This window comes from Diabrotica virgifera, chromosome 1 (assembly GCF_917563875.1).
Source record: "Diabrotica virgifera virgifera chromosome 1, PGI_DIABVI_V3a".
In the NCBI taxonomy this organism is placed as follows: domain Eukaryota; kingdom Metazoa; phylum Arthropoda; class Insecta; order Coleoptera; family Chrysomelidae; genus Diabrotica; species Diabrotica virgifera.
The window spans coordinates 165458581-165602759 of NC_065443.1; the positions used below are offsets into that span (position 1 = coordinate 165458581).

General features: G+C 33.1%; 3 protein-coding genes and 2 long non-coding RNA genes across 5 annotated transcripts in view; 4 read left to right on the forward strand and 1 right to left on the reverse strand.

The window, feature by feature from the left end:
• Positions 1–10728, reverse strand: part of LOC126891965 (uncharacterized) — a 12422-nt gene extending 1694 nt beyond the window's left edge. Inside the window, exon 1 of the mRNA XM_050661329.1 lies at positions 9300–10728. Within this exon, the coding sequence (XP_050517286.1) occupies positions 9300–10728 (1429 nt within the window). The remainder of the gene's footprint in view (positions 1–9299) is intronic.
• Positions 10729–19865: 9137 nt separating this feature from the next.
• On the forward strand, positions 19866–83269 carry LOC126891976 (golgin subfamily A member 6-like protein 6). Its single transcript, XM_050661338.1, has 4 exons — positions 19866–20606; positions 73275–73491; positions 73639–74037; positions 83220–83269. The coding sequence occupies exons 1-4, from the start codon at positions 19866–19868 to the stop codon at positions 83267–83269; spliced, it is 1407 nt and encodes a 468-aa protein (XP_050517295.1).
• A 299-nt stretch (positions 83270–83568) lies between these two features.
• Positions 83569–84533, forward strand: LOC126879289 (uncharacterized). The gene is made up of 2 exons (XR_007696029.1): positions 83569–83670; positions 83729–84533. It is a non-coding gene; the product is annotated as an uncharacterized LOC126879289 (long non-coding RNA).
• Positions 84534–87937: 3404 nt separating this feature from the next.
• On the forward strand, positions 87938–94348 carry LOC126891979 (uncharacterized). Its single transcript, XM_050661353.1, has 4 exons — positions 87938–88138; positions 88194–88439; positions 88493–88628; positions 94239–94348. Exons 1-4 carry the CDS (start codon positions 87938–87940, stop codon positions 94346–94348), a joined length of 693 nt encoding a protein of 230 aa, XP_050517310.1.
• A 9768-nt stretch (positions 94349–104116) lies between these two features.
• Positions 104117–108511, forward strand: LOC126881468 (uncharacterized). Its single transcript, XR_007696871.1, has 3 exons — positions 104117–104419; positions 104829–105790; positions 105906–108511. It is a non-coding gene; the product is annotated as an uncharacterized LOC126881468 (long non-coding RNA).
• The last annotated feature ends 35668 nt before the right edge of the window (positions 108512–144179 follow it).

The following is a 144179-nucleotide window of genomic DNA, read 5'->3' on the forward strand; positions in this document are numbered from 1 at the left end:
ATATAATAATTGGCTCAACCAACGTGGAATAAATAAATAATAAATAAATAAATTATTATAAATATATAATACATACATACATACATACATACATACATACATACATACATACATACATACATACATACATACATACATACATACATACATACATACATACATACATACATACATACATACATACATACATACATACATACATACATACATACATACATACATACATACATACATACATACATACATACATACATACATACATACATACATACATACATACATACATACATACATACATACATACATACATACATACATACATACATACATACATACATACATACATACATACATACATACATACATACATACATACATACATACATACATACATACATACATACATACATACATACATACATACATACATACATACATACATACATACATACATACATACATACATACATACATACATACATACATACATACATACATACATACATACATACATACATACATACATACATACATACATACATACATACATACATACATACATACATACATACATACATACATACATACATACATACATACATACATACATACATACATACATACATACATACATACATACATACATACATACATACATACATACATACATACATACATACATACATACATACATACATACATACATACATACATACATACATACATACATACATACATACATACATACATACATACATACATACATACATACTGATGTGATCTTGATTATTGATATGAGATAATATTCTTATTTGTCATTTAATTTAATCAATGCATTAATAATAATTTAATTAATTAACCAGATCACATATCAATATGTTTTCAATCTCAGGGCGAATTATAAAATTAATTACTTACTTACGTGGCTTCTCAGTATTTCTCAATGGTTCCTAATCGGGATAGGAAAGAAAAGAGGAAAATAATACACACATATGGGTTACAATTATAATTAAAATATTGTTTATTTTATTTAAATGGCAATCACTGCTTAATATGTGCTAGATCTTATTATTCTTAAACATAACATTTACAAATGGGAATCTTATTTCCTTTTGGTTTCCAATTGAAAGTTTTTATTAACATTTAAGTATTAGGATTTATTAGCAACAATTCTATTTAAGTTTGATGAAGCTTTTCTGATATTATTGATTATGTTCTTCAATTTATAATGTGGTATTTAATACGAAAAACCCATACATTCATGTCCAAACAAATGAGACTGACCTTTTTCTGGTGAACTGAGAATGTCTTCACACAAGACCCGTTTCCTGCTATCCTTGGCTGCGATCAAAACCTCGTCCTGGCTTTCAGTAATGTTCTCCTTTGAAGATTAGCTCGTATAGCTCTCGTGCCTGCTTCTGTCGTGATGCTGTGTTCTACCTTTTTCGAAACTGCAATCAGCTACCGGGACACTCTTGGCTCAAGGAGGTTCTTTACTCTCAACCTGGCCTACCTCTCGTTCCACGATAGATCTCTACACTCACGGAACTACACCGGCTTTCTCACTCTCCGTACACTACCGTCTACTACTGGACTTCACTTCTCGACAGCTCAAAACATTCTGATCTACATTTTTCATTCATTTCCCTACTTTCTAAATATCCCTTCCAGATTCACAAATCAACCTTCCACCACCAACTCTCATTCGCAGTATTCCTCAAAACCAATTTTTAATCTTTCTAAATATGCTTAATGGATTTCAAAAAAGAAATAGTTAATTCCCATTCTAAAATTACTTTCTACTATTTACAAAATTTAATGACCTATTCTCTATTTCAACTGAGTCTTATTTAGCATCGGCTAATGATCGAACCTTCCGCGAACGACGATAATGACCTATTATCGATTCCAACTGAGTCTTATTTAGCATAGGCTAATGATCGAACCTTCCGCGAACAACGATAATGGTACGCGCCATTCACTTTGTTTATTCTAAGCGCATTTTCCCGAGTTTCGTTTAATCACTTCTTAAAATTAAATATAACAATTTGTTGTATACAGGTTGTTCTAAATTTATATGCCCGTGGTTGAGAAAATTGAAAATATTTTATATTAAATTGAATTCTGTTTATAATTATCAAAATTTAATTTTCATATCAAATAGAAATATAACAATACATACATACATACATACATACATACATACATACATACATACATACATACATACATACATACATACATACATACATACATACATACATACATACATACATACATACATACATACATACATACATACATACATACATACATACATACATACATACATACATACATACATACATACATACATACATACATACATACATACATACATACATACATACATACATACATACATACATACATACATACATACATACATACATACATACATACATACATACATACATACATACATACATACATACATACATACATACATACATACATACATACATACATACATACATACATACATACATACATACATACATACATACATACATACATACATACATACATACATACATACATACATACATACATACATACATACATACATACATACATACATACATACATACATACATACATACATACATACATACATACATACATACATACATACATACATACATACATACATACATACATACATACATACATACATACATACATACATACATACATACATACATACATACATACATACTGTTATATTCCTATTTGACATAAGAAATAAAAGTCTATAGTTATATTTAAAATTCAATTAAAAATAAAGGTTTTCGTTTTTCTCGACAGCGGGCATGTAAATTTGGAACACCCTGTATAAAACAAATTATGTATAGGTAGTTTTTAAGAAAGTGTTTCGGAGAAGTGTTTACGAACCCCAGGAACAATACTACTCAAGGAAACAATTAGAGTGATGTTTAAAAAGAAAGTGTTCGTGGAAAGTTGTCAATAACCACCGATAACTCATATTCTAGTAAATAAGATAATAGGTTATTAAATTTGTAAAGAGGATTAATGTGGAAAGTAAAATTGAAATGGGAATATTATTTTTTCTTGAAATCCATTAAGATATTTAGAAAAAGTTGCTTGGGATTGGTTGATTTTTGAATGCTGGTAAGGGGTATTTTGGAAGGAGGAGAATTAATGAGCAATGAGAGTCAGTGTGTTTTGAGCGAGCGAGAGGCGAAGTCCAGTTTTCGAGAAGAGTGTACAAAAAGTGAAACGCCGGGTTAGTTAGTTTTGTTTTTGAAAAATAAAAAGTAAGATATCGTGGAACGAGTGATAGGCCGAGTCGAGATACTATATAACTCCTTGAGTCTAGAGTATCCCGGTTTGTTGAAGTGTTTAAAAAAGGTGGAACATGGCATCAGGAGAAGGCAGGAAAGAGTGCTGTACGAGGCGTAGTTTTCAAAGAAGCAGAGGCATTACTGGAAGACTGGGACGAGTCGTTGGATCGCAACCCAAGCCAAGAGGAAACGTGTTTTGTGTGAAGACATTGTCAAATCATCAGTAAAGGTCAGTATATTTTGTTATGACATGAATGTATGGTTTGTGTATTAAATACCACAGTGAAAATTGAGGCACACAATCACTATTAAAAAAATTTTCATCAAACCTAAATCAATTTGTTGCTGATAAATCATAATAGTTCATTATAAATAAAATAAATTTGGAGACAAAAAGAAATAAGATTCCCATTTTTGTAACTGTTGTATTAAATAAAGATAGAAAGATAAGATATAAGAAATATTAAGCAGTTATTGCCATTTAGATAAAATAAACGATTTTTATAATTTCTAATTAGAAAGATAAGATATAAGAAATATTAAGCAGTTATTGCCATTTAGATAAAATAAACGATTTTTATAATTTCTAATTGAAATCCGTATGTGTGTATTATTTTACTCTCTTTTATCTATCCCGATTAGGAATCCACTGAGAAATACTTTGAAGTCACGAAAGTAAGTAATTGATATTATAATTTAGCCCTGAGATTGACACTATATTGGTATTTGATCTGTTTGATTAATGAGATAATTATTGATTAATTAATTAAGATAAATTACATCTGAGAACATCATTAGATTTCAAAAGTCAGATCATAACAAAATGGCGCCCAAAGTGGAAAGCATTGAAAAGTATTTCTAGTGGCAAATTTGAAGGAATAGAAAGGGAAAAGTCGGTGGTTGGAAATTTATATGCCCGTGGTAAAAAGTGAGATATTTACATTTGATGACATAAAATTTTAGATCTCTTTAGGTACAAATTTGCCATAATTGATTTAATTTATCGATATTTACATTTGATATATTTATTGAAAATTTATTAAATTTGGGTGAGAAAAATTCGTCTTGGTAACATACTGTTCAAATTTCATATTTGGCGGCGGGGATAGTACTTCTTGAAAACAAATGCCCGTGACAAGGAGCAAAAGCAAAGACAACAAAAAACAAGAAGAACATTCAGATCAAGAGGAAAATTTAGAACAAGAAGATATTTTAGACAGAACAATCATGGAAACAGGAAAAAAAGGATTATCAGAATTAGAAAAGATATTACAACTAATGCAACTCCAGTCACAAAAAATGGATGACAATCAAAGAGAAACAAAACAAGCAATGGATGAAGCAAAACGAACAATGGACAAAAATCAGGAAGAAACATCAAAGAAAATGGATAAAGTGGATAAAAAAATGGATGACAATCAACAGGAAACAAAACAAGCAATAGAAGAGAACAATAAGAAAATAGAGGAACGCATAGAAAAGTATGAAAAGGAAATAGAAGGATGTTTGACAACAATGAAAAAGGAGATAGAACAACAAGAAATGAAAATTAAAGATCACATGAAAGAACGAGAAATGAAAATTCAAAATAAAATGGAGGAGTTAACAAAGTGCCAGAAAAAGGAACTAGAAAATTTGGAAAATAAGTTGGAAAATGCTTTACAGGAAGACAAGCGAGAAATGGAAAGACAAATTGAGGAAATCAAAACGCAACAAAATTTCGGAGAAAGAAGAGCAACTGTTATACATAGCACAGATGACGTGAAAGTACGGTTTGGCGGGTATGTAAGAAGATTACACCCAGTGCCGTTCATAAATAGCCTGAAAAAGAAAGTACAGCACATCAGAAATTTCGAAACAGCTAAAGAAACAATCTGAAGAAGGGGGTGAATACACTTCAGTAAAATATGCATTTGTAGGATGAAAACACTGATTTTAAACACATTTATTGACATACACATACATATATGTTGAGCGTTCAACAGATCATTTTACACTCTCCTTTTTTACTACGGCACAAATCCACAGGTCGGATTAACGCTGCGCCTTACATAACATACATAAATCAGTAGTGGGAAGTGGCGCGCTTATTTGAATTGCTTACAATTTATACATGCTCCCCACCTTGAAAGGGCAAGCTTTCAAAGAAACAAAAGTATTTTTCTACTAAACATTGAATACAGAATTGATAGAACACCTGAAATTAAATAAAATTTAAAAACACTTAAAAATATAGAACACTTAAATAAATAAAGAAAATATTGTCAATGTTCATTCACTTGTACATCACTTGGAAGGGGACATAAATTAACGACAGTTCTTTTCAATAGTCCCTTGACAGTTCGAACGGTAACCACTCGGACCACACCATCTGGGCCAGGATGCAAAACTTTAACACGTCCCATGGACCAATTCAATGGAGGTAAGCACCGATCTTTGATTAGGACCAGTGTGCCAAGTTTTATGTTAGACTGACTCTGCTTCCACTTTTGTCTTTGTTGCAACTCAGAAACGTACTCTAGAGACCAAAGTTGCCAGAAGTGCTGCCGAAGTTGCTGAAGTCGTTGAAATGATGATAGTCTATTTTGCGGAAGATGAGTGACATCAATTTCAGGTACGGATTCCATAGATCGTCCAATTGAAAAGTGAGCAGGTGTGATAGGAGCAAGGTCAGAGGGATCAGAAGACATAGGGCTAAGAGGCCGGGAATTAAGTATTCCTTCAACCTGAGCAAGCATTGTAGAGAAGTCCTCATAAGTTAATTTAGATTCTGACATTACTCGTACTAGATGTGACTTCATGGATTTTACTCCAGCCTCCCATAGGCCTCCGAAGTGAGGCGAATGGGCAGGTATAAACTGCCAATTTATATCATTATTTGCACAAATATCAGATATACTGGTTTGATTGGTTTTGAGAAATTTACCTAACTCTTGTAACTTGTTATTAGAACCGACAAAATTTGTACCGTTATCTGACATAATTTGTGAGGGTTTCCCTCGCCTAGCAATAAATCGTTTTAACGTATCTAAGAATGATTGAGCCGTTAAGTCCGTAACAAGCTCCAAATGAACTGCTTTTACAGCTAGACATACAAATAGACAAACATATGCCTTGTAAGAGGATGAGTTTCGTCCTCGCTTAGTTTTAAGGGAAAAAGGGCCCGCATAGTCAACTCCTGTCACAGAAAATGGAAGAGTTGGAGTAACACGTGCCGCCGGAAGGTCTCCCATTATTGGAGATAGTTGAGTAGGCTTCATACGAAAACACCGTACACACTGACGAACTGTTTGCTTTGCAGTATTTTTGCCGTTAATAGGCCAAAAGGTTTCTCTAACCACAGAAAGCAAATGCTGAGGGCCAGTATGAAAAAGTCGAAAATGAATTGACCGAAACACCAAAGTCGTCAGCGGATGACGCGCAGGTAGTAACATGGGGTGTTTCTTATCGAAATCAAAATGAGAATGACGTAATCTGCCTCCTACTCTTATTACACCCTTTTCATCTAAGAACGGATTAAGGCTGATAAGCTTGCTTTTCGAAGAAATCAATTTTCCTTCCTACAAAAGAGAAATTTCATCAGAGAAGCTTTCTAATTGAACTAATTTGTCCAAACACAGAATGGAGGAGCGTAATTCCTCCGAAGTAAGGGAACCAGTCCATCTGAGAGAGTTATCACCAACTCGAGCATTGTGTCTAAATCTCAACCAATAGGCCACCAATCTCGAAAGCTTGGTTAGACTCGAGAATTCCTCAAATGGAAATTTAAAGGGGTTGACTAAAACTAGAGCCTTAGTCAAATTTTTAGTTTCAGGAAGAACTTCAGGAGACTCAAACTGACGAGCAGGCCAACCATCTTCAGAGGCCACCAAGAATGTTGGGCCATGCCACCAGAGACCACAAGAACTAAGTAGAGCAGGATTGATACCCCGAGACACAAGATCAGCTGGGTTGTCAGTTGTACCGATGTGTCTCCAATTTGTAACTTTGGCTTTAGACTGTATTTCCGAAACACGATTAGCCACAAAGGTTTTGAGCAAGTGAGAGGGAGTTTTAATTCAACCCAAGACAATGGTTGAATCTGTCCAGAAAAATCTTTCATGAAACTCAATGTTGAGGGATTGGTTTACCTTATCCACAAGCTGTGATAAAATAAGTGCACCACAGAGTTCCAGACGCGGAACAGAGATTTCTTTAGAGGTGCTACTCTGGATTTAGCACATAAGAGATTGACTGATGTGTGCCCGTGATTATCGACACTTCTAATATAGATTGAAGCACCATAAGCTGATTCGCTGGCATCAGAGAATCCGTGAATCTCTCGACGAATAGAATTCTTTAGAATCGCATGTCTGGGAATACTCAATTTATTTAAACGACCTAAGTTGTCTCGAAAATGTAACCACTTAGTTTGAATATCGAGAGGAACAGGTTGGTCCCAATCCAATTTTTCAAGCCATAATTGCTGCATTAAGATCTTGACAGTAATAATAACTGGACTGAGAAATCCAAGAGGGTCAAAGATTTGAGCAATTCCAGAGAGGATGGATCGTTTAGACACAGTATTCAGCAAAGATGAACAATCGACTCGGTAAGATAAAAGATCAGATTTGGGGCACCACTGAAGACCTAACGTCTTTGTATCTTCATTGGAACCTAATGAAAATAACATGTCTGGAGAATTTAAGTTCTGCAGATTTTGAAGAACCTTCGGTTCATTAGAGACCCATTTACGTAATGGAAAGCATCCAGATTCTAGAATGGAGGAAACTTCAAGGCAAATTCGGGATAGACTATCTGCAGATTCCGAACCTGTTAACAGGTCATCGACGTAAAAGTCATGACCAATAACTTTGGAAGCTTCTGGATATTTATCCACGGAATCAAGGGATAGTTGATGAAGACAACGAGTTGATAAGAACGAGGCAGCAGCTGTGCCATATGTAACTGTGTTGAGTTCGTAAGCATAAAGTGGTTGAGAAGGCTCAGCTCGCCATAGAATTTTCTGCAAGGAACGTTGCGATGGGTCTACTAAAACCTGTCGGTACATTTTGGCAATGTCTGCAGTGACAACATAAGAGTGTTGACGAAATCTCGGTAAAATAGATATAAGATCATCTTGAAGTGAAGGTCCTACCATTTGTAGGTCATTGATGGAGACACCTGATGAAGAGGGAAAAGAACCATTGAAAACAACCCTGAGTTTAGTAGTCAGGCTTTCCTCTTTGATGACTCCATGGTGAGGAAGATAAAAATTTGGTTCAGTAGTATCAACTGAAGTACATTGAGACATATGTCCTAAAGACAAATACTCGTCCATGAAGTTAACATATCTTTCTTTGAGGAGAACATTGGCTTGAAGTTTGCGCTCCAGACTATAGAAGCGTCTTGTAGCGGCTTGAATGGAATTTCCAAGTTTAGAAGGAGAATCCTTTAAAGGTAGTGATACAACGAATCTACCTTGTTCGTTTCTTTGGAAATTGTTTTTGAAATGTGTTTCACAATTTATTTCTTCTTCCGAAAGAAGTTTGGAAGTATGACGCTCTTCAATTTCCCAAAACCGAGTTAAGTCAGGGCTTTCGTTGTGGTATGAAAAGTTACACATAGTTTTCGAAGTACCATAGCGAGATATGGGGCCGGAAATTATCCATCCCAGTTTTGTCTTCTGGAGTATGGGATTGTTCGGGCCTAATTTTATCTGACCAACACATAGCAGATTCCAAAAGTGACTTGCATCGATAAGAATATCAATATCAGATGGGATGCCATAGTTTGGATCCGACAGCTGAATATTGGAAGGAATATGAAAGGATGACGTATCAAGATGGCAACTTGGAATCGTATCACATATGTTGTCAACGACTAAACATGACATAGAAGATTCATAAGAAGAGTGAAGCGACTTGATTTGGATATTGGACTTAAATCGAACATTAGAAGAGACTTGACCAATACCGACAACAGAGATTTTCGCTTCATTTCTGGGCAGACCTAGTTTGTTTAGAAGCCTGCTTGTCACAAAATTTGATTGACTACCACTGTCGAGCAGAGCTCTGAAAATATGTGTGTTTTCTAGTTCGTCAAGCACTTGGACTCGGACAGTTGACAGCAAAACACCTTCCCGCTGGACGGTGCTTGAAAGAGAATGAGAAGTTGAACTAGTACTTGGTTCAGAACTATGATTTTCACTTGATTCAAAGTGGAGCAAGGTATGATGCTTTTTGCCACACCTTTTGCACTTACCATACTTACACGAATTATTTTGATGACCACTGTGTAAGCAGTTAAAACAAAGAGAATGTTTCTTTGCTTCCTCCATGCGAGCTTGTACATTTTGTTGTAAGAAAGTACTACACTGTATGATCTTGTGTTCACCTTTACACAAGATGCAAGATGAAGAAGAATTATTGCTAACAAAAGAGCGGCTACTGGATGGTTTAAATCTAGCACCTGATGCCGAATTGGAAGAGCGCCTGTTGGAATCCACAGACTGCTCAACCTTTTCCAACACATCAGCTTTATTTTTGAGAAACTCTAAGAAGTCATCGAAAGATGGATCAGTAGGCTTGGTTTTTTCCCAATCACGTGCTGTTTCCGAATCTATTCTTTCCATTACGATGTAGATCAATAATGCATCCCATGTCTCCACCGGTTGATTGAGTGACTGTAGGGATCGAAGATTGCTTGTAATGGTATCAATTAGATGACGGAGTGAAGAAGATGAATTTTCCTTAATGTTTTTTAAACCAAAGATAGATTTTATGTGGTTATGAATAAGTAGCTGCTTATTTGCGAATCGGTCACAGAGAAGTTTCCAAGCGACTGTGAAATTGGAAGAGGAAACTGTAAGTGACGTAATGACCTTTTCAGCATTACCCGAAAAACACGATTTGAGATAATGAAACTTTTGAATGTCTGATATGCTTTCATTTTGAACAATGATTGCTTGAAAAGAATCGTGGAAGGCAAGCCAATTCTCAAATGACCCGGAGAATTTTGGAAGCTGAATGGACGGTAAAGTAACTCCTGATGTTCCTGAAGAACGAGCATTATTCGAGCTATGAGAGGCAGAAGTACTTGGGTTAGTAACCCCAAGGATTTGCTTTCCGGTAGTTATCGCTTTGAAGTATGCGTCTTCGACTTCCTCGCGGTAGTTTAATTCAGCGTCCGGTATTTCGTCTAAACAAGACTCTATCTGACACTGTATATCCTCAAATTCTAAAAGAATACTTTCAGCTCTATCGAGTCTAGCTTGCAATACCATCGGAGCTACCTTAGACTTAGGATCAAGACATGTTTCAATGAATTTGGTGAACACTGTCAGACGCGACTTAATCGAGCCTCTGCTTTTACGTAATTCAGCTAATCTCTCTGTATTAGCCATGATAAAGAGCGCACACTAATTGAATAAAATAAATGAAATAATAATAACCAATAATTAAGAACTAATAACCAATTATCAACAATTAATTAATTAATAATAATAATTAATCATCAATAAACAAATAATAATTAATAGATCAAATATTTATAAATGTAATAGAAAGTTATAAAATAATTCACAGATAAATCACCCTGGATTTTTTATTTTAAAAAGGTCTCCTATGAAACAGAATTGTTATTATGTAAAACTTGGTTCTGACTGAAAAAAGCAGCCGCGAAAGGTTAAAACCACTTACCCAAAACCAATGAAACTTGATATCTACGCTATGAAGGGTCGAGTGTGTTTATTTAGGTAATAAAAATTTATTATACTTGCATAAATTGTTAGAATACACGGGAAGAAATTAATAGGTATTTGAAAGAATACTCACAGGACCGTAAAAATAATAGTTGACCAGTTGAGGTAGCAGACGCTTTGTTTGATGGTGTCTGGCAGTACTTCTGTTGGTCGACTTGGACTGGAATTTGACGATGGCGTTGTTCAATCTAGCTGACCAATTCAGTGGCAGAGTGCTTGATGAAGAATGTCTAGCAACACTTACTTGGTCGACTGGAACCTCGTTGATTGCAGTTGTTTGCCGGTAATTTTTGATTAATATTAATTACTAACGCTGAAATTTAGCAATTAATACATACAGCTCTGAAGGACCATGAAGAAGGGGGTGAATACACTTCAGTAAAATATGCATTTGTAGGATGAAAACACAGATTTTAAACACATTTATTGACATACACATACATATATGTTGAGCGTTCAACAGATCTTTTTACACTCTCCTTTTTTACTACGGCACAAATCCACAGGTCGGATTAACGCTGCGCCTTACATAACATACATAAATCAGTAGTGGGAAGTGGCGCGCTTATTTGAATTGCTTACAATTTATACACAATCAGAAACTATCTTAAGTATGAGGCAGGTCTATGGTTCGATAGCAAAGAAGAAGAATTTGGCAGTTGGCAACAATTTGAATAAAAATTTTTAAATTATTTCTGGGGAAAAGTCCAACAATTGGAAATTAACAAGGAATTGCAAAATGGGAAATACAATGATAGGATGGGTATCTCAGAAAGGACATATGCATTACAAATTTACAATAATGCAAAACATTTACAATATAATTATTCATCAGAACAATTAGTCGAACTGATTGCAAGACATTTCGAAGAAACGCTGGAAGACCATATCACATTGCAAAACTACAAAGACATAGATAGTTTATGCCAATTCCTACAAATAAGAGAATCACGTCTAAGAGAAAGAAAATCAAGAAGGTCGCGAGAAGATTACAGGCCCCGAGAAACACAGGATTACAGAGATAGAAATCAAAATAAAAGGGACTATACAAGACGAGATTAAGTAAGTAAGGTATGCTTTATTGTCAAAAAATTTTACCAATTTGTGGACAAAGCTTATACAAAATAAAAAATACAATAAAAAACAAAAAATAATAAAAAACTACAAACAAAACAAAAACAGAAACAGACACCAAGTAAATGGCGCGAGATTATACTACTTAATATAATTTTATCGTTATTAAGTACACATTAAAAAAATTAATTTATTAATTTAATCCCAGAAGGGAAAACGAAAATAGAGACAACGGAAGAGGAGATTATGAACAAAGAAATAGGCAATGGAATGAGGACAGAAATCGAGAATATCAGAATAGAAACATCACACGCTCAAATCAAGAAAACAGAAATAATGGTAGACAAAATGAACAGGGATATCGAGAAAACCGAAACAGATCCGACAGACCAAGAGAAAATAGAAGAGAGGTAAATAATACCCAGACAGAAGGATATGACGGAGAGAGACATTATGAAGAAAATATAAACAACGAGGAGCAACCGGCGTCTTTTCACGAAGGCGCTCACTAAAAACAAAAAACCAAACAGGAATCTTTTGTCACCCCAAGGAGTTTATTAAATTGGCAGGAAACAACGAAAAGAAAAATGGAGTTAATTTAAAATTTGTGGATGGATTTATCAACGAGAAACCAATTAAAATTATGATAGACACTGGATCTGAAATAACACTGGTCAACAGAAAACTAATAGAAGAAGTTAACTTAAGAAATTTAATTTACAAAATACCTAGGGTAAATTTAGTGGGCGCAAACAAATGGACATTGGCAACTATAAATGAAGGCATACGAGTAATGGTACGACTGGTTAAGAATATGTATGCACTACAATGTGTAATAATGCCAAACATGTCACATGACATGATAGTAGGAGTTGACGAATTGGCAGAAAAACATGTAGTGATAGATTTTTAAAATAATACGATGAAACTAACAGAAGAAAAAGAAGAAGAACAGGACAAGGAACATGAGAAACAAAATACGGACGAATCAGGTAAAGAACAAACAGTGGAAGTGAATTTGGCAACGAAGCAAGGACAAAGAAGAAAAAGGAGAAAAGGTCAGAAAAAGATAAAAGAAGTTAAAACCTGGGATTCCTCAAAAGAAGAGACGAGCTCAGGAGAAGAAGAAATAAAGCTAACAAATGAAAGTGAAAAGAATATGATTGAAACAGTGGTATTTGAAGAGGAGGTATATGCAAACGAGGATGCAGAATGCACAGTAAACATATGTGAAGAATCTGAGGAAAAAGACAGAAAATTGATATGTGGAGAAAGAAAAGAAAAAGAATTGCGGTTGATGTTAAGAAACTATGAAACTTTGATCAATGAGGAAAACAGAGTGGCTAAAAAGTACGAACATTCATTTGAGGTTAAAAACTTGGGAAATTTTCGATCAAAGACTTACCCGATTCCATATAAGTATCGACAAGAGGTGAAAGAAGAAATTAATAAAATGTTGGAAGATCAAATCATCGAAAGATGTGATTCACCGTATGTTAACCCAATTGTGATAGTAAAGAAAAGCAATGGAGAATTAAGATTATGTTTAGATGCCAGGAATATCAACCAGCACACTGTATCACAATATGAATCACCTCTAAACATCGAAGCCATTTTTGGAAGAATTACGGGGTCACACATATTTTCTAAAATTGACTTAAAACACAGTTTTTGGTTGATACCTTTAGCTGAAAAGTGTAGAAACTATACCGCTTTCTCAATTGATGGTATTGTCTACCGGTTTAAGGTAGTGCCATTTGGATTGCAGAGTGCTTGTGCAGCACTCGTACGAGCTCTACATACCATTTTAAATCGCCATGAAGATTTCATAGTTCATTATATCGATGATTTATTAATTTTTTCACAAGATACACAGAGTCATTTGGAACACATAAGAATAATTCTGGAGGAATTGGACACAGCGGGATTAAAATTAAACATTGAAAAATGTCAATTTTTTCAAAAAGAAGTAATTTATTTGGGTTTTAAATTGGACACCAAAACAGTAAGATTAGCCGAAAACAGAGTCAAGCTCATAGATGAATACCCAAGGCCAACGAATTTGAAAACATTGAGAGGTTTTCTTGGCACGATTAATTATTTTAAAAAGCTGATTCCCGATTTGAGCCAAAAGGAAATCCCTCTGATAAAATTGCTGAAAAAAGGAATAAAATGGAATTGGAAAGAAGAACAGGAGGAAGCTTTCAAAACATTAAAACGAGAATTCGCAAAAGGAACGAAAATATATCACCCCATTTACAATATACCTTTTATACTCCGAACTGATGCGTCCATACAAAAATTTGCAGGAGTTTTGTCTCAAATACAAAACGACCAAGAAGTGCCGATATGTTTTATATCTCGAGTGACTAAAACACATGAGAGAAAATATAGTGTAACAGAATTGGAGTTTGCCAGTGTACTATATTGAGTAAACAAATTGAGGTTTTACTTATTGGGAGCGAAATTCACAATCGAAACAGACCATGCAGCTTTAGTACATATCATGAAGAATCGATTAGTAAATAATAGAATACATAGAGGCATTCTATTATTACAGGAGTATGATTTTGAGTTCCGATATATAAAAGGAAAAGACAACATAATAGCCGACGCTCTAACACGGGATGAGGACACCGGAAAAAAGAAAACAATTACTCTACAGGTGGGACTAAATAGATTAATACAAGAAGAAGGGGTATATTCGTTAAATGAGATAAGGACAAACCAGGAGGACCTAGAGGAAAGAGAGAAAAGAAGAGCGGAGGTAGAAAATAACATATTTTTTAAGAGAATAGACGGAAAGGAACTATATTTAGTGACAGACATTGGCAGAAAAGATAATAAAGAAATTACATGAGGACAATGGACATATCGGTAGCAGAAAGATTTGGCTCGTTTTTAGGGAAAATTACATCAGCCGACAAAATTACCGCATTGCAAAGGAAATTACCCAGAAGTGCGATGTATGTCAAAAATATAAGAGTATGAATTTCAAAAACGAAAATATTGCAAAAAATATTGAAGCCCGGAACAAACTGGACATTGTAGCAATAGATATGTTAAGCGATCTAATTACGACCACTAAAAGGAACAAACATATTCTGGTGATGGTGGATGTGTTTTCAAAATACGTAAAATTATACAGTTGCCGCACCACAAAGGGGGAAGAAATATTAAGAAAAATCGACAATTTTATAGCCACAGTAGGAACACAAAAAAAGATTCTACTAGACAATGCAACGTATTTCCGAAATGATCGTTTTAAGGGACAACTTCGAGAACGGGGAATAGAGACAAATTTTGTCAGCATCAGGCATCCCCAGAGTAATCCTTCGGAGCGATTCATACAGGAAGTGACGAAATTTCTTCGCATTGCAACGGATGGTCAACATCGCCACTGGGACAGGAAAAGGGCGGAAATAGAAATGTATCTAAATACCATTCCGAGCACAGTAACAAAAGAGACCCCGGAATACATCATGAAGGGTGTAATGCCGATAAGGCCATGGGAAGACCCAGAGCCAAAGGAATATCAACAGGTGATTGAAACAGTACAGAGAAGATTGCGGCGAAGCAACGAAAAGTATATCCAAAGACAGGAACATAATAGAAAACGAAGACCAGTGACTTTCCAAAAGGGTGAAAAAGTACTTGTGAGGGCATTACGAGTATCAAATCTTCCTGGGGGCATTTGCGCAAAGTTAATACCTGTTTTCGAAGGCCCGTACATCGTGAATAATGAAGATGAGATAAACAGTTATGAGTTGAGGCATAGGAACTCGGAAAAGATCCGAGGAATTTATAATATTCACGATGTGTACAAATATCACGAATAAAAGACAGAACTGCATAAAGTAGATAGTAAGTTAGGGTATAAGACATAGATTAAAGCAAGGTAATATACGGGGAGCTGGTTTTGCCTCGAGAAAATTTAGTTGAAGATGCAGATAAATTTTATCGAATACAAAGGCGGGGATTTGTTATATTCCTATTTGACATAAGGAATAAAAGTCTATAGTTATATTTAAAATTCAAATAAAAATAAAGGTTTTCGTTTTTCTCGACCGCGGGCATGTAAATTTGGAACAACCTGTATAAAACAAATTATGTATAGGTAGTTTTTAAGAAAGTGTTTCGGAGAAGTGTTTACGAACCCCAGGAACAATACGACTCAAGTAAACAATTAGAGTGATGTTTAAAAAGAAAGTGTTCGTGGAAAGGTGTCAATAACCACCGATAACTCATATTCTAGTAAATAAGATAATAGGTTATTAAATTTGTAAAGAGGATTAATGTGGAAAGTAAAATTGAAATAAGGAATATTATTTTTTCTTGAAATTCATTAAGATATTTAGAAAAAGGAAAGTTTGTGTTGGTAAATACGGATAATTGAAAGTTGCTTGGGATTGGTTGATTTTTGAATGCTGGAAGGGGTATTTTGGAAGGAGGAGAATGAATGAGCAATGAGAGTCAGTGTGTTTTGAGCGAGCGAGAGGCGAAGTCCAGTTTTCGAAAAGAGTGTACAAAAAAGTAAAACGCCGGGTTAGTTAGTTTTGTGAAAAATAAAAAGTAAGATATCGTGGAACGAGTGATAGGCCGAGTCGAGATAGATACATATAGAGATACATACATACATACATACATACATACATACATACATACATACATACATACATACATACATACATACATACATACATACATACATACATACATACATACATACATACATACATACATACATACATACATACATACATACATACATACATACATACATACATACATACATACATACATACATACATACATACATACATACATACATACATACATACATACATACATACATACATACATACATACATACATACATACATACATACATACATACATACATACATACATACATACATACATACATACATACATACATACATACATACATACATACATACATACATACATACATACATACATACATACATACATACATACATACATACATACATACATACATACATACATACATACATACATACATACATACATACATACATACATACATACATACATACATACATACATACATACATACATACATACATACATACATACATACATACATACATACATACATACATACATACATACATACATACATACATACATACATACATACATACATACATACATACATACATACATACTGTCATGATTTTAAGATACCAAATTGATAGAATAAGTTAAATAATAAATAATTTAATGATTTTGCACTGCCAAAGCAGTTAAGTAAGTATTTTGATATAGGTTTTGTTCGAGAGACGTGATTGGTTTGGAGAGTTGAATAGAATGAGAGTACTAAAGGGAATTGAAGTTAAAGTTGCATTTTAATTGATTTAATAGTTATAGAATGAATTTATTTAGAGTTATACTGTTTAAGTAACAAGAAAGTTTGAAATAGACCGTACTATATAAAGGAAGCTATTTAAAAGGCATAGAATGTATGAATTTGTTGCTAAACATGCAATAGTTTGAAATTTAGTCTTACCAAAAGAATAACTTACAAATTTGTTCCATGATGACTTTGTTTCTGTTGAATAATCGTAAAAATTTACTTTTTTCTAAAGATCATTTGGAGAAAATGTTCATTGATGTACTACGGTCTCCATGATTTGGTTAAGTTTGTAAATTTATGAAAGTATCTTAGAAGAGGCTCCAATCTAAAAATTTAGAATAATAGTTAGATCAATTTTAGATTTTATTAATGTTAATTTGACCAAAATGTTGAAAATAGCTCATTAAAGTTGTAGGTTTGGGAAATGTCAGAATTCGATATCAATTTTAACAAAGAAAAATGATTTTCTGAGATATGGCTAATGCACTATCGATTGGTAATTTATTTCTGAATAATATGAAAGTTATTTCAGTACTTTATATGTATTAATAGTGAAAATATTTGGACTTTAATTTGTAGAGGTAGTGATGAAAGGTATAGAAAGTGTACGGACAGTGTTCGCTTAAAGTAGCTATAAAAACTTATTGGGAGTATCCTCAGATATGCAAAATATATGAAAAGAATCTATAAAGTTCAATGAATTCAATTCTTTAATTCAATTTTACTCAAATAAGAGAATAAAATCACCATTTAGGCATATATTTCCAAATTTTAGATAAAAAATACCATTTTGACTAAATGTCATAATTTGTAAAATTATCTTATTGGTTCATTTAGGGCCGGTTGTTCGAACGCTAATCAACAATGATCATTATCAAATATTTAATTACTGTCACCAGAACTGTCAATGTCAACTTTGTTTGGGTTGCTGAAAATATAATTAATTACAATTATGAGATTTATTATTAATTATGTTAATAAATATTGGTATATTAATTGATTATAGACTCCACAGACATTTAACAACCCAAACAAAGTTGACATTGACAGTAATTAATTATTTGATAATGATCATTGTTGATTAGCGTTCGAACAACCGGCCCTAAAATTTCCAAAGCATGAATTATTAATTTATTTAAATATGATTGGCTGTAAAAACGACGCCAAGCTTAAAAAATTTAATTCAGGAAGGAAGGTTCGAGATATTCAGAGGGAACAGACGCTTTGTGAAGCTATTCCCAAAAGATTTGGATTTTAAAATATAAATTTTCGGAAAATGTAATCAAAAAGTAGTAAAAAACAAACATTAGGAGTTATTTTTCGTATGGAAAGTGTTTCCAAGCAGATTTGACTTTAGAAAGTTACTAAAAATAAGATTGTAAGCTGAATGGACCTGGGGAGATCCGGAATTTCAATGTATAGCAGCATCTGGGAGTGTTGAAACAGTTCCAACATCTTCGATGGACAATAATCAGGTGACATTGCAAAACTTTAACATGATATCATGATTAACAAAAATTTAAAGAGAAAAGCATGCATAATAAAAATAAAAATTTAATAAGTTTAGTATCATTTACCGCTTTGGTAAAATAAATTTAAGAGAGAAATATTCTTTACTTACATAAATTGGTTTATATTCCATAATCACACAAATTTTCAGTCATTGAACTTCCATTTTGTTTTCATATCCTTTCATGTGGCGAATTAAAAATATATAAACCAGAGTATGTATCATATACATGTTATAATATTAAACATTTAACACTATTCTATGTATTTACCGTGATTGATGTTGCATTAAGCGTATTTTTCTTTCATTTAAATATATTTACGAAATTTTTCATCATAGTGTGGTCTTCAATTATTTTTGGTTACATAATTTTACAGTTTTGTCCTTAATGCCTCTTATGGAATTAATTTCAACCCACACCTCTAAAGAAAAGAGTTTCCTGCAATATATGGATTCGGACATTGACTGAGCTGGTAGGTACAATAATTTCTCAATAGATGGCGCCCAATAGATTCGATACAAATCAATAAATAAAAATTTCAATAATGATATAACAAAAAGTGTTTAATTATAATAAATAATAATAAATATTATAAAAATAAAATATTTAATTAAATAGTAAAATATATAATTACCCATTGTTGTATAAATAATAAATAATAAATAAATAACTAAATTATATCATTAAAAAAAATATATAATAATTGGCAATCCCAACGTTGTGGCACGAATAAATATATAGGGCAAAATTGTAAGATAAATAAAAGTTAGAGTTTGATATAAAAAAAATACAAAATGGCGGATGGACGTAGATCTGTTTCGAAGACGACACAGGGAGAGGAACAGAAGGAAGAGAAATCTGACCTTGAAAAATTTATGGAATTAATACTAACAAAAATGGAAGAAAATAATAATAAAATAGAAACAAAATTAATTCACTTGGATGAAAACAACAAGAAAATGAGAATAAAACTAGATGAGACTAGTCAAAAAGCAGAAGGAAATAGTAAATCATTAGAACAAAAATTAGAAGAAAATAGTCAAAAAACAGAAGAAAATAATCAATCATTAGAAAAAAGACTGGGGGAAAAATTAGAAATAACATTAGAAAAGATGGAAGAGAAATTAGAAGAAAATAGTCAAAAAGTAGAACAAAAATTAGAAGAGAATAATAGAAAAGCAGAAGAAAATAGTCAGAGGTTGCAGAAAAAACTTGAACAGACCTCCAAGAGATTAGAGGATCAAATTGAACAAAGAATAAACAAGAGTATTGGAGAAGTAAAAATGTTATATGAAGAAATGATGAATAAACATGAAACATTAGAAACAAAATTAACTTCTGAAAATCAAGAAATAGTAGTTCAAATACAACAGCATAAAGAAAGAATAAATATGGTAGAAGAAGAAATAGAAAAGGAAGCAGAATGGACGAATAAGAGATTTATGATGGTAGATGAAAATATAAGTGAAATAAAGAAAGAACAGAAAACATCTAAAGAAAAGGAGGATCAATTGGAAAATAAATGGAAGATTGAAGTAAAAGAAGTGAAACAAGAAATAAAAAAAATGGAGAAGAAAATAAGAAATACAACAAAAGGAACAATAATACACACAATTGAAACCTCAGATAACAGGATATATTTCAATGGGGATTATAAATCACAACATCCAGTACCATTCATAAAGATTCTCATGACCAAATATTTGCAGTATAATGAATTTGATGAATTTAGGGAAGTTATAAGAAACCAATTAAGAGGAGAAGCATTAATTTGGTATACTAATGTGGAAAATGAATTAGAAAATTTTGAGCAATTTAAAACAAAATTTTTAGAATTTTTCTGGGGACTATCTCGACAACAAGTAGTAAGATCTGAATTGTTCGGAGGAAAATATAATTCTAACTCGCGAACAAGTATGCATTTATATGCTATGAGATTATTTAGTGCTGCCCAATATTTAGATGGCAAATTGACAGAGAAAGAATTGATTAGCCATATAATAGGTCATTTTGAAGATCAAATAGAAAATATTAGACTAAATTTTAATTTTACAGACTTTAACATGCTTTGTAATTTTTTAATAGAAAAAGAAAGAGCTTTACAAAACTACAGGCAAAGAAATAATAATTACAATAATTCACAAAACTTTAATGATAGTAATTTTAATAATAATAACCAGAGAAGTCAAAATAACTATAGATCAAATAATAATAATAATAATGAACGTGGGGGTTTTAATAGTCAATATAATAATAGGGGAAATTATAACAACAATAGAAATTATAGTTCTAATAACAATAGAGGGTACTATAATAATAACAATAATAGAGGTTATAATAATAATAGAAATAACAACTATAATAGATTTAATAATAACAATAACACAGATAACAATTCTTTTAATAATCAAAATAACCAAAATAACAATTATAATAATTCCAATAACAATGGTAATAACAAATTAAGACAAGATTACGACAACTCGAATTCTGATCAACCTCCAAATAGTCGTGGTAATAATGATAGGAGGGCACGGTTTGAAGTCAATAATGTAGTGATGGATGGTAATGATTCAGATCAACCATCAATGTCATCCGGACAGATGGAAACATTTGAACCGGGTTTTGTAGATCGCACCTGCTAGGCAATATTGCAACCAAACTGTATGAACATCATAGGGAATTTTTGGACATGGGAGCTCATGTAGTATCTAAAAAATTCAGGGGATTAATTTTTATTAGAATTCAATTTTGTGGTATATATTTTAAAGTTTTATTGGATACAGGATCAGAGATTTCCTTAATTAGTCAAGAAGTTATAAAAAGGTTAAATTTAGAAGATTCATGTTTTAAGATTCCTAAGTTAAGTTTAGTAGGTGCAAATAATAAAGTGATTACTCATGTTAATAAAAGTATTGTTAGTAATATTAAATTAATTAAAGAAGCTTATATAATACAACTGATTGTAATTGATAAGATGAAATATGATATTATGATTGGATCGGATATGCTAGATAAAATGGGTATGGTGATCAATTATGAGAAAGGATTGGTACAAGTAAAGGAGGAGTGTGTGAAATTTGAGGAAGAATTATGTCCAGAAAAGGGCAAGGAGTTAATGAATATGAGGAGAATGTATATGGAAGATAATGAAATATTTAATGAATTATGTCCAGAAGAGGACAAGGAATTGATGTATATTAATAATGTATTATATGAAGATATTGAAGGTGATGTATGTAAAGGTAGTATGAATATAATAGAGGAGGAATTAATATGTAAGAAAGAGTGGATAGGAGAAGTGAAGAAAATATTATTAAAGTATGATGGACTCATAAATGAGGAAAACAGATTCGCTAAAGATTATGTTCATAACATAGAAGTTAGAAACATTCAAGATTTTAGACCAAAAACATATCCGATACCATATAGATACCGAAGTGAGGTGAATAGAGAAGTAGAAAAGATGTTAGAAAATGGAATAATAGAAAAATGTAATTCAAGAATAATAAATCCAATAGTTGTAGTTAAAAAGAGTAGTGGAGAATTAAGACTTTGTCTTGATGCAAGAAATTTAAATAATCATACCATACCACAATACGAAGCACCTGCTACAACAGAAACTATTTTCGGGAGAATAACGGGGGCAAAATATTTTAGCAAAGTAGATTTGAGACATAGTTTTTGGTTGATTCCTTTAGCCCATGAATCCAGGGATTATACTGCTTTTATGATTGATGGTGTTCTTTACAGATTTTGTGTTGTGCCTTATGGTTTGCAGAGTTCCTGTAGTGCTTTAGTTCGCGCTCTCCATAATATTTTAAATAAGTATGATGATTTTATCCTTCACTACATTGATGATATTCTAATACTGTCAAAAGACGAACATTCACACCTAAAACATATTGAGATACTATTAAAAGAATTAGATTTAGCGGGTCTTAAAATCAATATAAAGAAATGTCAATTTTTCCAAGACAGTGTTACCTTTCTGGGGTATAAATTAGGGAAAATATGTGTGCAAAGCTTATGCCAATTTTCGAAGTTCCATATAGAGTAAAGAATAATAACGGACAAAATTCATATGAATTAGAATATATAGATGAAGGGAGATCTAGGGGTATTTTTAATATAAATGATTTGTATAAATATTACCATAGATAAGTTACAGATAATAAGATGTAGTATAATTTTTTTAAATATGATTAGTGAATAGTTTAAAAATTTTAAATGAAAAATTTAAATCTGATTTAGAAAAATTGTAAATTTTTCATTTAGGGCAAGTTGTCATGATTTTAAGATACCAAATTGATAGAATAAGTTAAATAATAAATAATTTAATGATTTTGCACTGCCAAAGCAGTTAAGTAAGTATTTTGATATAGGTTTTGTTCGAGAGACGTGATTGGTTTGGAGAGTTGAATAGAATGAGAGTACTAAAGGGAATTGAAGTTAAAGTTGCATTTTAATTGATTTAATAGTTATAGAATGAATTTATTTAGAGTTATACTGTTTAAGTAACAAGAAAGTTTGAAATAGACCGTACTATATAAAGGAAGCTATTTAAAAGGCATAGAATGTATGAATTTGTTGCTAAACATGCAATAGTTTGAAATTTAGTCTTACCAAAAGAATAACTTACAAATTTGTTCCATGATGACTTTGTTTCTGTTGAATAATCGTAAAAATTTACTTTTTTCTAAAGATCATTTGGAGAAAATGTTCATTGATGTACTACGGTCTCCATGATTTGGTTAAGTTTGTAAATTTATGAAAGTATCTTAGAAGAGGCTCCAATCTAAAAATTTAGAATAATAGTTAGATCAATTTTAGATTTTATTAATGTTAATTTGACCAAAATGTTGAAAATAGCTCATTAAAGTTGTAGGTTTGGGAAATGTCAGAATTCGATATCAATTTTAACAAAGAAAAATGATTTTCTGAGATATGGCTAATGCACTATCGATTGGTAATTTATTTCTGAATAATATGAAAGTTATTTCAGTACTTTATATGTATTAATGGTGAAAATATTTGGACTTTAATTTGTAGAGGTAGTGATGAAAGGTATAGAAAGTGTACGGACAGTGTTCGCTTAAAGTAGCTATAAAAACTTATTGGGAGTATCCTCAGATATGCAAAATATATGAAAAGAATCTATAAAGTTCAATGAATTCAATTCTTTAATTCAATTTTACTCAAATAAGAGAATAAAATCACCATTTAGGCATATATTTCCAAATTTTAGATAAAAAATACCATTTTGACTAAATGTCATAATTTGTAAAATTATCTTATTGGTTCATTTAAATTTCCAAAGCATGAATTATTAATTTATTTAAATATGATTGGCTGTAAAAACGACGCCAAGCTTAAAAAAATTAATTCAGGAAGGAAGGTTCGAGATATTCAGAGGGAACAGACGCTTTGTGAAGCTATTCCCAAAAGATTTGGATTTTAAAATATAAATTTTCGGAAAATGTAATCAAAAAGTAGTAAAAAACAAACATTAGGAGTTATTTTTCGTATGGAAAGTGTTTCCAAGCAGATTTGACTTTAGAAAGTTACTAAAAATAAGATTGTAAGCTGAATGGACCTGGGGAGATCCGGAATTTCAATGTATAGCAGCATCTGGGAGTGTTGAAACAGTTCGAACATCTTCGATGGACAATAATCAGGTGACATTGCAAAACTTTAACATGATATCATGATTAACAAAAATTTAAAGAGAAAAGCATGCATAATAAAAATAAAAATTTAATAAGTTTAGTATCATTTACCGCTTTGGTAAAATAAATTTAAGAGAGAAATATTCTTTACTTACATAAATTGGTTTATATTCCATAATCACACAAATTTTCAGAGTCATTGAACTTCCATTTTGTTTTCATATCCTTTCATGTGGCGAATTAAAAATATATAAACCAGAGTATGTATCATATACATGTTATAATATTAAACATTTAACACTATTCTATGTATTTACCGTGATTGATGTTGCATTAAGCGTATTTTTCTTTCATTTAAATATATTTACGAAATTTTTCGTCATAGTGTGGTCTTCAATTATTTTTGGTTACATAATTTTACAGTTTTGTCCTTAATGCCTCTTATGGAATTAATTTCAACCCACACCTCTAAAGAAAAGAGTTTCCTGCAATATATGGATTCGGACATTGACTGAGCTGGTAGGTACAATAATTTCTCAATAGATGGCGCCCAATAGATTCGATACAAATCAATAAATAAAAATTTCAATAATGATATAACAAAAAGTGTTTAATTATAATAAATAATAATGAATATTATAAAAATAAAATATTTAATTAAATAGTAAAATATATAATTACCCATTGTTGTATAAATATTAAAAATATACAATAATTGGCTCAACCAACGTGGAATAAATAATAAATAATAAATAAATAAATAAATTATATCATTAAAAAAAAATATATAATAATACATACATACATACATACATACATACATACATACATACATACATACATACATACATACATACATACATACATACATACATACATACATACATACATACATACATACATACATACATACATACATACATACATACATACATACATACATACATACATACATACATACATACATGCATACATACATACATACATACTTACATACATACATACATACATACATACATACATACATACATACATACATACATACATACATACATACATACATACATACATACATACATACCTACGTACATACCTACATACATACATACATACATACATACATACATACATACTTACATACATACATACATACATACATTCATACATACATACATACATACATACATACATACATACATACATACATACATACATACATACATACATACATACATACATACATACATACATACATACATACATACATACATACATACATACATACATACATACATAAATACATACATAAATACATACATACATACATACATACATACATACATACATACATACATACATACATACATACATACATACATACATACATACATACATACATACATACATACATACATACATACATACATACATACATACATACATACATACATACATACATACATACATACATACATACATACATACATACATACATACATACATACATACATACATACATACATACATACATACATACATACATACATACATACATACATACATACATACATACATACATACATACATACATACATACATACATACATACATACATACATACATACATACATACATACATACATACATACATACATACATACATACATACATACATACTGTTATTTGATATGAGAATTAGAATTTTATAATTATTTATTTATTTATTTATTTATATATATTTACGAGCAAAGCTCATTACAATAAAACATTACAGAAGATATGAAGAACTAACAAAATATTACAAATATACGTAAAATACAATAAGATACAATAAACACTACGACAATAAAGCAAGTCAAAAAGTAAAAATAACAGGTAAAGATATATAATCACAAGTTTAAAATATTCAAGAACATAAAACTAGAGGGTGCAATCCTTTAGCGTTTTTAAAAATCGCGAACTATCCGCAAAGAAATCCACACAATTGGAGCAAGCATTTGCCTGTCTAGAAACCCTCGAGATGAAAGAATTTGCAGTGAAGTTAGTTCTGCTGATGGGAGTATGAAACGTAGATCTTGAACGTGTGATTCTGGAGGGAATATGTAAACCTACTTCCTCCAGGAGCTCAGGGCAGTCGTGAATTGAATTTATAATATTATACAACATGTACATGTCCTTCTTTTTCCGTCTGCTTGATAAGGTGTCAATGTTAAGTTCTAGTTCAAGATCCATATAATTCCAGTCTCTACGGTTTGTTTTGAATGCGACGAACCTAAGGAATAGGTGCTGGATCCTTTCAATCTTACAGTTGTATGTCTCATAGGCGGGTGACCAGACGCAAGATGCATATTCCACGATTGGCCTCACCATTGCACAGTACAACAGTTTAAACGATCTCAACTGCTTAAAGTCTTGGGAGCATCTTTTAATAAAACCTAACAGTTGAAGGGATTTTGAGATGATATTGCTTATATGAATATTGAAAGATAGTCCAGAGTCAAGTGTAACTCCAAGATCTTTTATGGATGTGACTGTTGTGATATTTATATCACCTATTTTGTATGTGAAAGAGATAGGACTTTTCGAACGCGTGAATGAAATGTGAAAACATTTGCAGGAGTACTCGATAACAATTATAAGCAAAATTCAAATTAATACAAAAGATCTTCAATTTTCTCAACCACGGGCATGTAAATTTAGAACAACCTGTACACAACAGATTATTATATTTAGTTTTTAAGAAAGTGATTCGAAGAAGTGTACGAAACTCGATAACAATGCGCCTAAGATAAACAAGTTTGAGTGACGCGGACCATTATAGAGTTCGCGGAAGATTCGATCATTAGCCTACGCTAAATAAGACTCAGTGAAATAGATAATAGGTCATTAAGTTTTGTAAAAAGTAGAAAGTAAGTTTAAATTGGGAAATGATTATTTTTTCTTGAAATCCATTAAACATATTTAGAAAGATTAAAAGTTGGTATTGAGGAATACGGCGAATTAAAATTTGTGGTGGAATGTTGATTTTTGAATCTGGAAGGGATATTGAGAAAGTAGGGGAATGATTGAGGATGAGAGATCAGAATTTTTTGAGCGGTGGAGAGGTGAAGTCCAGTGGGAGACGGTAGTGTAAGAAGAGTGAAAAAGCCGGTATAGTTCCGTGAGTGTTGAGTATCCATCGGAACGAGAGGTAGGCCGAGTCGAGAGAAAAGAATCTCCTTGAGCAAAGAGTGTCCCGGTAGCTGATTGAAGTGGTTCGAAAAAGATAGAACACGGCATCACGAGAAAGCAGGAACGAGAGCGATACGAGGTAGTTTTCAAAGGAGAACATTACTGGAGGCCAGGACGAGTTTTTCATCGCAACCAAGGGTAGGAGGAAACGGGTCTTGTGTGAGGACAGTCGCAGCTCACCAGATAAAGGTCAGTCTCATTTGTCAGGATGTGAATGTATGGTTTTTTTTTGTATTAAATACCACATTAAAAATTGAAGAACATAATCGCTAATATCAGAAGATTCTCATCAAACATCAAACTAAATCCTAATAGTTCATTATTAATAAAAATTTTAAATTGGAAACCAAAAGGAAATAAGATTCCCATTTTTAAATGTTTGTGTTAAATAAATATAAGATCTAACAAAGATTAAGCAATGATTGCCATTTATATGAAATAAACAAAAATTTGATTTATAATTGTAATCCATATGTGTGTATTATTTTATTTTTTTCCTATCCCGATTAGGAACCACTGAGAAATACTTGGAAGCCACAAAAGTAAGTAAGTAATTTATAATTCGCCCTGAGATTGAAAACATATTGATATGTGATCTGGTTGATTAATTAGATTATCATTAATGCATTAATTAAATTAAATTACATATAAGAATATCATCACATATAAATAAATAAGATCACAACAAATGTCGTCCAACGTGGAAAGCATTGAAAAGTATTTCTAGTGGCAAATTTGAAGGATAGAAAGAGAAAAGCCGGTAGTTGGAAATTTATATGCCTGTGGTAAAAAGTGAGATACTTACAGTTGATAACATAAAAATTTAGATCTCTTTAGGTACAAATTTTACATAACTGATTTAATACTTTATTTTTACGATATTTACATTTGATATATTTATGAACAATTTATAATATTTGGGTGAGAAAAAGTCGTTTTGGTAACATACTAGTAAAATTTCATATTTGGCGGGGATAGTACTTCTTGAAAACAAATGTCTGTGACAAGAAGCCAAAGCAAAGACAACAAAAAACAAAAAGAACAGTCAAATCAAGAGGATAATTCAGACCAAGAAGATATTTTAGACACAACAATCATGGAAACAGGAAAAAAAGAATTGTCAGAATTAGAAAAGATATTACAACTTATGCAACTCCAGTCACAAAAAATGGATGAAGCAAAACGAACAATGGATAAAAATCAGGAAGAAACATCAAAGAAAATGGATGAATCACAACAAAAAATGGATGAAACACAACAAAAACTGGATGACAATCAAAGAGAAACAAAACAAGCAATGGATGAAGCAAAAAGGGCAATGGATAAAATGCAAGAAAATCAGGAAGAAACATAAAAAAAATGGATGAATCACAACAAAAAATGGAACAGAAAATGGATAAAGTGGAGCAAAAAATGGATGACAATCAACAGGAAACAAAACAAGCGATAGAAGAGAACAATAAGAAAATAGAGGAACGCATAGAAAAGTATGAAAAGGAAATAAAAGGATGTTTGACAATGAAAAACGAGATAGAACAGCAAGAAATGAAAATGAAGGAGTTAACGAATTGCCAGAAAAAAGAAATGGAAAGTTTGGAAAACAAGTTGCAAAACGCTATTCAAGCAGACAGAGAAGAAGTGGAAAGAAAGATTGCGGAAATCAATACTCAACAAAATGTCGGAGAAAGAAGAGAAATGGTTATACATAGCACAGATGACGTGAAGATAAGGTTTGGCGGGGATGTAAGAAGATTACACCCAGTGCCGTTCATAAATAGCCTGAAAAAGAAAATACAACACATCGGAAATTTCGAAACAGCAAAAGAAACTATCAGAAACCATCTCAAATATGAAGCAAGCCTATGGTTCGATAGTAAAGAAGAAGAATTCGGCAATTGGCAACAATTTGAACAAAAATTTTTGAATTATTTCTGGGGAAAAGTCCAACAATTGGAAATTAACAAGGAATTGCAAAATGGGAAATACAATGATAGGATGGGGGTATCAGAAAGGACATATTCTTTACAAATTTACAATAATGCAAAACATTTACAATATAATTACTCATCGGAACAATTAGTCGAACTGATTGCAAGACATTTCGAAGAAACGCTGGAAGACCATATCACATTGCAAAACTACAAAGACATAGATAGTCTATGCCAATTCTTACAAATAAGAGAATCACGTTTAAGAGAAAGAAAATCAAGAAGGTCGCGAGAAGATTACAGGCCCCGAGAGACACAGGATTACAGAGAGAGAAATCAAAATAGGAGAGACTATACAAGACGAGATTTTAATCCCAGAAGGGAAAACGAAAATAGAGACAACGGAAGAGGAAAGAGAGAAAAGAAGAGCGGAGGTAGAAAATAACATATATTTTAAGAGAATAGACGGAAAGGAACTATATTTAGTGACACAGACATTGGCAGAAAATATAATAAAGAAATTACATGAGGACAATGGGCATATCGGTAGCAGAAAGGTTTGGCTCGTTTTTAGGGAAAATTACATCAGCCGACAGGATTACCGCATTGCAAAGGAAATTACCCAGAAGTGCGATGTATGTCAAAAATATAAGAGTAGGAATTTCAAAAACGAAAATATTGCCAAAAATATTGAAGCCCGAAACAAACTAGACATTGTAGCAATAGATATGTTAAGCGATTTAATTATGACCACTAAAAGGAACAAACATATTCTAGTGATGGTGGATGTGTTTTCAAAATACGTAAAATTATATAGTTGCCGCACCACAAAGGGGGAAGAAATATTAAGAAAAATCGACAATTTTATAGCCACAGTAGGAACACCAAAAAAGATTCTACTGGACAATGCAACGTATTTCCGAAATGATCGTTTCAAGGGACAACTTCGAGAACGCGGAATAGAGACAAATTTTGTCAGCATCAGGCATCCGCAGAGTAATCCTTCGGAACGATTCATACAGGAAGTGACGAAATTTCTTCGCATTGCAACAGATAGTCAACATCGCCATTGGGACAGGAAAATGGCAGAAATAGAAATGTATCTAAATACAATTCCGAGCACAGTAACAAAAGAGACACCAGAATACATCATGAAGGGTGTACTGCCGATAAGGCCATGGGAAGACCCAGAGCCAAAAGAATATCAAGAGGTGATTGAAACAGTACAGAGAAGATTACGGCGAAGCAACGAAAAGTATATCCAAAGACAGGAAAACAATAGAAAAAGAAGACCAGTGACTTTCCAAAAGGGCGAAAAAGTACTCGTGAGGGCATTACGAGTATCAAATCTTCCTGGGGGCATTTGTGCAAAGTTGATGCCTGTTTTCGAAGGCCCGTACATCGTGAATAATGAAAATGGGATAAATAGTTATGAGTTGAGGCATAGGAACTCGGAAAAGATCCGAGGAATTTATAATATTCACGATGTATACAAATATCACGAATAAAAGACAGAATTACATAAAGTAGATAGTAAGTTAGGGTATAAGACGTAGATTAAAGTAAGGAAATATACAGGGAGTTGGTTTTGCCTCGAGAAAATTTATTTAAAAATGCAGATAAATTTTATCGAATACAAAGGCGGGGATTTGTTATATTACTATTTGATATGAGAATTAGAATTTTATAATTATAAGCAAAATTCAAATTAATACAAAAGATCTTCAATTTTCTCAACCACGGGCATGTAAATTTAGAACAACCTGTATACAACAAATTATTATATTTAGTTTTTAAGAAAGTGATTCGAAGAAGTGTACGAAACTCGATAACAATGCGCCTAAGATAAACAAGTTTGAGTGACGCGGACCATTATAGAGTTCGCGGAAGATTCGATCATTAGCCTACGCCAAATAAGACTCAGTGAAATAGATAATAGGTCATTAAGTTTTGTAAAAAGTAGAAAGTAAGTTTAAATTGGGAAATGATTATTTTTTCTTGAAATCCATTAAACATATTTAGAAAGATTAAAAGTTGGTATTGAGGAATACGGCGAATTAAAATTTGTGGTGGAATGTTGATTTTTGAATCTGGAAGGGATATTGAGAAAGTAGGGGAATGATTGAGGATGAGAGATCAGAATTTTTTGAGCGGTGGAGAGGTGAAGTCCAGTGGGAGACGGTAGTGTACGAAGAGTGAAAAAGCCGGTATAGTTCCGTGAGTGTTGAGTATCCATCGGAACGAGAGGTAGGCCGAGTCGAGAGAAAAGAATCTCCTTGAGCAAAGAGTGTCCCGGTAGCTGATTGAAGTGGTTCGAAAAAGATAGAACACGGCATCACGAGAAAGCAGGAACGAGAGCGATACGAGGTAGTTTTCAAAGGAGAACATTACTGGAGGTCAGGACGAGTTTTTCATCGCAACCAAGGGTAGGAGGAAACGGGTCTTGTGTGAGGACAGTCGCAGCTCACCAGATAAAGGTCAGTCTCATTTGTCAGGACGTGAATGTATGGTTTTTTTTGTATTAAATACCACATTAAAAATTGAAGAACATAATCGCTAATATCAGAAGATTCTCATCAAACTTAAATAAATTTGTTGCTAATAAATCCTAATAGTTCATTATTAATAAAAATTTTAAATTGGAAACCAAAAGGAAATAAGATTCCCATTTTTAAATGTTTGTGTTAAATAAATATAAGATCTAACAAAGATTAAGCAATTATTGCCATTTATATGAAATAAACAAAAATTTGATTTATAATTGTAATCCATATGTGTGTATTATTTTATTTTTTTCCTATCCCGATTAGGAACCACTGAGAAATACTTAGAAGCCACAAAAGTAAGTAATTTATAATTCGCCCTGAGATTGAAAACATATTGATATGTGATCTGGTTGATTAATTAGATTATCATTAATGCATTAATTAAATTAAATTACATATAAGAATATCATCACATTAAATAAATAAGATCACAACAATACATACATACATACATACATACATACATACATACATACATACATACATACATACATACATACATACATACATACATACATACATACATACTTACATACATACATACATACATACATACATACATACATACATACATACATACATACATACATACATACATACATACATACATACATACATACATACATACATACATACATACATACATACATACATACATACATACATACATACATACATACATACATACATACATACATACATACATACATACATACATACATACATACATACATACATACATACATACATACATACATACATACATACATACATACATACATACATACATACATACATACATACATACATACATACATACATACATACATACATACATACATACATACATACATACATACATACATACATACATACATACATACATACATACATACGTACATACATACGTACATACGTTCATACATACGTACATACATACACACATACATACATACATACATACATACATACATACATACATACATACATACATACATACATACGTACATACTTACGTACATACATACTTACATACTTACATACATACATACATACATACATACATACATACATACATACATACATACATACATACATACATACATACATACATACATACATACATACATACATACATACATACATACATACATACATACATACATGCATACATACATACATACATACATACATACATACATACATACATACATACATACATACATACATACATACATACATACATACATACATACATACATACATACATACATACATACATACATACATACATACATACATACGTACATACTTACCTACATACTTACATACATACATACATACATACATACATACATACATACATACATACATACATACATACGTACATACTTACCTACATACTTACATACATACATACATACATACATACATACATACATACATACATACATACATACATACATACGTACATACTTACCTACATACTTACATACATACATACATACATACATACATACATACATACATACATACATACATACTTACATACATACGTACATACATACGTACATACTTACGTACATACGTACATACATACGTACATACATACATGCATACATACATACTTACATACATACATACATACATACATACATACATACATACATACATACATACATACATACATACATACATACATACATACATACATACATACATACATACATGCATACATACATACATACATACATACATACATACATACATACATACATACATACATACATACATACATACATACATACATACATACATACATACATACATACATACATACATACATACATACATACATACATACATACATACATACATACATACATACATACATACATACATACATACATACATACATACATACATACATACATACATACATACATACATACATACATACATACATACATACATACATACATACATACATACATACATACATACATACATACATACATACATACATACATACATACATACATACATACATACATACATACATACATACATACATACATACATACATACATACATACATACATACATACATACATACATACATACATACATACATACATACATACATACATACATACATACATACATACATACATACATACATACATACATACATACATACATACATACATACATACATACATACATACATACATACATACATACATACATACATACATACATACATACATACATACATACATACATACATACATACATACATACATACATACATACATACATACATACATACATACATACATACATAATCGAAAACCTTTTATACCCGTAGGTGTCGAGGTGTACAAGCTTTCTTAAATTTGGTCAACAAATTTACGCCACTCTTTTCCGTCTCTAACTAGTTCCTTCGCCTCACTCCATGTCTTCCCTCTTTCTTCGAGAATCTCATTTATGCTTTTGTTGTTCCATGTTCTTCTTGGTTGTCCTCTACGATTTTTCCCTATTCTTCTCGCCTCCCATAACTTCTTCACCTGTCTAGTTTCGTTCATTGTCATTCACTTGTCTAATGTCTTCGTTTCTTCTTCTGTCTGTTCTTCTAACACCCAGCACTTTCCTCATTTCACTTAAAGTATTTCATTTCTCTTGCTTGCAGTCGCTTTGTTTGTCTTTCGTCAAGTAGCCAGTTTTCTGCCCCGTAGGTTAATACAGGTTGGTACACTGTTTGCTATAAGATCATTTTAGTTTTTGTAGTTATTTCTTTTCTGTTCAAGAAGTTTTTGTATAGTGCATGATATAATCTAGTTGCTGAGTTTATTCTGGCACCAATCTCGTCTTCTTATGTCCCTTTGTTATTCAAACTTATCCCTAAGTACTTGAATACTTCTATCTGTTCGATTATATTTCCTTCAATGTTAATGTTTATTTTTGTGTTGTTTTTTGTTACTGCCATCACTTTAGTTTTCTCGGTGTTTACTCTTAAGTTGTATGGTTTTAATTCTTCTGTCCACATTGCCATGTTCTTTTGAAGGTCTTTTTCTGTTTTTGCTATAACCACTATATCATCTGCAAATACACATGCTTCTACTTTGACTACTTGCATATTTCTGTATCCTGCGATATATTTTTTTGGTTTTGGCCAGCAAGCTTTTATTACTTCGTCCATAACGCTTATAAACAATAATGGACTCAATACACCACCCTGTCTGACTCCATTGTTACTTTTGAAAATTTTTGAAGTTCTGTTTCTTGTTCTTACTTGGTTATTTGTATTTTCATACCGACTACATACCACCTTCAACAGTTCTTCATCTACATTCTTGTTCTGTAGGCTCTTCCAGATTCCTGCCCTGTCCAGCATATCAAACGCCTTTTTCATATCTAGGAATGCTAAATAGATTTCTTCATTTGTGAAGAAATCTATTATATAGTATATTTTTAGTCCTGCGCATAGTAGAGATATTCCTCTCTAATTTTCACAAACCGTAGTATCTCCTTTCTTATGTATTGACAAAATTGTTGCGATGTTCCACTACGATGGAATCTTTTTAGTTTCCAGGCCATATTTAGTATTTCCAGCAATTCTTTCTTTCCATTTGGTCCTAGGAATTTTAATAATTCTGCATCTAGCTGATCATATCCTGGTGCTTTACCTTCTTTAATTTTACTCAAAGCTTCCTCTAGCTCTTCCATATGTATTCCAGATTAATTTTATTCGGTTATGTTGTCGGCCTCATTTTCCTTTTCCTTTATCAATATTTTATTTTCACTATTTAGTAGGCCTGTAAAATATTCTTGCCAGCGCTCGATAATTTTTTCTTCGTCTGTTATGATATTTCCCTGTTGATCTTTTATTTGATTAAAATTTACTCTTTTTGGCTTTTTGATGTTTCTCAGTGTTCTCTATAATAACTTTTTGTTTTCTTCACTATTTTCCTGCATTTTTCTTCCAAACTCTTCCCAGCTATCCTTTTTTGCCTCTTTGATCATTTCTTTAACTTTATTTCTTTGTATTTTGTACATGTCATATGTTTGTTGACTTCTACTTTGTAAATAATTTTTCCACAATTTTTTCTTTTCTTTAACTTCTTTCTTGATATTTCCGCTCCACCAGCTTGTTTGTTTCTTGGTATTACTACTTCTACCATATCCACATATATGTCTTGCCACTTTTAATATTGAATCTTTGAATTAATTCCATTTATCCTCTAAATTCGTCTTTGTTCCTTCCTGTTACAGTTTTGTATTTGCTTTTCCGTTTCTTCCACATATCTTATCCTTTATTTGTGGATCTCGCAGCTTATAGCTCTTTATTCGTTCTGTTGTGGCACTTCCTCTGACTCCACCCTTATTATTTAGCATTGGATTCATTCTAATTCTAGTTTCTACTAGGTAATGGTCAGTGCCACTAGGTAATGGTCAGTGCCTGCTTTGAAACTTCTTTTCACTCTTACATCTCTAAATTGTTTCTTACAATACCTATGTGTTATTATATAGTCTATTATTGAGCGTTCGTTTCGTGTGGGTACTTCTCTTGTTATTTTGTGGATCCACTTGTGCTCGAAAAATGTATTGTTTATATTCAAATCGTTATCGATGCAGAACTGTAGTAGTTTCTTTCCATTGGTGTTTATTGCATTTTCCCCATGTTCCATTTCCATTTTCCCCATACCTATTGCTCCCTGCCTACAAGGTTATAAATTATTAATAAATAAAAATTTGAGGTAGTCGTGAATTAGTATCTAATTAAACGAAAGATCAAAATCGCGAGAAGAACGTCGTAGCTGAAGAACTTGTGATAGAAAAACAGTCGTCACCAGCTTTCCGAGCCGCGTCAAGAGCAAAAATTATAAGAATAGTAATAATTAGAGGTATTGTTAGGCCAACATCCCGCTTTCAAAAAAAAGTTGTTTAATAGCAAGCTGAAAATTTGTTAATAGCTTAACGGTGTCCGGAAACTTTCATATATGCGAACACTGGAACAGGGGAAGTTTCAATTGTGAAACGGGTTAAAAATTTGAAACGACAGACTACGAAAACGTTCCATGTATTTTGTCGGACAGAACTTACAATTTATTTGCTACCATTTCATTAAACTCTCAAAGTTCAACACGAAGAACATGTCAAGGATCAGGAATTATATTGGTGATAAATAGCAGTCTGATTTTTGGGGCGTTTTCGTAATCTAACGCTCCAAATTTTTAAACTGTTCCACAATTAAAATTTCCCCTATTCCAGTGTTCCCGTACATCGAAGACTACACACCGTTAAGCTATTAACAAATTGTCAGCTTGTTATTAATCAACTCTTTTTGGTACGCGGGATCCAGGCCTATGTAGTTTGCATAAAAAATACTTTAAAATATTTAAAAAGAGATTGTGACTGCTTACAATATTAATTATTCTTACAAAATGTCCTAGTTTCAATGAAAGGTTGTTAAACTATTAAAGGCTTTCGAAAAATCAATAAAACTAATCGGAAAAGTACTTAATTAATAGTACCCGTATAAACAATAAAATTATCTTCCGATAAACGTTTTAGAAACTTTTTTAAATTCTGGAAGTAAAACGCAACACAATAAAATAACAGTTTTCATCATGTCTCATTATTTATATTTTAATTTATGGCGATCTTGGTCGTTTTTGGGGAATAGGTAGGTATACTATATGTACGAGAACGATGAAAAACAACTTTTGAAGATTTTAGAAACAATGGACCACCAACTAATATTAACGACAATAAGCATAACTTTATGTTGATTTATTTGGAGAAAGGAATTGTGTTAATGATAAACTTGTTGAAAACAAAAATAATTTATTAACAAAAAATCCCCTTATATGCGAAAACAGAACACAGCTATTCAAACATAACTATTGATAGTGTTCGATATTATACTTACAAACATATATGATACACGAAATTAACAGAAATTCTAAGCAAAAATCCATTATGCCTGGTATTGTTACAATACAATGGCAACTATGTACGTCGTTAAGGCGTTAGCGTTAGGATAGAAAAAGTAACAAACAATACAGAACCAACTAGTTCAAAAAACTAGCTGAAAACATAAGGACGGACCGAGAAACAAAACAGGCGCAGAACGAGGACATGAGCAGATTTAAAGATAACACAAACGGAAAGAAAAGCAAATTAAAGTACAACTTAAGCACAGAAAAGAACAAAACAATTCTGAAAATGGCATCATAGAATTTAAGAGGTATAAATGGGAAGGAAGTAAAACTGGGAGAAGAAATTAGAGATAATATTCTTATCTCTAAGAATGGGAACGATTTAAAAATGCAATTATAAAAACAGCTAAATCAATATGTGGGACTACAAGAAACAACAACAGGGGGAAACGAACATATCGGTGGAACGATGAAGTGCATAGGCGTAACCAGGGGGGGGTTGGTGGGTATAACCCCTCCCCCCATTATTGGGATGTACTTTGAGCTCTATAAGCTTGACACCATTATGAGTTGCTAACAAATCAAGCCAGTTTGAAGTTATAACCCCCCCCCCCCTTAGGATCATCCTGGTTACGCCGTTGATGAAGTGAGAAGAGAAATAAAAGAAAAGAAGAAAATATGGAAAGAATGCATACAAGACAAAACACAACAAAAATATGAAAATTATAATAGACAAAGAACAAAAGTTAAAGAGATAGTTCTTCTTCTTCTTTCTCATAATCCTTAGTGCCCTTCAGGGCGTCGGATGTCGGGTTCAACCTTTTATTTATTTCTTCCAATCGCTTCTATTGGTGGCCAGGTTCTTCATATCCCTCATACTCATGTGTCTCCATTCACCTATATCTTGGATCTGGTCCATCCATGTCTTCCTCGGGTAGTGATGAGCGAGACTGGTCTTGGTCTTGCGGTCTTGGTCTTGGTCTTGCAGCAAGACCAAGACCGCCTTTTGGTTTGCAAGACCAAGACCAAGACCAGGTATTACAAGACTACGCAAGACCAAGACCAACCTGCAAGACTCTTGCACTTTTTTGCGAAATTGGTTTTTTATAATTTAATTGTATTTTTTTAGTTCAATAATATATACGTACTGACATTGTAATAAACCTTAAACAATATCGAATTTTTAAAATATATAATATTTTGGTTATATTTTTAAGTCGTTTTGATTAAGTCAAACGGTTTGCATTTTCTTAACCTTCAAAGTGTCCAGAAGGCAAGTTTTCAAACGGCGACAGTTCAAGGACAATTGAAATTACTTGTAAGACAAAGAAATGTAATTATACATAGGGTAATCCATTTAAAAAAATGCCATTAAAAACGGTTTTTATGTACCAGTAGTTTTCGCTTTTTTGTCTAATAAAAATACTGACACTTATTTCAATTCTTTTCGCATAATCGAGGAAAAATGTAGGTCGTTAAATTTAAAATTATTACCAAAAAATATCATAATAGATTTTGAAAAGGGATTCACAATGCTGTGAAAGCATTGTGGTCTGAATAAAAAAATAACTGGTTGTCGATTGTAATGTGTCAAGCTTGGTATCGCAAAATCCAAAACATAGGTTCTGTTTCTGAATATAATGACAAAAATTCCGATACTGGGAAATTTTTAAAATTATTTTTTGGGTTAATTTTTTACAACCAACGAAAGTTGGAAGTTGAATTATTTGTGAAAATCCCGGATGACAAACGCGTAAAGAATTTTACTGATTTCATAGTTGAAAACTATTTGGAAGAATCTAGGTTTTCCCCAGAAAGGGCCAGTACTACAAATAGTATGTGCACTTGAAATGCAAGCGAATCATTTCAGTGTGTTTTAAATTCTAGTTTTTACTACCCACATCCGAATATTTTCAACTTTTTAAATGTCATAATGGGCCAATCCAAAAATATGTGAAAATAAAAAGTGCGAATAACTCGTACTACGAGAGCAATGTAGTTTAAATAAAATTAAAGAACTGCAAGATAACAAATTACAGAATTAAAGGTTTATAACTCCCCATTAGGTTTAGTTATTACGTTATAGTATTAGGTCATAGTATTAGGTCATTATGTTATATGTTTTAGTTAGTTTATAAAAAAAAGTTAATTATATTAAATAAAGTAAAAAATATTTGTTTTTGGTGTACTTATTTTATTCGAAATTGTTTGGTTCAAATTATTACTACCAAAAAAGCAAGACCAGCAAGGCTCTTGTAGCAAGACCAAGACCAAGAACAAGACCGGCTAGTGCAAGACCAAGACTGCCTTTTAGCTGCAAGACCAAGCTTGCAAGAACAAGATCAAGACTAGCCTGGTCTTGGTCTTGTTCTTGTTTTGCTCATCACTAATTATAGTACAAGACAAATAAACAATAAGTTGCCAACAATTATTGTATAAATCATGTTAACTACAAAAACTAAAATTCGCACCAGACATTGGACATCTTCTAAATAATTAGAGCTAAGCATTCTGTAAATTCACGTACTGAATAAAAGGCATGGTTTATTAAAAATTGCTTTGTTTTCTTGAAAAATTCTTAGTGAATTAAAATTTTTAAAACTTGATGGTAATGTATTAAAAAGTAGGGAGCCTGCATATTCAGGAGATTTTCTAAAATTAGTATGAATATGACGGGGAAGATAAATTATCCCGGCATTTCTTGTGTTACATGCGTGTAAGTCATTTGCTGTTTTAAGATCATTTAACTTAGTGAACGTGTGTGATAACAACTTATAGATATACAGGGTGTTTCATTAATAATTGTCCATATGGTAACTGAAGAAACCTTAGCACAAAATACGAATATTTAACCTAAAACACTTAAATAAAATGTGGTTCCTTCCTGAGTTACAGGGTGTTTTGTCTAGAAATTTAAAAACTATTTTTGCTCAGCATTTTAAAACTATTCGACGTATCCTTTACATACTTGGCAGGAAGTATAGGTACTATACAAACTACTAAATTATGTTAATCAAACGTTTCTGGCTAATACCAGAGGCGTACGACGGGGGAAAGTGAATGGTTGACCCTTTCCAAATCTACGCCACTGGCGAAATTGCTATTTTAGTTCAATTTTTGGATTCTCCAATACTTTCTATGAAAATAACATGCTCTTCATTCGTAACGATAAAGTCATTAGTTTTCGAGATCTTTTAAGTTAAAAATGAAACGACACGGTTATTTTGATTAATGTATTGTGTTGCCTCATTTTTAATTTCAAATATCTCGAAAACTAATAATTTTATCGTTACGAATGAAGAGTATATTATTTACATAAAAAGTATTGCAAAATCAAAAAATTACACTAAAATAGCAATTTCGTCAGTGGCGTAGAATTTGGGAAGGGTCCACCAGCAACTATCCCCTGTCGTACGCCTCTGGTAGTAGCTAGAAACGTTTATTTATCTTAATTTAGTAGGGTGTAAAGTACCTACACTTTCTGACAAGTGTGATAAGGATACGCCAAATAGTTTTAAAATACTGGGTACAAATAATTTTTAAATTTTGATCATATGAATCATATCATAAATTAATCAAAATAACTGTGTCGTTTCATATTTAACTTCAAATATCTCGAAAACGAATGGCTTGATCGTTACCAATGAAGAGTATATTATTTACGTAGAAAGTATTGGAGAATCTAAAAATGGCATTAAAATAGTAATTCCTCCAGTGGCGTAGAATTTGAGAAGGGTCAACCATTCATCATCCCCTGTCGTACGCCTCTGGTAGTGGCTAGAAACGTTTGTTTATCATAATTTAGTAGGGTGTCTGGTAGTCGCACTTTTTACCAAGTATGAAAAGGATACGTCAAATAGTTTTAAAATGCTGAGCCAAAATAATTTTTGAATTTTTAGATAAAGCACCCTGTAACTCAGTAAGTAACCACATTTTATTTAAGTGTTTTAGGTTAAATCTTCGTATTTGGTGCTAAGGTTTGTCCAGTTACTATATGGAAAATTATTATTGAAACACCCTGTATATTGAAGCAAACGTAAGAATGTTATTATTTTTAAACCATTATCGACAACTGTCTTTAAAGCGTAAACCAAATATTGTTCGAATTATTCGTTTTTGTAGGACAAATACTCTCAAACTTTCCGATTCCTGTCCCCAAACAATAATGTTTTGACTGATTATGGAATACACTTGAGAATAGTATAGGGTAACCAACGCATTTACACTAACTTCGTCCTTTAAAGACAATATCGCAATGCTTCTGTTTTTCAAGTTTAATTTTGTGAAAAACTCTAACAAGAAGTAAAACCACTTCTATGTAAATTGGTATATTTATTAAAACTTAAAAATAATAAATATACCAATTTACATAGAAGTGGTTTTACTTCTTGTTAGAGTTTTTTAACTATATGGTATACAGCCAACCTAGGGAACCTCCCTTTTAGTTTAATTTTGTGGTTAATCATTTGTTTTTTTTTTGTCTACCTATAATTTTCATTACTGATAATATTAGAGTTTTTCTAATCCAGTTATCATGTTGAAGTTGCAATATTTCATTTTCTAACTCAACTGAAAACTTTACTTTGTTATGTTTACTTTTTTCGTGATTTGGTTTAACACGTTTTAATGGGAACGCTGTATTAAATGCATATGTTAGTTCATCCGAGAAGGACATGAACATTGCATCTACTGATGCAAATTTTGAGAAATCAATATCGATTTTACTTAATAAATATTTAAATTCTGCTACAGAAAGTTGGGTCTGATGGCATATTCATGTTCAGCAATCCCAAAAACCAAGAGTAATCCTTTTGCATTAATTTAGTGCCCAAAACTATCGAAACTACAGAAGATAACGGACCTTATACACCAGGTGCTCCGGTGTCTGTTCTGATGGCGTATTTATGTTTAGCAACCCCAAAAAACCATAAGCAATCCATTTGCATCAAGTACCGAAAACTCTCGAAACTCCAGAAGATGACGTGCCCTAGGCACCAGGTGCTCTGGTATCTGATCTGATGACTCAATCGTGTTCAACAACCCCAAAATCCCAAGAGTAAGTAATCCGTTTGCATCAATTTAATGCCGAAAACCCTCGAAACTTCAGAAGATGACCTGCCTTTGGCACCAGGTGCTCCGTGGGTCAGATCTGATGGCGCATTCGCGTTCAGCAACCGCAAATACCTATAAGTAATCCGTTTGCATCAATTTAGTACCGACGACTCTCGAAACTCCAGAAGATGACGCCCGTTGCAATAACCCTGGGCACCAAGTTTTTCGGATATCGGTTCAGATGGCATATTCGTATTTAGCTACCTCAAGAACCCTCCAGTAATCCATTTGCATCAATCTAATGCCGAAAACCCTCGAAGCTGTAGAAGATGATGTCCCTTGCAGTGACCCTGGGCATCTGGTGTTCCGTGGTTCTGCTCTAATGGCATATTCGTGTTTAGCGACCTCAGAAACCCCCAAGTTATCCATTTCCATCCATTTTATGCCGAAAACCTTCGAAACTCCAGAAGATGACGTGCCTTAGTAGCGATCATCCTGGGCACCAGGTACTATGAAGTTCAATTCTGATGGCTTATTCGTGTTTAGCGACCCCAAAAACCCGTAAGTAATCCCTTTGCTTCAATTTAATACCGAAAGCCGTCGAAACTCTAGAAGATGACGTGTCTTAGTAGCGACCTTGGTCACCAGATACTCCGGAGGTCAATTTTGATGGCATATTCGTGTTTATCGACCCCAAAAACCTGTGTGAGTACAATCCGTTCGCATCAATTTAATTCCGAAAACCATCGAAACTTCAGAAGATGTCGTCTCTTGCAGTGACCTTGAGCACCAGGTGATCATAGGGGTCAGTTCTGATGGCGTAATCGGGTTCAGTGACCCCAAAAACCCCCCGAATAATGGGAATAATAAATGTTGGTCCTTAGTATACTGATTTTGACTTTATTTTTATATTTGTGCATTTTGGATGCATTTTATCCACTTTAAAGTGCAATTATGTATTTCCACCCATTTTTGAATAGTAATTTTTTTTCCAGGCGTCATCCTGAACATAATGCAAAAAGCTGTAAGTCTCTAGGTGCTATATTTAAAAATCGATTAATTCGGGTGTTTTTAGTGCTAAAAATGCCCTGAATATGTAGAGACCCATTCAACAACATAATCGTGTTCACTTTGAAAGTGGGTCATCTCTTTTTCAAAAAATTGTGGTTTCTAGGTTTTTTAAAATTTTAAAACATTTTTGAAATATTCATCAGCTAATTTTTAGCAGTTTAATATGTGTAATAAACAATATTCACATTATAATGACTATTTTTTCTATTAATTTTGAAAACGGGTCATCTCTTTTTCAAAAAACTGCGGTTTTAGATCTTACAAGTTAAAAAAAAAACATTTTGAAGATAGTACCTAATCTAGTGCGGCGATATGTGAAACAATTGCACCTTTGATACAAGCATATAATTTGGACCACATATACTACACATACAAAGGTTGAAATTTAGATATGAGGCCATCTCAGATTTTGCTTTTTACAAAATTGGCGGCTATTCAAAATGGCGGCTATACATATGTGTTTAATAGTACCATAACTTTTGAATGAAAAGTCCGATTTCAACCAAATTTGGTATATAGGTTCTTTTTCGATTTACAAGATGGACGTGGTCAACCAGAAGAATCGGTTTACCAGAAGTTGTGTTTTACTGGTTGTTTATGTATGTAAAAATATGTTTTTTTTTTTCAATTTTTCCCCCTGTATATATTAATTTTTCAAACAGGTAATACCGCAATTAAAAAAAGCGTAAAAATATGTTGTAGAAAATATTTTGTACTTTTTAGTTATGTTAATTATTACCATTTAATAAATGTATAACGTAGCTTCACATGTACCTACATATGTGTGGCAGATTCATGCAAATATTATAAGAATTATTGTGCATTTAAGGGTAGAAGCATATAATTTGGACCACATATGCTACACATATCAAGGTTTAAATTTAGATTTAAGGTCATCTCAGATTTTACCTTTTACAAAAATGGCGGGTATTCAAAATGGCGACTTACATATGTGACTAATATCACGATACCTTTTGAACTAAAAGTCCGATTTCAACCAAACTTGGTATATAGGTTATTTTCTTGATGTGTAAGACCAAGGTCTTGAACCGGAAGAATCGATTTACCCGAAGTTGTGTTTTTCCTGATTTTTATGTAAAACATGTTGTTTTTTACCAATTCTTTCACCATGTACATAATAATTTTTTAAAAAGGTAATACCGGCGTTGAAACATTTTTTAGGTATTTTGAACTCTTTAGTTATGTTAATTACCAATTAAAAATGCATAACATATCTTCACATGTACCTATGAAACTATGTGCGGCAGATTCGTGCAAATAATATAAGAATAATTATTGTGCATTTAATGGTAAAAGCATATAATTTGGACCACACACACTACACATATAAAGATTCAACTTTAGATATGAGGCCATCTCAGATTTTGTCTTTTACAAACATGGGGGCATTCAAAATTGATCTGCCGCACATAGGTAATGTGAAGATACGTTATGCATTTATTAAATTATAATTAACATAACTAAAAAGTTGAAAATCTTTCATAAAAAATATTTCACACTCTATTCAATGGCGGTATTACCTTTTTGAAAAATTAATATATATAGGGAGAAAGAATTGAAAAAAAAAACAACATATTTTTACATAAAAACAGCAAAAACACAAATTCTGGCAATCCAATTCTTCCGGTTCAAGACCTCGATCTTATTCATCAAAAAAAGAACTTTGATGCCACATTTGGCTGAAATTGGACTTTTCGTTCTAAAGTTATCGTGCTATTAGTCACATATGTATAGAGGCCATTTTGAATGCTCGTCATTTTTGTAAAAGGCAAAATCTGAGATGGCCTCATATCTAAATTTGAACTTTTATATGTGTAGTATATGTGCAGGGCCCCCGCTACCATATGTGCAAAGTGTGCGATGCACACGGGCGCCATCCTTTAGGGGCGCCAAAACTGGGGTCAAAAATTGCAAAAAAAAACAAACAAACAAAAAAACAAAAATTAATTTTAAAATAAAAGTTGAGAATTTAAATAGGATTAAGTATAAACAAACACGAAATTTTATTAGTATATCAAACAGTTACTGCCGATTCCCATTTACGAGAACATATCAGAAGTCAAGCATTTTAATTTATTTTGTTATGATTTTATTCTGCTTGTTTCATTTTAATATTTTAGTATTCTAGTCTATAAATAATAGTCCACTTACTCACGGTTTTTGCTGTGCATTTTAAAGAACCGCGTATATTGACATGAAATTTGTCATACACATAGTAACAAGAACTAACAAGAAAATAAGTAATATCGTAGCGATGTGTGGTTTTGTACCTGGGGTATTCTCGGCAGTGGCGGATCTACGGGGAGAGAAAATGGGAAAATTTCCCCCCTAACAAGGTCCAAAATTAAAGAAAAAATATTATTGAAACACAAAAATATATTAGCCGACATGAAAGTTAAACCACAGACAGACAAATTCAACCCAATAAACACGCTAGTTAGGAAAATTAAGGGAACTTAATGCCTATAAGTTATTATTTATGTCTTTTAGTAGTTTGAGTTTAAATCTTTTTTATGTCTTTTGATTGGTGTTTCATTGAAAGTTCCTCCCTTCGGAAAATTTCCCCGCCCAAGGCAAAAGTCTAGATCCGCCACTGATTCTCGGTGGTGAAAAAACATACGTTCAAAATAAATCCGGAATTGGAAAAATTAACTGATTATAAACAACTTTTGTTCTATAGACATTCTCACCAAGTCAATACTTAAATACAAATAACTTAAAAATTATTAGTGATACCAAAAATCTCAAGTAGTAAAAAATTTCAAGCAGTAAAAATGAGGTTTTGCTTTTCTGAATATTTTGGATTTTTTGCTTTGCTGTAAAACAAAAATTGGTTATGGCTGTTCAAAACTTGCATACACTCGTGATTAGTGACTAGTTCAAGCCCTTTTAGCTACAACCTTTTCAAAAATAAGCACTTTGAATCAATGAAACTTCAGATCATATAAACAATAAATAAGTAAAGTATGTAATTTGTGGCGGAGCGGTAACAATTAATTTCATTTGGGATGCTTATTTCGGGGGTAATTTTCACGATTTTTTTACCAAAAAAAGGAACCAACATTATTTTGAGCGCAACTTACTTTTGAAATAAAAAAAAAACAATAAAATCAAAACCATAGCTTTTTTTAAACACTTATTTGACATTGAAATATTCGATTTGTAATTTGAGGAGTAAGAACCACCTTTTCATTAGCTACAACTAACTCTGCTTCTACTGGGTGTGCAGACTTCATATATAGGTAAACCATTTTTGTATTGCTTTGTAGGTACTTACACCACTTTTTTTCACTTTTAACATATTTACTCGCAAATAACTAATTAGAAAAGTATTGAAAAGTATTATTGACTTGGTGAAAAAACTTTATAAGTAGAAAAAAAGTTGTTCAAAATTAGTCATTTTATCCAATTCCGGTCTTTTCTGAACATATGTTTTTTCACCCCCGAGAAAGAGTGAATAAAATAAAAAAAATCACTTTTTCCTCGTCACGTTAGCTAAGCTATGTGTATGCCAAATGTCATGTCAATCCAAGCGGTCCTTAAAAATTCGGAGCTTTTACAATATTTTACCTTGGGTGAATGGACTATAAATATGATTTCCAAAGTTCAGTCTTTTGGTTTATTTCAGGCACCTACCTACTTTTAAAAAATAAATAAAAAACATAACCCAAAATGCCTTAAAGGGCGCAAAATCCTTTTTTGCACACAGGCGCCAGTAACCCTTACGGGGGCCCTGTATATGTGGTCCAAATTATACAGGGTGTTTCATTGGGAAAGTAACATACGTTAACTGCAGAAAGAGGACACTTAGGCGGTCTCAAAAATACCATACTTAATGGGTCTTACTCCATTAATAACAAAGGTACTGTGAACAATATCCCTTCGTTGGCTCAGTGTAGATGGTCTTTAAGTTGTGATGGAAACACCAAATAATAGTAGCAAAGTTTATTGATGAGACTTACACTATGGATGTTGACCCGGGGTACTTTGAGTAGAGACTTAAATGATGAGCGTTGAAGACAATCACTCGCGTTAATGAATTAATAATAATTGAATTTCTAGACAAGAGATCTTAGTTTTATATAAGTTTAAATTGGTTCAATGTAAACACGGGCCCCGCGTGATTTTGTGTATCTAATTAAGGTAAATTGTTTATCTTATGTCAGCAACTTTTGGCTGATGTCCAAATTATATTATTGATAATTGACCAAATGTGTATGTAATTTAATTACAGTCGCAAAAATTAAAGAATACCCATGAACGAACATATAAAACACGCTGTATTTTCCTGTCACCGTGTCACAAAGAAAATTGTCCAGTGCAGGTACATGTAACAATAATTATTACATGTTCTTTCGCTGGCCAATTTTTTGTGTGACACGGTGACAGGAAAATACAGCGTGTTTTATATGTTCGTTCATGGGTATTCTTTCATTTTTCCTACTGTAATTACGTGTGTGTGTTTAATAACAAATAAATGCATTCGATCTACTGGGTGATAAAATGATACTGTCCAATTTCGGATATGAATACTGAATATTTGATATTGGACATACTGCGGAATCGGGCAAAAACTGGCCCAAGTGTCAATACTCAAAGTTTACATATAAGTATTACATAAAATAGTCAAATTCAAACATGTTAATAAATAAATAGTTTAAGAATAATTAACAATCTTCCAACCGTACTCTAGCTATCAATGTCCGACTCTATCTCTAGATTAAAATTAGGGCAATTGGATGAAAATGTGGAGAGTGGGATGTCGGCCTTTGAAGTCGACGGTACATTGTTACGCCGATTACTACTTAATACAGGTACTTCCTGTTCGTTAGTCTGAGTATGTGGATTCCCTGAACGACATAGTCGTACAACAGGACGGTATTTCCATAACGTGAGTATCCCAATTATTACCATTATAGTGATGGTCCCGGTGGCTACAAAATAATGGCAATTAGATTCTGGAATCGATTGCCACTGCGTATGCGTCATTTCTTGTTCTAGACTTTCCTCCTCAAGTAACGCGTGACGTAGCTCTCCTCCTGGTATGTCCAGGTAGGTGTTTAGAGGCATGTTAAACCTGCGGGGTGTCCTCGCCACCAATTGGGCCACGGGAGTGATTGGCGCCTTCAGGTAGCTTGTTACCGCTCTCTCCATCCCACTGCTAGTGGGGAGTAATGTAATATTTTTCATTTGGGCGATACATTTGGGTGAAAGTTTCAGGAATGTGACTCGTTCCAGTACTCTTTCGCTCCGAATTCCATCGCAAATAATGGATATGTGTATCGTGACTGGCGTGATAACGAGCCAGAGGTTGGGGGTACCCATCTTACTCCATTGAGCTGTCTGTATTGTCCTGGCTACCACTGGACATGTGCTATTCTTAGATCGCTCATAAATTTCTTCAAGTATGCAGTTTGGTTGGGTATCCATGTTCCTTATAGCCGTTGGTGAGCACGCTATCTGCGTCTTTGTCAACAGTAAACATCTTTCCCTATCTTCTGCGGTCAATTCGAAGTAGTGCAGTGTGTTATAATCTACGACCAGTAGATCCCTTGGGGCGACAAATGTGCGCAACACCGACCCCTCAACGTTAAGTGGTATGGCCGTGACTTTCAGCATGCTGTACTTAATTTTCCCTGTCACTATGAAATAGCCGATGACTGTTATATATCTGTCGTCATGACTGACTTCTGTTTCTATAATGGGCTGTCGTCGTATTTCGACCCCTTGTGGCAGTATCTGCCCTGCTTTCTCTATCAATTTGGTTATCTCACCCGGTTTCACTATATCAATGAAGTGTCCGTGGTTATAGTGAAGGTTTAATATTCCCTCGTAAAATTGAGTAGATTCGTTTATGAATTCCATAACTCGCAACGCTATCGTTTGTATTCGCAACGTGCTATATTCGGTTTCTAGTCTCTGTGCTTTGTCTTCTACTTCGTTAAGTCCTTTAGATATTTCTTGTAGGCCTGTGATTAGTGCTTTGTTAAACTTGTTCATTTGCTCGTTTATCCTGTTCTCTGTGTGATTGATTGATGTTATTGTTTCTAACATTATCTTCGCTTGATGCTGTGATCCCTTTATTAGCTCCTTTTGGTTATTGTCTAATGCTTCAATGTTACTGTAGGCTTCGTCATTGACTCCAAATACTGAGGTTAGTATTGTTCCTAATATTCCTCTTCTTTCCCTTGCTTTTATTTCTACTGTCAACCCCTCGCTTACTGATTCCGCCTTTCTTTGTCCTTCCTCTAACTTCCCTATTATATCCTTACAATTCACGATTTTTATATCCTGACACAGTTCTCGTACTCCTTGTATCATATTTCCTATTAGTTGGTGCTCTGTTCGAATTCTTCCCTTTTCTAGTAACACCTTTATTCGAAATGTTCCCCGGTCTATAACGACCTCTCCAAGATCTTCTGTGAAAAATACTGGTTCCGGATTATATATTTTATATGGTTCTGCCTTTATGGGTTTTAACATCGTTAAAAACATTATAGCTACTAGTATTTTCTTCCATCTTAGTGCTGATGCCTTCTTCGGCTTTTCCTGTTTCTCTTCTTCCAGTCGCATTAGTTTATGTATGGGTCTTTTTGTCAGTTTCCCGTTCGCCTTTCTCACTGTTACGACTCTGGTTAGTCCCTCCGCTCCAGGGTGTGTTTCTGTTACCCTCGCTAATGGCCATCTGCCTGGAGGTGTATCTTCTTCTTTTATTATAACTATTTCTTCTTCTTTTATATTAGAGTGCGCCTTATGCCATCTATTTCTCTGTTGTAATTGGTGCAGGTATTCCTGTTTCCAAATTTTCCAGAAGTCTCTTTTTATTTTCTCCAATAATCTCCACCTCGTCGGCATCTTCAAATAAGTCGTAAGCTCTTCTTCCCGATTTGGTGATATAATTTCTCTCCCTATAAGGAAGTGAGCTGGTGTCAGGGCTATTTTCCCTTCAGGGTCTTCTGATGACCCACATAATGGTCTCGAGTTCATACATGCTTCTATTTGTGTCAGCACCGTACTCAATTCTTCATATGTTAGAACTGTTTCCCCGATGATTCTTTTCAAGTGATATTTCATTATCCGCACTGCGCTCTCCCATAGTCCTCCGAAATGTGGTGCATATGCAGGTATGACATGCCATTGGGTACCTAGTGCCAGTAATCCTTGTTTTATCTCGTCATCTATTTTTTGATTTTCTTTTTTCAACAAATTTGCTGTTCCTACGAATGTGGTTCCGTTATCGCTGTATAAGTTGTTGCACTGTCCTCTGCGTGCCGTAAATCTCTTGAACGCCGCGATGAATGCATCCGTAGACATATCGCTTACTACTTCGAGGTGTACTGCCTTCGTTGACAGACACACAAATACTGAGATGTAGCCCTTATAGCTCCTCTGTCCTCTGCCTCTCGTGGTACTTATTTTTATTGGCCCGGCATAATCTATCCCTGTGTTAGTAAAGGGATGACTCGGGTTCACTCTGTCTTTCGGTAGATCTCCCATTAATTGTTGTGCTGCTTGGCTTTTATACCTCCTGCACCTTAAGCATTTTGCTAGATGATCTTTCACGGTTCTTCTGCCGTTGATTATCCAGTATTTCCTTTTTATATACTGTAGTGTTTGTTGTAATCCGCTATGTAGATTTTTTGCGTGACTATCTGCTATAAGTAACTTTGTTAATGCACTATCCTTTGGCAAAATTATCGGATGTTTTTCTCCGTACTTTAGATTCGTGTGTCTCAGTCTTCCGGTGACTCTTAGAATTCCTTGTCTATCCAGGAATGGTACCAATGACGCTAATTTATTTTTCTTGTCTAACTGCTGTTTCTTCTCCAGCTTCTTTATTTCTTGTTTGAAGTAGGCGTGCTGTGTGTGCTTTATCACCTTTAATAGCGTTTCCTCTAATTCTTGGACTGTCAGCTGACTTCGTCCACTGTCCTTCTTTTTTCTGCGTTTGTCTGCAAATCTCCTACAGTATGCAAGTACTCTTCTCATTCTTTCTAAATTTGAGAATCTCTCGCATATGTCCTCCTTTATCGTTGTCGTGTGCACCGTTATTTTCGTTTTGACTTCCTCCTCATTTGTCTCTGGTATTTCTTCTGATTCCTGCGTTAAAGTTTTGTTACTAGTCAGCCAAGTTGGTCCCTTCCACCATAGCTCTGCTTCTAATAATTCTGATGCGGTACTTCCACGTGAGAGGATGTCCGCTGGGTTTTAGTTCGTATCTACCTTATGCCAATTTTTCGGTCCTATAACGCCTCTTATTTCCTCTACTCTGTTGGCGACGAACATTTTCCACCTTTTTGATGATCCCCTTATCCAAGCCAGGGTTATCATTGAGTCTGACCATGCATGTACCTCAATGTTTTCCCTATTCAATGCTTGTAGGGTTTTCTTCATTAAATTTGCTAATAGCACCGCGGCACACAACTCGAGCCTCGCTAATGTCGTTTTTCCTTTCAATGGTGCGACTTTCGATTTTGCTATCATTAGATTCGTTTTGATTTCTGGGCCTAACACCCTTGAGTAGATTACCGCTCCATATCCTTTCATAGATGCATCTGCAAATACATGTAGTTCTACTCTGTTTGTCTTGCTTAAGTTGTTCCACCTGGGCAATGTTATTTTCTCCAGATTTACTAATTGCGCCTGGTATTTATTCCACCTGCTTTGTTGGTTGCTAGTTAATTCTTTATCCCAACTGGTTTTTTGCTCCCATAATTCCTGTATGAACATTTTCGCCTGAATTATTACAGGTGCTATCCACCCTAGTGGGTCGTATAGTTTTGCTACTTCTGACAGTACGTGTCTTTTCGTTATTTTCTTTGCTGTCGTTATCCCTATTTTGAATGTGATTATATCTTCTTTAGGGGACCAGTGTATTCCTAACGTTTTCCGTACTTCTTCTTGTTTGAATACCTTGGAGTCTACGTTCCTCATTTCCTCCGGTACGTTCTCCATTATTTTTTCTTCGTTGCTCAACCATTTTCTGAGAATGAAACCTCCTTTTCTGAACAGTTGTATTAATTCCTTTTGGGCTATTTCTGCTTCCTGCACTGTCTCCGCTCCTCCTAGTATATCGTCTACATACATGTTTTCTTTTACAATTTTCGATGCCAACGGGAACCTCACTCCTTCGTCTTCTTGTAATTGCTGTATTGTTCTTAACGCTAAAAATGGTGCTGCGGCCGTGCCGTATGTCACCGTCGTTAAGTTATATTCTTGTATTGGGTCCTTTGTGTCCTTTCTCCACAAAATTTTTTGATATTTTTGGTCTTCTTCTGTCATTCTGATTTGTCTAAACATTTTTTCCAAATCCGCTGAGTATGCTATCTTATTGGATCTCCATCGTAATAGTATATTTGTCAAATCTTGTTGTAATTTCGGCCCTGTGTGCATAATATCATTCAGGCTTACTGCCGATGAGCTTTTACTTGATGCATCAAACACGGCTCTTATTTTCGTTGTAGTACTGTCCTCTTTTCTCACTGGATGATGAGGTAGGTAGTACCCATCTCCCTGGTTTTCTGCTATTACCATATGACCTTGGTTTTCATAATCTTCCATGAATTGTCTGTAATTCGCTTCTAACTGTTTGTCTTTTGCAAACTTCCTTTCTAGTTGCATCAATCTGGCGAATGCCTGCTGCTTAGATTCTCCTAGCTTTGTTACGTCTTCCTTAAACGGAATTCTCACTTCGTATCTCCCGTCTTCATCTCTTTTTACTGTCTGTCGATACATTTCTTCACATTCTTGTTCTTCTACTGATAAACTTGTTTCCTGATTTACTTCTTCTAATTCCCAGAATTTCTTTATTTGTATGTCCATCTCTTGTCTGGATATCATACAGCATACTTCTGCTTTTGTAGTCTCCTTCTCTCGTGCTATCCCCGAAACTATCCATCCTAGTTTGGTGTTTTGACTCAGGAGTCCATTACTTATTCTGTGCATCCCTTCTGTCAATATGTAACTGTATTCTTTTACTCCTAGTAGTAAGTCTATTTTCCCTACCTTGTAATATCTTGGATCTGCCAGTATTGCATTTTTCTCGTTATAGTCCGGTAGAATTATATCCTGTTCCGGTAAATTCCTTGTTATCTTCGGTAATACTAGTGCTTCTATTTCCATCTCGAAGTCACTTTCGTAATGAGTTTCGATTAAAAGTTTCATACTCCAATTGGCTGTTTTTTCTCCTGACGAGCCTATCCCGGATATGGTCGCCTGTATGGGTTTCCTTGTTGTTCCTAGCGTCGTCGCAGCTTGTTCCGTTATAAATGCGCATCGTGACCCTTGGTCGATTAATGCTCTCATTATGTGTGAATCTCCTTTCGCATCTCTTATGCGTACAACAGCTGTCGCTAGTAATGCTTCACCTTCCTTATGGCTTGCACAGTTTACTGAACTCTGTCCTCTTTGGTGGTCGTTGATATTCCTATGCCCATTGGTATCTTGTGTATTTTCTCGCCTTCCGTTATTTTGTTCTCTGGCGTTGTATGGATTATTATTTCCTCCTCTGTACCTATTAGCTTGATACCCGTTTCTTCTATTATTCGAATCTCTTCCATTTCTTTCTTGTGTTTGTTCTCCTTTCGTTTCATTGGAGTTTCTTTTGTTGCCTGTGGTTCCTTTCTCATAATGCAACATATGGTGATGGTCTCCGCCACAGTGTCTGCACCTATATTGTACATAACATTGTTTTTCTTTTTTATGTGCTAGGCAGTTTGCACACAATCCTTTTTCTTTTATCATCCTGTTTCGGTCTCTTACATTGAGTTCCTGAAATTCTCTGCAGTTCGGTACTCCGTGATCTCCGTTGCATATCACGCAACGTGTTCTTGGTTTCCTCCCAGATCCTCCTTGCTTCTCTTGTCTTTTTTCTGACTCCAGCAGTTCCAGTGTCTGGAATCTTCGCTGTAAGAATGTTTGTGTCGATTTGTACGTCGGTATCTCTCTACTGTCTCCAACGTGGTTTTCGTACAGCCTCCTGGTTTCATTGTCCCATTTCGTTATGATAATTCGGGCTACCAATGGGCTCCACGCTTCCGTGTCTGTTCCTAACCCTCCTATGGCTTCCAGACTTTCGTGGAAGGTGTCATGTAGTGATTTCAATGCTCTAGCAGAAGATTCCTTTACTTCCTGTGCTAGTAGCATCCTGTCTATCAATTTAAACAATATCATCCTTGGATTCTCATATCTATCTTTTAGCATGTTCCAGGCCACTTCGTAGTTGGCCTCGGATATGTTTAAGTGTTGTATCATTCTGTTGGCTTCCCCTCTTAGTTGAGTTTTTAGGTACTGCATTTTTTCTGCGTTTGATAACTGGTCGTTTTCATGTATTACTTTTGTAAACAGATCGTGGAAAGTTCTCCACGTTTCATACCTGCCTTCATATACAGGGATTTTTACCTGCGGTAATGTCACACCGTCCCTCCTCTGTGTGCTTTCTGGCCGTTGCATTCCTGGCCTTATTTTCTTCAAGGTTTCCCTGACTCTCCTCTTTAGTTGATTTATTCTCTCTACTTCTCCATTATCTATAGCGTCTAGTTCCTCATTTACTGCTGCTTCAATTATTAGTGTATTCATCTTTTCCATGTATTCTCTTAACTCTGACTGCAGCTCTTCATCCTCCTGCAAATCTTGTTCATTTTCTGGCCGTAATAATTCCTCGATTCTTTGCTTCCTTATCTGTATCTCCTTTACTTTCGGTGCTTTTCCTCTTTTCAGCACCCTTCCATATTCTTCCAACAGGGTTTTCCCCTCAATATATGTCTTAAATACCTGATCATGGTATTTTGTTTCAAAATATTTTTCTTTCGTTATACCTCCTTCTAGCAGCTTTTCGTGGTTATTCAGAAATTTGCCCAATATTCTTCTAATTTTTCCTGCCTATCCCGGATGTATTGTTGAGTCCTCCGAGATTGAGAATCCTTTTTAGTATTTGAAACTAGTTTCGCTAATTCTGCTCCTATCTCCGCTTGCTTAACGTATACACTTTCCATGGTTATTTTTATAAAATTTTAAATTCAGCGGTAAATATATTAAACAATATGAACTGTATTTTATTTATTAAGCAATGTACTTAAATATGCCTATAATGTCTGGCTAATTGGCTAGTCCAAGGCCATCAAATTCACACAAAAAAAATATCTGCTTATTAACAATTATATTTATTTACTATACCTGTACTATCACGCTCTCTCGTAAGCCAGAATGTATATAAATAAAAATGTAATTGTATGCCCTTGTCAAGTTTGCAATTTTTCAACGTTACCGTAGGTCGCTTGCCTGACTAAGTGATTTCTGTTTGTAAATAAACTGAATAGTATTACGATTTCACTAACGCTAAAATTGAAATTCTTTGGTTGGATAATTTAATGAACCTTTGTATTTATAAAAGATCTGTAAATGATATATGTAATATTAATACTGGAATCTTATTCAAATTTGGCAATTAGATATCTATGTGATTATTTTTTACAGAAATAGGTAAAATATTTTCATTTTCTAAAATAGTGAAAATTTAACTGAAATTATTATATAGAGTGGACTTTTATCGTTCTATAAGTTACGTAGTATTTTAATTTTTTCGAAATAAAGTATTTAATTGAAATTAAAGCAAGCTATATGTTTATGAACGTTTCTTTTTTTCAAATTATTTTTCAAATATATTTTTGTCTCTGTATTATTTATATGGTATACATTCTAAAGTACATTATTTTACTATTGATAGAGTGGAGATTGTTGTTCTAGATTGTTGAATTATAATAAAAATACAAACTTGTTAAATTGTACGATTGTAACAGTTGGAAGATTTTGTAATTATTCAAAAACTTACGGTTTTTTTTTTGTTTTCTTAGACGTCTAGGGTCCCTCGCTTCTGGTAGGCTCTGCAATCGGCTCTCGGCTATGGTACTGCTCTTAGCTCTGCAATCGGCTCTCGGCTTTGGTACTGCTCTTAGCTCTGCAATCGGCTCTCGGCTTTGGTACTGCTCTTAGCTCTGCAATCGGCTCTCGGCTATGGTACTGCTCTTAGCTCTGCAATCGGCTCTCGGCTTTGGTACTGCTCTTAGCTCTGCAATCGGCTCTCGGCTTTGGTACTGCTCTTAGCTCTGCAATCGGCTCTCGGCTATGGTACTGCTCTTAGCTCTGCAATCGGCTCTCGGCTTTGGTACTGCTCTTAGCTCTGCAATCGGCTCTCGGCTATGGTACTGCTCTTTGCTCTGCAATCGGCTCTCGGCTTTGGTACTGCTCTTTGCTCTGCAATCGGCTCTCGGCTTTGGTACTGCTCTTAGCTCTGCAATCGGCTCTCGGCTATGGTACTGCTCTTTGCTCTGCAATCGGCTCTCGGCTATGGTACTGCTCTTTGCTCTGCAATCGGCTCTCGGCTTTGGTACTGCTCTTAGCTCTGCAATCGGCTCTCGGCTATGGTACTGCTCTTAGCTCTGCAATCGGCTCTCGTTCTCCCGGGTCTAGTGGTCTCTCTCTGAGGGTGTTGCTGGTGTGGACTGTATAGGCTTTCTCAAACTTCCTTGAAGTATTCTTTTTCTCGATAGGACCATGAACAATATCCCTTCGTTGGCTCAGTGTAGATGGTCTTTAAGTTGTGATGGAAACACCAAATAATAGTAGCAGAGTTTATTGATGAGACTTACACTATGGATGTCGACCCGGGGTACTTTGAGTAGAGACTTAAATGATGAGCGTTGAAGACAATCACTCGCGTTAATGAATTAATAATAATTAAATTTCTAGACAAGAGATCTTAGTTTTATATAAGTTTAAATTGGGTCAATGTAAACACGGGCCCCGCGTGATTTTGTGTATCTAATTAAGGTAAATTGTTTATCTTATGTCAGCAACTTTTGGCTGATGTCCAAATTATATTATTGATAATTGACCAAATGTGTATGTAATTTAATTAATTACATGTGTGTGTTTAATAACAAATAAATGCATTCGATCTACTGGGTGATAAAATGATACTGTCCAATTTCGGATATGAATACTGAATATTTGATATTGGACATACTGGGTGTTTTATCTATTTTGCCATTTTCTTAATTGGTTCATAAAGTTTTAACCACACTGTATATTTATTTTATATTTGGCACGCAAATATCGTTTAAGGTGTATAACAAACTATATTACTTACAATTGTAAAAAATCCAGGTCCGGATTAAAAAAAATTGGAAAAATATTCAAACCCAAAAACAACACCCTGTACATTAAATCTTTTTAAAATGGATTTTTCAGTTGAAAAGAGGATGAAAAACTAAATTTAGTGGTATACTTTGAATTTTTGGCAATATGATTTTTCTGGTCAAATTTTGAATTTAAATTCTGAAATTATGTGAATTTCTAGAGCTCTAAGTAGAAAAAAATTGAAATACAGCTTAAAACTTGTCAACCGCACTATATATTCATTTTTTATTTAACACGCGAATATTCTTTTAGGTGTCCAATCAATTAATTTATTTACAAATATAAAAATCCAGGTCCGGATTAAAAAATATTGTATAAATGTTCCGACCCAAAAAAACACCCTGTATATTAAATTTTTTAAAATGGATTTTTCATTTGAAAATAGGCTGAAAAACTAAATTTAATGGTATACTTTGAATTTTCGGCAAAATAATTTTCCTGGTAAAATTTTGAATTTGAATTCTGAAATTATGTGAATTGCGAAGCACATAGTAAAAAAAATAAAATATGATTTAATTTTAATTAATACCATTATTTAATCTAAATTGGTAAAATATTAACATTTTGACACATAACAATAATTTTTGATGGTGGTAATTTTGAATAAGTACTTTAGTTTTGAATAGTTATGCTGCACATTTTCTCTGTTTTGTTATAATTTTTAGATACTTTGTTGATTAAAGTGATGTATTCTTTATTGACTCTTTATTATTTATTCATTATTTAAAGATGCATATTCGCCATAAACTATTTGTCACAGATAATAAAAAAGCACTGAAATGTTTTAACATTTTACCAATTTAGATTAAATAATGCTATTAGTTAAAATTAAGTCGCATTTTAATTTTTTCTACTTAGAGCTCTCGCAATTGACATAATTTCAGAATTCAAATTCAAAATTTTGTCAGAAAAATCATTTTGCCGAAAATTCAAAGTATACCACTAAATTTAGTTTTTCAGTCTCTTTTCAAATGCAAAATTTATTTTAAAAAAATTTGATATACAGGGTGTTTTTTTGGGTCGGAACATTTATACAATATTTTTTAATCCGGACCTGGATTTTTTTATTTGTAAATAAAATAATTGATTGGACACCTAAAAGAATATTCGCGTGTTAAATATAAAATAAATATACAGTGCGGTTAACAAGTTGTAAGTTGTATTTAATTTTTTTTCTACTTAGAGCTCTCGCAATTCACATACATAATTTCAGAATTCAAATTCAAAATTTGACCAGAAAAATGATTTTGCCGAAAATTCAACGTATACCACTAAATTTAGTTTTTCATCCTCTTTTCAACTAAAAAATCCATTTTAAAAAAATTTAATATACAGGGTGTTTTTTAGGGTCGGAACATTTTTACAATATTTTTTAATTCAGACCTGGGTTTTTTATAATTGTAAATAAAATAATTGATTGGACACCTAAAAGAATATTCGCGTGTTAAATATAAAATAAATATCTAGTACGGTTAACAAGTTGTAAGTTGTATTTAATTTTTTTTCTACTTAGAGCTCTCGCAATTCACATAATTTCAGAATTCAAATTCAAAATTTGACCAGAAAAATCATTTTGCCGAAAATTCAAAGTATACCACTAAATTTAGTTTTTCATCCTCTTTTGAACTAAAAAATCCATTTTAAAAAAAATTAATGTACAGGGTGTTGTTTTTGTGTCGGAAATTTTTTCTAATATTTTTTAATCCGGGCCTGGATTTTTTACATTTGTAAATAAATTAATTTATTGTACACCTTAAAGGATATTTGCGTGCCAAATATAAAATACATATACGGTGTGGTTAAAAAGTTATGAACCAAATAAGAAAATGGCAAAATAGATAAAACACCCAGTATCTCTGTTATTAATGGAGTACGACCCATTAAGTATGGTATTTTTGAGATCTCCTAAGTGTCCTCTTTCTACAGTTAACGTATGTTACTTTCCCAATGAAACACCCTGTATGCTTCTGCTGTTAAATGCACAATAATTCTTATAATATTTGCACGAATCTGCCACACATAGGTACATGTGAAGATACGTTATGCATTTATTAAATGATAATTAACATATGTAATAACTAAAGAGTTCAAAATATTTCCTAAAACATATTCTTACGCTCTTTTCAATGGTGGTATAACCATTTTGAAAAATTAATATATAAAGAGTGAAAAAATTGAAAATAAATTATTTTCATAATATAAAATAGTTTTACATAAAAAACCAGGAAAACACTACTTCTAGTAAACCACTTCTTCCGGTTCATGACATGGATCTTGTAAATCACAAAAAGAACCTATGTACCAAATTTGGTTGAAATCGGATTTTTCATTCAAAAGATATCGTGCTATTAGTCACATATGTATAGTCGCCCATTTTGAATGACCGCCATTTTTGTAAAAGGCAAAATCTGAGATTGCCTCGTATTATCTAAATTTGAATCTTTATATGTGCAGTATTATGTGGACCAAATTATATGCTTGTATTATTAAATGTGCAATTCTTATAATATTTGCACGAATCTGCCGTACTAATCAGCTTGTGTTAATTATTACAGTAGACTCTCTCTATAACGAACACGGATATTACGAGGTTTCGCTTATAACGATGTACACTAGATATCCCATGAAATTCCTATTGAACTGCAACACCCCTATAACATAACGAGCAGTGGCGGATCTAGAAATTGTTTTTGGGGGGTCATGGGTCCTGAGGGCGATTTAATTACAAGGTCATCTCAGATGCAAGGTCACTTAGTCTTACCAACCCTAGGATAAGTGGGTTTACAATTATGGGGGGGTCATGACCCCGTGACACCCCCCCTGGATCCGCCAGTGATAACGACGTATATTTGGTTATGTTATAACGAAAAAAAATGAAATCGAAGAATGCGTTTCTTTACCTGCTTTTAGCGCAATGAGCTATAAATAAATACCCCAACTGCCTGTATACAGACATGCCAAACATCTGTGTGCCTTTCGATGCCAGTGCTGTACAGTGGCGAAGCGTGACTTTTTCTAAAGTGTTACCAAAACTAGATGTAAAAAAATCTTATTGAAAAATAGTTATTTATGAAACAGTTCGTGAAGTATGTTTTTTGCGAACGCACGCGATATTTAGAGCACGAGCGACAACGGAGCGAGTGCTATACATCGCGTAAGTTCGCAAAAAGTACTTTACGCACAGTTTCATACAATATTTTATCTACGATAAACAAATAAACAAATGTAACTCTTCGTCACTGGAATTCATTTCTATTCTACAATTTTTAGAACTTTGACATTTCAAAATCCTAACTACTTTCAAACCACAAAACTGTCAAAAATTTTGTTGTAAGTTAGGGTAACCAGATCAACTTGAAAAAACGGGACACATCCAAGGAGCAGTAGCGTAGAATTTTTCTCTGGGGAGGGGGGTTGACGTATTTTTTTGTTTTGTTTGTGAAAGACAAGTTACATTTTCCTACTTTTTTTTATATATTTTTCATATGCCCTGGGGGAAAGGGGGTTTAACCCCCAAGTCCCCTCTCCGGGTACGCCACTGCCAAGGAGGGTTTGGGGCGATATCCAAACAGGCAGGATGAAACATGGTCTTTTAGCTAATTTGGGACCTACAAATCCTTTTCAATTTACCTTTGAATATGTAATTTACGTACGATCAAGACTGCGAAACAAAGTAAAAAACTCAGCCAGAATATCATGGATTAACAATCCGTCAGAACAAAACAGTTGTTAACTGAACAGTAAATAAAGCAATTTTACAAAAAAGTCAGAGCAACAAAAAATAAGCCCAGCATTAAATCAAGCAAAACAAGAGGACTAAAAAACCAGAAAGGAGAAACCGTATTTGAAGAGAAAGAGATCAGCAAAATATGGGAAGAATATTACGAAAAAATGCTATTCACTATGAAGAAGGAAGCACACTGCGATGAAGAAATAAAACCGTAGAAGATAACGACGAAGTCGAAATTTTCACAGCAGAAGAAGTACAAAAACAAATATTAAAAACCAGGAAACGGAAAAGCAGCAGGAGAAGATGAAAAAGTAGTGGAATTAAAAAATACGGAGGAAGAGAATTACATAAAGAAATAAACCAACTCATACAACAAATTATGGACAAAACTGACTACCAGACTATTGGTACACAGGTATTATAGTACCTATAATATATGAAAAAAAAAGGAGATCGGGAGGAGTGCCAGAATTAAAGAGCAATAACTTTATTAAACACCACATATAACATTCTAGCAAACATACTAAACATGAGACTTAAATAATGCGCTGAACGAATATTAGGAGAATACCAGAATGGATTCAGACCAAGGAGGTCGATGATTAATTTCACAAAATTTCACACATACAGTGAAACAAATAATCCAAAAATCTAGAGAATACAACAGAGAAATTCCCTTAATATTCATAGATTTTAAAAGCGCTTTTGATATAATCAATCGGACGAAAATGATGGAGGAGATAGAGAATGTTCGAATCCCAGAAATATTAAGACAAATTATGCTAACAGTAAGCCTAAAGAACACCAAAGCAAGGATCAGTTTCAACGAACAACTTCTAAGGAGATAAATGTAAATAAATGAGTGAAATAAGGTGACTCTGTCTCCCCGACACTATTATTTAATCTGATATTGAAAGTAATCATAAGGAAGACAAACTTGTATCCACCTTTAGCTACTTGGGAGTAACAATATGGGAAACATATGAAATGATTAGAAATCTGTTGAGAAACAAGACAAGTATAATATTGTAACGAAAGAGAAATCTTGGCCGACCACCGTATAACAGTAAACACCTCGAGAATGACGTAATCGAATGATCTAGGCCTCGGCGGAGAGGAGGAGAGACTTCTCGAACGTACGTCCCGTAGGCGGAACAAGCTGATAGCTAGAGATGGGCGTCGATTGTTCCAGAATAACAACTTTGTATAAATACCGGCATATTTGTAAATAGAGTTTAGTCTTAAGCTAAAGTTTGTAAAGTAAACTTGTATAAATAAATAATAAAGTCGTAAATAAATATCCGAACGCTCGTTTTTGTTACAGTTGGTGTCAGGTGTGGGGTGAACTTAGTGCGATATAAATAAGTGAATTACAGAGAGACTTTAAAAGACTTTTGAACTTTATTCGTCGGGAATAACCGGAGTGCGTTAATTGTTCGGTATTCAGAAAGACTTTTAAAGACTTTTGGACTTTATTCGTCGGGAATAGTTAAAGTGCGTTGATTGTTGGGTATTCGGAAAGACTTTTAAAAGACATTTTGGAAAGTACGTGTGTGCCGACCAAAGATGTTGCTACAAGAACTTACAGTAAAACAGCTCCGTGAACAGCTAGAGGAACGGGATGTGGACAGCAGTGGGCTCAAGATAGTCCTACAAGCACGACTCGAGGAAGTCCTAACGAAGAACGGAGATGATCCAGAGACGTTCCACTTCCAGTCAGCAGAACAAGCAATCTTATCAAAATTAAAAACTGCTTCTGAAACGATCGATGATACTTCTAAGATAAATAATGAGAAATTCGAAACCATTTCTCAAAAGATCGATGAAACTTCTAGACAGAACAACGAGAAATTCGAAAGTGTTTCTCAAAAGATCGATGAAACTTCTAGAAAATTCGAAAGTGTTTCTCAAGTAATTAAAGACGTTTGTAGACAGAACGACGAGAAATTTGAAGAAGTTTCTAGAACATTCGATAAGATAAAGAAAAGCGTAGACGACAGTAAAGAAATGTTAGAAGAGAAGATCAAACAACTAGAGACTATGGTAACCAATACGAAAGTCCTACCTTCAGTTAATGCAGTAGTTTTGGCCGTAGAAGAGAAGATCAAAGAATTAGAGAGCATGATAACCGATACAAAAGTGCAACCGTCAGTTCATGCAGTAGCTTTAGATCCTGTAGTGAAAGATGAACTACCGAGAGAAGAAATGTCGCATAATATGAGATTCAAATTACCACCATTTGATGGAAAGTCCTCTTGGTCCATATACCTTAAACAATTTGAAGCTATTGCGACCGCCAATCATTGGACCGAACAAGAAAAGGCTGTTTCCTTGACTGCTGCTTTACGAGGTGATGCTGCAGATATATTAAGGTCAATTCCTCAGGGTCAAGGAAAATGTTGCCAGAACTTGTTCACTCGTCTAGAAAAACGCTATGGAGATGCTCATCTACAACAAGTATACAAAGCACAACTGCGAAGTAGAAGTCAACGAGCAAGTGAGAATCTGCAAGAATTTGAAGCAGATGTTGCTCGTGTGGTGCGGTTGGCTTATCCGGAGGCGCCAGACAGTATTTTAGAAAAAATTGCCGTAGATACCTTCATCAATGGGTTGAAAGAAAGTGAACAACAGAAAGCCTTACGACTAGCAAGACCAAAAGTTTTAGATGAAGCATTTGCTATTGCATTGGAGCACGAAACGGCTAGTCAAACTTCACGAAGCCATAGAGTAAGAACCATTGAAGAAAGTGACGAACACAACGATGAACCTCTGGAGGAAATGATACGGAGAGTAGTTCGTACCGAGATGCCAAAGAGACGCGACCCTAGATGTTGGAATTGCGGCGACGTAGGCCACATTCGTCGTAATTGCAAGAAGATCGTACAGCCGTCGGAAAACTAGAGCGGGTCGACACCAAGGGGCAACTGCCGACCTCGAGAACTAAAGCCCCCATAGTAACTGTCAACCTTACGTCCTCCGGTGCAATCCACAACGTAGATGTAGATCGTTTTTGGTGGATACAGGTGCAACGAGAACTATCGCACGCCCAGACGTAGTACGAGGCCAACATAAGTTATCACCTGCAACAGTAAAGCTTAGAACAGCGACTGGTGAGCTAATTAACACATCTGGCGAGGCTAATATGTCAATATCCATTGGCCAGACCACAGTTGAACATCAAGTATTAATTGCCGAGATCTCCGACGAGTTTATATTGGGGATGGACGTACTAAGAAAAGTGGGGGCAATATTGGATGTTCAAAATGGAGTTCTCAGGATCAATGGTGAAGAGTTGCCCTTTCACGACGACAAAGAAGATGCCATCCGCTTACTAACTACATGCGACGTAACCATACCCGGTAATAGTGAGAAAGTTCTGATGACCATGCTTGATGGACACTGCCGAGAGGGAAGGAAGTTTAAGGATGGTCGAAGATGTGGATAATGTCGAGTTCCTAACGGCGAAAACTTTGGTAAAAGTTCGAGATGTCATTCCTGTAAGAGTTATGAATGTAAGGGAAACTGCTATTAAGTTAAGTAGAGGAGCTTTGATCGGACAGTGTGTTCCCGTGGCTTCCATTTGCTCTATGAATACCAATGAAAAATCATCAAAGTCAAAGTATCCAAAAGACCTTGTCGAGATGATCATTGAAAGATGCCAAGATCTTGACCATGAACGAACGGAAAAAGTGAGGTCTATGCTGATAGAGTACCAAGATGTTTTTGCTATTGATAAGAAGGATAAGGGCAAAACAAGCATAGTAACGCATAAAATAAATACCGGAGACGCTCAGCCAATCAGACAACGGCCTAGACGGCTTCCATTTGCGAAAAGAGATGAAACCGAAGAGATTATCAAGGATATGGACAAACAAGGGGTAATTGAACCATCGAACAGTCCATGGACATCACCAGCAGTTCTGGTAAAGAAGAAAGATGGTTCGACGCGTTTTTGTATCGACTACCGCCAGCTCAATGCGGTAACAAAAAAAGATAGTTATCCTTTGCCCCGAATAGACGATACATTGGATACTCTCTCTGGTTCTCGATGGTTTTCCACACTCGATTTAAAAAGTGGATATTGGCAAGTAGACATGGAGTCAGTCGATCGGGAGAAAACCGCATTTTCGATAGGATCAGGGCTTTGGCAGTTTACGGCTATGCCGTTTGGTTTATGTAATGCCCCTGCCACATTTGAAAGATGAATGGAGGCAGTTTTAAGAGGTCTAACATGGAAAACATGCCTGGTTTACTTGGATGATGTAATTGTGGTTGGAAAGTCATTTGATGAACACGCCAAGAATTTAATAGAAATCTTTCAACGATTGAGGGCAGCGAACTTGAAGTTAAGTCCGAAGAAATGTCACATGTTTCGACGAGAAGTTAAGTACTTGGGACATATTGTATCGAGTAACGGTGTAACAGCTGATCCTGAAAAGATTGAAGCACTTAAAGATTGGCCAGTACCAAAAGATAAACATGAAATTAGAAGTTTCCTTGGCCTATGTACATATTACCGACGATTTGTCAAAGGAGGAGGGCAAAGTTGACGGAGGAGGGCAAAGAATATATATGGAGTGAAGAGTGCCAAAAAGCTTTCGAACAACTACAAATAGCTCTGATCAGTGCACCGATATTAAGCTACCCGGTACAGGCAGGAAAATTTGTTTTGGATACCGATGCTAGCAACAGTGCCATAGGAGCTGTTCTCTCCCAAATCCAGGATGGACAGGAAAAAGTCATCGCTTATTTCAGCAAAGTCCTGTCGAAACCAGAAAGAAACTATTGCGTTACCAGAAGAGAACTGCTGGGTGTAGTGAAGGCTTGCGAACATTTCCATAAATACTTGTATGGCAGAAAGTTCCTTCTTCGAACAGATCACGCTGCTCTAAAATGGCTCATACAATTCCGTAATCCAGAGGGACAGATGGCAAGATGGTTAGAACGATTACAAGAATATGACTACGAGATAGAACATAGGGCCGGAAGAGTTCATTCAAATGCTGATGCCCTTTCGAGACGACCATGCAGTGCAAATTGTAATCACTGTGCCAAATTAGAGGAACGATTTTGCCCCGTGAGACGAACCACCGTAGTTAATGAACAATGGCAGCCCCAACAGTTACAACACGCCCAAGAAGATGATCCATGTATAAAAAGAGTATTGGATTGGACGCGTCGAGGTGAAAGACCTAGTTGGCAAAACATTAGTGCATGTAGTCCGAAAGTCAAGGCCTACTGGAGCCAATGGAATTGCCTGATACTAAAAGATGATCTTTTGTACAGAACCTTTGAGAACGATGATGGTACAGAATCTAAGCTTCAGTTGATTGTACCTAAAAGTAAAGTTGTTCTGAAGCTATTTTCTTGTGGCATTTTTATAATCAAGTATATTCAAATGGGAAATAAGCCACAATTTTACCTAAAAATGATTTTATTAACGTTTCGACGCCCAAGTCGGGTGTCGTTGTCAAAATACAAAATAATACTAAATAAACAAAATGCTGTTGCTTAATAAAAAATTCTTCTAATAATTTATTTAATCTGACTCATTTATATCGGCAATTCAGACACGCATTATACATTTTAAAGTAGACGACTTTAAAATTAAAAACGATTTTAAAATGTATAATGCGTGTCTGAATTGCCGATATAAATGAGTCAGATTAAATAAATTATCAGAAGAATTTTTTACTAAGCAACAACATTTTGTTTATTTAGTATTATTTTGTATTTTGACAACGACACCCGACTTGGGCGTCGAAACGTTAATAAAATCATTTTTAGGTAAAATTGTGGCTTATTTCCCATTTGAATATACTTGATTATAAAAGTAAAGTGTCAGAAGTATTGCGTCAGTTGCATGACGGTACATCAGGTGGACACTTTGGTATTACGAAGACTCTGCAAAAGGTTCGAGAACGGTTCTATTGGGTGAACTGTAAAGATGATGTAAGAAGATGGTGCCAGAAATGTGAACTGTGTGCATCCGGTAATGGTCCAGTTGGTAAAAAGAGAGCACCCACGAGACAGTATAATGTTGGCAGTCCGGAAAGAGTAGCAATCGACATTGCAGGTCCATTTCCAGAAACTAATGCTGGAAATAAATACATCCTGCTGGCCATGGATTATTTTACGAAATGGACCGAGGCCTATGCATTACCAAATCAAGAAGCTGCTACCGTTGCAGAGGTACTTGTTAAAGAATTCTTCAGCCGATTTGGTGTTCCCTTGGAGATCCACTCCGACCAAGGGCGAAACTTTGAGTCAGCTCTTTTCCAAAACGTTTGTAAATTGATTGGTGTCAATAAGACCAGAACAACACCCCTGCATCCTCAATCAGATGGGATGGTCGAGAGGATGAACCGAACGATGGGTAAACACTTGTCCAAAGTTGTATCTGAAAATCAGCGAGATTGGGACCAACACATTCATTTATTCCTGATGGCCTACCGCTCGGCCGTAAATGAAACTACAGGTCAAACACCAACCTGCCTGATGTTGGGTCGTGAAGTTCGTTTGCCCTGCGACCTAGAGTTTGGCTGCAGACCTTCCGAGGAACATGTTGCAGGCGAAGAATACGTCGACCGCCTGAAGTTACGAATGAACAACATTCATGAATTTGCCCGACAACACATCCAGATAGCCAGTGACAGAATGAAAGATCAATATGATTCTCGATGCAAGAATGAAAGCTTCGAAGTAGGTGATCTTGTCTGGCTTTATAATCCACAACGTCGTCGCGGCTTGTGTCCTAAACTGCAAAGACAATGGGAAGGTCCGTATGAAGTTAAGAAGAAAATAAATGACGTAATATACAGAATTAAGAAGTTGCCAAACGGTAAACCAAAAGTTATTCACATAAATCGTCTTGCACCATATGCTGGCTCAAATGAAACAGAAGAAGCCCGAGTCCTCCAACAGGAGATGAAAGATGCACCACAGCCAAGTTTTAAGGAATTTATGTCAAATTACGCAGAAAGAAAAAGTGCTAGATTCGGCGTGACCACAGAAGTTCAGCAAGATCTGTTTGGTGTTCCAGAAAACGTCTCTCTAGCCCACTGTGTTGCCCAAGACCTCGAGATGACTAAAGGAATCTCGTCCGTATTCAATAGAAAGTTCGGCCGCCTGGACGAGTTAAGACATCAGCACCCTAAAATTGGAAGAGTACTGCGATTGGAAGATGGTCCTCGATATTTGCTGTATATGGTGACCAGGAAGTCTTATACGGACACGCCAAGCTACGAGAACATATGGCGTGCTCTAACTAATTTGAAGAAAATCGTGTGTAATTATGACATCAAAGATTTGGCTTTACCAAAAATAGGCCATGCAGTAGAAAATCTGGATTGGAAGATTGTGAGAAGCATGCTTGAAGTGATCTTCAGAGAAACTGGCGTACGAATTACTGTGTGTTGCATGAACCCGAAGATGTCATGCCCTTCAAAAACAGTAGACTGCTACTTCTTTTCTAGGGGTGTATGCAGAGCTGGAGAATCCTGTAGATTCCGCCACCCTGGGCCTTCATCTAGAGTTGCTGATCGGGACGCTCAGATCTTAAGAGGGGAGCAGTGTAACGAAAGAGAAAACTTGGCCGACCACTGTATAACAGTAAACACCTCGAGAATGACGTAATTGAATGATCTAGGCCTCGGTGGAGAGGAGGAGAGACTTCTTGAACGTACGTCCTGTAGGCGGAACAAGCTGATAGCTAGAGATGGGCGTCGATTGTTCCAGAATAACAACTGGGTATAAATACGGGCATATTTGTAAATAGAGTTTAGTCTTAAGCTAAAGTTTGTAAAGTAAACTTGTATAAATAAATAATAAAGTCGTAAATAAATACCCGAACGCTCGTTTTTGTTACAATATGAAATAATATAATACCTTAATAAGACCTGTTGATACATATGGGATTAAAACAACGACGATTAATAAGAAAGACGAACCTAGCATTCCGAAATTTGAACGAACAATAATGAGAACAATACTGGACCACAATGTAATAAAGGAAGGAGAAATAATAATGAAAACAAATGCCGAAATTGAAGAAACAATTGAAATTGAAGAAAAAATACGAGACATTTAGGCATCCCGAGAGAGTTTTTCGGGACACCGGGACAAATCGTTAAAAAACGGGAAAATATCGTTTTTTCGGGACGTTCGGCTACCCTATTGTAAGTCATTGCTCATATTGTCATAAACCCAGATAACACAAAGACATCTTAAAGAAATCTAAAAGATAGCTTACTAAAGATGTTTTAGACGTCTTAAAGATGTCTGGTATTTCCGGAAAGATATCTTTACGACATCTTAAAGATGTACGGATGTTACAAAACCTTACATCTTAAAGATGTCTTTTTTGTCTATTATTAAGGTGTTTAGGATAGCTTTCTTTTTAATTTTTTATGAAATATTTTAAATGAACTTTTAATAAAAATAATTAGGTTCTAAAAATACGTTTATTGCTATTCAAATTTTACATGTACATATTTAAAATACTAATTTGTTTGCCTTTTTGTCCCAGCCAACTGTACTGTAAAGCTTGCTCATTGCTTATAATTAATTTTCCAACTCTTGATACAAAATCATAGGCTTTTGATCCTCCTACTTTAACAAGCTCCGATACCTAAAAAATATATTTTTAAGAGCATATTGTTAAGGTAAGCTGTTGAATTAGGAGACATGCATTTACTCTTGATAACAAAGTTAATTTTTTTACTTAAATAATATAACAATCTAAATCTAAACCTACCTCATTATTAAAATCTGTGGAGTCTTCTAAATATCCCTCAAATAAAATATCTTCATTACAAGATATGGGAAATACCACTGAAGTCACTGATGTGAAAAAGCTTTTGTTTGGAGTTTGGCTTTTAGCTACCAGCTCTTGTTTTAATTGTTTTACTAACCTAACCTAACTTTTAAATTCGTAATTATAACCTATTTTTAAGAAAAAATGTCTTAAATTTGACGTTTAAAAGATATCTTAAATTTCGCCTTTTAAAGATATCTTAAATATGGCGTTTTAAAGATGTCTTTTAAAAGTCTTAAGACATTAAGACCATATTTGGTTGTAAATAAGATATCTTAAAGATGACCTGTGCTGTATGGGAATATGACAACGCGAAAGTTAAGGATACTTGATTATATGAAAGTGTGCCAAAAAACCCATTGAAAGTGTGCGAAAAAGTAAATCCCATTTAAAATACATTGTTACTTCACGCACACTTTAAACCCTTCACCATGCCCCGCGCACTCTAATAAAAAATATGTAATCGTATTTATTTTCCTTCCATTTTGTCAGAGGCGCTGATGTCGGCATTGTGATTGGTGGAACATGACTTTTGACAAATCCTGCGCTATCTGGGAATCTGTGTTCAGTGTATGTGTTCGGTCGTGCGTTGTCGTTCAGTTATTTTATATGGTCGGTTATGTAATGTGTTTTTGTCACCATAAAAACCTGATATTCAGTCGTGTTTTTCGATATTTTTGTTATTTTGTAATCGAGTACCTTTTTAAAGGTAAGTTTTTCTGATTGTAAGGTAGGTAGCTATTTTCTGATTGTAGGTACTGTTTATCCAACAGTTTTAAAATACACACTTTATTTCGCGTTTTGTTGTTAGGTCTAATGGCTCCGTTCAGCTTTTGTGTGCAGACGGTGAAAAAATTCAACAAGTAAACATTTATTTAATCCAAATTAAATACTCATATTTTCTGTGTAAAATGTCACATTATTGTATAAATAAATAATTTTTTTTTTATTTAAAATTATTTTGCAATCTGTTGAGTGTCAACAATAAACAAAAGTAATTACATTGACTAAGGACAAGGAAGATTTTACCCACTGGCAAAATCAAAGTACAATTTTTATAAAGTTGTGTACAAAATAATTACATTTCATAACTACTAACTCATTAGTTTAAAAGTTTACTCTAAATGGTAAGTCCAATGGTTTGAACCTCTTTAACCTACGCTGTTCTTGGGAATTGTCTAGGAGGTTAAGTGCAAACTGGTTTTTATGATCCTCCTACTTGGCAATGTAAGCAGCGCTACGTTTTGTGATGACTTCTTGTACCGTATCAGTTTTAAGGTCTCGATGAATAATTCTATTGTTGATGTACCAAGGTGCATTAGTGATGGTTCTGAGGGTTTTTGATTAGAAGCGTTGGATGATTTCGATGTTGGAGTGACTGGCTGTTCCCCATAGTTCCAACCCATATGTCCAGATTGGCATAAGTATTGCCTTATAGAGCAGCAATTTATTATCCAGAGATAGTCTTGATGAACGGCCCATTAACCAATACATATTTCTGAATTGGAGACCTAGTTGCTTTCTGTTGGTCCAGATATGTTTCCTCCATGTGAGACTTCTGTTGTTGAGTTGAAGCAAGCGAGGAGGTCGCACGTATTTTATGTGACTCGGCGGTAAACAACTCGGATTCGGGCTTTACCACGAAAACCATTTAGATATGTGATGTAAATTGATTTAAAAGTGATTTAGGATTGATTTAGGATTATTTAGTGTTGTGAATGTTGTTTGTGTACAAAGGACACAGAAGGATTTTGATTTAACATTTTGCGAGCGGTAAGTGATTTTTTAATTAGTAATGGTTTTATAAATTTGACCTAGTTGAAATCGGTGTCAAATTCCTCGTGCATAAACAATTTGAATTAAACCTTTACTGTAAATAGCAAATTGATTGCAAAACATATATTTATTTTATAAATAAAAACAAACAACATTCAGATAGAAATAGGAATACCAGTAAAATACAGTCAAACAATTAATTATAATAGTAATTGAAATTAAGATGACTGACAGCGGCAGCGACACTTATTTATCAGAGGATGGTAAAAGGAAAGGAAATGAATTTGACGGAATCTTTAGTAAGAGCAGAAAAGTATATCGATCTCCCGATACAAAGAATGCTGGAGGTAGAGAGAATGAAATTACGGAACTGATGAAAACGTTAATAACTGATAATAAAAAGAAAGATAAGGAACTAGAGGATATAAAAAACATGGTAGGTGAGTTGGTAGGAGAAATGAAAGAACTCAGAAAAGAGAATAGCGAGTACAAAGAAAATATTAAACAAATAATTCAAGAAAATGAAAATTTAAAAAAGGAAATGATGAGTATGAAACAAAAAATGGATAAATTAGAGCTAACTTTAGAAATCTGCCAAAAAGAAAGAAAGAAAAATAATTTAATAATGAAGGGTTTGCCAATAAGTACGTCTGATATGGAACAGCTTAAGAATGAAATAGGAAACTTTTTAAATAAAGAGCTACGAATAATGGCAGAGTTAAATAAGGTACAAAAGATCAACGACAATATGTGCATTATTGAGTTTAGTAATTTTGAAGACAAACTAAGAGTACTAAAAGCAAAAAGTAATCTTAGAAGTTATAGACAACACCGCGTATACATTGAATGCGATGTAACACTTAAAGAGATTGATATGCAGAAAAATCTTAGACATATAGCAGCAAAAGAAAAGGCAAATGGCAAAAGAATAATAATGGGTTATGGTTTTATCGTTATTGAAGATACCAAATGGAGATGGAACCATAGTACGAATAATATAGAAATAGTCAGAGATAATGTAGCAGCAACTGGTTTAAAAAACTACTAGTTAATGCAAATTCGAGGATGGATATGGATACGAACATGGCACAGATTATGGACATGAGAGAATATAACAAAATCGATGCGAGTCTTGACAAAAATATGCAAAAACTAAACCATAAAAATACAGACAATGAAAGAACTATGAATGCAAAAAATGAAAAACAAAATAAGTATTGGAAAATTGGGTTGTGGAATATACAAAGTCTAAATGGTAAAGAAGAGGAACTTATTGATGAGTTTGAAAACACAAAAATGGATTTTTTAGCATTAACTGAAACAAAGAGAAAAGGTAGTGGATGTATTAAAATGAGAAATGAGCACTACATGATTTTTGGAGGTGTTAATGAGTCAGAACGTGCGAGGGCAGGAGTTGCCCTAATGGTTCACAGAAATGAGCATAAAAATATCACTAGATGGAAAAATATTTCGGAAAGACTCCTTAGAATAGATATGAGTAAAAACGAGAAGACAACAATTATTGTTGGGTATGGACCATCGGAAAATGAAGCCAAGGAACTTAAAGATAGCTTCTGGGAACAATTGCAGGACGAAATGGACCAAATAAATCATAAGGTCATAATAGTAGGCGATTTTAATGGGCGAGTGGGGTCAAGCAATAAATATGACTACCCTATAGGACCATATGGAGAAATGGTAAGGAATAATAATGGACAAAGAGTCATCGAGTTTTGCATCATGAATGATATGCAAGTTAGTAACACATTTTTTCAACACAAGGAGATTCATAAATACACACGAGTGATAGATTCGCGGAACGAAAAATCCGTTATTGACCTAGTATTAGTACAGAACAGATACAAAAATGAAATAGCGGACGTGCGTGTTAAAAGAGGCTATGAGATCAGCTCGGATCATTTTCTCGTTGAAACTAAAGTAAAGACAAGGAGAGAACAGGCATTTAATATTAAAAATGAAGAAAATCGCTACGAACAACCAAGTATTAAAGTATACAAACTTCAGTCTGAAAATATTAGGAAAGAATACTGTCGTAAATTAAATGAAGAAATACGAAAAACAAATTGGAAAAATGAGGAGGATATAGAAATATTATGGAACATTTTTAAGGAGCTGGTGTACGCAACTGGGAGTAAAGTATGTGGGGTAACGAAAGGAAGATATCTGAAAGGTACAGCTTGGTGGAATAATGACATAAAATTGGAAGTTTCGAAGAAGAAAAAATTGTGGAAAAAGTATATAAGCAATAAAAGTGAAAGTAATTATCAAGAATATAAGGAACAGAGAATACTGGTTAAAAATAAAATTAAAGAAGCTAAGAATCGACAATGGGAAGAATTTGGAAATAAAATGGAAAGTGATAGTAAGGGGAATGCGAAGTTGCTTTATAGGACTTTAAAAAATCTAAGTAAAAAAAATCAAACGGATTAACAGGTTTAGAGGACAAAGATGGTAACATATTATTAAAAAATGAAGAGATTACCGAAAGATGGCGAGAACATTTTATGGAGTTATTAATGGGAGACAACAACGAAATAGAGAATGACAGGGAGGAGTACAATTTAAATGAACAACAAGATGATGATGACATAACATACGAAGAATACAGGGAAGCAATTTTAAAATTAAAAAATGGCAAGGCTGCAGGACACGATAATATTAAGGCTGAGCTAATTAAATATATGGAAGGAGAAGGATTACAATTACTATGGAAGATCATAAGGAGCTGTTGGCGTACCGGATGCATACCTAGAGATTGGACGCTTGCAACTATTCTACCATTACACAAAAAAGGCGATAAACATAAGTGTTCTAACTATAGAGGAATATCATTGTTGGTAGTTGCTAGTAAAATCTACGAAATAATACTAGAGAAAAAGCTGCGAGAAAAGATCGAGGCCACACTGGATGACAGCCAATGCGGCTTTAGGCCAGGGCGAGGTACAACCGATCTCATATTCACGGTGAGACAGTTATCAGAAAAAGCCCTAGAGCATAACAGTAAGTTGTATCTCTGTTTTGTGGACTTGGAAAAAGCATTTGATCGGGCGCCACGTAACAAGATCTGGGAAATATTAAACCGTAGAAATGTGAAACCGAAGTTAATCCAAGCAATAAAAAGTATATATAAATGTACACGTAATAATGTAAGAACGAACAATTGCTCATCTCTTGAATTCTACACAAGGACAGGTGTAACACAAGGTGGTGTTCTGAGTCCTTTGTTATTTATCACTCTAATGAACGAAATTGCAAAAGAATGCAGGGGTAAGGTAAAAAGAACTAGGGTTGGGGTGTATAAACTTCAACAAGTTTGCGTGTCAGAGTTGATATATGCCGATGACCTGGTTATTGTGGCAAAATCAGAAAAAGACTTGCAAGTAAATGTGAATGTTTGGAATGAAGCCTTTAAGAAATTTGGGATGAGAATAAATATTGAAAAAACAGAAGCTTTAGTAATATCGAAAACACAAGAAAATATAAATGTTAAGTTGAATAATGAGACCATTACACAAGTTGAGGACTTCAAGTATCTAGGATCAACAATGAATGGGCAAGGAAATATAGAACCAGAAATAAACAGCAGGGTAATGAGTGCAACAAAATTATATTATGCACTAAATAAAAGTTTTATTAGGAAGAAAGAAGTAAGCCTGAAAACAAAAATGAAAGTATTTCAAACCGTATACGAGCCGGTGCTACTCTACGGTAGTGAAACGTGGACAGTGGACGACAACATCCGTAGTAAAATCCAAGCATGCGAAATGCGATATTTACGTGCGGTATCCGGGGTGACCAGACGTGATCGTATAAGAAATGAAGACATACGTGAAAGGTGCGGTGTTGGAAGGACCTTAGACAGACTTGAAACGAAACAGTTATCGTGGTTCGGACATATGGCGAGAATGAGTGAAGGTAGAACTGTAAAGAGGGTATGGAAAGCGGCATCTGACAACAAACGAAGAAGAGGCAGGCCAGCAAGAACGTGGAATGCAAATATTGGAAAGGCTTGCGGAAAAAGAAATATTGGGTGGAGAGAAGCAGAAAGACTAGTTACCGACCGAAAGGCATGGAGACGTCTCATTTCTCCACTTACCTCGACACCGTAAGGTACAAGAGGACGGCTTAAGTAAGTAGTAAGTATTTCTGAATTGGAGACCTAGTTGCTTTCTCTTGGTCCAGATATGTTTCCTCCATGTGAGACTTCTGTCCAAATGAATACCAAGATATTTTACCTCGTTGGCTGATGGTAATTGGTGATTGTTTAAAGTTACAGGAGGACAAGTTCCTCTTCGTGTTGTAAATGTAACTTGAATAGATTTTCCTTCATTCACTTTAATTTTCCATTCCAAAAACCAAATTTGTACTCTGTCTAGATACGCTTGAAGGATATGCGAGGCATAAATAGGGTCTGTGTGTGAGGCTAGGATTGTAGTATCGTCGGCAAATGTTCCTAGCATCATTTCTTCTGTAAGTGGTCTCTCCTCTAGTGGTTCCTGAAGAGGTGGAGGTATATCTGCGGTAAATAAGAGATACCAGGTAGGTCCCAGTACGCTACCCTGTGGTACGCCAGCTTTGATAGAATAGAGTTTGGAAATTGCATCTTGGTATTTAATAAAGTAACACCTACCTGACAAATATGACTCAAGAAGAATGTAAAAGCTGTGCGGTAATGTCTTTTTTAGCTTGTATAGAAGGCCTTCATGCCATACCTTGTCAAATGCCTGCCTAACGTCAAGAAATGCCGCTGAACAGTACCTTTTGGCCTCAAAATCAGCATTTATATGTTTTACCACTCTGTGAACTTGTTGGATTGTTGAGTGATGGGATCGAAATCCAAACTGGTGGTCTGGAATTAGATTTTTGATCCAGGTTTCGAGTTTTTTTACTAATAGTTTTTCGAAAACTTTAGACGTGATTGGCAAGAGGCTGATTGGCCTGTACGATGTAGTTTCTTCTTGAGGTTTCCCCGGTTTAAGAATGGTTATTATCTGAGACACTTTCCATTGATCAGGAAAGTAACCTAAGTTTAATATGGCATTGAATATAAACGTTATAAGTTTTATGCATTTGATAGGTAATTCTTTCAATACTTTTCCACTGATCAAGTCGTACCCTGGAGATTTTTTATCGTTTAAATTATTAATAGCCAAGATGACTTCGGACGATTTAAATTTCGGAATAGGCAAACTCATTTGATATGGACTTTGAAGAAATGAGAATACGTCTAATTCCACAGGTGAATTCACTTGATTGGGAGTAAATACTTCGGAAAAATACTCTGCAAAACAACTTGCTTTCTCTTGTGCACTACGAGCCCATTCTCTGTCCGATTTTCTAATTGGAGGTGACGGTTTCTGTGGTTGTTTCAGTTTTCTCGTGGCTTTCCATAGCGAATAATCGGTATCTTTAGTGGAATCTAAATTTTCCAAGTAGTACTGAAGTGATTGGTTTTTGAGATCTTCGAAGAGCTTTTTTAATTCCCTTGATGCACTATTGAATCTACGCTTATCAGCAGGATCTCTGGTCTGTTGCCATCTTTTCCTCAGTCTTCTTTTTAGCAAAATTTTTTCTTTGACAACTTGTGGGCAGTCATTTATTATGCATTTATTTTGTATTGTTGGTGTTGCTTGCCAGGCAGCTTATTGGATATTTGTAGTTAGTTGTTCCACAGCAAGAAAAATGTCCTCTTTGGTTTTTAGTGGAATGTCTAGAGACACCTTGTTCTCCAGGATAGATCTGAATTTTGGCCAGTGTGTGCGTCTGTTATAAAGTGAGGGGGATATTTCTTTAATAAGTACCTGGGTTCCAACTGTGAATAGTATAGGCGAGTGATCAGAAGATAATTCGTAGCATGATGTAGCTTTTATATTAGACCTAGGGATGTTCTTAACTACAGCAAAATCGACCAAATCGGGGATTTTATTTCTGTCCGAGGGCCAGTATGTTGGTTCGCCGGTTGATGAATAATCCATATTATTTGACTCTATGATATTTAAGAGAACTCTACCTCTCGGAGTGATTAGTCTTGATCCCCACCTGGTATGTTTGGCATTATAGTCCCCTGCTGCTATGAAGCGGCTCCCAAGTGAATTGTAATAATCTTTAAATTGTTCGTTTGTGATAGAGTGTCGTGGGGGGCAATACAGCGCAGATACTGTAAGTGGTCCATCCCAGTCTTCAACCACAATATTGGTCGCTTGAATATGATTTGTTTGGTACTCGCCAGCATTATGATGTTTTATTGTATTTCTATCTGGATAATTAGTAGTATATATAGTATAGTTTGGAATTTTAAGGTAACTTTTTTGTGTAAAGTGAGTTTCGGATACTAGCAGTATATCTATTTTATGAAGGTGTAGAAAGTATTTGATTTCCTGTGTATGTTGTGATAAGCCATTGGCGTTCCATGAAGCTAGTTTTAGAAACGCCTCCATCTTAGGGTTTTTTAGCAATGAGAGCGGTTAAGAGGTTTAACATTGTGCTCATTTGTCTACCAATTGTTTGATCATATTTTTAAGTTCGAGCATGTCAGTGGATTGTTGAAGACTGGGAGCTGTATTTGATGGTATTTGATTACCAGCGGTTGCTACCTGAGCATAGGTTACATTCGGGACTACTAAGTGTTGGTTTGATTGGACAGGCTGACTTGTTGGTTTGCTTCTCAGTTGTGGAAATGCTCTTTTTTGCAGCTCTTTGTGGACTAAGCACCCACGATAGTTTGCTGGGTGATTTCCTTCACACAGCACGCATTTCACCTGGTTGTTTCTTTCTTTGTAAGAGCACTGATCAGATCTGTGGTTACCCGCGCATTTAACACATCTTGGAGAACGGTAGCAAAAATTTTTGGTGTGGCCGTAGCGTTGGCATTTTATGCACTGAGGTACTACACGTTTTTTATGTGGAGGTTCAAAAATTACTTTATAGTTCAACAATGAATCGATCTCATATATATCTTTGTTATTCTCGGCTTGTTTTAGTTCAACGTAGAACAGTGGTAATGGCTTTTTAGTACCTGATTGACGAATGTTATTGATATTTATGACTTCGTGCCCTACGCTTTCGATTTCCGCCTTAATTTCGTTGATATCTGTAGATGGATGTACATTTCTTAGTACAACTCTGAATGAGCGATCTTCTTTGAGTTGGTAGGTATGAAATTCAGTATTTTTGTCTTCTAGTGCTTTTGTTATGACAGAGTAGACTTCATTATTTTGAGGCATTATTTTTACTTGGTCATTGGCGAGAGTTTTTAATACATAATCATCTTTTGCAATCGTTTGTAGTAGTTTGGTAAGCGGAGTAATATTTGTAACACTGTAGACAAATATTGGTGGCGTTTTAGTAGTTGTATTTGTATTTTGGCTCTGGTTTTCTTCTGTAGTTGTATCCTGATTTGCATCGTTTTGTTCTTCTGTAGCTGTATCCTGATTTGCATCGTTTTGTTCTTTTTGTAATACAGAGAATTTGTTGAAGGTCGATATTGGTGAGTTTAACCAGTAATCATCTATTTTGGATTGTTTTGTTGCTCTAATATATTTTTCCGGGCTATCAATTCGATTTCTTTTTTTGTTATGTACGTGTTTCCAATCATCTGGTGCAGATTCAGCTTGGGATTGCGATTGAACAGGTAGTACAGGATAATATTGTGCTGCACTAGTAGAAGGCTGCATCGGTTGTGAAACTAAATGCGGTTGCACGTTTTGAATACTCTGAGCTGTGTTATTATATAAGGACTGTTGAATTGGTACATATTGAATTTGCGCGTACGGTCCTGCACATTGGTTTAGTGAATTTAGTGATGGATTTATAGTAATGTCCTGTTGTGGATACTGTACATACTGAGTATTATAATTTTGACTCATGGTTTAAAGTCGTTAAGATCTGAAGCATATTCTCATGCGTTATTAAATAATATATTTTATTATCAATAATTTTGAATCTAAACACTAACCTCTTATTTACAGTTAACAGTTTTTGGTATAATAAAATATTGTTCTACTTTTCTTATTTTTTTTAAATTTTTATTATTTTTCTTGATTTGATGTAAAAAAAACCGCGAGAGGGGTTAATTTCAGTTCAACCCTGCGGAAAATTAACCCCCGTAGGCTTTTTTTAATGCTTTTGTAATCTCTATATTTATAAAATTGCAATATTTATTTAAATAATAATAATGAAATAATACGTTACTTTGGAGCGGTGATTCCCACCTTTATACTGTTGTCAACACTTTCAACAAACCGAAGAATGTTTTGACACAAAGTTCGAGTTTTTTTTTCACTAATTAGCACTCGCGCGGAACAAAAACACTCTTGAAAATGACATAAATGTTTCTTATGAGACAACGGAAACTTTGCATGTTCGAGTACATCTAATTCGCGTGAAAAGTTCTCCAAACACTTTAAATAACACTCATCACTTTTGGACACAATAAAATAGTTGTTTTACGGATAACGAAACCAGATTTGGTTATCAAAGCTTTTTAGACAACCGTCCGCTTTGGCTGCTAATTAACGACTAAAATAAATAATTAAGAAACAAAAGTTGTTTGTGTTTTACCTTTATTGTCCACTTGAATAAAATAATATTAAATATTGGAAGTATCGTATGGAGGCTATGATGTACCTAGCATGGAGGCTAGATTACGCTACCCTTCCTATCCAATCAACAATAAGAACGTTTAAAATTTCACACCTATCATGTCGAAGCTACAGACCACTTATGTGGAGGCCAGATTTGTAATACCCTTCCAATAGGGCTTTTCATTCACAGTCATTTGTTTCGAGCTTCTGTCATATTTAGTATAATCTCTGTATATTAATATTATAGACAGATTATACAACATCTGACAGAAGCTCGAAACAAATGACAATCGATGAAAAGCCCTATTAACCAGGTGCTGAAATACGTGACATATTTTTGGAAGGGTAAGATCGCATTCTACCCAATCACACAACACTTTTTTCTATGCCCTTCACGCACTGCTGTCTATAATGACAGTTTTCACAAACTAAAAACTTATACATAATATGACATAAAAAGTAGGTAACAATTATTTTGAACCTCCCAAATATAAGTTTTTGTAATTATGTATACATGTATTATATGCATGTAATAGGTATAACAATAAATAATAAACAAAGTAAACAGATTATTCTACAATAAAATTAACATCAAAAATAAACAAGTAGGGAACAGAACATATATTTTGAAAACTAGTGTTTATATATTTTAAATCTTCTATTTTCAATAGTTTCATTTTTTTCTTCAAAATTATATATAAAAAAAATATACAAGGATAATGACTTTTCAAGTAGTTGATCGATTACGCAGCAACATTCTTCCATGTTCAAATTCAAATGCACGAATTGCTACTAAACGAACGTTACCATATTGTATAATGGTGACAATACTGATATACATAGCGTGCCCGCGCCGTCTGTGGAGCCGTCATTCCTTAAAAATTTTCAGTCTCGACGGATAGCGAGAATCATCTTTCGTTACCAGAATTAGAAGTGGTAACGGAATATAATAACGTGCAACCGTGCAACGGATTCAAATGTATTCACATATTGTAATCTCGCCAATATTTTTGTGCGTCTAATTGGCTATTTACTGAATTTGGTAGGTAATACGTATTAACAAATATTTCTGTTGGTAAAAAATATAAATGGAATTATTTCATAGTAGTCATAAAATATTTATTTGCAAGATTTTTAACTGTTACCAATGGTAACAGTGGTTACATGGACGCTTCGCCAGTGATGCTGTAATAAACTCCTCCGCCTGTAATAAACTTCCTGTTTATTGAATATTGTATCAAATTTACAATTTATGATGGCGAAGTCTCGTTTAAGGTCGACCATCGACACCTAATAAACTACGTAAGAGGCACCAAAACGTTTCAGTGGTGAAGAACCTAATTTCGTGAAGAACCTGATATAACGAGATCCGCTTTTACGAGGTAATTAGTCCGCAATTTCAGTTCTCTTTATAGAGGGAGTCTACTGTAATATTAAAATCAAAAAGTTTATTACCTCTTCTGTAAAATTTAAAAAAGTGGAGGTGATCCCTTTTCAAAATGACTTTAAATTATATTATTATTGTTCAGAATATATATTATTGAATATTATTATGTTTAAAATAGGTGGTGTCATCTATAAGAGAATTGGTAAAGATATTCAAATTATAGGATAGAAAATTTTTACGCAGTGTTCTTCTATGGGGAAGAATCGTTCTTTACGAGCGGCTATCGAGAGCTCTGCGTCCATGCCGTAATAATTACAACGAAGACCGACTGAGGGCACTGGCGCTCATTGTCATTAGCATTGGCGCGAACTTAGAGTAGGCAGAATTTTGGGAAGTGTAAAATTCTCCAGGTACGATTAATTACAGGGACCCGATCCGTCAACTGTCAGTGTAAATTAAATTCACAGGTGGTATTTGTGACAGTGACATTTGATAGACGTCAAGTTTTATTTTTGTTTGTATAAAAAATAAAAATAGAAATGGAATATTTATATTGTTTGTATGTTATTATTATTTAATTTCTACAAAATGGTAATGTGTTGGGTACCCGAATGGTTATCATTGATATTGTAAGTACTAAAATATCTAAAATTGTAAATTTAGGGTATAATGACACCATATTTTTAGGAAATCTGCAGAACGGAGTAAAACTACTCATTTATGTTCCTGGTTCCTGCTACTTTTATAAAGGAGATAAAGAAAATCTTCTCACCATATTTTCAAATAGGACTGGTGAAGATGCTGAAGAAATGCAGTAGTACTATCTTGTGTGTAAATCCTTGATTTTGTGTAATTTATAAAATTGAAAGCAATATGATAAATATGACTAATAAGGATTGTGTCTTTATAAAAAAAATATATCACAGGTACAATTATAATGTATTATGGTCTTTTTTGATAACTATAAAATATTATTTGTTTTCTTTTAGTATGCAAACTACAAGTACGAGCATTAAATCTCAGAAATGTTTACCCCTGTTTTTTTTTGGTTTTATTCCATGGATTTAATGGATTGTAGATGTAGACCCTCTACATCTTCATTACCACTTGAAAGCCAACCAGAATCATCTCATTCAAGTGGTATCACATCAAGTAGTGCACAACAAGACACAGAAATGTATTTTCTTAAATAAGAGAATACTCAGCTGAAACTAAAATTAGATAATTTGTCAAATATAGATTTCCATCCCAGCATATCAAGAATGATCACAATTTAGTGAAAGTGTACATGGGAATAACAACTACTGTATATTGAAATATTGTTTAATATTTAATATGCTAAGTAATATTCAGTTAGAATATTATCATGGATCATGGATGGGTGAAATATCACAGTTTTAACAAAAAAAGGAATGTGTTGTATTTTGTACGCACCTTAGAAGTTATACTTCTATTATATGATTTCAATGAAATAAACATATTTTAAACAGTTTATTTGTATTTTATTTAAATATTAAACTAATTTTAATACTTATTTCTTACCAAAATTTTTTATTAAAATAACAAAAATTAAAAAAAAAGTAAGGCAAAGCAACAACATAAGACTATAGTTATCAATCATGACAACTGTGAAGGGCCGGTTTTACCAATGACAAATAGTAGTTTATTCTATGATGTAAATTTATTCGACCATTAAACTGACATTTCTCCATTTTACTAACGTCAAATAAGACTTATTTTATTTATTTATCAAAAAAATACTTACTCTTCGAGTAAATTTGCAAGTTAATCTGGCTGTAAATATTTAGAAAAAAGTAAATTCGCTAGTTTAACTTTAAATTATCAAAATTAGATTGAAACACATTATAAACTTAAACGTCTAATAAATTTTATTCGACGAATAGCTATTCATTGATTTATTCGTTATTGGTGAAACCGGACCTTAGTCAGTGTGTTATGGCTGTAAAATTGATAAGAAAATGAATTATTTTGACAGATTTTACAAATAATATTAAGATTGTTTTTAATCTTCTTTTCATCATATTTTAATACTTATTATCATATTCCCGAAGAAGACAAATCCAAAGACCAAAAATTATCAAGAAATATATTTACTAAATAAAAACACTGATATATCTTTTTCACACTTTATTTGTATTGATATATTTATATGTAACTTGAAAGATTTAGCAACTAACTTTACTGTCCGTGTGTGCATGTACTTCATACTGTTGTTTTTATAAAAATTCATCCTCAACATTTTCCCCAATCGTGCGTAAAGAAGTATGTATAACTTTAAATAAGATCAATACAATTATTCATGATATTGATGCAATTACAATTAAATTTGTTGCAGACATACCTGGCTGCAGTAGAGGGACTATTGCAAATATGTATACATTGTTAATCGTTATGCATGAAACTTTGTTCATCCAGCTAATAAAAAATATACCATCACAACTTAAAAATAAATTATGTTCACCTACTAGTTTACAGCACTTTTACATATTATTGTGGATTGTACAGAAGTGACATACCAAAGCCAACATTAATGGCACATCAAAAACCAACTTATAGGTTTATAAACACAAATAGTTTCAAAGGTTTGTTTGCTGTAGCTCCTAATGGAGTAGTAACGTTTTGTAGTGATTTTTACATCAGACAAAAAAAAATGTCCAGGATGGTGGTATTGTGCATTAAATGAGACCTCGTGATTTAATTCTTGCAGATAAGGGATTTTTATTAGCTAACGTATTATGTACCACCAGCTGTTAGTTTTCATCACTTCATTTCTAAAACCATACCACAGTTTACTAAAGAACAAGTAACTTCTTGTATTACGGCAGTGACCAAATAGGAAGAATTCATGTAGAACAAGCAATCAGAAGAATTAAATGTTTTTCAATTCATGATATTCTAACTTCGCTTTATTTTTCAAGTTTGTGCAGCACTTACAAATTTGCAGTACCCTCTAATAGCAGAGTGGAATTAATGGTAGACGAATGAAATATCCTGGTAGTTATATTAGTGAATAATTACAATACTTTTTTTAATTAGGGGTACCTATATGAATAAAATATCTTTGTAGTTAAATTTGTAAATAATCATAATACATATTTTAAATTTTTTATTAATAAACTACCATATTGTGATTTTTAAAGACATACAAACACATAACAATATCAAAGATTAAAGTACAATAATCAACCTTCGACTACAAGACAAGATCCCCCTTAAATGCACCTTAATTAATTAAAAATTTCAGTTGAAGTGTTGAACCACAGTATTAACACAGAATACAGTGGGTGATGTATTCTGTAAAATTTGTTATCCCTTATCTATGATACTGTGGTTTGACCAGGGTTTGACACATTCAAACTCCTTCGCCTCGTACATGCGCAGTTTACGGACATTTGACGGATCGGGTCCCTGTAATTAATCGTACCTAAATTCTCCCTACTGTACTATTCTGTGTAAATCTTGACCCAAGGCGTAGCGGCGTGTAATTTGGGTGCCTATATAAACTTGAATCGACGAAATGGGCCTTTTGAGTTATTTAAAACACTGAAAAGACTATTTAGTGATAATAAAAACCGATATTTACTGCGGTTACATGATATTTTATATTAAATTAGTATTGGATGTGGTAGAATGTAGACTCTTTGTATAATTACCTATTGAACAGTTAAGCTGTTAGATCAATTTTCCGATTCAATCATTTCTACTGTTCACAGTTCTGTGTTTGTGTTTGCTTTTGAGTAGGTATTTCATTTTCTTGACAACTAAAATGTTCGATGTGGAAAGAATGAATAAGTGCGTGCAATGCGGAAAAGTGTATAAACGTAAACATGATTTAAAAAGACATGTAAAAAATTCGCATCCCGACAAATTGGTAGCCCCTTTAAAAGTGCTTAAAGGCAACGTCTACATACAGATAGATTCAGATTTAAATGGAACATAGCGGGCTCATACACAGGGGAGAGATTAGGGCCGGTACTTTATGTCCCGGTTAAACCTCGGTTAGCTAACCGGGGTTTAATCGGGACAGAAAATAAGTACCTCATAGGGCCTCTTGCGTTGTAATAAAAGCAATTAGGCATTCCAATGAAACGTCAAACATGGCCGGGTGTGGGCAAAATCTAACCTTACATCGACATTAATTTGTAAAGAAAATCCTGTTTGGTTGTTTTTTTATGTTAATTGTGTAGGGAAATCTGCGAAATTGTGATAACAAATTAAATATGAAGTGGTTTGTCGCCTACAGAACTGAATTATCCCATATTAGTTACCAGTTTGTGTCAATAACTACTATGGGATAATTCAGTTATGTAGGCGATAAACTAGTTTATATTTATTTGCTATCATAACTTCGGTGCACAATTAACAATAAAAAACAAAACCAAACAGGATATTCTTTACAAAAACTGATGTAAACCCTATATTATTAAATTTTTGCCCACTGCCGGCCATATTTTATCACGTGATTTGGAATGGTCAATTATAATTATTATTATAATTATTTATGAATATAATAATAAGTATAATTGCGTTTATGTCTATGTTATGCATATATTTATGTCCCGATTAAATCCCGGTTAACTAACCGGCTGTTAATGGAGACATAAAGTACCGGGCCTTTATGTCCAGCAAACGACGGCAATGGGTGCGTTCACCAGATGCAAACACTTTCACAACTGTTTGGGCTTTGAATCATAAACATGTTGATAGCGAGCTGAACGGTTGGTTTTTGAGTTTGATATTTGACATAATATGTTTGACACGTTTGACATTTTGCTTTGCTTTGGATGTGCATGTGGGTTCTTTTGAAATTTTGAACATAACCTAAAGTAAATTGTCTCGATAAATAAGTTATTGAATTATTAAAAAATAAAGAAAATGGGCGAGCACCATATTAACGTAGCTAGGATTGTTGGTATGGTTGTAGATTTAGCGGAACCTTTATTGGATTTAGCCGATTTATTTCCTGCTGAACGACGGGATATAACTCGTAATGAAAATTATTATGAGGAAACAATTCCCAACTACACTAATACTCAGTTTCAAGAGCATTTCCGCATGTCAAGAGAAACGTTTGAGGTAGTATTGAATTTACAGGTACCTAATACTATTTTATAACACGTTCTGATTTTAGGTTTTGTTACAACAAGTACAACAGTTTGTTGAAGTCGAAGGTACTCGAATACCTCTAAGAAAAAAATTATTATTTGCGTTATGGACCATCAGCAAACAAGACAGTTTTCTGGCAGCAGGGGATCGATTTGGTTTGGCAAAAAGCTCAGGACATGGCATTTTTATTGAAATGGTTAGAGTCATTGGGCGAATGTGCCAGACATATATTAATTGGCCAAATTTAGAAGCACAAATGCGCATAGCTAATGTAAGATGTATTTTATAAAATATTGTTAAAATATTCATCCTATTTTTATACAGGTGTTTGAGCATCGCTCTCGTGGCATTCCAGGTATAATAGGGGCAATTGATGGATGTCACATACAAATAAAACAGCCAGAAGGAAACGCCATTGACTATTATAATAGAAAAGGTACACATTCAGTCATCTTGCAAGGTAAATATTTTAAATAAACTCTAACATCAAAGTAAAACAACTTCTATATAATAGATACCTATAATTTAATAAAATCCTAAAAAATCCCAGTGGATTGTATAAAATACGTTCAGAATTAACGTTTTCGGACCTATCAGTCCATCATCAGTGAACTCGTACTTGGTAACTAGCTCCAGAACCAAACAATGGTTGTAATTATAATTCAATCTACATTCTAAGGTAGGCTTAACGCCGATGTTAGTAGATAACCTCTAGGAACATGGTGAAACCCTAAGTGAAATCTTTAACAACCACCTCACACATTCATGGCCCAAGATGGTTGTTAAAGTTTTCGCTTAGGGTTTCACAATGTTCCTAGAGGTTATTTACTAACATCGGTGTTAAGCCTTCTCAATTTCACTACCTTAGAAAGGTGAAACAAAAAATTAATTAGTGGGTAACTATTCTGGAAATTCTAATGTAGAAGGAGTGGATCAAACAGTTGCTTTACACGTATTTAATCTGAAACCGCAAACATCTGCAGAAGACCTTCAATCATTTTTATCAAAAAACCTGCCAGAAGCCAGCTGCTCAGCTCTTCCATCTCGTCGTCCTGATATATATTCTTCTTTCAAAGTGGAAATCTCGAAAGCAAACTACAATAAGGCGTTGGATGCCTCGATTTGGCCAAACAAAGCCTGTATAAGAAATTTTTTTCAATTAGGAAAAAGAAAGAGCAAATCGAGTAGAAGTATCTATCGACAATGAAACAAAACATACGGCAATTTTTAAAATTATACAGTTAAATACAGCGTCTATTAGAAACAAACTTGAAAGGTTGGAAATTCTGCTTGACCAAGAAAATCCCATTGTCGTCAGTATTGCGGAGCACTGGTGTAAGCAGGATGAAATATCTCTAATGGTAACTCCGGGTTACGATCTTGTAACCAGTTATTGTCGATCTATCCATGAGCATGGCGGATCAGTTCTGTATGTGAAATGTGGGTATGAATATCAGATCATCAATGTGTGCCAGTTCGCTGTGGAGATGCATTATGAGTGCAGTGCGGTAAAAATAATGTTTTGTGAAAGAAAAGTTGCAGTCATCAGTATCTACAGGCCTCCCAGTGGAGACTTTTATTTGTTTTTGAAGCAGTTTTTCCTATACGATTGAACTCTGTAATAGGTATGTTGACGATATTTTTATTTGTGGTGACTTAAACATTGATTATTTAGAAAATAGTTTATTTAAAATTCTTTTTAACGATGTTCTAATGAGCTACAATCTTAGCATAACCTCTATGGTTCCCACAAGGGTAGCGACAAATTGTTTGAACCAAACTTCTATCAGTAAGATTGACTATATTTTAACCAATACAGCTAATATACTTCAATGCAATTCTAATGTTTTTGAAGCGCATTTAAGTGACCATAGAGCAATCAGTTTGGAATTTGTAGTAGACATTAATAGTAGCTGTACTAAATCCAATGACCAGCCTAATTATAAATATTTTAGAGACTTGTCTGACAACAACCTTAAACAAATTTCTTCTGTGCTATCTGTAACTGACTTTGACGATATTTATTTAACCGATAATGTTGATAAATCCTTTGAAAATTTTATAAGTAGTTTAATATATGTATTAGATTATTGCTGTCCAGTAAAACGGTATAATATCAGTAAGCAGACTTGCAATAAAAAATGGATTACTCCGGAAGTTAAGCAGTCTAGTGTTCATTTAAAAAATGCTTACTGGCTTAATAAGGAACTAAAAGATGCCAATTCTCTTGCAAATTATAACAAAATTAAGAAAGACCACGCGGAACTATTACAAAAATCTAAATTAAAATTCCATGATCAATTGATAAATAATTCAAGTAATAAAAATAAGACTGTATGGAATCTTGTTAACAAGGAAACTGGCAGGAAGTCTATCCAAAAAAACATAGCATTAAATATAGATGGTGAAAGTTGTACTGATTCTAAGCAGTTGTCTGAAGTTTTTTGTGATTATTTTGCTACAGTAACCGAAGAGAAACTGTCAAATCATTTAGGGAATTCTCGATCTAATAGTTGCACATCTTCTACTATTCTTAAAAACAGTTTCTTCTTTAGACCTGTTGTTGGTAATGAGGTAATGAATGTGATCAATAATTTAAAAAATAAAAAAAGTACTGGACTTGATTCTATCTCGATACGAGTATTAAAGGCTATGTCATCTGATATAATAAACCACATTGCATGTTTGATAAATTTATCAATAGGTAAAGGAGTCTTTCCAAGTATTCTAAAAAAAGCAATCGTTATTCCTATTTACAAAAAAGACGATCCGGAAGACATTTCAAATTACAGACCTATTTCCTTATTGTGTGTACTTTCCAAAGTATTTGAGAGAATTGTGTATAACCGTATGTCTGAGTTTTTGGGTAGATTTAAAATTGTAAGTGATTGTCAACATGGCTTCCGTACCGGTAGATCCACTCAGTCTGCTGCCTGCAGATTTTGTGAAAGGGTCTACAGATCTTTGGATGCAGGTGAATATGTGGCAGGTCTCTTTTTTGATCTAACCCGTGCCTTTGATTGTCTTGATAGTCGTTTTGTTAGCAATAAACTGTATAATATTGGTTTTAGAGGCATATTTTTAGATTGGCTAATCAATTATCTATCAGATAGGATCATTTCTGTTAAAATCAATGAAGCTATTTCGGAGGAACGTTTTATTAATCTGGGAGTTCCACAGGGCTCTGTATTAGGACCCCTGATTTTTTTGTTGTTTATTAACGATGCATCTAACCAGTTTGATATTTTGGACCTGACGTTATTTGCAGATGATACTTCTCTTGTGGTCTCAGCACAGACCTATGAGAAATTGGCATCTACTTGCAATAGTTTTTTAGCTCGGTTTAATGACTGGTGTCGATCTAATAACCTAATTTTAAATGTAGACAAAACAAAAGTAATATATTTTAATAACTTAAATTCTGTTAATCCTGTACTACATCTAAGTTTTAACAATGTACTACTGGATTCCTCAAATCATACTAAATTTTTAGGTATCCATCTCGACTCAAAATTAAAATGGTCAGTTCACATAGACATGCTCAGTAAGTCCCTTAATAAGTCGTACTATGCATTATCCCGTATTAAAAATATTATGCCCATCTCTGCGCTTTTAAATGTATACTATAGCCTTGTTTATAGTAGACTTTGTTACAACATAGTTTTATGGGGGAATGCAGTCAACAGTGACAGAATATTTATAACACAAAAACGTATAATACGAAAAATGTTTGGAATTAGACCTCTTGAGAGCTGTAAGCCCATATTTATTAAGAATAATATTTTAAGTTTTCCATGTATTTATATCTTCAGAATGTTACTATATGCTGTTGATATATTCACATGTATGACAGAAATTCTAGTTTCCACAATTATTCGACACGAGGTGGCGACTTGCTGAGCGTACCTGGTCATAGATCGAGTAAATTTCAAATGTCAGTAAAGTATATGAGCATTAGATTGTTTAACGTTTTACCAAAAAAATATAGAACAATGAATAAATATTTATTTAAGAAATCCATTAAAAGCTTATTGCTTACCAAATGTTATTATACTGTGGAAGAGTTTGTTTCGGACAGAAATATTACCTAAATGTTATCAATTCTATCTACCTTAAAATGTTTATAAAATTTATAAATGTATTAATTTTATTGCTTGTTTGTTTGTAAAACTAATGACATGTCCTATACATTGTATGTCTTAAAGGATGAATAAATATTATTATTATTATTATAGAATATAGATTGAATTATAATTACAACCATTGTTTGGTTCTGGGGCTAGTTAGCAAGTATATGAGTTCACTGATGATGGACTGATAAGTCTGAAAACGTTCGTTCTCAACATATTTTATACAATCCATTGGGATTTCTTAGCATTTTATTAAATTATATCTATTACGTAGAAGTTGTTTTACTTTGATGTTAGAGTTTATTTAATTATGTGGTATACAGCCAACCCAGGAAACTAGACCTTTTTAGTAAATATTTTAGGTGTATATTATAGTAAATTGCACCGTTAAGTTAACTTTTATTATCCACTTGTTAGCAAATTTTATTCTTTATCAAAAGTGGTATACTGCAGAACATTTTCGGTTGTCAAAGTTCAAATTTTCCAAACAGTATAGTAGGGAACATATGGATAATTAAAGTTTCTCAAATAGTACAGATTTTCTGAAACTTATTAATTAGTTATTGATGGATAGATTTATGAAAAAGGTCAATACTCACAATCTTATTGTTTTATTAGATATTACAAGAGGCGACTGGTTTCGTGACTTACAATTTATTCCCTATCCTCAGGCACAGCAAAGAGTGTGTTTATACAAAACAATACTAGAAGCTAAAATTAAAATAAGCTAACAATAACAACTAAAACATTATTATTGTGAAGTACATGTAATGTGTGTTTTTAACTTATATGTATGCATTTGTCTACTTTTATAAAATTCATAATAACAACTAATCTGACAACTTGGAACAATCCTAAGTCTATGGCAAAAACAACTAGAATGTAATTAAAGTATAAAGAACCATTGTAACACCTACACAGTTACTTCTCAATGTTTAATCTCAAATTCCAAGAGTTTCATCCTATTGGAAAGCTTTACACACAGAGAAGAATTAACACACTTCTTCACTTAAATAGATAGTGTCTTTGATGTTAACAGAAAACTGATATGTAAGTTATTTAATGTTTAATTCTTAATAAAATCATAGTTTTATAACTACTACTATTAGTACCATGTTTACCAGCCTCACATCTACTAGGCAAAATTTTATATACATACTACGGCTGTCATCAGATTGGATGCAATTTAACAGTGTTAATCTTCAAATGCAGATTACATAATCAGTCAATACTTCACCATAATAATGTTTTAGTTGTTAGCTTATTTTAATTTTAATATGATCCTGGTTTGTTATTTGTTTGTAATTGCCTATTTTTAAAATATTAGCTTGTAGTGTTGTTTTGTATTGACAAACTCTTTACTGGCCTGAGGATGGGGCATAAATTGTAAGTTTCGAAACCAGTCGCCTCTTATAACATATAATAAAATAATAAGATTGTGAGTATTGACAGTTTTTCATAAATCTATACATTATGGACTCACATTTGCAACCTTTTCATCATTTACTTATTTATGGAATTATGTGTTTTAGGTACATGTAACGATAAAGGACTTTTTACAGATATTTGCATAGGCATGCCAGGAAGAATGCATGATGCCCGTGTATTTAGATTAAGCCCTTTATTTAATAGGTTAGAAGAACTGGTACCTAATAATTACCATTTAATTGGGGATTCTGCCTATCCCCTTTTACATCAGTTGATGAAACCCTATCAAGATAATGGCCACCTTAGTAGAGAACAAATTCATTTTAATACAAGATTGTCTAGTGTAAGGTCCATAATTGAACGAACATTTGGTCTTCTAAAAGGAAAGTTTCGGAGATTAAAATATTTAGATGTTGCAACTCCTGAAATGGCTAGCGAAATAATATTGGCTGCCTGTGTACTACACAATTTTATTGTGCTGCAGGAGAACCCCCAAGACAATTACCTTTTAGGAGAAATTGAAGATCAACAAGAAAATAATGTAGTGGAAAACAATGAGCCAATACTTCAAGGGGCAGAAATGAAACGCAGAGAACTGGTGAACCTGTGCAACAGACAATAAAACAAGAATACATTTAAAATATATTATATGTATTTTTATATTTAAGACATTAAATTATCATTCTACACTTAAGTTGTTGTTTTAATATTTCAATCCTCTCCTTTTGAATCCTGTTATTCTTTATGTACAAGCTCTTCACCAATGAAATTCCAGGAGACTGGAAAAGAGCAGTTATATGCCCAATCCACAAGAAGGGAGACAAACTCAGCTACAAAAACTATAGAGGTATATCCTTTCTCTGTGTGAGTTATAAGGTGTTTAAGTGGATCATAAACTAGAAATTATATAAGCTACTTCACAGAACAAATCATAGGAGAAAACCAGGCCAGTCTACTATTGACCAGCTATTCAACGTAAAACAAATTTAATATGAGCCGAAGCCTAGGAGCACCACCTATCTTTGTAGATTTTCGACAAGCCTATGATAACATACATAGAGATAAAGTATAGTACGAAAAATTACCTTCGATCTTCCAGATATTTAACATATTTCATATGTTCGTTCATGGGTAATCTTTCATTTTTCCTACTATATATGTAATTATGCAAGAGTTTAGTGTACCAAGGAAATTGGTAAAGTTAATTCAAGCCACCATGACTTACACACACACACTTAAATTTACTGTTTAATAAATCTAACTAGATTGTAATGTACCTACCTAGGTGATATAAACTTGATGAGAAGAACAGCAAGATACATCACAAAAGTATATGTGGAGCTTGAAGAAAATGCGAAAGAAATACGTCAAAAATGCGTCAGTGTACATAAAACTAAAGCCCTAATACAAGCAAGGAACCAACGAAATTTGCAGAATTTAACAATAGACGACCCTAACATAGAAGAAGTAGAACAGCTCACATACCTGGGTGTACAGATAACTGAGAATGGCAGCAAGGAGGAAATAGGGAAACGGATAATACTTGCTAACAAAGCAAACTTCTCTCTGTTGCAGGTGTTTGAATCCAAAGACATCCATAAGGAAATAAAGTTTAAAATATATAAAACCATCATACAGCCAATAGCAACATATGACATATAAACATGGATCATGACTGAAAAGACAAAGCTTATTAATACTTTTGAAAGAAAGGAAGATATTGGGCACATCTGCAATAATGGTATATGGAGAATAAGGTTCAACCTCAAATTAACATTTGAACTTGTAAAAGGAAAGGTTGGGTGATTAAAATATTTAGATGTTGAACCTCCTGAAATGGCTAGTGAAATAATATTGGCTGCCTGTGTACTACACAAATTTATTGTGCTGTAGGAAAACCTCAAGTTAATTACCTTTTAGGAGAAGTTGAAGAAAATCAATAAGAAAACAATTTAGTTGAACACAATGAGCCAATACTTCAAGGGGCAGAAATTAAACATAGAATACTGGTGAACCTGTGCAACACATAATAAAACAAGACTGCTTTTAAAAACTATTTATTATTATTTAACTAACTAAATCTACTTAACTACATTATATACTTATGTATTTTTATACTACTTACTAATAACGTATACCTATTACCTATACTATTTTACTTATTATATTATATTATCTATTTTTATGGAATATGTAAATCATTCACCTGGACATACTCGTAGGTAATATACAGGAGGAAAAATGAAAGAATACCCATGAACGAACATATAAAACACGCTGTATTTTCCTGTCACTGTGTTACACAAAAAATTGGCCAGCGCAAGTACATGTAATAATTATTGTTACATGTACTTGCGCTGGGCAATTTTCTTTGTGACACAGTGACAGGAAAATACAGCGTGTTTTATATGTTCGTTCATGGGTATTATTTCATTTTTCCGACTGTACATTAAGGTAAGTATGACAACTGCGCTCTCTCAGCAACACTTTCATGGTTCTTTCATCAAAGCCCCAGACATTTTTACTTCTAGTATCTATTTTACGTTATTTATTATTATATATTTAAAAAGCTTTGGAGGCCTGTTGACGTTATTATAAAACACTTTTTATTTGAAAACTAATTTCAAAATTAACACTTTAACTGCTGGGTCCATTTATTCTGATAAGTTGTCACAGCCTGCAGCCACTTTTTCTCGCTTGAATAAGTTCTACTCTTGTGTATCAAATTCATATACATATAGGTCTGGAAGCCACATATGAAAAAAAAGTTGATTAATAGCAAGCTGAAAATTTGTTAATAGCTTAAGGGTGTCTAGTCGGATAAACTTTGATATATGGGAACACTGCAACAGGGACAGTTTTAATTGTGGAACAGGTTAAAAATTTGGAACGGTCAGACCACGAAAACGGCACATTTATTTTGTACGACAGAACAGACTTAAACTCTCCGAACAGAGATTAAACTCTCATGCAAAAATCAGACTGCTGTTTATCACCTGTCATAATTACTGTCATTTGACATATTCTACATGTTCCACTCATTAAAACGCCCATTTGGTGATAAATAGCAGTCTGATTTTTGCATGAGAGTTTAATCTCTGTTCGGAGAGTTTAAGTCTGTTCTGTCAGACAAAATAAATGTGCCATTTTCGTGGTCTGACCGTTCCAAATTTTTAACCTGTTCCACAATTAAAACTTCCCCTGTTCCTGTGTTCCCATATATCAAAATTTGTCCAACTAGACATCGTTAAGCTATTAACAAATTTTCAGCTTGCTATTAATCAACTTTTTTTTCATATGCGGGATCCAGACCTAATAGGCTCAGGAAGAGTACCTGTTGTGTATTATGTATGATACACATAGGAGTCAAAGTGTTAATCAGTCATAGTTCTTCCATTCTCTCAAGCCAAAAATATTCAGCTACTACATTGTCATATGTTTTAATGTTTATTGATTAATGAGTACTCATTTGGGCACACAACTCATTTCGGCACACACTCATTTCGGAACACAAATAAACGTCAGAACATGACAATGTAGTAACTGAATATTTTTGGCCTGAGAGAATCGAAAGAATATATGTCTGTTTAATTTTGAAATAATAATTTTAGAAATTAAGTAAGATAGGTACTAAAAGTAAAAACATCTGGGGGAAGGCTTGACGATACCAGTGTCAGCGATAGAGTGCAGTTGCCATACTTACCTTAATGTTTATTACCTATGTCCAGCTGAAAGATTTATGTACTGTATTACACAATATCACTCTGCTTTTTTCTCTTTCTGTAAACTGTCCCTGTCCCTTTGGATTCGGTTGCTCTCTGCAATTTCCTTCACTAACTGTTCTAATGCAATAATTTTTCTTTTTTCCAATTCCAAATATTCTTTTCGGCTTACTTGTTTGTTTGGTAGGCGTTGCCACTTCTTTCGGTTTCATCCCACTTGATGTGCTAGGACTTCCTAACAGTACCTCAGGTGCAACCGTATGTACCATATTTGATACGCTAGAACCTAATACATGGGGTGCAACTGCAACCGTATGTATCATATTTGATACCTTAGAACCTAATACATTGGGTGCAACTGCAACCCCTGTATTAGGTTTGGCACCTGATGTACTTGGTAAATTAAGGGAAGATATGATTCTCCCATGGTTTATTGTCTTATCATCCGCAAATACTTCTTCAAATAGGTCGAAGTATTCCCAAACGATGCGGCCTCTACCAGTCTTTGATTTTTTATTATTATCCTTAATATTTTTGTAGTGGTGTTTCAGGTTACGCATTTTCCTGTCCAGGTCATCCTCACACACTGCATAATCCATTTTACGGAAAACTTGTTTTATTTTTCCCCACACACTTTTTTTTTTAATTTTTGGATCCCGGAATTCAGAAATGTTTTTGCCATATTCTGTTATTAATAGTTTTGTGTTCTCGGAATTCCACGAGAACGCTTTAGCATTTTCAGGAACGGGAACAATTGTTTCTGGTTTCTCTTCCTCTGGCTTAATTTCGATTGAGTTGGAATTTTCTTTTATGTAATTTAGAAAGAACTCAGTATCTGTAATAAAAAATTTTTTAGGTTATAACACACATAAGCTGGTGATTAATAATTTAACTTATTTATTACCATCAAATTGTTGATGAATTTCTTCAGTAGTGTGGACTTTATATAGGAATCCATCGTAAAGATATTCTACAGTATATTCTATCATCTCCATATTTCCCGCCATAAGTAAACAGACCAAAACAGACTAAACAAAACAAGTTTGCAAAGTTCAACCTAAATAATTTTATGTTTGCAAAAATGGCGACCGCTTTCCAAACATGTTTGACGTTAGCAAGTCGTTCAGAAGCATAAAACGCAAACTGATTGCCAACGTTTGCATCTGGTGAACGCACACAATGTTGCCAGATTCCTTTTAGCGGGAATTTTAAAATTTTATATCAGTTTGGTTTTAAATTTGACAGTTCTGTTTTCTCAAGTCAAAAATCTTACATAAGAGATTACAATCTCAAGTACATAAGAGACATACATAATAACAATAAGTTATATGCATTAATTTCACTTAATTTTATTAACTAGCCGGTTTTATGGGTTGAAGTTGTCTGTCGATATTTTAAGTTTCATGTCAGCTAATATATTTTTATATTTCAACAATTTTTTTTAATTTTGGGCTCTGTTGGGGGAAATTTTCTCATTTCCCCCCACGTAGACCCGCCACTGGTTCTCTCGAAAAGTTGTAGTAAATCGTAATTGAAACAATTTCAGCCCTTACACTTTTTGTCGAAAAGTTGAAAATGGCGGAGATATTGAACAAAAACAATTGCTATAAAATCAATCAGGTCTTACGCTCGCACCATTACCGCATACGTACTACCTTAAATCTTGATTTTATCAAAAAAATGAAAGAGATAAAAATCGTACAAAATATAATTCTCTTCATTTTTGTATAGGCACTTATTTGTTGTAAAACGATAATAAACGAGATAATCCAATAATTCAATAATTATGCTCAAACTGTCACTATTTTCCCCCCATAACTCGGAAAATATCGACCGCACGAAAAAAATTATAATAAACGAAATTAAATTATAGAAAATCGCAATTTTCAACAATTTCAGTTTCTACACTTTTTGTCGAAAAGTTGAAAAAGGCGGAGATATTGAGCAAAAACGGTTCTCGTTTAAAATCAAGATGGCGACGAACGCAACGGGGGAATTCAGTCGAGATTTTAAATTTACACTACTATTGACACCCACTAATGATTAAAGAAATAAAATTTGGGGCAGCTCGTAATGCAAGGTCAAATGCTATCCGGACTGGGCTATTTGATAATGTATTAAAACATATTTTTCAAATTTTGACAAAGTAAGGATTTCTGCTACAAAAATATTTATCGATAATTCCAAAGCCCTTGCTGGAATTTAACACAAAATTATTGGAAAGCTATTTAGCGAACAGAAATATTAAAGTAAAAAATGGTAATAGACATTATCATAGAAGACGTTGGTACAGAAGTAAATTTATTGATTGCGAAATAAAACAGTCTTAGTAAGAACGCTTCTTATGCGCTTTGTGTTACAATCTAAATTAGTATTCGTTTCATGATAAATTTGCATTTTAAAATATTTCTCAAGAATCAATTTTAAAAGTTGCATTTTAAAAGTTGGCCATTGATTGCATCTTCATCATACATATGGTCACCGAAATACTCATAAATTGATTTTGGGATATTTTGTATGGTTTTATTAATCAAAATATTCATAAGGTTTTTAGCTCGTCTGTTGTAGATATTTAAAGTTTTATTGAAAAATCTGAAATATTTTTCAGCTTCTTTACAAGTTTTAATAACCAAAAAAGATGCTTTTGAAAGGTTTTTATACTGTTTTCTCTGTTGAAGTTTAGAGTAAGTTTCATCATTTGCATCAAATAATAATTGTTTACATCTAGTACATGTTATGATATTACTCAAACCCCTTGAAACAAAACCTGAAATATAAGAGACAATATCATCCACATAATTAGTCAAACACCAATTTGAGGAATTTAGAAAATTTAGGTTGTTAATATCATCTTCCAATTTTTGTCCACTACCACAAAACAGTATTGAGGTTGCATCAAAGTTGATGACGTTACCTGTATTCCCAGCATTTATTTCAGACTGAATTATTAATCTTTTATATGCTCCTTCGAATTGTCTTGCGGTAGGGTTATTGTTGAATCCTCCACGAGTCCTCACAGCAGCAAAAAATAATTCTAGATGGTCCTGAGAAATTTTATACGTTAGAATATATTGTAAATTATTATTTTTCACCAAATAAGTATCATATAGACATAGACCTTTCAGACTCTCTTTACAGACAACAAAACCTAGAAATCCTGTTTTTCTTCTGGTTTCTAAAATATTAACTAACCCATAGGATAGATTGATTATATATTCGTTAAAAACATCTAAATAACTGAAAAAACTGTTCTTTTGTTTTAGGGGATAATGGTTTTTTGTATAAATATTTAGGGAATATTTTGAAATCTTTATGTTTTCTCCTAAATTTGCTACCCAAATAGTTCGATCGTCAATATTATTTGGAAACCTACATAAAAAATAAATAATTTTTTATTCATTTCACTAATTTATTTGAATTCATGAGAAATATCAAATTAATTTATTATTATATTTATATTATTTATTATATTATTTATTAATTATATCAAATTAAAAAGCTACTAAACAGATCTTTTTAAATCAGATGATGTCTACTTACAATTTAAAAAAAATATATAATTTAATTAACTAATATCTTGTTCAATATGTTAATATGTAGGACCCAATGGTACGCCTATGAAAGACATATTTCAAAATGTAAACAGACTTCCTCATCCTTCTATAATGTAAATAAACAGTACTTACAAATGAAATGAAAGATCCGGATATAAATGTTTAGTTTTTTTGCAAATGTAACACTGTAGCACCATTATTATGTACATATGTTTATTTCACTTTTCACAAAATATCACTCAAAATATAGCCAAAATAGCGAAAAACGACTCTTCCTCAATTACCTTAAAAAGTAAACAAACATGGAATCATAGAAAAAAAGTGTTGTGTGCATGGAATATTTGACATGGACGTTTGTAGACAGAAATGCAAACACCGTTGCCATTTATTAATAGTTTCAGTGCTTCTACATATACAATAATTGGTTGATATCTATTATTCACATAGGCGCCCATACACACGGGCAGGGGGGGGCCGTGGCCCCCCCCTAGCTTTTCGGGAAAGAACAAAAATTAAATTTATATTACATAAACGTATTTTTGTCAAAAAATTATTGGATAATTTTGAGAGATAAATTGGAAAAAACATATTTATTAATAAAAAAAATTCACATATTGGGTAGTTATTAATAGTTTAAGAAAATCTTTGTGTCTGTGTCTGCGACAGTGGTCTATATAGAATGTGCATAATACACATTTCCCACAATCACGGTATGCTATTAACGAAAACATTGAAAGAGATTAGAGGCGTGGGAAACATATATACACTGTAATCGACACCCAAAATTATCAATTAAATGAATCATTTATAATACTGCAAAAAAAAAACCATATCAGCAAGAAATCCGATCTCTGACCGAAAATCTTTGAGAACTGGTATAAAGTAATTATATTTTATATTTCGAAATAAATTCATACTGAAAAATAATTTTTTAAATTTATTGAACATAGTAAAATTTTAGTTTGCATAAGTATTTTTTTAGTAAGTAGATTATTTTTAAAGTGTGCATTATGATGAACAGAACAATTTTATTTAAATGAAAAACAGGTGATCTTTCATGATGAATGAGTGTTATATACAGGGTGTCCCAAAAGTAGCGGAAAGGTCGAATAATTCGCGAAATGAACATCGGATCGAAAAACTGAAAAATACGTGTTCAATAATTTTCAAAAATCTATGCGATGACACTAAACAAGTCCACCACTTCAACCCCTGGGTGTGGAGCGGGGAGTAACTTTAAAATCTTAAATGGAACCCCTAATTTTTGTTGCAGATTTGGATTTTCCTTGTAAAAATAAGCAAATTTTATTCGAGCCATTTTGCGAATTGTGGATACATAGCGCTATAATCGGAAAAAACGGTATATCGTGATACCATAGCAAAATTATAGAAACGGTCTAATATCTCGAGAAATATACTTCCAAATAAAAACTAAAAAACACGTGTTTAATATTTTTCAAAAATCTATAGAATGACACCAAACAGGATTTTTCATTCCACACTCTGGAGGTGGGGTGAGAGTTAACTTTAAAATCTTAAATAGGAACCCCCGTTTTTTCTTGCAGATTGAGTTTCCTCCTCAAAAAATAAGTAACATTTATTGGAACTTTTTTAGAATTGTTGACGGATGGCGCTATATTCGGAAAATGCGATTTATTTGTGCCATCTATCAACGATTCTAAAAATGTTTGGAATATGTGTGCCTTATTTTTCATAAGGATTCTAAATCTGCAAAAATAAAGGGGGCTCCTTTTTAAGATTTTAAAGTAAAAACTTGGTTCGACACATACCCATGGTTAGTCTGCTCGCCAAAGTTGAAGGGAAGGCTTTGCAAGCATTGTATTCTTTTCAAACGGGTTTTAAAGAGAGGTGCAACTTTTGAGGTACCCATGACATTTCCATTTAAAAACTTGGTCTAGTGTTTAAATGTATGAATAATTTCTCACAACAGGGTTCAAACTAGGTTTTTTAGGTGGTTTAAACTACAGTAGACTCCCTCTATAACGAGAACTGAAATGGTGGATTAATTATCTCGTTATAAGCGGATCTCGTTATATCAAACAATAATAATATTGAAATGTTTTGATGCCTCTTACGTAGTTCATTAGATGTCGATGGTCAACCTGAAGAGTGAACAATATGAGACTTCGCCGCCATAAATTGTAAATTTCCTGTAGTATTCAATATCGGTCGATAAACAGGCACATGTTTATTACAGGTGGCCGAGTTTATTACGGCACTGGCCTCGATAATAAGACAGATGTTGGGCATTTCTATGTACAGGTAGTTGGGGCATTTATTTATTTATGACCATTACAACGCTAGAAACAGGTAAAAACAAGTATTCTTCGATTTAAATTTTCCTCGTTATAACCAAATATGCCTCGTTATAGAGCGTTATAGTTCAATAGGAATTTCATGGGACACCTAATGTACCTCGTTATAAGCGAAACCTCGTTATATCCGTGTTCGTTATAGAGAGCGTCTACTGTATATATTGTCATCCGAAATATACAAAATGTAATGTGCAACATCTTCACGTTTGGCCCCCCCCTAAAAATTTTTATATGGGCGCCCTTGATTATTCAATGATATGAACACTTGATATTTTAATTACTATTCAATTATGTAAATTAATATAACTGAAAAATTATTATTTTAGTTCGATAGCATCTGTAGACACGACATAAAAGAGTAACATTTTCAGCGATACGCGAATAAGAAATTTTAATAAAAATACGTGACAACATGTCAAGGTGCTTAGATTGTGACCTATTAAAATAATTTTGGCTTCACAATTTTATGTAAATAGCTGAGTCCATCTGTGTTTATACGTCCATGTTTCAAACTCATTATGTTGCAGTCTTTTCCAGTTGATAAAATTGCAATTCAAGAACTTTTAGGTAGGTACATGTAACTTCCACATTATTATTTATTTTTTAAGTATATATTAAGGTTGATGTTGATATCAAAAATTTAGATTTCAAAGATAGTTTTATGTAGGTAGATACTAATAGAGTAATACTAGATAATAGATTAGATACAAAGTAAGCTGTAAGTAGTATAACTGCCAATGTTGTTAGTAGTAGTATAACAACCTGTTATGTTGTTTTTTTTTAGATTTGTACTGTATGGATGGCACAGGAAGAGAACAAGAACATGAAACATCTTATTATGAATGTATATGTATGTGATCCTCAAAAAATGATTTTACAAAACAAGATAGAGAAAGAGCTTTAAAATCCCAAGGATCCTGCAAAATGTTTATTTGGTGTACTAGTCGAATAATAGTATCTAAAAATATTGAAACTATTTTAAAACACATTACGGGCATGAGGATGATATAGAGCACTTACATAAATACCAAAATCAGATAAATACCTCTTCAAAGTTTATTTTGAGACTTTCTTCAAAAATGTAAGTAAAATATTTGCATATCGACGGCGGAAAGGCAGGACTTCGTAACTGAAAAAATTTTATAACATAAGTTACTTCAGTTTTCGCTTTAGAATAAGTGTATCGGCAGCTATTAAACAGCGATTACAGCTGGGAAAGTTTCCGGAAGGCTTCCAAAAGACTTTCCCAGCTCTAAAAGCTGTTTAATCGGTGCTGATACACTTATTCTAAAGTGAAAACGGAAGTAACTCATTTTATACAAATTTTTCAGTTGAGGTCCTGCCTTTCCGCCGTCGATATACACAATATAATTTAAAACAAGAATGTTACCACAAACCACTTTTTAAATATTACTCATGAATATTTACTATAGTTTACAATTTCAAACTAGTGTGTTTGATTCTCCTATACCTATATTTTACTTTTTTAGTAAACTTCAGACTGTTCAGGATAGCATAATAGCATAGGAGGCGAATTAAAAAGAATTAATTTACTTACAAGAAAAGATATCACAAACATTAAACTTTCTTATGGCATTGATTTGAAAGATGGGTATATGTACAATGATGATGCAACCAGTGTTTATTTTTGGGTTGAATGCTTACAGACTCATGTCCAATATTATTTTACAAACAACAGGGCATACTAATGGATATTCATTCTGAATTTAACATTTATGATTTTTGTCTTATTTTCCTTAATACTGTGCCAAAAGGAAATGTTAATTAAGTTTGGTAAATCCTTTATCGCAATCGATGGAACTCATGTGCTCAATTCCTATGACTTTGAACTTATGACAGTATTAGTGAAAGATGAATTTGGGAATGGATTTTGTACTGCTTTCTTATTTTCAAATAGAAAAGATACCTACTTTAATTTACCAATTTTTTTAAATACATGTCTGTGTTGGTATTATATGTATAGTCAAATGTTTTCATATCAGGCATAAGCGACACCTTTTACAATGCCTCATCAAATGTAATGGGTATTGCTCCTAATAGACTGTTAAGTGCCTAGCACATAGATAGGTCATGGTAAGTAAATCTTAATAAAATATCTGATTCTGAAAAAAATCCTATTATGTATACAATATGTATTAATGATGGTTTAGAGAGTATTAATAGCTTTTTGGGTAGACTTCTAAGTGATGCAGATACATACAATTTTAGTAAGTATTTCCAGTAGAACTACTGCAATAACATCCAACAATGGGCCTATTGTTATAGGAAGGGGTAGTGGAGTTAATACCAATATGGCCATTCAAAATTTTCATAAAATTTTGGATAAAAGGGTATCCATTAGTTGTCATCAGTTAAGTTTAAAACTTGGCACTCATGGAGAGCTATACCATACTATATAATAGGTATATCTCATAATATTACATCTCATATTGTTCACTACAGTAGTAATGAGTGAGCCTGCATACACAGAACCATTGTTTATCTACACAATGGTCTAGTTATACAATGACAGAACCATAATAATATATTATAGTTCGTGTATGCAGGCTCACTCATTACAATAGTGAGCAATATGAGATATAACATATTATAGTATAAGTCTCTGTGCATGACCAGATTAACATGTTTGGTGCCCATCTCGAACAAGCTCCACTTGGCTGGTACCACATACTTAAATCATTTATTTAGTTACACAGTACTACTCACATAACTTATGTGTCATCAGTACCTTCCGTAAAACCTTCGTGATGCTACCCATACGTCATGGCACCGAACAACCCGAAGGTGTACTTCAATAAATTTCATTGTTCAGCTGTCAGACAGATTCTGTGACCTTGCGCCATTTTATCGGTCCTTTTTCAAATAAGTGTATCAAATAAAATTTATTGACTTTAAACTTATTTAACATACAATTTTAATTAAAAAATATATCGTGACCTAATAGCGATCTAATAAGAGCTTCTCTGTATTCTATGTATTTTATCTCTATTTCTGTAATTTTTTTGTACAAAAAATAGGAGTTCCAAGCTCTACAATAACAAAGTATGTATAAGTACGTTTTCAACAATATTTTATATACAGGGTGTCCAAAAACTCTACCGACAAACGAAGACAGGAGATTCCTCAGATAAATTTAAGACATTTTAACCTAATTCTTCTAGTCCGAAAATGCTTCCTAAGAGGGCTAGAGCTCTTTAAATATGGCGTCTTGTAATTAGTTTTTCTTAAATAACGTCAGAACGCTCTCATTTAGAAACATGAGAATTGGTACGCATATTTATCTTTCAGAGATAAATCGATTACATTTATTGTGAACTTTTAGTACCGGTCATAGGCGTCCGTTTTGGGTAGGGCCACGGTTATTTTATCAGATAACTTTTATGTCTTTAACTTTTAAGCATTTTTGACACTGGATTATTAAATTATGAGGTATCCTAGTACTAAAAGGTACTCTTCCTTTAAGTCGGTAGAACACACGGTTTTCTAAAAAAATCGATTTCAAAATTTTTCGTTTCTTGAATTTCCAAAAAAAATTAAAAAAAAAACAGTTAGAAAAACGAAAATTGGTACGTTTATTTATATTCCAGAGATGAATCGATTTCATTAATTGCGAATTTGTAGTACCGGTAATATGCGTCCGTTTTGGGTAGGTCAAGAGTTATTTTATCGCATAACTTTTTTGCCTTTAATTTTAAGAATTTGTGACTTTAGATTGTTAAATTATGAGCTATTCTAGTACTAAAAGTTGCTCTTGGTATAAGTTAGTAAAATACACTGTTTTTTTTTTAACTTTTTTGCAGTTTTTTTTTTCAAATTTAAAAGACGAAAAATTTTCAAATCGATTTTTCTAGAAAACGGCGTGTTCTACGGACTTAAATCAAAAGCACCTTTTAGTACTAGAATATCTCACAGTATAATAATCCAATATCAAAAATGCTTAAAAGTTACAGATAAAAAAGTTATGCGATAAAATAACCGTTGCCCTACCCATAACGGACGCCTATGACCGGTACTAGAAATTCAAGATGAATGAAATCGATGCATCTTTGGAAGATAAATGTGTGTACCAATTTTTGTTTTTCTAAATACAAGGGTTCTGGAGGTATCTAAGAAAAACTAATTACAAGACGCCATCTTCAAAGAGCTCTAGCTCCCTTAGAAGCATTTTCGGACTAGATGAATTGGGTTTAAATGTCTTAAAATTATATGAGGAGTCTCCTGTCTTCGTTTGTCGGTAGAGTTTCTGGACACCCTGTATACATAATATAGGTAAAGTTTTGTTCTGAAGCTATTTCCTTGTGGCATTTTTATAATCAACTATTTTCAATGATTGAATACAAGAATTATTTTGTATTTTGACAATAACACCTGACTTGGGCGTCGAAACGTTAATAAAATCATTTTTTTGGTAAAATTGTGCCTTATTTCCCATTGAAAATAATTGATTAGGTAAAGTTTCATAGTTAACACCAAATTTTCAAGTACCTACCCATTTAAGTACATACACATTTATAAAAACATTGTGAATTTAAAAATGCTTACCTTGATTCGTCTTTTGGAAAACGGAAAAAAACTATAGCTGAAATTTGATACCGTGTTTTTACAGTTGATCGCTGCACAGATTAAATTCGAACTGCCTTTCTTTTTGTCCATATCCATAATTATTATTGCACAATGCACAAAAACAAAATCACCGAACAGAACATCACAAAATCAAAGTAACCCCGAAACAAGCGTGATCTGACAACAACAATCACAAATTGATCCTGTCAGCAGCGGACCTGTGGACCGAAAAAATGGCCGCCAGCCGTGCGCAAACCAGATGCGCGAACTTTTCCCGCCGAGTCGACTGTGCCTTCGGGTTGTTCGGTGGTCATGGCCACTAAATGTGTTAAAGCTTGTTAATGTAGGAGAGTTATACTAAAATATATATCTTATATTATATTGCCTTAAATAGAAAAAATATCTTATTTAAATTGTATCCATGTAAGTTTTGATTTAATGAAATAAACCTTTTAATCAAAAAAGTGTTGTTTACTTGTGTACACCCAGCAATATCCTGATCATAGATAAATAATATAGTATTACCGGATCCTGATATGCAGACGCCAATAGGGCTTTTCATCGATTGTCATTTGTTTCGAGCTTCTGTCATGAGTCACATAATATTAATGTATCTACGTCATACGTCTTTGGTTTGTATCATTGGTATATACCAATAACGTACGACGTAGATATATTAATATTATGTGACACATGACAGAAGCTCGAAACAAATGACTGTGAATGAAATGCCCTATTGAATAGGGCTTTTCATCGATTGTCATTTGTTTCGAGCTCCGGTAAGTGTCACATAATATTAATATATCTACGTCATACGTCTTTGGTTTGTATCATTGGCAATATCAATAACATATGACATAGATATATTAATATTAGACAACACATGACAGAAGCTCGAAACAAATGACTGAGTGAAAAGCCCTATATCATGTAAATACAAGTCATAAAGATGTCTTTCTACAGTTAAAATTGCACAGTCTAAAGACATCATTTATGTAACTTCTTAAGCCATCACAAAATGACTGCAATAAGAAAATAGAATTTATTAACTTGCCCTCGCTAAGAATGTTTTTTTCAATTTTTTTTTTATTTTGCGGCTTTAGCGCTTAGCTATTTAGCCAGATACATGATGAGAATTAATACTATTATAATACATATTAAAACTAATTCAAATTACTAGTAATTTTATTAATATTCTGAATAATTATGTAACCACTTAATACTAAAATAAAAAAGTGTCCATCTATACTATCCCAACGCATTTTCGCCTTTGAAATCGTAAATTTCCATTCCCATTAAAAAATAATTTGTACTGTATAAGTATATTTCTTTTGAGCTTCATTTTTTTTTTTCAAAATACTGAAACACGAGTTTTAAATTATGACACAGTACAATACTTGTTTCAATATTTACATGTAAATAAAATAATCCTAATTACTTGTAAAAGTAAGGTTATAAATTTAAGAATACAGAACTCTCTTTTAAAACCAAAGTGGCATTAGACTAATTTTAAAATTCCCGCTAAAAGGAAAAAGGTAAATCTGGCAACAGTGCCGTCGTTTGCTGGACATTTAATCTCTCCCTCATACACTCGAACCTACATTTAAAACAGCGGACCAGTTAAAAGTTCGACACGACACCATAAATACAACAATGATAAATTATTTGACACGCAGCAAACAACATGCTTCTTTTGCGAAGCCCTCTCCTTTTCGCCCGAGTCGGGCCGACAGGCCCGAAAGTAGCCGAAGAGCGTACACTGATCGCTTAAGGTTGATATGAACCCTTAATTAATTTGTTTCTGATCCTAGAGATGGCTGTACTGTAGCATGTTACTGTGGTAACATTTTCAACTTAATTGTAGATTTCTACATGATGACTCTGTAATAATGTAGAAACCTGAACACTATTCTGTCCTTACACCCATTGGCTCAATTGGCCCTGTTGCCAAATTGTTTAAGACAGTAATTTTATCAAGGCCTAATAACAAAATGTAATGTTGGCAAGAAACATTTAGTCCATGACGTGATGCCGCTCCCGTCTAAAAAAAAAATTATGGTTCGGTTTCTCTGCGGATTCCTATTCAGAAATGTTCTCTTTAAGGAAATATGTGCGCAGGGCGAAATTTTTGGCCAGAAATTGTTTAAAAATTTTTTTTAAGAAATTCAAAAGATCACCCTTTTTGCTCCGGAACATATTTTTTTAGGTTTTTTGGGCCATTCTAACAAGAAAGGTATGTTGCCATTTTTCTCAAAAGTTGATAGATTTCGAGTTAAGGGCGATTTAAAATCTGAAAAATGCGATAATACGCATTTTCGAAGTTTAAAAACTTAGATTTATGTATATTAATATATCTGAAATAGCCAAGTGCTTGTATTAAAGTTTAAACATTTTTTTTTCAAAATTATGAAGAGTAGTCGGTTCTGTCTTAAATTTAGACCGTTCTTTTTAAAATGTATCAAAGAATATATAGTGGGTAGAAGTTTACGGCCCTGTAACGTTTTAGCATAGGATTTTGCGTTCCAACTGAGTAGGTGCTATGGAGGTGCATAGATCTGACAACGTCCGTAGTCACCGTCATCTCACCACCGCCCGCTCTGCGGCCGTAACATCCCTCGTCAACAAGCCTCCTTATAAACGTGACCATCTGTTTCATATAAAAGCTTTCTCTATGAGCTATATTATATTCGTTCAATTCGTTGATGTTATTATGCGTCCATCCAATTTTAATGCCGATGCGGCAGGTTCTATTTCAACAATCTTCTATTTTGCACGGGAAAATATTTTTTCAGGTTTTTAGGGTAATACTAAATAAAAAAGTTTGTTTTCATTTTTCTGACAAGTTCACATTTTTTGAGTTATAAGCGATTTAAAATCTGAAAAATGCGAACATACGCATATTCGAGTTAGAGGCTTGAAAACTGATAATTATTATTATTTTTGTAGTTGACAAGTGCCTAAAATCGAAGCTTAAACATTTAATTTTAAGATTTTGCTGGGTAACCGGGGCTTATTTCAAAAATAAATCGTTTTTTACTTGTTAATTATGCGCGTTAAAAATAAAATTTAATAGTTATTTATGATATAAGTGTTAAAAGTTTAAAAGTACACGTTTAAGGCAGGCATGTGAAAGTTTGCAGAATCAGCGAAGCGAATTCTGCAATTCACATTAAAGTGCCTTAAAAATGTACTTTTTAACACGTATATCATACAATATTTTTTCTACAAACGTCTTATATATCAACAATTATAATTTATTCATTCTCATTTACAGGACAATGACAACACCTACAAAAACTTTTACTTGAACTTGACTGACATTCCATTTTTATATTTTTCTTGACATTACATCAAAACCGTCTATTATAGGTGCGTTCGCGGGTACAGTTGACAAATTGTCGCCGACAATTTCTAACCTCACTTAATATAAATAATACCGTTAATAGATAAATATACAAGGTATATTTACTTGTAGTTAATATTAATAACTAATTATTAAATCATACCAGGCAAATATACGTTGTATATTTATCTATTAACGATATTATTTATATCATTTTAAAGTGCGCATGCGTTTTGCTGCTAATTTGTCGCCGACTAGTCGCCGACAGGCACCCGCGAACGCACTTATTGTCAATACGTAAATCATAACATAACAACTATAGAATAACATCTATTTTTATTGTTGTAAGTATATTCTAACAAATTTTAATAGTTTTTTCTACAAACGTGTTAAAAATGCAATAATACAGTTTAATTTAAATTTTACAAAACGTTTTAAACTACCTTTTTCAAATTGAGCAAGTTGTACTATTAATATTAATGTTAATAAATGAAATATGAAATATAAATATTTTTACGTTTCACAATTTGACAATTCACTTTTAACTGCAGTGCCTTAAAATTTTTAAAGCACTAGTGCCTTAAAGTAGCATTCTTAACGCTCGTATGGAGTGCTAAAAATTGCATTTTTAACACGGTTGTAGAAAAAAGTTATTTAAACAATTTCTGCCCAAAAATGCCGTCCGGCACCCTTCTCATAAAGTTTAAAGGAGACATTTTTGAGCAGGAATTCCAGAGAAACTGAATGGGAAGCATTTTTCATGCGGGAGCTACCACACAACCGGGACTACTTCTCTTTAAATTTTGTATATTATTATTACCATAGTTTTTTAAACAATTTATTTATTTATTTAATTATTTACAATGTACCAATTACATACGCCAATCATATCGCACGACAAAACTGTGGAAAACCAACAACCAACCTACAGTTTACAGGACTTAAGCAGTCACCATATGTAAATGAGGGAAACTCCTGGAGTTGGCCGAAGAAATCAATATTCACCTTATTCATAGTCTAAAAGATAAAACTACTTTCTTTTATAGGAGATGGCGCAAAGGCGCAACCTCGATCTATGCTGGGTTTCGAGTAACTCACAGTTGCAACTACTCCCAAGCTTCCGAACCGTACTCCATAGTTTCCCCCCCTCAGCCAACATCGACCAGTCATAATCGAAATAGATTCAGAAATATTCAGATTGAGTTACACTAAATACCAATTACCAATCTTGTGAATTTGTTTAGAAACATTGTTTAGACAATTTCTGCCCAAAAATTTCGCCGGCACCCTTCTGATTTATTTAAAGGGGACATTTTTGAATAGGAATCCGCAAAGAAACCAAATCAGAATTTTTTTCAGACGAGAGCGGCCTCACATCATAGACTAATTGCATATTATGTTTCTCGGTAACTAAATATTCCAGTTGTTAGTCATCTCTTATCTCACACTGAAAAATGGTAATAAAATTTTATGACCGCTAGCAATCTTGTAAAAATGTATTAGCACAAATTTTGTTTATACATAAACTTTTTAACACGTTGACGGACAGTGCGTCAAATGTATAAGCAAGTGTTGTGACACTATATGAATTTTGCAAAGTAGAATATACACTGGCGCGCAAAAAATTTAAGTCACTAGATGAATTATTTGATGCCTCGGATTTCCTAAACCTGTTGTCCGATTTGAATGATTTTTTAGTATGTTATAGCTTTATTATTTAAGAATCTTAATGTGTTAATATTGTTTGCTAGACAGGTAAATGTCATTTCATACCGGGTGTAACAATCATACTGTGTTTTTCCTTAAAGTTCGGAACACGCTGTGGAATATTATAGCATAGATAAAATGAGGCGCTCAGAGCAACAGTGGCCTAACAAACATCCCACAATTTTACCAAAACGATATTATTACATTAAAGTTATTCTTTATTTAAGTGTTTTCAGATGCAGACTAGTTCAAGCAATGGTTGCTTCAGCCACCCTGCATCTGAAAACACTGAAGTAATGCATAACTTTAATGTATTAAAAGCATTTTGGTAAAATTGTGGGATGTGGGTTAGGCCACTGTTGCTCTGGACGCCTCAAATATTGAAATTAGAACTCAATTGTAGCCTTAGGCTTTCTTAACACTTTCTTTTTTTATTCATTTGCTTATGTTGGATAATAAAAAAGTTAGGTACTTTAACAACTAGCCATGTTCTTCATCAATACAGGGTGTTTCTAAATAAGGGCGACAAACTTTAAGTGGTAATTCTACATGAAAAAATAATGACCGTTTGCTTTATAAACATTGTCCACAAATGCTTAATTTCCGTGATACGGGATGTTGAATTTTTTCTTACCAACTGACGGTTTATTTGTTGCTCTAAAACCGATTGAGATATGCAACTGAAATTTGGTAGGTTTTAAGAGGTAGTTATTGCGCATTGTTTGGCATACAATTAAGAATTTTATATTCGCCATTGGCGTGCATACGGGATGTATCTAAAATATTTATACCCGTATGCACGCCAATGGTGAATATAAAATTCTTAATGGTATGTCAAACAATGCGCAATAACTACCTCTTAAAACATACCAAATTTCAGTTGCATATCTCAATCGGTTTTAGAGCAAGAAATAAACCGTCAGTTGGTAAGAAAAAATTCAACATCCCGTATCACGGAAATTAAGCATTTGTGGACATATGTTTATAAAGCAAATTGTCATTATTTTTCATGTAGAATTACCCCTTAAAGTTTGTCGCCCTTATTTAGAAACACCCTGTATTGATGAAGAACATGGCTAGTTATTAAAGTACCTAACTTTTTTTATTATCCAACATAAGCAAATGAATCAGAAAAGAAAATGTTAAGAAAGCCTAAGGCTACAATTGAGTTCTAATCTCAATATTTTATCTATACTATAATATTCCACAGAGTGTTCCGAACTTTAAGGAAAAACACAGTATGATTGTTACACCCGGTATAAAATGACATTTACCTGTCTAGCAACAATATTAACACATTAAGATTCTTAAATAATAAAGCTATAACATACTAAAAAAATCATTCAAATCGGACAACAGGTTTAGGAAATCCAAGGCATCAAATAATTCATCTAGTGACCTAAATTTTTTGTCCGCCAGTGTAATAGCCAAATTGCTAAATTTGTTTTATGGAAACAATATGTTTTTTGTAAACATGTGGACGACGACCATGGATGTCGTATTATATTTCATATGCATCTGTAGATGTAATGTGACAAAAAATCTACAAAAATCTACCGATTTTTTGTCATAACTCGTTATTTTAAAAATGTCGTCTATAGACGTTCTGTTCATCAACTTGTTAAGAACTAAAAATATCTGAGAGAATAAAGTCAATGTATGATAGAAAAAGAATAGAAGAAAAGAATAGGATTTTGATTTTAAATTCGGCAAAATATGTTTAAGCAAGGCGAAAACATCGTGTTTCTTGAGAAAAATATTCCCATGAGATCTTTTTGCGTAATCAGTTTCATGAGATACCGCAGAATAAGGTCCAAAAAGGTTATAATAAAGATATTAAAAATTATTGTTAACAGAAAAAAATACTCAAAACTATTTCACTAACACCAAAACTAGTTCTTCTCTGTCTTGCTCGTCGATTTATTGCATTTCGATTTAATGTCCATGATTCAGCTCCTTAGTATTAAAGCACACTGTGTATGGTTTGTTCAACAGTAAATGGTTTGAGTTCAATTAGTGCGGTCGTAAATATTATTAAATTTATCTGACCTGGCCCATTGTTAAGACCCACCCGGAGCGATAAGCCACCGAGGTAGACAGAGTTGGTCTTTTGCAATTAACACTGACTAGACGGTACTCCCATAATAAAGCCTAAAATAAATTTTACCTGAAACCGGGCCTTTTATACTATTATCGGTTAATCCGGTCTGTTTATAGTGGTAACTAATTAAACTTAACCATTTACTGTTTAGCATACCATATACATAACATATTATAATTAGCCTTATTCTGAGGGCCAATATTAGATCTTTGCTGCATAAAATCTTTTTCATTTTCACGAAGTTGGCACGTGCTTTTTCAATTCTCTCTCTTATTTCTGGAGTATAATCGTTATTTTCTGTGATTATCGTTCCCAGTAAATATATTTTTTACTCTCTCAGACTGCTGCCCGCCTACCGTTAATATTTCATTTGTATTGTTGTTTTTGCTGTACAATGGGGCATTCGATTCCATAGAACTCTGGACCGTATTAAACGGAATGAATAACGCAAGGAAGTCATCTAAGATTTGCCGATGACATAGTGCTCATAAGCAACAATACAGAAGAACCAATCTACATACTAAAGATGCTTAAACATGCATCTGAGGAAGGCGGTTTAAAAATGAATTTAAATAAAACAAAAGTGATGACAAATCAAAATATCAGAATCGACTTAGTTGGAAGTGAGATCGAAAGTGTCGAAGAGTCACATGATCAAACTAGACAAACAAAATCAAACGGACGAGATAGCTATAAGAATCTGAATTACTTGGGCAGCAGTTGCAAGACTCAGTGATGTGTTGAAAAACAAAAAGATAACAATAAATCTAGAAAAAAGGGTACTCAACAGTTGTATTCTACCAGATAAGACTTATGGAGTGGAGACCGTGACACTTACAGGGTTATCAGCCAATATATTAAGAACAACACAGAGGGCCATCAAACGAGCTATCTTAAGAGTATCTCTGAGAGAACATATTCGAAATGGGACGTACGAAACAGGACGAAGGTGGAATATGTTATTGGAAGAATTGCGCAAATGAAATGGAGCTGGATAGGACAGTACACGTGCCACGGCAAAACAACGAAAGGTGGACGAGAAACATTTTACATTGGAGACCACGCGAGCATAGTCGTAGCAGAGGAAGACCACAAAGACGATGGCTAGATGACTTCAAAGCAAAAGTGGGGAGAAACTGGTACCAAATAGCACAAAATAGAGAAGAGTGGAGAACTCATGGGAGGCCTTTGTATAGGAGTGGATGCAACCAGGCTAAAGAAGAAGTTATTGTTTTCTTTAGGGACATTCACTTAACAAGCTACATGCTTTTATGGATTCGGCTGCCTCTAGAGATGTATATTCTCGGGATGAATACAGTCACTTAACTTCCACAATATTATTGTCACTTACTGACCCGTCCGGACAAGGTCGTAAAAACCCATAACCTTTTTCAAACACAGAAACAATCCACACTGCTTTACTATATTTTTTATTTTGATAGCAATTTCTGGCTGTTCTTCGTTTCTTATCAGATAAAACAATTGTTCCAGATATCGTTATCGCGTTTCCTCTTTTTACTTCTTTATCGATGATTATTCTGCCGCGCCGTTTTCATTTTCTAATATTCCATAATCTTTCTATTCCTGCTCTTAAAGAAACTGTTTATTAGATTTTTTTCTTTCTCATTTAATTTATACCGATCCAGATTAGCTCCATATAACAGTTTTAAGTTCTACTTCCATCAGACTAATCAATACGTTTATTTAACATACGTATTATTAAGTGACAACACATTTTTCTTTTGTCTTATTTATTGCTGTTGTTTTCGTACAGAGAAGAAATCAATATAGATGTAAGATTTTTAAAATTGATTGTTCCCTATTATTCCTTGTATATTGATCCTTTTTTATTTTTGATATGAAGGTGAAAATATTTTTAACCTCTCCTCAATTAATTTTAGAAGTGGTTATTTACTGCTCTTACTCCATATCTATTTACATATCGTCCAATTGTTTTCCCTTAAATTTAGCTCACCACAAATGCAAAAAGTAATGGACAATGAAAATTTTAAAGATAAAGTAATAATTTCAATTAAAATCTTTAATAAACATAAAAGTGCGACAAAAGAGAAATACCATGGATGGTATTATTAGAAACACTATTTGACAAATGAAGACTATGCTCCAATTCCAATTCAAAATATAGTCAAATACAAAGCTTCAGAGATACATGAAAAAATGCAAATAAAAAAAGACAACTTTATGGTACTTAAAAACATTAAAATGCCAATTGCCAACTAGGGTTTATATATCAAAATCTAATACGACCAAGGGGACTGAAAATATTTCAACAAAAGTAGTTAAATTAATTTCAGAAGGTCACGTTGATGCGTTATAAATAGACGTTATAGTAGTAGGCTTATATTACCTACTAACATTAAAACATTTTGTTGTACAAAGTAATTGATATGGCAACGCTGTTAGGATAAAGTTCTGTGTGACGCGATTGAAGCAAAAGGCACTGTTATCTATCGAACATAAATATTACCGATGGTGTAGATGGCGCAATGTCATGGCGGCACAAATTCTTAGCGGCAATTCAAGATATAATTCTTGTTTAACGAGATTTTTCATATGTTTAGGAAAAAATATTCAACATTTTATTGGAAATATTTTCCATTGTTACAGTGTTATATATGTTGTTATTGAAATTTTATCCAATTTCTTACCGGTAGCTTTATTATAAGCCGAAACATATTATTTTTTCCTACTGTGGCAAAACTGTACATTCAAAAATTTTAAAAAAATTCATAAGTATTTCCTAGGATTATATCTTTATGCTGTAAGAAAATTAACAAAATTGTATATTTAGTTTTCCCGCTTTATACTTGAAAAAAATGAGTTTTTTTGAGTTTTTTCGAAAACGAAAACATGAAGTTTGCTCAAAATTTGTCAAAATACTTCTAGTGATCACATATACCTTCTCAATTTTTTTCAAATTTTTTGAATGTGTAGTTTATTTTTGGGGGGGTTCAGATCAACCTTAACAGGGTTGTCACGTCTCTCTAAAGTCTCTGCATTTTCAAAATAAAGAGCGTGTGCACAAAATTTCGGGTTAATGTTTAAATGCATATTTTTTTCGAATCCTAAAAAAACTAATAAATATTTTTGAAAAATATTAACGCAGAATAAAAGATTACATTGTTACCGAGGGCAAAAAGTCTCTGAAAACTTCTATAATGTTTATTTTAATAATTTACGGGAATGAAGGAGAAAAGAGACTTTTTGTTTATTCTAAGGAACTTTGGGCCGTCGGTAATAATGTAATCTTTCATTCTGCGTTTAAATTTTTCAAGTTTTTTCAGGATTTGAAAAGGACCAAAACCATTCATTTTTAAAATAAATAAAAGTATGCCCTGTTCCATATTTGTCTTTTATCATTATTCATTTGTTGGTGCCGCTATACTATGCGGTCTACCGTCGCCATTATGTTATAGCTTGCGGTCTACCTGGGCGGTTAAAAAACCCCTTAATATTTTCTCAGAAAAGTTTGCACACAATAACGAAAGGCAATAAAAAGGCAAAATGTTTATTGCTACGTAGTACCTAATAAATCTTTTCAGTAGTAATTGCACAAGAGCTCTATAATTATCGAATTTTTCCCGAGTGGCACTTTGACGGTTTTAATTTCACGATCCGAAGGGGAGTGAAATTATGTCGAAAGTGTCACGAGGGCAAAAATTCAATAATAATTTTAGAGATCGAGTGCAATTTGCTGCGATTATTTCGTGAATAAAACTGTTCAAACCAAAATTTTATTGTAATTTATTTATGCAAGTACAAATGAATACAATTAACCAAACACTTGTTATAAATATTTGACGGTTAAAAGTCATCATTTTTATAATTTTTAAAACATTAATTGTCATTAATGTCACTGAATGTATTTTTTCTTTGCAACGAAGGGCATCTGACGTAATATACTTGACGACGTGATATTATCAAAAATTATTACTTTAATTTTTATTTCTGTAGCTTTCTATTGGTCAGAATCTCCTATGAATGAAATAATCAGGAATATACAATAAACTTATTTCTTTACTTATATGCAAGGATCACTGACTGTTTTTCTCTCTGAAATAAAAACCATTAATTTTTCCTTCATAATAATTAGGCTTTATCTTTTAGAACTAATCAGGTTACATATATTTCTTTTTGTATGTGATGTTGATAGTCAAGACTTAACTAATTTTTTTAAATCTACCAGGCCATTTTATTTGAAAAGAGGGGTTGATATTTACGCATACCCTGGGAAAATATTACGGTGTTATTTGCATAATAGTAAAGAACCTAAATTCACATAAAGTAGGTACGGTGTTATTTGCATAATAGTAAAGAAACTAAATTCGCATAAAGTTTATTGTATATTCCTAAATAGTAGTAGGTAGTATAATGTTTATTAGTACTTATCAATAAACATTTTACCTACAAAGCTGTAAACCTTTCTGAGAAAATATTATGGTGAATAGCCGCACACGTATACAGTACCGTCAAAAACAATATTTACAAAATGAATAAAACGCAAAAGTCAGAAGAATTAATATTTTAATTTTACAAATTAATATTTTGTCATATCAATTTACTAGTTCAGTTGCGAATTAGCCACAAATTTGACTTCTTCCGAAATAAAATAGCAAATTAATACGACAAATTAAATTATTATTATTAAGTATTCTTCTTCTTTAAGTACCGTGCCCAAATTTTAGGCGGTGGTAGCTTCCATAACAATTTGCCGATATCGTTCTCGATCTTGTGCGGCATCTAATAATTGATCTGCTGATAAGCCAGTCCATTGACGAAGGTTTCGAGTCATGAATATTTCTTCCGACCAATTCCTCTTTTTCCGTCGATCTTTCCATTGAGTATTAACTGCAGCATCCTGTATCTGCTACCTCTCATTATATGCCCCAGATATTCAAGTTTTGTCTTTTTTATCATCTTGGTTAAATCACCTTCGCCTTGACCTACTCTGTTTAAGACTTCTCTGTTTGAAATGCGTTGAATCCAAGATATTCTGAGCATTCTACGATACGACCGCATCTCAAAGGCTTCTAATTTGTTCGTCATGTTAACCTTCATGATCCAGGTTTAAATTAAGTATTCATTTGTAAAATTAAAATAATAATTCTTATGATTTATCCGTTTTATTCACTTTGTTAAGATTTTTTTGTCGGCATTGTAACATATGGGGTTTATACACCGCATCCCACGGTATACCGCATACTACAGTAGCACCCATTTGTTATTTCTTAAATAAGTTTTAATATTATGTTTCATATTTTTTAAAGAAATTGATGGTTATTTATTATTTTGTATTGTTTTTATTTTTTATGAAAATAAATTTAGTCCATGTGGTGAGACCGCTACCGTCTGGAAAAATTTCTGATTCGGTTTCTTTTTTTAAGTTTTTAAGTTTTGTGGGTCATTCTAAACAAGAAAGGTATCTTGTAAATTTTCTCAAAAATTGATAGTTTTCGAGTTATAGGCGTTAAAATCTGAAAAATGCGAAAATACGCATTTTCGAGGGCTAAAAACTCATATTTAAATTAGTATTTTTGAGGTTGCCATATACTTAAATTAAAGATTAAACATTCAGCTTCAAGATTTAAAGCTAATTTAAACCGTTGTTTTAATTGTTAAATATGCATGTCCATCCGATTTTTTTGCCGGTGCGGCGAGCTCTATTTCAAAAATCTCCAATTTTCCTCCGAAAAATATTTTTTCTAGATTTTTTGGGACACTCTAAATAAAATAAGTTTCTTGACATTTTTCTCAAAAGTTAACAGTTTTAAAGTTATAAGCGATTTAAAATCCAAAAATGCGTTGTTTTGGCATTTTTCGGATTTTAAATCGCTTATTACTTTAAAACTATTATCTTTTGAGAAAAATGTCAAGGAACTTAGTTTATTTAGAATGTCCCAAAGAATCTAGAAAAAATATTTTTCGGAGGAAAATTGGAGATTTTTGAAATAGAACACGTATATTTAACAATTAAAAAACAACGATATAAATTATGGTTAGACGCGATCACTCTTCAGAATCTTGAAGATGAATGTTTAATCTTCAATTTAAGTATCTGCATCTGCAACCTCAAAAATACTAATTTAAATATGAGTTTTTAAGCCTCGAAAATGCGTATTTTCGTATTTTTCATATTTTAAATCACTTATAACTCGAAAACTGTCAATTTTTAAGAAAAATTGCAAGATACTTTTCCTGTTTAGAATGGCCCAGAAAACCTAAAAATATATGTTTCATAGCAAAAAAACGTGATCTTTTGTATTTGTTTAAAAAAATTGTTTAAACAATTTCTGCCCAAAAATTCCGGCCGGTACCCTTCAGATTTGTTTAAAGGGGACATTTTTGAATAGGAATCCACAAAGAAACCGAATCAGAAATTTGTTCGGACGGGAGCAGTCTCACCACATGGACTAATTATTATTACGATAATAATATATCACTATTATCTCTGTTACTATAATACAAAATAGATTGGCATTTTTAGTTGAAGAAATCATTTCCAACAAAAAACGATAATTTTGGCAACATTGTACCATTCGACATTATTCGACTTTCAGTGACGATTCTGCTGAAATAGTTCAGAATCCAGTAGCCCGCTTGAGTATTTGATTTTTATGATATAATTCTTTGACAACTTTATGTTGTCCAACTGCGTGGAGCGGAATTACATGTTAATTGTATGTTCCCTTTAAATATGAATTTATCTGTATAAGTGCACACATTGTGATAAACAATTTAGATATAAGTCAAGTTTAAACTTTCATGTCAAAAAAGTGCACACAAATGTATCAGTTTCTGCTTCGGTTTCTGCAGAAACTAAAACATTTCAACATAAATGTTCTCTGTGCAATTATCATGCAACTTTTAAAAAGGACTTTGTTAAACATTATGAAACTTCTCACAGCATTCCTATGCAATACGATACATAATAGAGGTTTCCAACTATGATGACTTTATTTCTTGAAAGAATAAAATAGAGCTTAAAACAAATGCTAGTCTTATTGCGGAAAAAAGGCAGGAATAGTGAACTACATAATAATATGCCACCGATAATAAACAGGGCCCATTTCGCGATTCAAGTTTATGTAGGCAACACAAATTACACGCCACTAATATTCGGGTCAGGATCTAGAATCGAGTTACTGTACTGTACCTATTCAAATTAACTTGCGGATACCTAGGGAGAGATTAAATGTCCAGCAAACGACGGCACTGTTGCCAGATTTACCTTTTTCCTTTTAGCGGGAATTTTAAAATTAGTCTAATGCCAATTTGGTTTTAAAAGAGAGTTCTGTATTCTTAAATTTATAACCTTACTTTTACAAGTAATTAGGATTATTTTATTTACATGTAAATATTGAAACAAGTATTGTACTGTGTCATAATTTAAAACTCATGTTGCAGTATTTTGAAAAAAAAAATTATTACAGTACAAATTATTTTTTAATGGGAATGGAAATTTACGATTTCACAGGTGAAAATGTGTTGGGATAGTATAGATTGACACTTTTTTATTTTAGTATTAAGTGGTTACATAATTATTCAGAATATTAATAAAATTACTAGTAATTTGAATTAGTTTTAATATGTATTATAATAGTATTAATTCTCATCATGTATCTGGCTAAATAGCTAAGCGCTAAAGCCGCAAAATAAAAAAAATTGAAAAAAACATTCTTAGTGGCCTAGCACCTTTACTTTGCCTGTTCTAATTCTATTTTCTTATTGCAGTCATTTTGTGACGGCTTAAGAAGTTACATAAATGATGTCTTTAGGCTGTGAAATTTTAACCGTAGAAAGACATCTTTATGACTTGTATTTACATGATATAGGGCTTTTCACTCAGTCATTTGTTTCGAGCTTCTCTCATGTGTTGTCTAATATTAATATATCTATGTCATATGTTATTGATATTGCCAATGATACAAACCAAAGACGTATGACGTAGATATATTAATATTATGCGACACTTGACCGAAGCTCGAAACAAATGACAATCGATGAAAAGCCCTATTCAATAGGGCATTTCATTCACAGTCATTTGTTTCGAGCTTCTGTCATGTGTCACATAATGTTAATGTATCTACGTCATATGTTATTGGTATATACCAGTGGTTCCCAACCTTTTATGTCTGGCGACCCACCTTCTGATGGTTTTCATATTCGCGTCCCATCCCTCACCCATGGTGATATATATGCACGTTATTCAGCTACTGTAAGAGCCACGCCGCGACCCACCTAAAATTCGCCCGCGACCCACTAGTGGGTCGCGACCCACCGGTTGGGAAACGCTGGTATATACCAATGATACAAATCAAAAACGTATGACGTAGATACATTAATATTATGTGACTCATGACAGAAGCTCGAAACAAATGACAATCGATGAAAAGCCCTATTGGCGTCTGCATATCAGGATCCGGTAATACTATATTATTTATCTATGATCAGGATATTGCTGGGCGGGTGTACACAAGTAAACAACACTTTTTTGATTAAAAGGTTTATTTCATTAAATCAAAACTTACATGGATACAATTTAAATAAGATATTTTTTCTATTTAAGGCAATATAATATAAGATATATATTTTAGTATAACTCTTCTACATTAACAAGCTTTAACACATTCAGTGGCCATGACGTATGGGTAGCATCACGAAGGTTTTACGGAAGGTACTGACGACACATAAGTTATGTGAGTAGTACTGTGTAACTAAATATATGATTTAAGTATGTGCTACCAGCCAAGTGGAGCTTGTTCGAGATGGGCACCAAACATGTTTATACTATAATATGTTATATCTCATATTGCTCACTATTGTAATGAGTGAGCCTGCATACACGAACTATAATATATTATTATGGTTCTGTGTATGCAGGCTCACTCATTACTACTGTAGTGAACAATATGAGATGTAATATTATGAGATATACCTATTATATATTATGGTATAGCTCTCCATGAGTGCCAAGTTTTAAACTTAACTGATAACAACTAATGGATACCCTTTTATCCAAAATTTTATGAAAATTTTGAATGGTCATATTGGTATTAATTCCACAACCCCTTCCTATAACAATAGGCCCATTGTTGGATGTTATTGCAGTAGTTCTACTGGAAATACTTACTAAAATTGTATGTATCTACATCACTTAGAAGTCTACCCAAAAAGCTATTAATACTCTCTAAACCATCATTAATACATCTTGTATACATAATAGGATTTTTTTCAGAATCAGATATTTTATTAAGATTTACTTACCATGCCCTATCTATGTGCCAGGCACTTAACAGTCTATTAGGAGCAATACCCATTACATTTGACGAGGCATTGTAAAAGGTGTTGCTTATGCCTGATATGAAAACATTTGACTATACATATAATACCAACACAGACATGTATTTAAAAAAATTGGTAAATTAAAGTAGGTATCTTTTCTATTTGAAAATAAGAAAGCAGTACAAAATCCATTCCCAAATTCATCTTTTACTAATACTGTCATAAAGTTCAAAGTCATAGGAATTGAGCCCATGAGTTCCATCGATTGCGATAAAGGATTTACCAAACTTAATTAACATTTCCTTTTGGCACAGTATTAAGGAAAATAAGACAAAAATCATAAATGTTAAATTCAGAATGAATATCCATTAGTATGCCCTGTTGTTTGTAAAATAATATTGGACATGAGTCTGTAAGCATTCAACCCAAAAATAAACACTGGTTGCATCATCATTGTACATATACCCATCTTTCAAATCAATGCCATAAGAGAGTTTAATGTTTGTGATATCTTTTCTTGTAAGTAAATCCTTTTTAATTCGCCTCCTATGCTATTATGCTATTATGAACAGTCTGAAGTTTACTAAAAAAGTAAAATATAGGTATAGGAGAATCAAACACACTAGTTTGAAATTGTAAACTTTAGTAAATATTCATGAGTAATATTTAAAAAGTGGTTTAGTGGTAACATTCTTGTTTTAAATTATATTGTGTATATCGACGGCGGAAAGGCAGGACCTCATAACTGAAAAATTCATATAAAATGAGTTACTTCGGTTTTCGCTTTAGAATAAGTGTATCAGCACCTATTAAACAGCTTTTAGAGCTGTGAAAGCCTTTTGGAAGCCTTCCGGAAACTTTCCCAGCTGTAATCGCTGTTAATAGCTGCTGATACACTTATTCTAAAGCGAAAACTGAAGTAACTCATGTTATACAATTTTTTCAGCTACGAAGTCCTGCCTTTCCGCCGTCGATATGCAAATATTTTACTTACATTTTTGAAGAAAGTCTCAAAATAAACTTTGAAGAGATATTTATCTAATTTTGGTATTTATGTAAGTGCTCTATATCAGCGGTTCTCAATCTTTTTGTGTCATGTAGCACCAAATACTTTTTTATTATTTTTGGTACCACCTAACTGAAATACATATCTAACTAGGTGATCTAATTAACTATAATAGTGGTGCTGATTTTGGCTGTTTTTGCGTTTTGTGTACCACCTCAAAAAATGAAATGTACCACCAGTGGTACATGTACCACAGATTGAAAACCGCTGCTCTATATCATCCTCATGCCCGTAATGTGTTTTAAAATAGTTTCAATATTTTTAGATACTATTATTCGACTAGTACACCAAATAAACATTTTGCAGGATCCTTGGGATTTTAAAGCTCTTTCTCTATCTTGTTTTGTAAAATAATTTTTTGAGGATCACATACACATATACATTCATAATAAGATGTTTCATGTTCTTGTACTCTTGTTCTCTTCCTGTGCCATCCATACAGTGCAAATCTAAAAAAAAACAACATAACAGATGATTACATGGGTAGTTATACTACTTACAGCTTACTTTGTATCTAATCTATTATCTAGTATTACTCTGTTAGTATCTACCTACATAAAACTATCTTTGAAATCTAAATTTTGATATCACCATCAACCTTAATACTTAAAAAATAAATAATAATGTGGAAGTTACACGTACCTACCTAAAAGTTTTTGAATTGCAATTTTATCAACTGGAAAAGACTGCAACATAATGAGTTTGAAATTATGGCACAGCACAATATTTATTGTTTCAATTTACATGTAAATAAAATAATAATAATAATCCTAATTACTTGTAAAAGTAAGGTTAAGATTTTTGACGTGAGAAAACAGTACAGAACTGTCAAATTTAAAACCAAACTGCTATACAATTTTAAAATTCCCGCTAAAAGGAATCTGGCAACATTGCCGTCGTTTGCTGGACATTTAATCTCTCCCGGATACCTAGCATTCCTCAGCGGTCGTCCCGGCACAAGAGCGCATGCGCGAAAACTATTTGTAATTTTAAATCTCACAAGTAGTTGGTTGTCAAAAATTATTGGTTCCATACAATAAGAAATAATATTGTTTTTCTATTTTACTAGTCTATTATAATTAATGGGTTGCCAGAGTTTTAGCCAATATTATTCAGACTAGATGTATTATTACTTTATCGTACTACATACGCAGTAGTATGAGTATAATAGATAAAGTTATAGGATCGTGCAAAAAAAATTTTTTCAGATTTCACTTTTTTTCGACGTTTTGAGTCCCCCTGAGTCTAAAAAGCAAACAAAAAAACATGTCGGAAGTATGTACGTATGTATATACGTACATACCATTACATACGTATTACGTATGTCGCCACCGCCCAGCAAAAACTACTGGACCGATTTCGATGAAATTCGGTATGAGTAAGTTTGAAGAGAATTTTGTCGAGAAACTAAGCTTTTAAAAAAACCTCTCAAAGGGGGGCCGAAATAGGGGGGTTATTTGGGGCCCATTTTTGCAAATTTTGACCGAAACGAATGAAATTTAACTTAAAGTTAGCTCATCGATAGGTAAATAGAAATACGAAATTTGACATTTCCAAATCCAAAATGGCGGCCAGCATGGCCGACCGCCCACCCGATACATTTCCCTACCAATCTAAAAACTTGTTTAAGATAAATTTAATTTGAAAAAACATTTATATAGCCTAAAGATGGGGCTATAACAAAAATATTATCGTTTTTCAGAAAAAGTTATGGGTTGCCTATATTTAAGGGGTCAAAATTTGACATAAATTTGAACTAAATTTTCTCAAAAATGACTCCAAAGAATTTGTTTATTTTTTAATATATTTTTGATATCCTATCGGTAAATTGAATAACAGTGGTCAGATTTCTTAACTCCTCATAGAAGGGGAGTTATGAATTTTTTATAAAAAAATATTCGAGTGCCCGTAACTACCTCTGTAATAGAAACTAAAATTTGAAATTTGGCAGACATATATAGTACTTTCTTATCTATTAGCACAATAAATTTTACCCACAATATGGCTTCCGGTTTAACCGGAAATGAAAAAAAAATCTTAATTTTTTACATACGCCCTATATATTTTTACCATGAATGTTGTAAGATTATCTAGAAAAATAAGAGAATGTAAAATTATCTTTCCAATGACATAAAACTCGTTGCTGTAACTCAAAAACTCGAAAAGTTACAGAAAATTGAAATTTTGCTAGAATCTTGTGTGTGTCCCCTCTCACGCGATCATAGCAGAGCATTATTATAGGGCAGTCAATGAGGGCATTTGGCTCCAAATTCCATCCTACTACATCGATGTACTTGATATTTTCACAGTAAGTAGGGAATAGCTCAAGAAACAAAATCTACCCTATATACTATGGCGCTTTATCTTGGGGCAATTCCCACCCCTTCAAGGGGGTGGAAAATTAATTGGTCAAAATAAGCATGGAAGTGGCTAGAGAACCTATCTTTAAGCAAAAACTGATCTATACTTTTTTTTGAGAACTCAATACTTTTTGAGTTATGCGTAGTTGAAAATTGGCCATTTTCATTTAAAAATGACACGTTTTCGGACGGTTTTTTGTGAATACCTTAAAAACTATGCATCAAACTAAAAACACTATATAAATTTTTTTTTAATTATAAATAACAAAGATATTCGTTCCTTCGTAAATTTTCTATTTATAATACAAAAAGAGATATGGTAGGCAAAAAGAGTTTGTTTTTTGGTGCATGCTCAAAGTTCTCATGCTTTTGTAGTTTGAAAAGGCCTTTAAAACGAGCACCGTTAAATGTCGGTTACATTCAAACTAAGCGAGATATGGTGCAAAAAAATATATGACTATTCGCTCCGAGCGTTAACAAAGTGTCAAAGCAAAATCGACCGACCTGCTCATGGTGGCGGTTTTTTGAAATTTTATAAGGACGCTTTGTGTGTGTTTAAATGAGACATTTAAAAAAAATTCGTGTCACGCTAGTGATATTATGTATTAATATAAACAGAAAATAAAAACGCACTATAAATTCTTCACTTTCCAATATTGATTATCAGTTTGATTTTGTATGCATAACCTCACTATCGCAGTTTATGTCAATAAATATTTATTAACGAAAAAGAAAATATTTTGTTGCACTATAAATTACAGTATAAATTAATAACTAATGAATTCTAACAATTGTATTCGGTTATTATCACTACAAAATAAAATATTCAAGTTTAACAAAATAATCCCATAAGACTCAATGTTAAAACGTCCTTACAAAATCTGACAGCGTATCACGTGACTGTACGTAGAGGGGAGACGCACGGAGCCAATTGTACTTTAAGGAAAAATGAGAAGTACATACATGTAACCCCTCATTCACCAGAATTTAAATGCATTGTTTTTCTTTTGCAATACCTCTTAATATAGTGTTATTTCTACTTTCAAAAAGTTGGACGGGTGAAAAAAATAAGATCAAATTATATATAGAGCGCATTTTTAAATTTTCTTAAAATTCTTCCTTTTGCTCCATGCAATTCGAAAATAAAAATGTTCTATCCCCGAGAAGTAGTGAGAACCGCCCCCATGATAAAAGCGCCATTGTATACAGGATAGACTTTGAATTAGGAGATTGGGCTTTGGGCTACTCCCAAAATTTCATTACAATCCATGCAGTAAAATGCAAATATTGTAAACTATTAATTTCTCAGAAAAATGGACTAATTTGAAATGAAAGTATGACTAATATTGTGTGTCCTCGAACATTTTCTTAAATGCGGGAATTAATGATGCGTAGAACCATAAAATATTTTCAAGTATACAAGGTGTTTCTAAAATATCAAAATAACGAGTAACTTTGTTATTTTTATAGAATGCCAGTATCTAGTACGATAACGATAATAGATCGGTACGATAAAGTTCTCGGGCGGCCCTTCCGTCCAGCGTTTTTACTTCCTTGGTAGAAGAATAATATTTCAAATTAATTTTGACACATTTGAACATTTTTTGAACTACATATTTTTAAAATGGCCTATTTTTTATATGATTTTTACCAATAAATTTACACTTTTGTTTTGAACGTCAACATGTTAGGAATACGAAAATGGTTTTTGAAATATTAGTAATATCATAGTAGGTCATTATTTATAATAACAGAAAAATTTTAAATAATTTATCCTCTTATTAATATAAATATTTAAATATATTTAAAACAAGTCCACACGTTTTCTTGGTTGCATTTTTAAATGTGTCCGCCTAAATTTATGCAACCAAGAAAACGTGTGGACTTGTTTTAATTATTATTAAAGATTTTAAAATGTTTATATTAATAAGAGGATACATTTTTCTGTTATTATAAATAATTACTATGATATTGCTATTTCAAAAACCATTTTCGTATTCATAAAGGCCCCGTCTCACCATCAAATAATTTGATCAAACTTGACAGTTAGTGACACAAAGTGTCAGTTAGTGACGTCACATCCTGAGTGTATATAATGAAAAATTTCAAAAAAACTGCAATTGTGACGTCACTTTGACGTACTTCCGCAGTTTGAGCAAACTGTTTGATCAAATTATTTGATGGTGAGACGGGGCCTTAACATGTTGACGTTCAAAACAAAAGTGTAAAAATCATGTAAAAAATAGGCCATTTTAAAAATAGTTCAAAAATGTTCAAATGTGTCAAAATTAATTTGAAATATTATTCTTCTACCAAGGTATACAATAATAATTATTATAATAGAGACGGTATTTTTAATTTTATCGTCAGAAAAGTAAATAATACACCTAGTCTGAATAATATTGGCTAAAACTCTGGCAACCCATTAATTATAATAGACTAGTAAATGGAAAAACAATATTATTGCTTATTGTATGGAACCAATAATTTGATAACCTAACTACTTGTGAGATTTAAAATTACAAATAGTTTTCGCGCACGCGCTCCTGTGCCGGGACGACCGCTGAGGAATGCTGGGTATCCGCAAGTTTCAAATTATAGGATAGACAATTTTTACGCAGTGTTTTTTTATGGAGAGCGTAAGCAACGAGCGGCTATCGAGAGCTCTACGTCCACAGCCCACGCAGAGGCGGCTTTACTTTACCTATTGTGCAGGGTGTGCGGTGCACACCAGCGTAGATAAGGGGGGTACTGGGGACAGTACCCCCCTAAGAAGCATTCTAATAGAAGCAATAAAATACTAAAAGATGTATGAAAAAAAATAATGATACACTTCCCTCATCAAAAAAAAATTCCATCTTATTCGCTTAAAAACCAATTTTTATTACACTGTCTTTTAAGTTTTAAAATGTCAACTATAACGCGACCACAGCCCGCCACTGGTTTCACCATTACATCTTTCGCCTATGTAACCGACGTAATCGCTCGTTGCGTTGCAGCTCAGGTAGTCGGGCCCGGGCCAAGAGAGAACCACTGAACACTGAACATATTATTATTTCTATGGAGAGAACAGACAACACTCAACACTACTCAACAGTCGCGTGTTAGCAGAGTCGAGCAGAATATCGTTACTGTTTAATTTATATATAACCTATTTTCCTTAAGGCTGTATGACACTATGCATTTTCTTGTATCATTTCTAATATCGTTTCTGATATCGTTTCTTGTATACATTTTCTTGTATCATTTCTTGTACGTACATTTGTGCCCTGTATGACACTATGCAAGTTCTTGTATCGAAAATTGTATGAAATTCGGCACGTGATTGGTCGAAATTTTGTTACAAGAATCTACAGGTCGAGCAAGTCTCGTAAATTTCACGATTGCGAGCCACGCTTCACGCAACCGTGTTTGCGTACTTGTGTTTCGAGTTGCGTGGTCGTGCGGAGTTATATTTACCAAATTTAAATCCGTTCCAACATGCTGTCAAAATTAAATCAATATGTCAATATGGCTACTGGGTGTAAAAGATAAATCTTATTATATCTGTTCTTAATGAGTTTTAGATAATTTTAGTTGTATTTCTTTGTAATTTTGTGTTGTACAAAGATTAATTTAACATTTTCTCTGGAAGTATTAATTTAGAAAGATAATATGCTTCATTGGTGTTGTGTTTTGAAGTGTGAAATGCAAAGTAATTGTGATAAAGTCAAGATAAAGTTCACTTTTAAACTGAACTAAATAAGGTATCTGAGAGACAACAATGGTTAAATGCAATACAATGTACAGGTTTTACTAGCGAAATGAAAATTTTCCTGTCCTGTCTGCTGTAATCATTTTATATCTGGTAAGTTACAATTACAACAGTAACGATTTTTGAAGATGTTAACATTTTAATCTTATAGGAAAACCAGCCGACTTAATCGATAATAACAATCTCCAGATTGGGTTCCTTCAATAAATATGGGCTATAAACACAATGAAATAAGTTCCCCAAAATCTAAAATGGAGTCGTATCAAAGGAGAATTAAAGGAAAAAATATTCATATTTAAATTATTTATAAGGCACTGGACTGTCTTAAATTCTACAATAATACTAGGTGGGTAAATGATTTTAGACATTTTTCATTAAGAGTAGATTAAGATTAAGTAGATTTTCATTCAGTAGATTTAAGACTTGTTTACACAGGTAGAGTAATGATGCAAGTACTTGATAGAGTAGAGTAACTCTACCTGTAAAAATGCTCAGCACAGTAGAATAGCTGGTAGAGTGTATAGTTGGAGTTAATACGGCGAATACCAGTGTTTATGGAATTAGGTAGTGTATACTACAGAAATAAAAGTTTGCAGCAAGCTGCGGAGGATGAAATCGTCGAAAGAATGGCAAAGGGGGCTTTGGAGTAAACGAGCTTAAGCAAAAAATTAAGAATTTAAGGTGCACTTATAATCAAGAGTGTTTAAAAATACAAAAATCGGTTTCACTATACTAGCATCAGTACTATACTTGTACTCTCCTCATGTGAATGGTATCAAGCCATTTTTGGTAGAGTACTACCGCTACTCTACTCTCCTCAAAACTCTACCCATGTAAACAAGTCTTTAGAAACAGTGGAAAATGAGGTAGCTAGCAGAGTAGTAGTAGAGTAAAATATACTGGTTTAGCAAATTACAATGTTTTAAGGTAATACAGTAGCGATAAACAGGTAGCCAAAACGTGTTCCAAGATTGTCACTGTAATTTTAAATATTTTTTCGAGGCATTTGGCACACGTATTCGTAAAATAATAAAGAATGGCGGTACAGAGCCCAATTTGAAAAATATATTAATATGTGGAAATTACTCTGTAATTATACAATATTTAAAAAACGGGCCTGTACCGCCATTAAGAAGAACAAACAAATACACTTTCTTCAAATAAACTTTTTTATCCGATGCCTAGATTTTGTGTAATTTTGGAACTACTAATGAAATAAAAAATTTTAGTAGTTCCAAAATAACACAAAATCGGATAAAAAAGTTGTATTTGAAGAAAGTGTATTTTTTTGTTCTTCTTAATGGCGGTACAAGCTCGTTTTTTATATTGTATTTAATTACAGAGTAATTTCCACATAATAATATATTTTTCAAATTGGGCTCTGTACCGCCATTCTTTATTATATTACGAATATGTGTGCCAAATATCTTGAAAAATATTCAAAATTACAGCCGCAATCTTGGAACACATTTTCGCTACCTGTTGATCGATACTGTTTCCTCTTAAGATAGTTTTAATAGTTATTTATGATATAAGTATTAAAAGTACAATTTTAAGACGCGCATGTGAAAGTTAACTTGAAAAAATAATTTTATTAATGTTTTGACTTCCACATCAGATGTCATTGTCAAAATACAAAATATTTATTATTATTAGGTTTGTTCTAGCAAACAGTCAAACTAGTCAAAAACCATCAGCAAACAGTTGGTCAGTAAAAGAACATAATACAGTCACCAGTGCGATCCCCTCTACTCGCGCTGGTCCACTATTCGCTGATGGTTTCAAACTGATGCTAGAACAAACCTATTATTATTATGCATATCATTATCTGTAAATAATATTTCTTCTGATTGTTAATTGTAAAGGATAGAAAAATTACCATTTATTTCATTTTTTTTAGAATCAGCTGAGAGAAGTGGTCTACAAAAAACCAGGAAGGAAACGGAATATGTGGCTACGAAAGGCAAAAGAAAGGTTTACAAAGCAAATGTGACACATTTTTTTGAAATATTTAGGAATATCAGTAAATTGCATTAAAAAAATGTATGAAAAGATTTTGTTCAATAAAAAGTTTATATTTATCAAGGATGTATTATTTGGTATGGCCACATATCGTCAGTGATGTAATAATACATCCTATCTGTTTTTTCATGAGTTTTGTAAGAGAGACTAAAAACTTGTCTTAGGGTCACCTCCTGTTTTCATATGATATTTTTTGACTTGTTTTGTAGTAAATTAAACTATCTATGAACTACAAAACAAGTCAAAACTTACATATGAACACAGGAGGTGACCTTAAAACATGTTTTTCCATCTCTCATACAAAACTCATGAAAAAACAGATAGGAGGTATTGTCACATCAGCAAGGATGTACAGTGATAAGTGCCCTAATAACCGGCAAAATATGGGCAACATATTTAGTTGTGAGATAAAAAGAAATGAAACTAGTCGAGCTGGGAAATTTAGCGAAATTAACCTTTAAATTTACGTTATATTGATCCCACCTTTACACATATCGGAGGAGTATGTCAACTAAAACTGTCACTGTGACAGTGGTAGTTTCCAAACTCGTCTGATACGTCTGAAGGTGGTACACAATCAATACAATCTAAATGTATAAGTTAATATCGCTAAATTTCCCAGCTCAACTAGTTTCATGTCTTTTTATCTCACTACTTAATACATCTTTTGTGCTATTTTGCCGGTTATTAGAGCGCTCATCACTGTATTTCTGGTATATCCAGGGAATGTCTACAAAATATATTTTGAATGTCCAGAGAACATTCGTGGACATTCATGGAATGTTCCAATAAGACATTCAGGTAATGTTTAAAATGCTGACACAGGATTTTCCTGGGATGTTCAGGGAACATGTTTTCGGGGATATTCCAGGAATTTTTCAATGTCTGTGTACCTTCTATGGACCTATATGGAATATTTTGGTGTTATTACCGCCGCACTCCACTTGCGATTTGTAATCAGGAAGATTGAACACATTGTTTCAAATACAAGTCAATCCATTTGTGACTAAATAATCATGGATTGACTTCTATTTGAAAGAATGTGTTCAATCTTCACAACTACAAATCGCAAGTGGAGTCCGGCGCTTAGGGCTACTTCCTCTTCGGTATTATGTATTATACTACAGAAATCAGGAACTTTCCTTCTAAATATATGTATGCATCTTGGCCATCAAACATATTCTTCCAAACATTTTTTTAAGGGGTTACATAGGTCTTGTGGGTAAAAAAAGTGACTTTTTAAAAAAATTATATCTCGAAAACTAAAATTTATTTTTATTTATAATTGGAACATGTAAAAGTATAGTACTTAAGGTAGTCTCAAAAAAAGTTTCAGCCAAAAATATTCATTTTTGTAGAGTTTAAGTTTTTTTGCGTTGGCAGCATAACTAGTCTCATCTGAAATCAAAAAGTTTCTTGTAGTTTATACCTCTGGCTAGAATATGAACGAAGGAATTAAAAAAAATGAAATTTGAAGATTTTACATAAGTTTAAACACATTTTTGACCCCAACTTTTCTCATTTTTAAAGTAGTTTTTTTTATAAAACAAAAATGACCTCATCTAATAAAAAATCCTTTGTTCATTCACTAGCCAGAGGTATAAACTACAAGAAACTTTGATTTCAGATGAGACTGGACTTGTTATGCTGCTCACTGCAAAAAAGGGCTGTTGTCGAAAAATTGCAGTCAACTCTACAAAAATGAATATTTTTGGCTGACATTTTTTTGAGAGTACTATACTTTTACATGTTTCAATTATAAATAAAAATAATTTTTAGTTTCCAAGATATAATTTTTAGAATCAGGCCCCTGATTCTAATTCATTTCGACAGTCGCAATTTCATTTCGACACCGCCATGACAGCCGGAGAGTATAGCGATTCTTGGGGATATTAACCTTATCATGTTGAGACTGCTCAGAATTTGGGTTGGCGCTTCGGTTTCTTGGATTTTGTTGATAGTCTGGGAAAATTATCGAAAAAATACCATTTTTGGGAAAAATTATTTACCAGCTATTTTATTGCTAAAATCGAATCTTAAGATTGCATATATTAGTAATATGGGGTATGACAAGTCCGCAGAAAGTGTGTTATTTTATTTATAAACAAATTAGCACTCCTAAATCTTCTTTTTTTTTTCAATTAGTGGTCTGTAACTCCTATAATTTTTCCTTTGAGCCAAAAACACTCAAATAAAAATTCACCGTAATTTAGTTCTGCACAAAGTTATTTTTTTTCCGATTTCCTTCAACAAAAATTTTACTCAGAAAATCCGAGTTTTCCCAAAAAATCTGCCATTTTCAATTAAAATTTAGGGAAGTACCTAATTATTTATCAATAATTAAATAATTGAAGACATGAAAAATTTATTATAGTAGATTATACAGAGGGGCTAAATTATGGAATAAATTTATTTCTTTAAAACGGACGATTTTGGAGCAAAATCCCGAAAGAGGTCGATTTTTATTTTTAAATTACAATTTTTTGGCATATATTTCATACTAGTGACGTCATCCATCTGAGCGTGATGACGTAATCGATAATTTTGTTAATGGGAATAGGGGTCGTGTGGTAGGTCATTTGAAAGGGCGTTTAATTCTCTATTCAGTAATATAAACATTAATATCATTAGGTATTTATACAGGGTTGCCAAAAAAAATTTTGAATTAAATTAATTGGCGCAAAAAGAAGAATGTATGTAATTTATTTAACTCAAAATACATTGTACTGCTGTCAGAAAATAGAAAAAAAGGTTTATTTCACAAATAAACATTTCTTTTCGCTTAAATTAAATCACAAACAGCCTCCCTCCTACCTATTGGCAGTTTGAACTTTTAATTTAAGCTAAAAGCAATGTTTATTTGCAAAATAAACATTTTTTTCTATTTTCTGACAGCAATAGAATGTATTTTGAGTTAAATAAATTACATGCATTCTTCTTCTTGCGTCAATTAATTTAATTCAAAATTTTTTTTGGCCTCCCTGTATAAATAATGATATTAATGTTTATAATACTGAATAGAGCATTGAACGCCTTTGTAAATGAGCTACAACACGAACCCATATTCCTATTTAAAAAAAATAATTACGTCATCACGCTCGGATGGATGACGTCACTAGTTTGAAATATATGCCAAGAAATTTAATTTAAAAATAAAAATCGACCTGTTTCGGGATTTTTCTCTAAAATCGTCCATTTTAGAGAAAATGAATTTATTCCATAATTTAGCCCCTCTCTGTATATCAGGAGACCGGCGACAATCTAACCAATAATTTAGCAATAATTAAAATGTTAATTAAAAAATTTCGGTCGAAATAATAACCAGAAAGATTATGATACACCAGAATAACTATGATTTTCATATAAAAAAGCACTATACCTATTCAACGTACCTTACAGGATTGAAATTGGACCATTTGAGCGGTCTCAGGAATGTTATAAAGAAACAATTTTTTGGCTTATAAACAAATAGAACCCCTCAGAAAATATTAGATTAAATTAAATTAAGTTAACGCTGTTGAAAAGAGCACGGCTTCTGTGTCCTTTTCGAAGAAAAACAAATTGAATTGCGAGGAGTGATTCCAGGTATAACCGGTCAAATTTGACCGGCATTTGCGACAGAGTTATAAACAACAGGATTTTAATCTTTGAACCATTAGATACCTTTTAATTCCGGTCCTCTTTGTACATACAAATTTTCATATCTTCAAGACACTCATAACAAAAAAGATTTATGTCACTGTCACCAAATTATTTAATTATTGATAAATAATTACTTCCCTCAAATTTTAGTTGAAAATTAAAGATTTTGTTTGGAAAACCCGAATTTTCCGAAGAAAATTTCCGTCGAAGGAAATTGGAATAAATTATCAATGTGCAGAATTAAATTACTGTCAATTTTTATGTGAGTGTTTTGGTTTAAAGTTAAAATTTTCGGAGTTATAGAGAATAAAAAAAAAAGATTTCGGAGTGCTAATTTGTTTATAAACAAAATAGCACACTTTCTGTGGACTTTGCACAGCTATATTACTAATATAGGAAATCTTAAGATTTGATTTCAGCATGTCCAGCAATAAAATAGCTGGTAATTAATTTTCCTTGTTTTTTACTAATTTTCCCAGATTATTACCTCACATCTTTCATTGAGTTGATGATTCATGTTGTGGACATTCTCAATTATTATATTTCTAATTTAATACTATTCTATCTAATTCCTCAAAACAAGCAAATTTCAATTAAACCCAGCTATATTATAATACCTTTTGATTTAGTTTTCCTTGCAAGAAATAAACAAAACACATCTAAACTAAACCTAACCTCGCTTTTGGCCATTCATTCATCTCCGTGTCAAATAATTTCGACAGTCGCCATATTGAAAGCGACTTGTTTTTGGTCGAAATTTGATTTAGAATCAGGGCCATGGACTTCTGTATGAGAGGAGCGCCTAAAGATACAGTGCGGCTCCCTACTTTGCGCATGCGTCAAAATATTTACAACGTTGTCATGTTGTTTACACATTGACATCGCCGGGAAATTCAAAATGCTAGCTCGTTGCAAGGAATCTTTTATTTTGACAAATGACATAATATTTTTGTAATGTAAATATAAAAATAACCTATAAAAATAAAATTCTATTTTGTTTTACTTGTACCTGTAAAAGGGTATTAAGAAAATATAAGATCATTGAAAAGAGTAAAACGTTGAATTTAATTATTTTGTCAGTTAAAGAACAACATACCCATCATACAATATGGAAGTGCTATTTTAGGTTTAGAAATTTTTAAATACTTTTGCATATTATGGGTATATAAGCAGACAGTAGTTGAAGTGTTGTATAATCAATGACAAATTGCCTCAAGAATTGTTATAGAAAGAATATTTGGTATTTTATGCAGAAAAGATTCCCCATATTAGTATGTGAAATGAGATGCAAGTTACCTTTTGTTTGAAGAATAATATCAGCTTGTATACTTTTACATAATATTGCAGTTGTTAATAGAGAAAACATTGAAATACTGGAAAAGGAGGATGCTGTTATTTAATCGAACAAGCTGTGGCAGTACCTACATTTTCAACCAGGAGCAAATCTAGTGTAACTAAATGTTGTGTGTTTGTTTTAAAAGATTATTCTCCATTTAACTCAAGCCTAAATGGTTCCCACATAACAATTTCATGTTCTTGGTAGATTCGATATTCAATATTCGATAAATAGACTATTGATTATGTATTTTAGAAAGGAACTACAACGTTAACGGGGTTTTATTGTTTCATATAGTCAATGGACTTTTAAATATGAAAAACCCGCAGAGTGCTACCATTTAAAGGGGTGAATTAATCCCTAGGCACAGGACGAATTAGGGTGAGTTCTATGCACTTTTGGTCCAAACACATCTGCAGGAAAATTGTTCCAGGTTAAATTTACTATCCAAACATCACATTTTAAAGTTAAAAATATTTTTTTTTACAAAAATATATTCAAAAGAAAAGCAAGAAAAAAAACTTCCATCCTTACTCTTTAAAATGACGTTTAGGAGAAGTCTCTATGATTTATGATTTCCAAAATATGATTTTTCAAAGTTCGCCACTCACAGCGATTTTGGCCCATTTTCCTTGTTACTTCTCAAACATTGTTCTGTAACTTTTTTCTATGTAGCTTTAGGTATATGCAATGTTACATTTAATAGGAAAAAAGGTCAATTACCTTTAAAAAGTTTTATACTTTTAATGATTTTTGATATATTTTATGATTATTTTTAAATTTCTCATTATAACTTTTTTTTATTGTATATGTAGGTATATAATTGGTAGGTATATTATTGTCTAATAAAAAAGAAAGCTTATTTTATTTACTTTAAAATGGTGTATCGTAAAAAATTCTGGGACTATTTTTAAACAAGATATTAAAATGTGACATATCGATACATCAAAGCAACAGTGAGATAAGTCCAAAATTTCAATTTTTTTTTAAGTACGCTATTTACACAGAATGTATTGCACTCTATACTGGTAACACTGAGATATGTATATCTCAGTTATCAGAGATACATATCTCAGTGTTACCAGTATAGAGTATAGAGTGCAATACATTCTATGTAAATAGCGTACTTAAAAAAAATTGAAATTTTCTACTTATCTCACTGTTGCTTTGAGGTATCGATATGTATACACATGCAATAGGTCCCACTAAGTTGGAACCCTATGGAAAACTTTTTTATTATTACCTTTATGAAAAAAGAATTGTGATATAATATGCAATCATATTTTTCTAATTGAAAAAAATTAAAAAAATTTAAAATTTTTCTCAAATTACGTATACTCTTGGATATACACAATGTATATACTTAAACGTACAAGAAAAAAAGTCATAATGAGAAATTTGAAAAAGCATAACTTGCTTAGAAAGAGCTGTATAAATAACCTTATACAATAGACTATGTTAAAGGTAATTAATTTCTCTTTCTACTATTGCATATACATAGAAATGCGCACGAAATAGTTACAGAACAATGTTTGCGAAATAATGGGGAAAATTGCACAAAAATGCTGTGAGCGGCAAACTTAGAAAAATCCTATTTCGGAAACTATAAATCTTAGAGAATTTTACCAAACTTCATTTTAAAGAGGAAGGATGGAAGTTATTTTTCGCTAAAGCAATGCCTATACCTATATCCCCGTGGAAAATAGTTATGGGGCTAAAAACAAAATTGCTTTCTTTCGTGTTTTTTCTTGCTTTTATTTTGAAAATAATATTTTTGTAAAAAAAAATATTTTTGACTTTAAAATGTGATGTTTGGATAGTAAATTTAACCTGGAACAATTTTCCTGTAGATGTGTTTATATCAAAAGTGCATAGAACTCACCCTAATTCACCCTGTGACTAGGGACTAATTCACCCCTTTCTCAAAAACGCACCCATTTCAATGGTAGCACTCCATGGTTTTTTCTAATTTAGAGACAGATATGAGACAATAAAATCCCGTTAACGTTGTAGTTCCTTTTAGTTCTCTTATTTTGAACATAATCAATAGCCTAAAAGGTTTATTCCAAGAATAAACTTTTACGAATATTCTAAGTAACTACATACATGAATGTGCTCAGTATATTTGGTCCGAGAATATTCTTCGAAGTATATGCAAAAAACATGAAATTTAGAATGTTTTTATAGTACATGCTATGCTTCTACTACACACATACTAAAAAGAATATATTCCGACGAATGTTGGTAGTGTATGCTTCGAACATGAAAGGAAAATCATTGTTATGTAGTATAATGTTGATAATTTTATTTTTATTGGACTGCAGTTTGTTAATAAATTTATAAATTAATAGGTATATTATATTGGTGACTGATTTGATTTTAAGTATTTTATTATTATTAGCAATTTATAAATACATGATATTGGTGTTTGATTTTGAGTATCCTGTAAAATTTATTTTATATCTCATTCTGTTAAAAGGCCTTCCACAACTAGCAAAAATGTATGAACAAAGAAGTTATTTTAAAGGACAAAAATAATAATAGAAAAATTAGCTTTATGGTGTTTTTTTATTAATTTTTTTGACAGTATGTTTAAATAAACAAAAGCTGATGACACGAAAATGAAAGTGTAATACATACTTTTGTCTCAAAACTTTATAGATTATGGGACTTATGTCCCCGTTAAACCTCGGTTAGCTAATCGGGACAGAAAAGTACCTCTTTGGGCCTCTTGCGTTGTAATATCATGTATAAACATAATATCATCATCGTTGGCTCCGCAACCCATGGTGGGTCTTGACCTGTTCCAGAATCAGCTTCCTATCCCTCACCTTGGTTTTCCAATTTCGCACTCCTAATCATAATAATAAGTATGATTGTGTTTATGTCTATGCTATGCATATATTTCTGTCCTGATTAAACCCGGTTAGCTAATGGCGGTTTAACCGGGACATAAATACCCGCCCTATATCTAAATAATAAAAGGATTAACATTCCAAAAACCTTTGTTTTATTGTATTAACCTGTTCATATTGTTAATACCATACGTATATTATGTTATATCTGTTGAATTGAACTGTACTTTTGAATCCAGAATTTTAACAAATCCTAAACTTTTCCACAATTTCACAAGCATGATATGTGTGCATTCAAATTAATTGAAATTACATCTTATATATCTATACCTACTAAAAATATTTATTTCTACACAAAAATGTCTAAATTAATTATAAAGAATGTCTATGTGATTCTTGTAATTAACAGTTTAAAATTATTTACAAATTATATAGCTTCAATAAATGTCCTCGTTTCATATTGATTTGGGTCAAACCATGCATAATCTGTATCTGAGAATAAACTTTTATTTAGGAGTCCTTTTTAATGAATAAAACAGGACATACATAACCAACTTAGATCCAAATATCCAAAATATAAAAATATATCCGATCAAAGATGTGACTGACAGTGACAAATACAAAATACAATTGAAGTTAGACGCGTTTCTTGTTTCTCAACGACAAATTTGTCCTTCAAACTATCTCGGAAACGGCAACGTTGGAGTTGAGGACACGCACGCGCAAATTAGGGAGCCGCACTGCACGGTTCTTAGACATTACTACGGTAGCCTAAATCGACTAACCAATGAACATTAAGGGTGAGATTACGTCACGAGAGTTTACTGTCATTTGAATCGTAATATGATTTTTTTCGAATCCTGAGAAAACCAAGTATTTTAGAAAAATTTAAACGCAGGATGCAAGATTACATTATTACCAAGGGCGGAAAGCCCCTTAGAATAAACAAGCAGATTCTATTGAATGAAATATTTGAAATTAAATATCACACTTCTCTTTTATTTTCAGCCCTGTAACTTATTAAAATAAACATTATAGAAGTTTTCAGGGACTTTCAGCCCTCGGTAATAATGTAGTCTTTCATTCTGAGTTTAAATTTTTCAAAAATATTTATTAGTTTTCTCAGGATTCGAAAAAAATGAATACAATTAAAACACATTGAGAATTTTGACATGCGTCAAAATTTTGCATTAACTCAATGTAAAATTCTGAACTGTTGAATTCCAGCTTCCCTAATAATTATTGTACATCAAAAGACATTAAAAACTATTTGTAGATGATTGAAATCTGTATTGGAAATAACTGTTAAAATTGATCTACGTAATTAAACATATTCCAAAATTTTGTAAAAATGTAATATATTTTAGTTTTCAGCCCAAACTTAGGCCACACACAATGCAATAATGTTCACATTTTTAACCTGTCAATATTTTTATTTTATCATCTATTGTTTAAAAACAATACAGTTGATAAGATACCCTCAGTTGCGGAGAAAGGATTAATAATAAAGATTTTTTTATTCAGTCAATGGTGTGAGCACTGTCAGTTAAATAGTAACGTGTGGCCTTACTTTTACACGCATACCTATTGTGGCAAATGTATCATATTTTTCAAAATTTTGGAATGCATTTAAATCGTAGAACAATTTTAACTTTTGATTTTAATACAGATTTTAAGTCTCTACAAGTATTCTCTCATGACTTTTGTAGAATAATTAGGGAAGCAGGAATTCAACAATTCAGAATTTTACATTGAGTTTCCTATGGCCCTTTTTACGATTCACCACCCGGTATAAGATAAAATGTGTACTATTTGTCTTATTATTTAATAATAACACAAATACTACACATATATACACAATAACACACATTCAATGATCGAAAATAATTTAAAAATATGGGAATGTAAACTCTTGTGACGTAAAGTCAAAAATATAAGTCTCCCCACCACCGTCGGACAAGACAACCGTAATAAAGTCTAATAACCGTGGCCGCACTGTATCTTTAGCCGCTCCTCTGTATGAGCTTTCGTAACGTTCGGTTGTGTGACAGTTCAGTGTGGAAGTGATAATTCAAAAAAAAACGCAGGCGGCAAAAACAAAATAGGAACTACATAATAGAGGTAATTAACAAATTTCCTATCTGTTGAATTCCTAAATTTCCTGTACTTTCTTTGAATAAAATAAATTATACATTATCTAGTTAGGTAAAAAAGAGACAGCTTTGCATTACACGGTTAATTATGGGGGATACTACGGGGGGGGCTAACCCCCCCGGTGATGAGGAGATGTTAGATAATATAGAAAACACTGAAAATAATAGTAGTTTAAATAATACACCATTACTTGATAGCAATGCTAATTCAATCACTAATAATAACAATGAAATAAAAAAAGGAAAAAAACATTTCTATTATCAGTACACTGATACCGGTCCCTTTGAGGTATTTATGAAGTTCAAAGGCGATAACGTCGGTAATTATAGTTTTTTGAAATTAGCAAAATACATAAATGACAAAAAAATCGAGAATGTACTTAAACTTAGCAAAAAAGGAAAAAACCGAATTAGCGTTTCTTTCAAGAAATGGGAGGATGCTAATAAATTTGTTTTAAATGACGTGGTCAGAAATGATGGATATGAATTGTTTATTCCGGCAAATAACGTAACATGTAGGGGAGTCGTTAATAATGTAGATACTAGTATATCGGATGCAGATCTAATCAAATTTTCGGGATTGGCTTCGGTCAACATTAAAGTACTAGAAATAAG

Excerpts from the sequence above, each read along its gene's own strand:
- LOC126891976 (XM_050661338.1), top strand. The coding sequence starts at position 19,866 with ATGGCGGATGGACGTAGATCTGTTTCGAAGACGACACAGGGAGAGGAA. Across the intron at positions 73,492-73,638 it reads GGATATAAAAAACATGGTAG|AAATCTGCCAAAAAGAAAGA; the intron begins GTGAGTTGGTAG and ends AGCTAACTTTAG. Across the intron at positions 74,038-83,219 it reads CAAATGGAGATGGAACCATA|GTGGTGTCATCTATAAGAGA; the intron begins GTACGAATAATA and ends TGTTTAAAATAG.
- LOC126891979 (XM_050661353.1), top strand. The coding sequence starts at position 87,938 with ATGGGCGAGCACCATATTAACGTAGCTAGGATTGTTGGTATGGTTGTA. Across the intron at positions 88,440-88,492 it reads CACAAATGCGCATAGCTAAT|GTGTTTGAGCATCGCTCTCG; the intron begins GTAAGATGTATT and ends ATTTTTATACAG. Across the intron at positions 88,629-94,238 it reads ACATTCAGTCATCTTGCAAG|GAGAAATTGAAGATCAACAA; the intron begins GTAAATATTTTA and ends ATTACCTTTTAG.